Here is a 144,179-nt window from a genome sequence, read left to right as displayed (position 1 = left end):
GCTGGTTTTAGATCACAGTCCCTTGTTGGATGTAGACCGTACTTCGGCTGGTTTGAGATCATTGTCCCATGTTGGATGTAGACCGTACATCAGCTGGTTTGAGATCATGGTCCCTTGTTGGATGTAGACCGTACATCAGCTGGTTTGAGATCACGGCCCCTTGTTGGATGTAGACCGTCCATCAGCTGGTTTGAGATCACAGTCCCTTGTTGGATGTAGACCGTACTTCGGCTGGTTTGAGATCATGGTCCCATGTTGGATGTAGACCGTACATCAGCTGGTATGAGGTCATGGTCCCTTGTTGGGTGTAGACCGTACATCAGCTGGTTTGAGATCATGGTCCCTTGTTGGATGTAGACCGTACATCAGCTGGTTTGAGATCATGATCCCATGTTGGATGTAGATCCTAGAAGAGCTGGTTTGAGATCACGGTCCCTTGTTGGATGTAGACTGTTCATCAGCTAGTTTGAGATCATGGTCCCTTGTTGGATGTAGACCGTACATCAGCTGGTTTGAGGTCACAGTCCCTTGTTGGATGTAGACCGTACATCAGCTGGTTTGAGGTCACAGTCCCTTGTTGGATGTAGACCGTACATCAGCTGGTTTGAGGTCACAGTCCCTTGTTGGATGTAGACCGTACATCAGCTGGTTTGAGGTCACAGTCCCTTGTTGGATGTAGACCTTACATCAGCTGGTTTGAGGTCACAGTCCCTTGTTGGATGTAGACCATCCATCAGATGGTTTGAGATCACGGTCCCTTGTTGGATGTAGACTGTTCATCAGCTAGTTTGAGATCATGGTCCCTTGTTGGATGTAGACCGTACATCAGCTGGTTTGAGATCACAGTCCCTTAATGGATGTAGACAGTACATCAGCTGGTTTGAGGTCACAGTCCAATGTTGGATGTAGACCGTACATCAGCTGGTTTGAGGTCACGGTCCCTTGTTGGATGTAGACCATACATCAACTGGTTTGAGGTCACGGTCCCATGTTGGATGTATATCGTACATCAGCGGGTTTGAGATCACAGTCCCTTGTAGGAAGTAGACTGTATATCAGCTGGTTTGAGATCACGGTCCCTTGTTGGATGTAGATCGTACATCAGCTGGTTTGAGATCACAGTCCCTTGTTGGATGTAGTCTGTATATCAGCTGGTTTGAGATCACAGTCCCATGTTGGATGTAGATCGTAGATGAGCTGGTTTGAGATCACAGTCCCATGTTGGATGTAGACTGTACATCAGCTGCTTTGAGATCACGGTCCCTTGTTGGATGTAGACCGTACATAAGCTGGTTTGAGGTCACAGTCCCTTGTTGGATGTAGACCGTACATCAGCTGGTTTGAGGTCACAGTCCCTTATTGGATGTAGACCTTACATCAGCTGGTTTGAGGTCACAGTCCCTTGTTGGATGTAGACCGTACATCAGCTGGTTTGAGATCACGGTCCCTTGTTGGATGTAGACCGTACATCAGCTGGTTTGAGATCACGGTCCCATGTTTGATGTAGACCGTACATCAGCTGGTTTGAGGTCACGGCTCCTTGTAGGATGTAGATCATACATGAGCTGGTTTGAGATCACGGTCCCTTGTTGGATGTAACCAATACATCAGCTGCTTTGAGATCACGGTCCCATGTTAGATGTAGAGCGTACGTCAGCTGGTTTTAGATCACAGTCACTTGTTGGATGTAGACCGTACTTCGGCTGGTTTGAGATCATTGTCCCATGTTGAATGTAGACCGTACATCAGCTGGTTTGAGATCACGGTCCCTTGTTGGATGTAGACCGTCCATCAGCTGGTTTGAGATCACAGTCCCTTGTTGGATGTAGACCGTACTTCGGCTGGTTTGAGATCATGGTCCCATGTTGGATGTAGACCGTACATCAGCTGGTATGAGGTCATGGTCCCTTGTTGGGTGTAGACCGTACATCAGCTGGTTTGAGATCATGGTCCCTTGTTGGATGTAGACCGTACATCAGCTGGTTTGAGATCATGATCCCATGTTGGATGTAGATCCTAGAAGAGCTGGTTTGAGATCACGGCCCCTTGTAGGATGTAGACCATACATAAGCTGGTTTGAGATCACGGTCCCTTGTTGGATGTAGATCGTAGATGAGCTGGTTTGAGATCACAGTCCTATGTTGGATGTAGACCCTACATCAGCTGGTTTGAGATCACGGTCCCTTGTTGGACGTAGACCCTACATCAGTTGGTTTGAGATCATGGTCCCATAGTGGATGTAGACCGTACATCAGCTGGTTTGAGATCACGGTCCCTTGTTTGAGGTAGACCTTACATCAGCTGGTTTGAGATCACAGCTCCTTGTAGGATGTAGATCGTACATGAGCTGGTTTGAGATCACTGTCCCTTGGTGGATGTAACCAATACATCAGATGCTTTGAGATCACGGTCCCTTGTTGGATGTAGATCGTACTTCAGCTGGTTTGAGATCACGGTCCATGTTGGATGTAGACTGTACATCAGCTGGTTTGTGATCATGGCCCCTTGTTGGATGTAGACCGTCCATCAGCTGGTTTGAGATCACGATCCATTATTGGATGTAGACTGTTCATCAGCTGGTTTGAGATCATGGTCCCTTGCTGGATGTAGCCCGTACATCAGCTAGTTTGAGATCACGGTCCCTTATTGGATGTAGACAGTACATCTGCTGGTTTGAGGTCACAGGCCCATGTTGGATGTAGACCGTACATCAGCTGGTTTGAGGTCACGGTCAGTTGTTGGATGTAGATCGTACATTAGCTGGTTTGAGATCACGGTCCCTTGTTGGATGTAGATCGTACATCAGCTAGTTTGAGATTACAGTCCCTTGTTGGATGTAGACCATATATCAGCTGGTTTAAGATCACAGTCCCATGTTGGATGTAGATCGTACATCAGCTGGTTTGAGATCACGGTCCCTTGTTGGATGTAGATCGTACATCATCTGGTTTGAGATCACTGCTCTTTGTAGGATGTAGATCGTACATCAGCTGGTTTGAGGTCACGGTCCAATGTTGGATGTAGATCGTACATCAGCTGGTTTGAGTTCACTGCTCCTTGTAGGATGTAGATCGTACATCAGCTGATTTGAGATCACAGTCCCATGTTGGATGTAGACCGTACATCAGCTGGTTTGTGATCACAGTCCCTTGTTGGATGTAGACTGTACATCAGGTGGTTTGAGATCATGGTCCCTTGTTGGATGTTGACCGTACATCAGCTGGTTTGAGATCACGGTCCCTTGATGGATGTAGACCGTCCATCAGCTGGTTTGAGATCACAGTCCCTTGTTGGATGTAGACTGTTCATCAGCTGGTTTGAGATCATGGTTCCTTGTTGGATGTAGACCGTACATCAGCTGGTTTGAGATCACAGTCTTTTGTTGGATGTAGATCCTAGATGAGCTGGTTTGAGATCACATTCCCATGTTGGATGTAGACCCTACATGAGCTGGTTTGAGATCACGGTCCCTTGTTGGATGTAGATCGTACTTCAGCTGGTTTGAGATCACGGTCCCATGTTGGATGTAGACTGCACATCAGCTGGTTTGAGATCATGGCCCCTTGTTGGATGTAGACCGTCCATCAGCTCGTTTGAGATCACGATCCCTTATTGGATGTAGACTGTTCATCAGCTGGTTTGAGATCATGGTCCCTTGTTGGATGTAGCCCGTACATCAGCTAGTTTGAGATCACGGTCCCTCATTGGATGTAGACAGTACATCTGCTGGTTTGAGGTCACATTCCCATGTTGGATGTAGACCGTACATCAGCTGGTTTGAGGTCACGGTCAGTTGTTGGATGTAGACCGTACATCAGCTGGTTTGAGATCACGGTCCCTTGTTGGATGTAGATCGTACATCAGCTAGTTTGAGATCACAGTCCCTTGTTGGATGTAGACCGTATATCATCTGGTTTAAGATCACAGTCCCATGTTGGATGTAGATTGTACATCATCTGGTTTGAGATCACTGCTCTTTGTAGGATGTAGATCGTACATGAGCTGGTTTGAGGTTACGGTCCAATGTTGGATGTAGATCGTACATCAGCTGGTTTGAGATCACGGCCCCTTGTTGGATGTAGACCGTACATCAGCGGGTTTGAGATCACGGCTCCTTGTAGGATGTAGATCCTAGATGAGCTGGTTTGAGATCACGGTCCCTTGTTGGATGTAGATCGTAGATAAGCTGATTTGAGATCACAGTCCCATGTTGGATGTAGACCGTACATCATCTGGTTTGAGATCACAGTCCCTTGTTGGATGTAGACTGTACATCAGGTGGTTTGAGATCACGGCTCCTTGTAGGATGTAGACCAGGGGTCTCCACACCGGTCCTGGAGGGCCGGATCCATGCCAGATTTTTGGGATATCCCCATTGAGATACATGTAGTTATTTTAAAAATCTGACATGGATCCGGCCCTCCAGGACCGGTTTGGAGACCCCCTGATGTAGACCATACATCAGCTGGTTTGAGATCGCGGTCCCGTGTTGGATGTAGATCGTACATGAGCTGGTTTGAGATCACAGCCCCTTGTTGGATGTAGATCCTACATGAGCTGGTTTGAGATCACAGTCCCATGTTGGATGTAGACCCTACATCAGCTGGTTTGAGATCACGGTCCCTTGTTGGATGTAGACCCTACATCAGCTGCTTTGAGGTCACCTCCTTTTCGGATGTAGACCGTACATCAGCTGGTTTGAAATCACGGTCCTTGTCGAATGTAGACCATACATCAGCTGGTTTGAGATCACGGTCCCATGTTGGATGTAGACCGTACATCAGCTGGTTTGAGATCTCGGTCCCATGTTGGATGTACACTGTACATCAGCTAGTTTGAGGTCACGGCTCTTTGTTGGATGTAGACCGCACATCAGCCGTTGTGATGCATCAGCTGCTTTGATGTCTTTATAATGTGACTATGCGCTGACTGATGTGATGCCGTGGCCAATGATGTATGCAGACCAAAGATCAGGTGGTGAAATACTGTGTTCTTTTGAGTGATACAGCAAATGTGTAGGCTGCTGTGATATCATGCGCCTTATTATACATAGCTGGCTTAATACAATGGCCCTTTGTGGATTTGAACAATGTATGTTGTAGTCCCTTGGGCCTATGTACAAAGGTAAATATGCATGCGTGTGTTTAGTCAACTGCAATGACCCAAAGACATTGGAAAATCCCTAATTTTCAGTTGTCTCAGAGCTGTGGAGGACTTGGAGCCATCTCAAATTGAATGCTTCCAAAACGGAAATACTAACATGTGGCGACTGGAAACATTATGACCCGCTTGCCGCCTGGCCTGATGAACTGGGATCACCACCTAAAGTATCGAAGGAAGTAAAAAACCTCGGAATGACCAAGGACTCCAAGCTGTCGATGAATGCCCAGGTGGACAAACTAGCAAGATCGAGCTTTGTCACTATACATATTTTTCCCTCATTTGGGATTTCCACACAAAGTCCAAGCTACCATCTCTCTTGTTCCGTCCAAACTCGATTATGCCAATAGCCTCTACCACGGATCACCTTTAATGACCATGAAAAGACTACAACGGATTCAGAACTCAGCTGCCGGACTACTCTTGCATATCGAACCGCGAGTCCTCATCTCAACTGCCTTGAAAGCCCTGCATTTGTTACCGGTCGCCAGAAGATCCACGTTCAAGCTGCTTTGGTCACCCACAAATACTTGGAATGGGACCGCTCTTCATCAGAAATAAGATCACCAAACACATTCAACAAAGGAACCTCCGCTCTAAACGGGCATCTCGCCTCAAAATCCCAACATAGAAGAAAAAAACCATGGGTGGCACATCCTTCTCAGTTCAAGCAGCCAAACTATGGAAGTCTTTATTCCCCAACATAAGATCCATTGACAACCACCTTATTTTCAGAAAACTACTCAAGAATTGGGTCTTCCCCACATAATCACCATACGCAAACAGAAATTTACTGCATATCCCTCTATATATAAGCATTTATGATCACAATAGATATGTACCTATTTTTGTGTATCGCTTTGTATAAACATGTAGAACAAATAATTATGTTGTTAAAATTATTATTATTTTTTAAAATCATCTTCGGTCTACATGTACTTGCTTCCATTGTGCATCTATGTACCTCCATGTACTTGGATCTGTGTGTCTGTTACTTTTCTCCTGAAAAAATATATCCATTTCACTACCCTATTTCTCATCCCGTACCTCTATCAATATCTTTAATCTACATATGCTTACCTCCTTTATGCATCTATATACTTTCAATGTACTTATGGATCTATATATTTATCACTTTGTTCTAATTTAGCATTTCCAATGCACTACCCTATTTCTCAGCCTATACTTCTCTCAATATATCTTCTAGCCCAGCCTTCTGACTCACCTCAAACTTCTTTCTACTACTCTTTCCAATGCACTACCCTATTTCTCATCCTATACATCTATCAATATATCCTCTACATTCACTCTGTCATGTATCCAAAACCCCATACCACTACTATGATCCCCAAAAATAACCCTTTCTAGACTCTCTCCTACTCTACCCCTCCTTGTATCATCTGACACCTCTTTTACTATACCGTTCCCCCAAAACAAACCTTTATAAACAATTCCCTCTAACTCCTCCCCTCCAAAAACCCTTTTTACTCATCCTAAAGCCTCCTCCTACGGCTATGACCTAAAAAAAAAAAAAAAAATCAATCCTTCTGTCTACTTTTCCTCCACTATCCTATCCTATTCAATCAAAATAACAGACTAACATGTTCACTTCTCAAATTCACCACTAACCCTTTATAATTCCCAGAGTAGCGTGCTACTCGCCAATACAGAATTTCAAAACCCCATCAGGGTTACAAGCGCTATATAAATGCAAACCTTTTTTCCCTTTCTACCCTTCCCCAACCCTTCTCAATCCAAATAACTGACTAACATATCCACTACTCAAATTAATTTCATGTTTCACCATACTAATTCAACATTAATCCTTATGGGTTCCAGAGTAGCATGCTACTCGCCGAAAAAGCGCTTCAAAACTCCATCAGGGGTAGCAAGCGATATATAAAAACAAACCTCTTTCCCTCTTCATCCCGCCACCTACTGTTCTCTATCCAAATAGCTGAATAACAAATCCACCACTCAAATTACTTCATTTTCACTATACTTATTTTCAATACTAATCCTTTATGGGTTCCGGAGTAGTGTGCTACTCTCCAGAAAAGCGCTTCAACACCCATCAGGGGTAACAGGTGCTATATGAATGCATACCTTTCTTCCCCTTCTATCCCTCCACTATCCTTCTCACTCAAAATAACGGACTAATATCCACCACTAAAATTACTTTCATAATTCACTATACTAATTCATCACTAATCCTTTATGGGTTTCCAGAGTAGTGTGCTTCAACAGCCTATCAGGGGTAACAAACGCTATATAAATACAAACGTTTTTTCCTCTTCTATCCTTCTGCTATCCTTCCGAATCCAAATAACTGACTAACCTATCCACCACTTAAAATTTACTTGCATGTTTCACTATACTAATTCAACACTAATCCTCTATGGGTCCCAGAGTAGCGTGCTTCTCGCTAAAAAAGTGCTTTGACGCCTCGTCAGGGGTAGTAAGCACTATATTATTGCATTTACAATACAATACAATGTACATTTACTACCACACCTAGGTGCAAGTGTAAACCTTTTTTCCTATTCCCCATTTCTGAGTCTAGGTTTTTACCTTGGTGTAGACTCACACATGCCCAGGCCCCTTAAGGCCTTGCTGGGTGCACCCCAAATCATTATCCTCCATCTGGTGAGTTGCAGCCTACCTGTGCCCCAGATTGCAGTGAGCAGAGTTCAGGAAGTGGTAAGGAGACAGACTAGTGCTGTCTCTTCCCAAGACAGAAAGTTGTTTAAGAAACGATTTTCACTTTCTGGGTTGTTACACTTAAAAATTGTAGTTTTAGCCTGCCTGTAATTGCATAATTTATCACCTGTGTTGTGTTTTAAATTTGTGGTTTTCCCTGCACATGATTGCCCCCATTTAGTGTGTTGAATTATGGGATTTGCAGTCCAACCTCTGTAGTTTGTCCCTCTCATTCCTTGGTGACAATTCTGTTTTCCCTCCAAATTTCTCCTTTGCTCTGTGCTAAAACCTGTATGTTAAAACAGTGCACTCCCAGCCACCATTTTCTGTTCACAAGCCAGTGAAACCAACATATATGTAGGGAAAATTCTTAGTTATTATTCTTCATAAAAAATATTTTAATGCAAATACATGTTAAATATTTATTTTTAACGAAGAACTAATGTCTTACAGCACATTAACTCAAATTAAGGTAAATATAATATTTTACAAACAATTTTTGAAAAACACCTCTATCAGTAGCATTTAAAAAAAAAAAAAAATTCATATGAATTACATTTTGTTAAAAATCTTGTGTTCAATTGATTTATATCAGTTTTTTATTTTATCAAATGTTTAAAAGTTTCAGCAGTTTTTCCTACCTGCGCCATTGTTGCTCACACAGCGTTGATAACTTCTACGGTGCTCGAACACTCCTCGATTGACAGTCCTGCCAAGTATCACGCATCTGGCGTGATACTAACGCATTTCAATGTGGTAATCCGCATTACCGCATTGAAATGCTTTGTCACGCATATGCATAGCATCTCAAGATGTTACTGCAAACTTTTAAGTGGGGCAGGAATCAGCGCGGAAAGCACCCACGCAGCTCTCCCAGGCTTGGGGCTCCGTTCGCAGTGATCTAAGGCAGCAGACAGGCTCACACTCCCTGCTCTAATATTTTATAATTGCGATTTCCCCTGGTGCGCTCTGGCCGTCAGCCTGACGTCACAGGGCCCGTCAGGTTGTGTGCTAGTATGTGCCGGCGCCGAGAGGGGGGAACTGTCATCACATCCTGCTTTCAGAGCGGGCGAGTTCAGTTTGTTGAGGCTGGTGGCAATGCTGAATTTGCCGCGCCGCCCGCATTCTCAAACCATTCATGGCACTAGCAGCTTCCTGCTGCAGTTCGCACCGTCCCGAGCTGGGCCGCACTGTGCTCTCAGCTGCTGGCACCCTGCCAAATTCAAGTCTTGCCGTCCGTAGCTGAGAGAAGGAGTCACTCACCTGCGATACAGCAGCCGTCAGGACAGTAACTGACTGGACCATCCCGCTCGGGAGTCACAGGACATCCCGGATGACTCACAGCTCCTTTAGGAAAAGTGAGTGATAAATCAATTTTAGCATTTAGTCTTTCATTTGTGCTAAGTGTTGCACCACGTATCGGCCCTGTGTTTTCAGAGTGCTAAATGTCAATATCAGCTTCATGTGTAATTAAAGATGAACGCTATGTGCACCGTCGGAGTAGGCAGTTAAACCAAGAAACAATAATACAATGGACCATCCCCACCTCATCTGTCTGATTATGAACTGCTGAAAATCATATCGCTCCGCATTTTTTGGGCAGACAATATGCACAGTGGTACAGGGCCGTTTTTCAATGGGAGTGTATTTTACACATGGAATCAACGAAGGGGCACGAAGCCGCAATGTTGGTGCTATGAATGTGTCCCACGGAGCTACAAATACCTAGGGCCTTATTTATGAAGGCCTTGCGCCACCGGTGCGTCACTTTTAAAATGGGAAGAAGTGACGCATCGGCGGCGCAAGGCCTTCATAAATAAGGCCCCTAGAGTTTCTGATTCAAAGTGTCGTAATGTTTCTGCATCATTGACCATGTATAATAAATACCATTGTTTGTGGCGTGGTTTCTTCATTAGTTATCCGATAAAATAACATGTCTGCTGAAGCTTGTCTATAAAACTAAGAAAAGACTGGCTGTGCAATTTGTATTTCTTTGCACTACCACGTGTTTAGAGCGAAACACCAACAGGTTTTGCGCTCGTGCTTCCCAACATTCTTTTTCACATTATTGCATTAGCAATCAATTACGCCTGTCATTGCGTGATGGTATAATCTCCAAGTTGCACTTGCTATGCTATACAATTTGCTTTTTAGGCTAGCACACAGGTCATGAATGATCAGATCAATGAGATCATCTTCTGAGCAGAAGTGCCTGCCCGCCTCTGTTACTAAGAACTACAGTCATGCAGTCTGTCTCCCTTCCTTCTGTTTCTTGTGCTTCGCAGTACTTTTAAGATCTTCCTTGAGTTTCCCGTTGCTCAAATGGGTGTCATGACTGATATTTATATGTTTTGCCTCGTCTTCATTGCCTGATTTTGCTCCCGAGAAAGTGTCACTCATAGTCGTTGAAATGTCACTCATAATTACTCTGAAATTATGGAACTGTCACACATAGCATTCTGACACCTTGGCAGCTATGGATTGACCGGAATCGAAAACATTCCTGACGTGCAAAACTCCACACAACCAGCTCCACACCAAACATTCCCCTTTCACTGAAGCAAACACAGCAGCGGAACTCGGACGATTTAAAAGCATTACATTGTTAACTTCATTAATTCATTAAGTTTCATTGATTTACAAATCTAACAACCGATCCCACGGCATTAAACATGATTTCCAAATGTCTCAGCCAATCCTAGCTCATAGTTTGACATTTTAAATCTTAATTGTCAATTTATTACTCTACAGTAGCACTTTGAGAAATTCAAAATAGAGAACTGCAAAACTCATTAACGGCGCACTACCGCCACCTACTGGATATTTTGTAAAATGTTCAGTGAATCAGATGACTATAGTTGTTTCATGACAACGGTCACATTTCTATAACTTGCCAGTATCCCAGAATTCAGAATATCATTACCAAACAGTGACTTATTTTTCATTTAAAAATTACAATGCACCCAGTTGTTTATTCAATCCGTGTGAACTGAATGATTACCTTTTAAACATAAAAAAACAATTCTATAAAATTTTTGTCTTGCAAATATATTTGTGTTAAAATAGTTAAATCAATTTACTATTAGTTCCTATGGTGTGTGTTATTTCCATGCTTCACACACATATACCACACATATATATATATCATTTTGTTTTCTTTCACTGAATAAAAAACAAAGGTTACTGCGGCGTTATAGTTAGGCTCAGATTTCCCTTGTACAAAATCATAGAAATGTAACAGTTGTAGTTACCTGAGCTAACTATAAATTACGTCCCCGCAATGCACTGCTTATGAACTCACATATTACATCACTCATGACATGGTCAGTGACATCCTTGATGACATCATACATTAGGTGTGAGTTTTTTTTTAAGTTTATGAGTATTAGCTATATGTAGTAAGCAACTACATTACTTAAATTAGTATAGTTTGTGTACTATTAATGAGTGGTACTATTTCTAAAATGTATTATGTGAGTGGCTGTGTGACTGTATCTGTATGTGAGTGGGTGTCTGACTGGCTATGTGAGTGGCTGTATGTGTGAGTGAGTGGATGTGTTAGTGGCTATATGGTTGAGTGAGTATGAGTGGCTGTATTAGTGGCTGTATGGGTGAGTAGGTGGGTACGAGTGTCTGTATCGGTGTGTTAGTGTATGTGTGTGAGTGGATGAATGAATGGGTGTGTCAGTGATATATAGGTGAGTTAGTGGGTATGTGAGAGGCATGTAAAGGTTAGTGATGGGGTGTCTGAGTGGCTGTATGGGTGAATGACTAGGTGCATAAGTGTTGTATGGGTGACTGGGTGTATGTGAGAGTGCCTGTATGAGGGAGTGTGTGCTAGTGTCAATGACTGTATAGGTGAGTAAGTTCAGGTGTTAGTACCTTTATGAGTGAGTGGGTGGGTGAGTGAGTGAATGGGTGGGTGATTGAGTGAATGTATGGGTGAGTGAGTGGCTGTATGAGTGATTGGGTGAGTTAGTATGTGTGTAAGTAGCTATATGGGTGGCTGACTTAGTGTCTGTGTGTGAGTGGGTGCCTGAGTGGCTATGTGAGTGGCTTTATGGGTGTATGAGTGGATACATGTCTATATGTCTAAATGACCGGATGTGTCAGTGGCTGTATTGGAGAGTGGTTGCATGAGTGGGGTGTTCATGGTTGTGTGAGTGGCTGTATAAGTGAGTGTTTTTTATGGATTAGTCAGTGGGTGTGAGAGTACTTGTATGGGTCCATGAATGGGTTGTGTGGCTGTGTGTGTGGCTGTTTGAGAGGTTGTATGGCTGTGTGAGTGGTTCTGAGGATGTCATCAGTGATGTAATGTGAGATGTCATCAGTGATGTCACTGACCATGTCATGAGTAATGTAATATTTAAGGTCATAAGCAGTGCATTACCGGTGTAAAATATAGTTAGCTCAGGTAACTATAACTGCTGAATTTCTCTGTTTTTTTATGAGTGGATTCAGAGCTTAACTATAACGTCCCTGCAACCTTTGTTTTTTTTTCAGTGAATTTCAAATTTTTTTAAATGCCATTACCTAACTAGAACGTCCCTGCAACCTTTGTTTTTTTCAGTGAATTTCTAATTTTTTTAAATGCCATTACCTAACTATAATATCCCTGTAACCTTTGGTCTCTTGTTGAGTGAATTTCTAAAGGGTTTTTTCATTTCCTGACTGTAACCTGTAACCTTTGAGAGAGGGTGTGTGCATGAGTGTCCCAGTTGGTCTGTGAGTGAGTGTGTGATTGAGTCTGAGTGGGTGCATGAGTGTCTCAGTGGGTCTGTGAGTGAGTTTGTGATTGAGTCTGAGTGGGTGCATGAGTGTCTCAGTGGGTCTGTGAGTGGGTATGTGATTGAGTCTGAGTGGGTGCATGAGTGTCCCAGTCGGTCTGTGAGTGAGTTTGTGATTGAGTCTGAGTGGGTGCATGAGTGTCTCAGTTGGTCTGTGAGTGAGTTTGTGATTGAGTCTGAGTGGGTGCATGAGTGTCTCAGTGGGTCTGTGAGTGGGTATGTCAGTGTCTGAATATGTCTCTGATTGGGAGCATAACTGCCTGAGTGAGTCTGTGACTGGGCGTGTCACTGTCTCAAGGGGTCTGTGACTGGGTGCATGAGTGTCTTTAGGAGTGTGTGAGTGGGCCTGCGAGTTGGTGTACGTCTCTGAATGGGTCTGTGAGTGACTGTGTAGGTCTCTGAGAGGGTCAGTGTGTGTGCGTATGGCCAAATGAGGGAGAGGGGTCATGTGGCCTTCCCTCCCTCCGCTGATTTTATCCTCAGGGATCCCATCTCCTGTGGCTTCGGCATTACCAAATTGGGAGGGAGGCTGTGTGGCCCCCCTCCCCAGGCCGATTTGGGCCCCGGGGACCTCATCCCCTGGGCCAGGGCATTGACAAAGGAGGAAGGGTACTGTGTGTTTGACCCCAGCAACCCCATCCCCCAGGGCCCGGCCATTATACTAGGGGACAGGGGCCAGGCAGGCCCCCTCCTGGGGCTGATTGTGTCCCCGGGCCCCCTATCCCCTGGGGCATAGCCATCTCTCCTGGGTGCAAAAAGGGCACCTAGTGTGCAATGGGACCGCAGTGGGAGCCTGTAGGTTTCGGCGGTCCCTGCCGGCTCTCCAACGCCTACAGGAGCAGGCATTGTTCTGACAGACAGGGGGCTCTGAAATGCGGCTCCCTGCCTGTTAGAGCAATCCTTCATCTGTTTCCCTGCACACTTGACAGCAGGCAGGGAAACAGAGAAAAGCTTAGCTTCGAGCTATCAAAGCTCCCGCCAAGTCACAGCAAACCGCTATGTTACAGGGGCAGGCACCCCGGGACATAGCAACAGCTGGTTCTGGGGGGTGGTGATACCCAGGGCCATATATGGTTTCAGGAGGGGGGCCACATGGCTCCCCTCCTTTGATTTAGTAGGGCCTGCCAAGGTAGGTGGCGGTCCCCTGGCCGAGAATGGGCCTGGAGGAGGGCCGTGCAGCCCACCACCCATTTTAAAAATAACAGAGCAGTGGTAGTCCCCAGGGGTGGGAGTCTGCAAGGCCCCACCTGATTTAGAATTAGCCCAGGGGAGGTGGCGGTCCCCAGGGCCTTGGGGATCCACGAGGCTCTCCCTCGCCCCCTGAAAGACAATATAAGCCCCGGGGAGGTGGTGGTCCCTGGGGCATACAAATGGCCAAGGAGGGGAGGACAGTGTGCCTCCATCTCCTTTAAATGTTCTATAAGCCCGCAAGACCCCAGGACCAGGCCAATGCAAGGGTTAAATTGTAGAGAAGTGCAGAAGCCTGTGTTTTTGTTTGCAGGAGGTCTGGTTCCAGCATGACTCCTGATGAAAAATAAAACCAAAAATGCTTTTTTACCCCTGGTGGCACCCTTGTGGGACCTCCCCCCACACCCCTCAAGAGGCCTAGTAGGTCAGGTTATTCCTATCCTGACCCCTTCTCTCTTTTTTTTCTTTTTTTGTGGGACTTGGCTAATGCCAAGATGGATGCCAACACTTCCTGATTGAAATGTTGTCAGCCCATCACATTTCAGCACAAGGACTATAGCATCCTCAAAGGATCCGCATCCCTAGAAATACCATTTAAAAAAAATAAATGTCTCTGAAACTACTGAACAGATTTACACCAAATAACCAAAAGCGCTGGAAATTAATATCGGAAAAGCACTTTTTTTGACCCCCTCCCTTATCTCAACCAACGCTTGACGGATCACCCCGAAATTTTCCATGCACGACAAGATTCACTAAAACACTTTTATTAGAAAATGTTGTGAAGATTCGTCAAGAGGTACTAAAGATATAGGCAAGTCAAAAACGCTTTTCCTATAGAAACATATTCCTAATTATAACTAACTACTGGCGACCACTGGTAGGTTATATATATATATATACATGTGATCAAGCCTCGGCTGAGGCGAAACGCGTCATGGCGACTGGTGGGCTGTTATTCACTAATAAACAGCACTGAAAACGAGAGCACGGAGTTTGTGGCTTTTCTCAACTTTCGTTATCAGCGTGAGCGCAAGCTAAGTTGATTCCGGACTTTTTGAATATATATATATATATATATATATATATATATATTGCGCTCATCACAATCCAAATATCCCAGGAAAGAGAAGACAGCACTCGAGGGGTACCATTCATCACACAGTAGTTTATTAACTACAAGCTCGCCACAGACGCGTTTCAGCACTTGGCCTTCGTCAGTGTGTGTGTTTACACACGTATAACTGGTTCATTTAATATAGGTTACATAGTACAAAGGTAACTCCTCTCAGTCGACATCGACAGAGGACTTTAAATCTCCCAACAAGCGCCATCTTGTAATGGTGAAATTTATACATGGTATCAAAAATGCTCAAAATGAGTATTCTCAACATACTCATACCTTGAATAGGTGAATATACACGCATGGGAGGTATCTAGTATATTTCAAGCGATATATTTTACACTGTTAGATATAGCCGTGGATCGGCAATGGTCCTCTAAAATAAAGAGAGGTGACTCTATATACATCCTATTGTACAGATTATATACATTAAAGAATTGATTAAACGTAAGCATGTCATGCATAGTGCAAAGAGTGTGAGGTTCCAAAAAAGAAGAAGACTGTGAAAATATATCAGTGGTAAATAGTAATCTAGTTAAATGTAAGTTTAACATATAACATAGGAATCAAAGAGCCCTTTGAACCTATTAAAGTACCACTTGTAACGAACAGTGTGGGTGTATACAGAACACTGATTCTCTGTGATGGTTGAGTCTATGTGTATATGCACTGGAGAGGAAATTTATCGATTCATCTTCATTAACCTCCCTATGACTATACAACAATATACAATATATACACACACACGCAATAATATATACAGTGATATATACAGTGTGATCCACAAGGTTTCAGCAAAGACAGAATACATTTAGATCTGGGGACAGTGGTGTTACTATTCGCCTAAATGAAAGACCATTTCTTCCCCACTATTCATCCCTTTAGGCCACTTCGTGGAGAAATCTATGATATAGCGCGACTCAAGCCTGCGTAAACGTCGCAGGCAATCACCCCCTCTGGCATTGGTTTTGATGGTATCAAGGCCAAAATATTGGAGCTGGTTGCGGTCACTATTATGTTTTTCGGCAAAATGCCGGGCAACCGGGTATGCTTGGTCTGCCTTATCAATAGCTCTTAGGTGTTCTAAGATCCGCAACTTTAGCATATTGATAGTGCTCCCTATGTAGCGGAGGCCACAAGGGCAAACTAAGCAATATACTGCTCGGGGAGTGCTGCAAGTAATGAACTGTTTTATGTGCAGTTTCTTGCCCGTGTCTTGATTCTCCACTGTGAGAACTCTTTTACTTCCGGCGCACGCTTTACATTTTCCACAAGGGAAAAACCACTCATGGATTTTAGGGTGTTGCTTTTAGGGAGTGGTTTCTCTAAGTGGCTGGTCACCAGATGGTCTCTTAAAGATCTGGTTTTGTTGAAAGTTATGAGTGGGTGAATTGGTAGGTCGTCTTTGATGGTACTATCAGTTTTAAGAATGTGCCAATTTTTACGCAGCATTGATCTAAGATCCTTAGCTCCAGCCGAAAAGGGAGTTATGAGTCTAAACTTTCCTTTACCATCCTCAGCTTTCTCGTGGCAGATTTAGTGGTGATTAAGGAATCTCTAGGGATAGCCCTTACTTTCTTCAAGGTGTTTTTCAAGATAGATTCTCCATACCCCCGGGCCTTAAATCTCTTCACACACTCATTGGCTGCCTCATCGAAGTCTTCCAATCTTGAGCAATTCCTACGGAGCCGGAGTAGCTCTCCGTACGGAATGCTCTTGATTAGTTGAGGAGGGTGGCTGCTGCTGGCGAAAAGAGTGGAATTGCCAGCGGTTGTTTTTCTGTGTAAAGCTGTATGGATCTGCTGGTCTTGTGAAAACACTTTCAGGTCTAGGTATTCAGCTGATGCCGGACTTACCGTCACTGAGAAGTGTAAATTGTAGGCATTTTCATTCAGTTGATTAATAAAGGCTTGTGCTGTTGCTAATGAGCCCCGCCAAACAATAAACAGGTCGTCGATGTACCTGAACCAGCCCTCCGTCTTTCCTTCCACTCCATCCACCATACAGCTCCTGGGCACCTGCTCCTCCCACCAGCCGACGAAAAGATTCGCGTAGCTGGGAGCGAAGCAGGTGCCCATCGCTGTCCCAGACACCTGTCTAAATATATATATATTCACTCAAAAAACTATAAGTTTTAGTGGTGTTATAGTTAGCTGGACATTTTACTCATACAAAACCTTTGAAATTGCTCCTATATAGTTAGTTGTACTAACTATATTTCGCGCACCCTCAATCCACTGCTGATGATGTCACATATTAGATCATTCATGACATGGTCAGTGACATCACTGATGACATCTCAAATGACATCACTGATGACATCTCAAATGACATCATCCAGTGAATGTGGTTTGCTTCGTTATTTAAATATGCATTATATATATAGCAATTTGCATTGAAGAATAAGTGGATATATATAAATAAATATTTGTATGGAGGATTTAGTAGCAGTGTAATTGACTGTTTACTTGACCAATTTATGTCTCACTAAATATAGTGGATAGTGACTAAACTGTGTGAGTATCTGTATCACTTTGTCAGTTGTTGTGCAAACTGATTCTACAGTCGGTTACTAGCTATGTGAAAGTCTATATTAGTTATTGATTAGTTAACTGAGTATTTGTATGGGAGTGTGAAAGTGTGTGTGGTTCGGTGGGGGGTGTGTGACTGTCCAAAGATGTGTGAATAGTTGATTCAGTAGATATATGAAGTTAAAACTACATGTTCTAACAGTTGTTTGGGTGAGTGAATATCTTTATGGGTGTGGTGATGAGCAAATATATTTCTCAATGGTACAGGTCCAGCAAACTAGAAAAATAAAAGGCAGTGTATGTGTCAGTTGTTGTATATAAATAAGTATACATAAGACACAATGATTGTGTGAGTGACTGTATGGATAACTGTATACTTGTAGTAATGATTTTATAATTCACCAAGTATGACTTACTATCTAAATGAATAGAAGAAGTGGTGTTTGTATAAGTGTTTTGCTAAGTAAATATGTAAGTATGATCCATTGTTTGCATAAGTGAGTAGGATGACTTCATATGTGAATAGGATGCGTGCTGTTGTTTAATGTCGATATAGATGTATAAGTATTTTTGATAGTGTTCTATTGTTCATTGACAGCATGTATGAGTGAATCCATAGGTAAGTGATTAGATGTGTGTATACATCTATGAATCACTGAGTGGATTTTTAGATACTTGTATTGCTGTGACAATGGATTTAAATATGATACTCTGTATTTTACAAAGAGTGATGAAAAATTGTAATAGTATATGAAAAGGTGTATGTGATTGTCACGTGGATGATGTCACCAGTGATGTCATCAGTGATGTCATTTGAGATGTCATCAGTGATGTCACTGACCATGTCATGAATGATCTAAAATGTGACATCATCAGCAGTGGATTGCGGGTGCGCGAAATATAGTTAGTACAACTAACTATATAGGAGCAATTTCAATGGTTTTGTATGAGTAAAATGTCCAGCTAACTATAACACCACTAAAACTTATAGTTTTTTGAGTGAATTTCAAAGGTTTTTTAAAAGCTAATTCCTAACTATATAACTCCTGAAACCTATGGTTTTTTCAGTGAATTTCAAAGGTTTTTTAAATGCTAATTCCTAAATATACAAGGCCTGAAACCTATGGTTTTTTCAGTGAATTTGCAAGGTTTTTTTAAATGCTAATTCCTAACTATATAAGGCCTGAAACCTATGTTTTTTTCAGTGAATTTCAAAGGTTTTTTAAATGCTAATTCCTAACTATATAAGGCCTGAAACCTATGGTTTTTTCAGTGAATTTGCAAGGTTTTTTTAAATGCTAAATCCTAACTATATAAGGCCTGAAACCTATGGTTTTTTCAGTGAATTTCAAAGGTTTTTTAAATGCTAATTCCTAACTATATAAGGCCTAAAACCTATGGTTTTTTTCAGTGAATTAGCAAGGTTTTTAAAAATCCTAATTCCTAACTATATACAGCCTGAAACCTATGTTTTTTTCATTGAATTCGCAAGGTTTTTTAAATGCTAATTCTATTAGCGGATAACGTTATTATATATTAAAACGTTTATTAAATCTCAAATGCCTGCTTTGCTAACAGAGTTTTTAAGCACAGGCTCTTTTGTCTCTGGTGGCCATCTTGGGAGACAGCATATCAGAATTTTTTTAATGAAATATAAGAGGATGTGAGAAGTCACTCAAAATGTGGCCTACTTTTTCTTTCTTCAGCACTAATCATAATTTCTATGGCAAAATGAACCCCCTCATTTTGCTCCTTTGCAAATTAAATGTTTTAAGTGTTAACAATTTATTCCAATCAAGATGACTTCAGGTGTGCCATACTTTTGTCATAAGTAAGACTGTTAGCGCTCTAGTTGTTCTTTAGAACACTCTGGGACATTCTGTCATTGGGCTATAGTTGGGCTACATCTGGCTGATATTTGGGCTACATTTGTTTTTTTTGTCTCTGGTGGCCATCTTTGGGCTATATTGGGCTACATGGGGCTACATTTGGGCTCTAACATATATACAGCCCAATGTAACCCAATATATATTTTTTCAAAGTAAATTTTCGTAAAAACCACTGGAGCACATATCTTGAGACATAGCAAAGGCACATCGGGCTACCAGTCCCTACAATTTTGCCAAGTTTGGTGGAAAACCATTCAGCCGTTCGGGCTAAAAGTGAGTCCAACCGCCCTATGGAAATTAACATGGGGAAAACGCGTTTTGGGACCCCCCTTTTATCTCGGCCCCCGCTTGACGAATCCCCCCCAAACTTTCAGGGAAGGACCGGAGGGCCGCGAGGCAAAGTTAAGGAAAAGTTCAGGAAGATTCCTCAACCGGCGCCAAAGTTATTCCCAATAGAATGTTGCGATTTCCCTATGGAAAACAATCCTAACTATATATACCTACTGGCTATCGCCAGTAGGTAATATATTTGCTACACCTATAACGAATATATATTATATTATATTATATTATATATTCATTTATATATAATATATATTTTACATAATTCATATATGTTGTACAGGGGTTAGTGGTAACGGGTGGTAAGGGTAATTTTAGGGTTTAGGGGAGGGTAGTGGTAAACGGTGATGTGGTAAGGGTATTCTTTTAAGGATTGGGGCAGTGGTAACCAGTAGTAAGGGTATTCTTAGGGTATACGGGTGGGTAGTGGTAAAGGATGGTAAGGGTAGTAAAAAATTAAAAGTAATATTACATTAAAAAAGAAACATATATATATTTCATTTACCTTGGAGTGTATAGGTATAAAAATATATATATATATATATATATATATATATATATATATATATATATGTAGAGCAAAGTGCGCAAGCGCTTTGGCAAGGGCTCACCACATCCTCCAAACCATCCGGTTTCTTTTTGGCTCCCAAAGCGATGGTTAGGGATTCCCTCTTATTTAAGTTGAACGTCCGACGCGTTTCGGGGCCAAAACCCGCCCCTTATTCATGGACTGTAAAAGGAAAACACCAAGCTCAGCTCACACTTCCCAAATGCTTTTTTATTTGAGAGGGGCGTCGTCCGCCCTAAGTGGGTGGAGTCACGATGCCGGGGCTTATGGATATTGCAGTCCTGTGAGTTGAGAAGTCATTAAAGCCCTTGAGTAGGGTGGTTCTTCCTTACTTATCAAATGTCATTAAAAATCCTGCGGTTACAGGCGAGGGTAAACCTTAGACATCGCTGAATTAAAGTTGGATTCTGTGCTATTAGGCGATTAACGATTTCTACCGCCTCAGCCTTCTGCTGCCTGGATACTCGTTCCACGTTAGAAGTGGAGCCCCTTGCCACGACAAAGGCATGCCGTTAGACAAATGTAGAGCAAAGTGCGCAAGCGCTTTGGCAAGGGCTCACCACATCCTCCAAACCATCCGGTTTCTTTTTGGCTCCCAAAGCGATGGTTAGGGATTCCCTCTTATTTAAGTTGAACGTCCGACGCGTTTTGGGGCCAAAACCCGCCCCTTATTCATGGACTGTAAAAGGAAAACACCAAGCTCAGCTCACACTTCCCAAATGCTTTTTTATTTGAGAGGGGCATCGTCCGCCCTAAGTGGGTGGAGTCACGATGCCGGGGCTTATGGATATTGCAGTCCTGTGAGTTGAGAAGTCATTAAAGCCCTTGAGTAGGGTGGTTCTTCCTTACTTATCAAATGTCATTAAAAATCCTGCAGTTACAGGCGAGGGTAAACCTTAGACATCGCTGAATTAAAGTTGGATTCTGTGCTGTTAGGCGATTAACGATTTCTACCGCCTCAGCCTTCTGCTGCCTGGATACTCGTTCCACGTTAGAAGTGGAGCCCCTTGCCACGACAAAGGCATGCCGTTAGACAAATGTAGAGCAAAGTGCGCAAGCGCTTTGGCAAGGGCTCACCACATCCTCCAAACCATCCGGTTTCTTTTTGGCTCCCAAAGCGATGGTTAAGGATTCCCTCTTATTTAAGTTGAACGTCCGACGCGTTTCGGGGCCAAAACCCGCCCCTTATTCATGGACTGTAAAAGGAAAACACCAAGCTCAGCTCACACTTCCCAAATGCTTTTTTATTTGAGAGGGGCGTCGTCCGCCCTAAGTGGGTGGAGTCACGATGCCGGGGCAAATAAGAGGGAATCCCTAACCATCGCTTTGGGAGCCAAAAAGAAACCGGATGGTTTGGAGGATGTGGTGAGCCCTTGCCAAAGCGCTTGCGCACTTTGCTCTACATATATATATATATATATATATATATATACACGCTCTCAGACTCTTGTCGCCACTCCAAAAGGAATCAAAAGCACTCACGGGGGTGATATCAGCAGTATCGTTTTAATTCAGCAAGCAAAACAAACGCGTTTCGGATCTAGTCCTTCTTCAGTGTCAGTTACACATCAAGTTGTGAGGCGCCATGTTATATACACATGCACATTCACGTCACAGTGAGTGCTTTTGAATCCTTTTGGAGTGGCGAAAAGAATCTGGGAGCGTTTATTGGTATTGCGGGGCACCACCGCATTAACAGCATCCGCCCGCAGCATGCCGCGCTTTTATGGTGCAGAGGAGCGAAGAGATTTCCAAGTGCTGGCACCGTTCTTGACTGTTGGAAGATATAACAACGAAACACGCATATGGACATGAAAGAACACCGAGACGCACACGGTAAGCCGTTTTCCACATCTACGGGTGAAGCATGTATAAACAAAGAACAAGGCGAGGGGGGTGATAGAAGATAAGCAGTACTGGGTGGAGCCCGGGATCGGTGCTCTTACTGAAACAAACCATACGAAATGGAGAGGCTTAATGTTTCAGACCGCAGGGAGGCGGCAGTAGATATTTTCAAAAAAAGATCGACACATACTGCAGATCCACGGCAATATTTGAACTGACAGTGTGGACAGTAGGATCTCCACTAAAGAGGCTAGGATATGCTTTATATTTAGCTCCTCGACCTCCACAAAACTGTGATTATATAAATTTGATACAATGGTGAAACTCGCCACTGAAAGATGGCGCCCGCAATATGCCGACGTTAATCCCCTCCTTTGTTTCTATTCTTTTGCTTCTACTGTGACGTGAATGTGCATGTGTACATAACATGGCGCCTCACAACTTGATGTGTAACTGACACTGAAGAAGGACTAGATCCGAAACGCGTTTGTTTTACTTGCTGAATTGAAACAATACTGCTGATATCACCCCCGTGAGTGTTTTTTTATTCCTTTTGGGGTGGCAAAAAGAGTCTGGGAGCATTTATTGGTCAATTTAATATCTACATGTTATCAGGCCACAAGTTTTAATTATACTTAACATTCTTAAAGCATGAATAAAGCTATAGTGATGGGCTGAGTGCCCCATGTCATAAACAAATTAGTTTCATTCTTTTAAATTATGTATATATACATTATTAATAGCTGACTAATTCGTTTATAACATGGGGCACTCAGCCCATCACTATAGCTTTATTCATGCTTTAAGAATGTATAATTAAAACTTGTGGCCTGATAACATGTAGATAGGAAATTGATACAAGGTTTTTAATGTAACTATGCACAAACTACCCCCCCCCACAATGCATCCTAATTGTTAAAGTGGGTAGGAGGGTATAAATAATAGAAAGTAAAAACAAACTTGTTACTACCGTGATCAGGAACATTGATTGTTCGAAACGCGTAGGTGAAGGAAGTTTTACAGAACTGGATTAAATTGCTTTAATCATCCGAGAAGAGTGCGGTGTATTCTTTGAAATTGCTTGAAATAATTTACGAGCCTTGTCCTTGACTCGTCACCTGCACCAGCTGGCTGGCCGCTCCTTCTCCAACAAGGGACGTTTGCTTTTGGATATATATATATATATATATATATATATATATATATATATATATATATATATATATATATATTCTCGCTCCTCTGCACCTTTCAAACAATGGGACACTCGTAGGTGGGTGCCGCTTGCACGGTGGTGCTCCGTGTCAATATCCTGCTCCAAAACACCCTCTCCCAGCCGGGAAGAAAGTAGCAGCATTCGCGGGATTGTTATCAGATGTTAGAGAGTGTTGGGTTTTGAGGTTCCGGGAGTGAAAGAACGGAAAACCATAAATAAGTTCATAACTTTTGAAACAACACATGTAGTTTATTGTCTAACTTGCCCCTGTAAACTAAAATACATAGGAAGCACCAAACATTGTGTCAAAATAAGAATCTTGGAACACATGCGGGCGATTGTAAACAAGGACTTGAGCTACCCAGTGTCAAGGCACTTTGCCATTAAACATCAAAGCAATAGAGATCTACTCCAATTTTTTGGATTAGACCATGTACCCCAACATGTGAGAGGAGGGGATAGGGTACTGAAACTTAGAAGATTGGAATCTAGATTCATAATAGATTGACAAACTAAGAGTCCTAAAGGTCTGAACAGCGGAGAGGGACTGACAGTTCACCTAGGGAGCTAGGATATTCCAGTTTTACAGCCATCCTCTAGACATGTCTAACAGGAGTTTTTCAGAAATCTTGTAACAGGAGCGATATGCCGATACACGGCGTAATTTGACAGGTATAGGAATCGCCATTTGCCGATCCACGGCCAGATCTTGAGCAAGTGATGTGCATGAAAATCGACTGTTGCATTAATACTATGCAAGTCTGGATAATGTAAATATATTTGTATATTGTGTAAATAGTGATGTATATATAATTTATTTGTATATTGAAGCTTTTTGCACATTACAAGATGGCGCTCACCATACAGGAATGGCGAGTAGTCCTACCTCACTTTCACATCTGTCACTCGTGGTTTTAAATAAACGCTGCCTCGGTTCACATGTTGTGAACACACTGAAGAAGGGAGAAACCCGAAACGCGTTTGTGAAGCGTTGAGAACAAACTAACATCTGATAACAATCCCGCGAGTGCTGCTACTTTCTTCCCGGCTGGTAGAGGGTGTTTTGGAGCAATATCAATATATATATATATATATATATATATATATATATATATATATATACACATATCCCAAACAATGGGTACAAATACATATAAAGGCCACTCATATAACATGTGCAGAAGACTTCTTTATTTCAATACATGTTCCAAGACTGGCTGCAGATCACACCTGCGGTACGTTTTAGTGCACTGTACCAGCTCTTTAAAGACAATCTGCAGTACAACAGAACGTGACCATAATACAAAAGATAATCTGCAGTACATCATAATGTGACCATATTACTAAGTTATCACATTCCAATTATATCAGTATTTAGAAGTGAAAGGAAACCTAGACAATGTACACAATTGATGGATAAAAGTATACTGTAGACCTCAAAAATAGTTAAGCACTGAACATCATATCAGTTGTTGCAACAGGTGTACCCTGCCACTCTTTACAAAGACCAGGTGAAGAGCCCTGGATGTTTATATGTTCAAATGCGCTTAGAAGCCCTCCGCCTTCTCCGTGTTAGAAAGTACTACTTTACAAAATACTTTACCGTCTCAGGAGTTTGGTCAAAGGTAATCAACCGGTTTCTGGGGGAGGCAAGTTGATATTTTTTTCAAGATGTTGCAAATTTCAGCATGTTTATGGAAATTTTAATTTCTAGAACTGAAATCTTGCAATGTGTCATGGGATAATACACAGTTGATACTCAATGGCAACTGGGACGAATATCACACGTATGTTGGTGGCTCATGCTACAGAATTCGAACTCTTAAGCACAGTGAAACATTTCATTTGTTATCCACAGAGAATGGGTCTACTCATGACATGTTCAAACCAAGGGTCACTCCCATCTGGTTTATAGTTTTATAAGTCTTTATCAGAATCTCACGTCTTACTAATGGAATCCAATATTATCTGTGGGTGGTTGAACTACCATGCCCACCAACAGCCTAATCCAGTAAGGGAGTTTAATATTTTATTTAAATTAGCCATGGAGGTTTTTGTGAAGCTCTAGCGAAGATCTAATTGAAGTCTATAATTTCTTGCACTGCAAAGGCTCTGTTGTTTCCAGACAGAAGGTTTGTCAACCTAACAAGAAGACAAGAAGATTCATTTAATAACTAGAGGTCTTTAATGGGGAATTGGTCTGCTCTTGCGTAGATAGGCGGCTAACAAAAACAAGAACTAAAATGTTGACCTACGTGGAGAGTCCAACCACTTTCCCAGATTGAGTGGGAATCACGTTGTTTGGAACAGTCGCCCTACAGCCCTTGGTCAAGGTCTGAACCCACTAATACTAGTTTCGATTTCCTGGCATTAAGAGCAAGCCGGGTTGCCACCATCCATACTTGGAGGTTATCCAGAAGATTAGCCAAATGGGAGGAATGAACTCTAAAATACCAACTAGGTGGGAGTACCAGCAGTAGATCATCTGCATAGATGTAGAACTCTGCCAGTGGGTCTTCAGTGAACCGTGCAAGGGTTTCCGAAAGAGTACAGTGGTTAGGCGTGAGTCCAGCGGTGCTCCTGAGCGTGAACCTACAGATGGAGCACTCACTCCATTGCTTGCCAACAGAAGGGTTCTGTCTGACAGAAATCCCTCAAACTACTTGAGGTAGACAGTGACACTCCTACAACCATCTGTTAGCTACAGATGGTTCACTCACTCCATCCCACCAGGAAGGTTTCTGTCTGACAGAAAACACTCAGACTGCTTGAGGTAGACAGGGTCAAACCCTCCAAACATCTGTAATCAGTTCATGCACATCCCATGGTCAATTTTATCAAGAGCAGCCAGAAAGTCCAGCAGTACGAGTAGCGCGTCTGACTCCTCGTCCACCATTTTTAGAATTCTCTCCCAGACATACATCAAGGCTGTTTCTGTACTCTGGCATGGACTAAACCGAAAGCATAGATCTCGCATCAGTCAGTGAAAGTCCAGGCGGGGCATTATTGTCTTGTTGCCACCTTTGCATGGAAGTTAATAGGAAGGGAGTCCCAATGATCAGTGAGTAAATAGCAGGATCTTCTGGGCTCAGAGAAGGCTCCTTGAGGAACAGGGAGGCCCAGGATTGTTTTAAGCAATTTGGATTACTGCCCAAAAATATAGCTCAATTTACATTTTTAGTAGTACCTGGAGCCACTGTGGACCATATCGTTTTATAAGGGATGAAGGCGGCATCACCTTGGCACTGGGTGACATTCATCCCCTTAATAGGACCTCAACCTCAGATTGCACACAATGGTAAGAGTAAACAAAACTTAGAAATGTGGGGCAGATACAAGTATGCACTTTATTCCTCAATAAATCAAAGCGCTCTCGACTTCTCTTCACTTTATCCATAAAATAGCACTGATCGAGTAAGTGAAGACTTCCTCTTCACCACTTGAGTACTCAATGGCGGGCCCCTCTCCTGTCGTCTCTCTTAGAATCTCAAATAACTCTGATGTAGTTTCAAGCCTCTTCAACCTCCGCGTTAAAAATAATGGGGGTTCTCTGCATCTATGTGGCCTCTACAGTATTTACACAGTGCATTTACCGCTTCATTGACTATGTCCAAACCAGTTTTGCACAATATTTACGTACCAGAATGGCGAGGGACTTTGAAATATTTCCTCATGGACTTGCCCATGGACAGCGTGTGCTATGAATTCGGACGTTCCATTTATTTACATCTTCAGCAACAGTGAGGAATAAAACCGACTGTTGATGGAGATGTGATGCTTTGAGAAGTACTAAGGTTGGACTTTCCAAACTACAGTTTGTGTGCTCATTGGAAACACCTAACATTGCCTGACTCCAGCACATCTAATGAAAGTACTGGGTTGAGCTGTAAGCAGTAAAGTAAGGAGATGGGGCAATCACTGAACAGATCTCAAGCAGGCAGAGAAGAGAACAAAGCATCCTTCAATGTGGAAACACTGGGGGGAAATGGTGGGCTTATGAGGTTGAAATAAGGCGTGAAATGGGTGTGCGAGATAGGTTTGACCTTACTGTGGGCATGATGCATTAAAGGGGTTTACCCATTCTGTGTCTACGAGATCTGTGTTCTTCGATGTCAATGAAACTATAGGCAGGTCGATGTAGTAGCAATCTTTCATGTAAGGCACTGGTCTTTGGTTACCAACCAGCAAAGCGTACATCCAACTCATGGGTAGCAATAACTCTTGTGTTCAGCTCAAGAATACCAACATGTGTGCATTCTGCTCTTGACTACTGGGCACTACTGTGTGCAGCTACTGAGTACCAACAACTCACGTGTTCTGCTGATGAACTCCAACGACATTCGGGTCCGGCTCCTAACTACGAACAATGCACGCACCCAGCTCATGAGTAACAACAACAAGCGTGTCCAGCTCATGGGCACCAAAAATGTCCTGGTCCTGTGTAACCCTGCCTTTCTGTGCAGTGTTTCAACTATCCACTGTAAATAAATACAACTTCCCAAAATCTCCTGTGATGAGATCCTTAAACCCACATCAGTAAGCACAAGCTAAATGAAATCACAAAAGGCACAACTTATTTTCTCAAGGAAGCACACAACAGTGTCACCTACTCAAAGATTGTGTCCAAGGGAAGCTAGCTTTACACAAGTGCTGCTCCAGTGAACACTTGGGAGTGAGTAGCAGCTGTAGAGCCAACATTCTTGAGTGTGCTCAAGTCCTACTGTGCACTCTTGAGATGCAGCCTTGTGCAGGCCTCCAGAAATTATACTGACCAATGCATTGCAGAATACACTTTCTGGTTAGCCAAATGCTTTGTTTCTGAAATCCTCTGCTCACTGATAATATGCGTGTGTGTTCCAACGACAAACCGATGAAAGGAGTTAAACATTGTGAGCTTGGTGTAGTGGGAAGTATTTTGCAGTCTTGGTTGCATGTGTAGTCCTGGCTCAAGGAGACAGAGATCTAAAGTTACTGCAACAAACTGCCTCTTACTGATTGGAGCACAGCTAATTCCACTGTACACCAACATCAGGCCTCTTTTCGTGAAGACCTCGCTTCCTGGAATACAACCTGGTAGGGTCAGCGGGGTCGCCACTCTGTAGGTGTTCTCCAAATGCTTGAGGCACACAATACGAGATCTTCAGAGACCTCCCCAAATAATTGCTTCCGGATGAGAGAACTGCCTGAACATTCCATTCTGCGATACGACTAATTTCAAGATTCTGAAGAAGCCTTGTGGGAGAAATGTCACTCAGACAAACATCATTGTGCTGTTATATCAAACAAGCAATTTGGACTGTGACCACCAATACTTTGGGCTTTTTATTAATCCTGAAGATAACATAAATTAAACATTGTATATATATATTAATAGAATAAATTTGCAACAAGAACATTAACAAAAGATTTAAATAAATCCAAACTTTTTTGCACACAGGTCAAATGAAATTACATTTCATTCATTAGAATCTCTGCAATTATTATTAATTAATCTTTATGATACAAAGCATAATGAGAGACCATGGTTCTGAACCATCATTTAGATAAATACTGAAGGCCTTTTACTTCTTCTAGTTCACGCTCTAAGAGAGTGAATTTGGTATTGCGAATCAATAGAGAGTGGAGCCTGGGACTCTATTCGATGGCAAAATGGCTAAGAAGCCACCAGGCTGTAGAATTGTTTGACACGTAAAGAAATACTGGAGTGGGCATTAGCCACCGCAGTTGTGACTACAGACGGGAAGGGTGGGAAAGCGTGGTTTAAGGCAAGGAGTAGTGACTCAAGTGTAGAGAGGGAGTAGGGTGAGACCTCTGCGGGGTGATTGTCTTACTCACAGATCATAGGTTATTTCATGTTACCACTTCCAGTTTGAGATTCCCCATGGTGATGTCCCATCATAGGCCGTACGCCACTCTGTGCACGCGCTCAGCTTATTGACGCTTCAGCTGCACTAGTCGGGGAAGCAGCAGCCACAGGGTGAGGGACCGCTACAGAAATCAGTGCATGCTGGGAGTGCCTGGTGCTGCAAAGAGCAAATGATGTGTAACATTATCCTTCACAGACTGCAAGCACGCTTCTTCCGGAGAAGGTTCCGTATTGGTGCACACGGTAGAAGGTGATCATGGATCTGAGGACTGATTCAGTGAGCAGAAGAGAACTGATAGGGAAAGACAGAGGAAGGAATGTTTCAGAATATCTGCAAATTCTCCTGGGGATGATCTACAGCAGTCAATAGGGTTTTCCCTGAACAGTCACACAGTGTGTTCAGCTCGGACCATGACGAAGCGGACCACGGCGTGAAGTGACCAGTGCTGATCTACCATGTTAGCAACAGGGAGCTCAATCTCTGCTTACTGCAAAGCTCAGCAGTATTTCTTCGGCTTCCAAGTGCTCTGGCTCAGATGAAATCTCATTTGCTTCTCCAGCTTCCTGCAGAGTTCGTCGTCGTGGGACCGCCCCGTTCTCAGCCTGCAGAGTGTGGATGTTTTGCAGGCCTGCTCGCACACCTCCTGCACGTGGCCCTTGTGGTGGAGGTACCAAAACTTCTGGAAAAGGGCCTCGTCCCGGAGGAAGCTTTGCAGGAGGTTGTCCCAGTCGGCTGGGAAGGAGTTGTTCAAGCCGAAGGCTGCCCGTGCACTGTACAGGGTCGTCCACTGTGGGGGTGGTGCACCGTCTGCATTCGCTTCCGTTAGGTTCAGGATGTGGGTCTCGTGGTCTAGCACCATGTGGGAACTAGTGGAATAGTTTCCATCAATCTCGTAGATGCGGTAACCTGGAAGAAAGGGCAGGTGAGAATGAGTTACTCCAGTCATTAGAACTACAAAGGCCAATTTAAAACATTTAAAAATAAATTTCAGTAATACAAACTACACTCAAGTCTTAAACCATTTCAAACCTTGTTCCTTTACATAGTCTTTATTTTCTGGCGATAAACGCTCATTGCTACATAGTCACATGACTTCGACCAGTTTGGATGAGTGACTGCAATTGTAGAGTGTCTACCACTTGGCAATGGTCTTTGAAAATTTCCCAGCTAACAAGTACTTTTTCAGCTTTTATCCATTGCTTGTGTGTGTGAGAAGATAATAAGACAGGAAAAGTGTTTCAGAACAGTGGTCACTCTACTGAGAAAAAAGTGCCCTCTCTGGACTTAAAATTAAGTTCTCATTTTCCACATTTTGCTGACCTGCCACTCCCTGGCCTAATTATCAACCATTACAATTTAAGTTTACTGTAAGGGCGTGTCATGCCCGCAGCAGAGGACTTTCAGTAAAACACATTCTCCTTCATGCAACACTTCTGTTGACACGAAACATATGAATAGACTGATAGGCCTTCTTCAGGCACCCTATGGTAGTGTTGCCAAATGGCATGTGGCTGATGGCACTGCGCTGCTCTCGCTAGGTGGATTTGTCTTGCTCTTGCATAGAGCCTGTTACACTCATGTACACTTTAAAAACATCTGGGACTCTGAGCGATAAACTTCACTGAATGAATTTAAAGCCTGAGGACTGAAGCTCCAATAGACTTTTACACAGAGAAACCGACTCTTATCTGTGAGCGGAAGAGTGAGAAAAAGGCAAGAATTTTGCGGTGGCAAGTTCTTGGTTGTGGATATGAATCCCTGGGGGTGCCCTCTTGGTGTTGTGGGAAAACAGTTGTAATTTATTCTATTTTTTCAAGGAGAGGGTCTCTGTTCACTTTTGTGCACTACATAGATTTTTAAGCAGTCCCTCTCAAAAGCGTTGGGTAGCAAAAAACTTGATGCAGATGTCAGGAAACGTGTTCTTAAGGCCAGTTGGCCAAACAAAGCTTGCTGATATTTAAGGACGTCAACAAAATAATGCTTGGTGAAAGTACGTGGGACCGACCGAGTACTCGCCTTGCAGATATTTGTTAAATAGATGTTACCAAAAAAGGCAAGTGTTGCACCCTTTTTGTGTGCAGAGTGGGCTCTAGGGGGCACAGGAAATGTGTGATGAGCCTTAGCATAGCAAGTTTGTATACACTTGACTAACTGATCCTGCCAATGTCAAAGTTAGTGTTTACAGAGCCCCTGTGGGGGCTTGCACAGTTGAGTTGACATTCTAAATAGCTTAGTACAATCAATGTAGTACATATGTGCTTAACATCCAGAGTATATAGGGCTCTTTCTGCTACAGGCTTTAGTTGAGCGAAAAAATGGGGAACTAAATGGTTTTGTTCATGTGAAACAACTTTGGGCAGAAATCCGGTGTTGGTATGAAGAGTGGTCTTATCTTTAAGAACCTGAATAAAGGGTTCTTGAACTGTAAGAGCGTAAATCTCGCTAATGCATCTGAAGAAGGTGACTGATTGAAAAAAAAGACCTTCCAATCAATCAATCAATCAATCAGTACTTGTAGAGTGCTACTAATCACCCTCGGGAGTATCCAGGCACTGGTGAGACGTGCGGGTCGAAGAGTCAGGTCTTGAGCTCCTTTCTGAAGGTGGTCAGTATTGGGGCGGTGCGTAGGTGGAGAAGGAGGAATCTGGTGGCGAGATGGGAGAAGGAACGTCCTCCTGTGTGGCTGCAATGTATTCATTGGGCGCTTGAGAGGGTGAGGTGTGCGGAGCAGAGGTTTCTCATGGAAAGGTGAAAATTCAGACAGTGGTTCAAGTGGTGGGGTCCGATGTTGTGGGGTGCCTTCTATGCGTGGGTGAGGAGTTTGAACTGGCATCTCTGTTGTACAGGGAGCCAGTGGAGGTCCTTTAGATGGTTGGAGATGCAAGAACTTTTGGGACGGTCGAAGATGAGTCTGGCCGCTGTGTTCTGGATGGTTTGAAGTCTTTGCATGAGCTCGGTGGATGTGACTGTATAAAGTGCGTTGCCGTAGTCGAGTCGGCTGGCGATGAGGGCTTGTGTGACTATTTTCCTTGTGCTTGCGGGGAGCCATCTGAAGATCTTGCACAGTAGGTGGGTCATGTGGAAGCAGGCTGAGGCAACTGCATTTATCTGACATTTCATTGTGAGTTTGTTGCCAGTATGATGCCTAAGTTGTTAGCATGGTCTCTGGGTATGGGGGGTGGGTCCGAGCACTAAGGGCCACCAGGAGTCGTTCCAAAGGGCATTGTCTCTGCCAAAGACCAGAACTTCGCTCTTGTTGGGGTTTAACTTGAGGCAGCTGTCTCTCATCCATGTTGCAACATTCTGCATGCATGTGTGGAAGTTGTCTTTTGTCTGAGTGGGGTTTGTTGATAGTGAGAGGATAAGCTGGGTGTTGTCGGCATTGGAGACAATGCAGATCTGGTGTGATCTGATGATGCCTGCAAGTGGGGTCATGTAGATGTTGAAGAGGGTGGGACTCAAGGAAGAGCCTTGTGGTACTTCGCAGATGATGTGTTGGGGGGGGGAGCGAGGTGAATGGGGGCGGGGGGACTTTCTGGGTACATCTTGTGAAGAAAGACTCTATCCACTTGAGTGCGTTGCCCATGATTCCGATCTGGAGGACTCTTTGGATGAGGGTGTGGTGGGAAACGGTGTTGAAGGATGCAAAGAGGTCTAGGAGGATGAAGGCAGCTGTCTCCCCTCTGTGGAGTAGAGCTCGTATGTCATCTGTGGCTGCGCTTAAGGCTGTCTCAGTGCTGTGATTGGCTTTGAAGCCCGACTGGCATGCGTCAAGAAGGTCGTGTCTTTAAAGGTGGCTGGTCAGTTGTGTGCTGAAGGCATCCTCCAGTGCTTTGGCTTGGAAGGGGAGGAGGATAATTGGGCAGTAGTTCTGGAGATTGGTGGGTTCTGCAGGTGGCTTCTTGAGGACTGGCTGAACCTATGCGTACTTCCAAACTTCTGGGAAAGTGCTGGTATTGGTTGAGGTGTTCAGTATGGTGGTGAGCTGAGGGCTGATTATGCTGTTTCCAAGGTTCAAAATATGGTGCGAGTAGGGGTCGTCCGGTGCTCCTGAGTGGATGGATTTCATCAGGGTGGTGGTGGTAAGTTGGTCTTTGTGTAGAGTTGTAGGATGGTATCTGTGTTGGGTTGTGGGAGGCGGCTGGCTGTGGTTCAAAGTTTTTGTAGATAGCTTCAATCGTGTTGTGGAAGTGGTTGGTGAGTTTGTCGCAGATCTATTAAGAGAGAAGGGTCATGATCTCTGTGGCTGGGGGAGAGAGGCAGAACTCTCTGAAGTTTAGGGGTTCAAAAGGAGGAGGTCCCATGCATCATTTGAGAACTACACTGAGGTTCCAGGCAGGTGCCAGTGGAATGTTTGGAAGTATTACCCTCTTTAGACCCTCTAAGAAGGCCTTAATGGCTGGTATTCTAACCTGGGAGGGCTGTTATCTGTATTGGAGGTACACTGCAAATGCTTTTAAGTGTAAACATGTAGATGTGTAGGCAACGACTGCCTTGTGTAAGTGTTGGAGGTAGGAAACAATGTCCTGCAAGGAAACTTTAAATGGATAAAACTGTTTAGAAATACAGTAGTGCCTTAACTTTTTCCAGTTTGTGGCATAGCATGCACGAGTAGTAGCATGCATGCTACTCGCATGATACCCATGCATTCCTACGGGAGACTGAAGTAACCCAACTCTAGTGCAAATCACGAAGTTCAGCTGTTTGGGACCTGGGTGTGTGAGTTGACTCTGATGCTGAGTGGGTCTGATATCCCAGTGGTATTGATTGAACCTAGAGAGGAGGCAAGTGTGTGCGGCCGCCACAAGCAATACATGCTTAGTACATTTTCTACGACTCCTGGCAAGGCGGAGGAGCCTCTCTAGTGGCCTGGGCAAAGGCCTCCTTATGGGCAGTATGGACTACCAAGGAGAATAGAAGTATATACCCCCTAAACTGAGTAATCCATAGCAGGATTGTGACTTTTATCTTCACCACTTACAACACAGACAGCATCTTCGGTCTCCTTTTTAAAGCACCCTTCTTTAGTGGCACACCTTAACTTCATTACTGCAGTCTGTTCAATAGAGGGTACTAGTCTGAGCTTTCACGTGGTTGTAGCCCAAGATGTTACTTCAATAGGAGATTTTGTTTCTAATATATCTTGGCCAGCACACACGTCAGCCCAAGTATTACAAAACACTCCTGCCATACAAAAAGCCAGACCAGTTGCCTTTGCCAATGCTTCTTCTTTAATTGCATGCCTCCTTTTTATTGTATTAATCTGTGCACACCTCAACTTGTTTCCAAGCCTCTTCAGTTCCTGGTGAGTGTAGGTACAAAATACATCATCATAAATACACTCTGTCACTCATTCTTGTACTCCTGCATCCATTCGTCCACCCACTGCTCCATTCTTACATTCACCCACACTAAAACATACGCATACATTTAATTGGCACGTACAAGGTCAATTTAAAATGAAAGTTGAAAAAAGAAAAATGCTACTGTATAAACGTGGCTGGCATGAGCTTGCAATTGGGAATAAGAAAAAAAACATAGCAGTAAGCACCCATCTTGTAATTGTAAAGTGTTTAATTGATGTACAAGATCCAAGATAGCAGACATATCCAAGATGGCTGTCTGGTGACCACATCCTTTTGGGCCAATGCTTCTCAAGCAGTGGCCCCAAAGGATGTGGTGCTCTGCAGATGACATGAGCAGTAAATGAATCTAGTGGCCCAGCAGCATTTTCTAGGGAGCTGCCTGTCACTCCCAAAAACGTAAATACATACATTAAAAAGAGAGAAAGAAAGAAAAAAAGGGGACCTATAAAAGAAGATCATGCAAAACTAAAGTGAATGATACACTAGCCCTGGCAAGGAAGCACACTCTGATTGAAGCAGATGCATACATGGAATCAGGCAAAACGTCATCACTGAGCGGGCGACAGAGCCAGTGGCTGAAGTGGGCTGACCCACTGCTCAACAAAAGTGATGCACAGTTCCCCTAGGTAAAAAATATTAAAGGGATCAGTAGACAATGAAAAAAGTGAATGAAGACACAGTGGAGGGGGATCCTCCTATTCGGAATTTAAGGGCCTCACACACCCAGCAAGCTAGGTGTCATGCTTCATCATATGGCTCTGCCCCTCGCTGAGTCGGCGGTGCAATACCCAGCGGTCACCCTTCGCAGGGGCTCTTTGTCGGGGATCTTTTATTCCTGCCGTATGGTGTAGTGGGGGTGAGGGCCCGAAGGGGTGAGAGAGTGTAGATGTGCTAGGGTGAAGTTAAAATAGGTTGGGTAGTCCACAAAAACTATTTTAATATAGTGGTAACCCGCCTAAATAAAAACAAAATGAGAGTGGTTGCTTGAAGTGGCTCACTGGCCCATGCTCTGCTGTTACAGATGTAAATGAGTGTGAATGACACTCAAACAGACCAGTGGCTGAAGAGGGCTGACTAAGCTCCTCCACGTGTACATAAGTTTATGTAGTTTTTTTTTTTATAATTTATTTTTATTTTATAAAAGTTTATGTAGTTTTTATGAACCTTTTTAAATTGCATGATCCTGACAGAGCTTAAAGCGCTTTAATACACAAACAACTATATGCTATGCATAGAATTATAAACGTGTATTAAATTACAATATACAACCACTGCTGAGAGGCCTAACAAGGGTTCTCAGTGCAAATCCTCTACTCCCAGGCCTTGTCCGAGTGGGTTAACAAACGCCAACACACTGTCCTACTACAGTAATCTGACAGATTCAATGTAACAAAAGTCCTGCCTACATGTTTTAACATAGTGTAATAACAAACCTACCCTTAAAGCCCTAGTGCCTTTAACATATGTCTCATACAATAATTGTCAGACCTACATCGTTGTCTGAATTTTTTATACTAAACAGATCAGACGTGTGGACTATATTTTATCTTTGGCTTGTTGCAATGACCAGCCCAGGCCTCCATGGACGTCAAGTCACCAAAATGCCAGCGGTAGCTGAAGTGACATCACACACCTCTGACCTTCAATTTCACTTACAAACATGCTTATGTATACACACACATTCACACTTACACACACTCACCCGCAAACATGCACAGATGTATCAACATTTTTTTTTACTTCAGTTACCAGGGAATGCCATATTACAGCTAATTGTACTCAATTTTTTTATTACACTAATGGCGAATAATTAAACATTATTCACTATCAGTGTAATGAAACAATTAAGACAAATTAAAAAGAGAGGAGCTCCAACTGAAGGACGAAGCACAAGCTCTGGCAAACCTCCTACTCAAAAGGCGGACATGCTGGCATACCTCCAGAGCCGTAAACACAGTTCCACCATTATAGTACATAATTCCGGACCAGATTTTCGGCATAGAAACCACCTTCACTCATACCAGCCGGGACGGAAGTACAACCGGCAGAGAGACTGGCAACTCCTTCTCAAGAGCCTTTCAGCCCTGAAGAAGTCTTGGGGTATTCCCCAGACGAAACACGTGTTGGCTGGGCAATTGCACGCAATAAAAGAAGAACAAACAATACTCCAGAGTGTTCTTCTACATGCATCATTTATTGTACAACATTGTATTTCCAACCTGTTGAACCCGACACAGAGAAATTGCTCCATATACATCATTTAACGTGAGCACAGGCCCGTTTTTGCGTATTGGCTTTCACATATGCTTCTTTAAAAGAAATGTCAGGCCTTCTGGCTTTGTTGTAGTTTTTAATAATAAACCGATCAAATCTATTGATCGGACTACGTTTCCTAATGAAACAATCAGGCCTGCTGCCTTTATTATTGGCGTGTCACAACGAAAAAAAAAACCTGTCATACTATATGAAGCCTAAGCATTCCCACAAAGCACCCAAAAGGTTACCTTTCATAACAAACAGATTCGGACCCAAAACATTGAACATAACTTTTCCCCAATGAACCAATCATGCCCACCCACCTGAGAAACCTCCACTGGCTCCCCGTCAACAAAAGGATCACGTTCAGGCTGCTCACCCACGCACACAAGGTGCTCCACAACATGGGCCCTGAATACCTCAACAGCCGCCTCTCGTTCTACACCCCAACCCGCCAGCTCCGCTCCACCAGCCTCGCCCTCGCCGCCATCCCACGGATTCACAGAACCACCACTGGAGGAAGATCATTCTTCTACCTGGCAGCGAAGACCTGGAACTCCCTCCCCAAACACCTACGACTGACCCAAGACCATCTCACCTTCAGGAAACACCTCAAGACTTGGCTCTTCGAGCAGTAGCGGCACCCCCCCCCCCCCACCCCCGGATCCACCCAACCCCTCCAGCGTCTTGAGACCCCCACAGATGAGTAGCGCACTCTATAAATGCATTGATTGATTGATTGATGCCAACAGCTTTTGTCATCGGCTTGTCAAAATAACCAAATCAGGTGTAGCATACTGAGCATAGGCTTTCCTATAGGCAACAGTCATAAAATTACAAACATGTACAAAACTATAGCTGAGAAAAGAATATTCAAGTCCTCCTAAGAGGCTCCAATCTAGATGATCACAATAGAAATGATCGACGCACAATGCTTGTAAGAAGGATACAACCACTCATAGCCTTGCCTACTACAGTGATCTGTGAGGTGTCGTATAGCAAAACAGCTGCCTACAGGCTTTACCAAAGTGTAATAACAACCCACCTTTAAAGGCCTCTTGACTTTAACATGTGTTTTGCACTATAGATGGGGGGGCGACACTATCGCTTCTCCTGGAACTTTTGATCATAAGTCAGACCCCTGGCATCTGATAAATCTTTTTCTATAGAAAATCAGGGCCCCGGCATTTACCAGTGGCTTGTCACCATAACCAATCAAAGAAGCTGCGAGATGCCACGTAAGAAAGTACCCGAGTGCCGGTTTAAGTTTGTTCTGATAACAATCCACCCTCACAGGCCTATTGACTTTAACACAGGCTTTTCACAATAAGGCATTGCAACTTTTCATAATAAGAAATCAAGCCTGGGGCATCTGACAAACGGCGTAATTGGGTTGTCATCACAACCTGTTCAGGCCTACTGTACTGAGCATTAGCTTTCCAACAAGGGAATAAGGTGTAATAGAAGTGGGAGCACACAGCGCCCGCCCAATCAAATGCAACAGCTGAGGGAAGGAACGTGTAGGAGGAGCCTAAGCCCCTGTCCAATTAGATACCACAGCTGAGGAAAGGAACGTGTAGGAGGAGCCTAAGCCCCCGACCAATCAGCTACCACAGCTGAGGAAAGGAACGTGTAGGAGGAGCCTAAGCCCCTGACCAATCAAATGCAACAGCTGAGGACAGGAACGTGTAGGAGGAGCCTAAGCCCCTGCCCAATAAAATACCCCAGTTGAGGAAATGAACCTGAAGGAGGAGCCTAAGCCCCCCACCGCCCCCCCTTTTCAGGAGTGCTTGATATTTATAGCTCTTTTTCTATTGCCTCATATAAGGTCTGCAACAGATGCCCTGTCCAAACATTTTGTTCTCATTACACCTGCTTTTTTGACGGAAAATCTGTCAACATGAAAGATATTATTTTAGCTGCAGTACTTTTAGGGGAGAGGGGTCGGATCCTGCCAAGGCAATACAACAGAATCGACAGATGTAAAAAAAAAAAAAAAATCTTCCCGGTCATAAATAGGCCGGTACTGCATCGCAACCTTGGGGTGACGTCACACGGTGAATAGTCATTTATTACTATTACCCTTGTCAAGTGTTTTATTGCAGACGGTTTTCATACCCACGGCGCAAATCAATAATAATATATTACCATGTGAATTGTTTTATTACCCATAGCCCAGATTAATGGCGCCGTGTACTGTAAGCTGTTAAGTATCTTGGCCCCTGCTGACTTCTGCAATTCTTTGTCCAATAAAATACTATTTACCTGCTTGGGATTCTAATTTCGGATGTACAGCACCCCACACTGATTTGCATAGAGGCCGCGTTTCTTAGGGCCATATGTATCAAGCTAAATAGCATTCGCAAAGGCCGAAATTCGCAGAATTTCGGCCTTTGCGAATGCTAATTAGCTAAATGGTATGTATGAAACATCTTCGCAGCAAAATAAGGAATCGCACATTTTGCTATTCCTTATTTTGCGATTGCACTTAAGGAATCGCAAAATTTGCGATTCCTCAAATGCAATGTATCAAAGAAATATTTATGCAAAAATGCCAATAAGGATTCGCTTAGTTGGTGGTAAGTTGCGAATTCTTTTAAAAAATCAATTTATTTAAATTCCAAAGGTGCCATATGACGCTCATACATGCCCTTAGGGCATGTATGTGCGCCATATGCCCACACATGTCTTTTTCAGTGGTGCAGCAGGGTGTTCTTGTGACACCCCTGCACCCTTGAAAATATTCGCAATTTGCGATTAGCAAATTGCTAATCGCAAATATCCCCTTCATTCCTATGGGCCTCCTGGCCCATAGAAATGAATGGGAAAATTGCGATTAGCAATTTGCTAATCGCAATTTAGGAATGATAAGGAATCGCTAAAAAGAAGCGATTTCCTACATACATACCGTTTTGCGAATTCTAAATAGCGATTCCTTAAAAATCGCTAAACGGTATGATGATATTAATCTCACGCCACTTGAAGCTCTGGCAAACGAGCCCTAAAACACCCCCCCCCGCTGCTGTCGGTGCCTTGGCGTTCCTCTTTCAGCAGGCTCCAGTCTCGTTTATTGCAGTCTTCTGCCACCTTGTGGCTGGGCTAGGAACATGCTTTGAATACTTCAACATTACATGCCTGAGCAGTAAATCGTGGTGACACAGACATGCATCTCAGACGTGGGGGTATATTTTAAGTGTGCCGAGCTGCGTCATTAGGAAAGTACATGAATGCGATGCCTCGTATTTAAACGATACACGCATCCCTGTGCTTTCCTCTGCCTGGTGCGCAGTAAGCTGCCTAGCGCCAACGCAGGGACCCTGGCGCCATGGTGCAAAGGTGCCTGCGTTCAGGGATGATTGTTTCTGTGCAGGAGGGGACACCTTCCTGCAAAAAAACAATAATTGATGGCAATGTCCTTCTTCCATGTGTGCTGCAGAATGCAGTACACATAGAAAGAGGGAAAAATGAGGAGAACTAAAGGTATTTTATCTTGCTGCGCCATTTTTAACCCTCCCCTAGGGAGCCGTTCGAATCTAATGCTTTCCCAGGTTTACGAAGCTTTCTAAATCTGGGAATGCATCATATTCCATGGGTGCTGCAAGGGAACACCCACAGCAACACCCATGGAACGCCCCTATCACACAGAGTAATGCGTGAAGGGGTACCACATATATACAAGTCCATGAAAAGCCAGGCAGGGTGACTTTGCGTGGCCTTGTAAATATGGGTCAGCACACTGAGCCACTGGAGGGTCAAAAAATCATGACGCTCCGGTGGTGTAAGGGGCTTGTAAATATGCCCCATGGTTTGGTTTCATCAAAATCACAGAAATGTTACGAGAAAATATTTGTTTTCTACTTTGGTTGTATTATCTCCGGCGGCTCAGCGCCCAACAGCTGGGATCAAAATTAAAACCAGCACCAAAAAGGGCGTCAACCAAAAATCCACCACCCCCACAACACAGATCGCACCCTATCTGATGTGGTTTAAAGTGACAGTCCTGGACGCCAACTCAGAACTGGACAGTTGACGTCTAATGAGGACACTGTATGTTTTGAGACCATTTGGGGACTATTCTGTTCTTCCAAGGGGGCGATGTAGCGCGTCAGCATCCACCAGCGCGTCACCTGGGGCATCAAATGTTAGGGGCCCAACTCTTCAAAACATCCGCTTGCAGAGAGGATTTTTGAGGCGGTGACTATTCCCTCAGAACTGGCGACACCGACTGGATTGCATAAATGCACCAGAGCTAGCTGCAAACTGGACGCTAGCAGGAGGGGCTTTGGAAGCAGATTTCATAACTAATGAACCAGTACTTTAGTCAACATGAAAGAGATGCAAAGGTAAAGTTTGTACTGTGTCTGGTATGATCTCAAGGTGACATGAGTGGGTCTAGTCTTTCAATTGCATGCGCAGAGATAAACGCAGTTATGTTTTCTCTTTCGCGGACTGTGCACCGAGAGCCTCAGAGCTTCAGCATTTCACTAATTGTATTTGTAATTCAGTATTTCATTAATTGTCCAAAAAACAATTAGCTTCATGGTCCTGCGTGCACTGTATCAATGAAAGGTTTCGCATGAGTGTTTGTGAAGTTACCGTAGGAAGGAAAGCACGCCTCTACATTTAACTGAAGGCCGCTTCCTTGGGCCGTAAGGAGGTGTTGCTTTCATTTTGGATGTGCTTTTCTATTTTATGGAATAATACAGGATTATTCAGTAGATGTAGAGCAAACGTCACCATACCATGTGATGTGTTTTCTGTTTTATTATCATTTAGCTCAATATACCTTTGACATCGCGCCACCCTGGCTGTACTATTTTTCTGTATAAAAACATATAAAATCTCTTCTCTGTTTGGGAGAGGAGAAAGGCTCCTTCCCGGTTCCCGGTGTCCTTTTATCCACGTTAGTCTTTTTATCAATCTGAACTTAGAATACTTTCATGTTTCTTCTCTCCTACTAAACTGCACAGTCCTCATGACAAATGGTATTTGACTCTTATTCTGCTTCACACTACCTAATTCAAAGTTTAGGGTCAGCTTCCACTGCCAATGATATTTTACATATATATGCATTATGAACATTTTGATTTGAGTAACTAACCATATATATTTTGTTTTCTTGAATGATTGTTACTTTTTAAATAAACTTTCATGGTTTGTGCTTTAAACTGTGTCTCGTTTACATTGATCTATGTCTAGTCTGTGGGTGACATTTTGTATATTGTTCCTAGTGCTCTGGTCTTTAAAAAAAATCACACATAACCCTGATCCACCAATCAGCCCTTTTGATGTCAAAAACATCAACAGGGCCAATCAGTATAATTAACAGTAATAGCTCTGGTACTGCACAGGCAATAGGATTGTCTTTCAGTGTTCATTGGACCCAAGCATTTTAATATATCAATAAGGTTGAAAAATAAATAATTAAATATTTAAACAAAAACATATATTTCCTACTAGCATTACTATATTACTACTTTTCGTCAAAGTAAAAGAATCAGTTCCTGCAATAAGGAGCATTTTGTTCACCTAGCGGCGTGTTTGGTCACTCACCTGGGTTCAGGTTGATGTACGTGGTGACACTTGGAGCTATAAAGGCCACTGACACCGGGCGGGACAGCGTCTCTTCATCATAGAACAATTCAAACTCGTCCACATGTGTGTGCCCGAAGAACTGGGCAGCGATGGTGCTCTCGTACCTGTGGAGAGAGATGAGGGGCATTATGACAACTGATCTGGTGAGTCAAGGCGCTATTCCACCACCATCTCAAGCAACCACTCCTTGCCTGCCTATTCACCTCCAAAGTGTTCCTCTCACTGCAAACAAGCTCATATCACCAGCTTAACCACCAAATGTTTTTGCATCTCTCAAGGAAACCCACCTATTTACAATTTACAAGGCACCCCAGGCACGCCTAGACATTTTCTTGTTACTTCCTCGCCTTTCGCAGTGCCTGGTTCTTTCTGCTCTGACCAACCTATCACTCACATATTTAGATGTCTGCTCCATTCTTGTTCACCTATCTGGGTGCCTGCTCCATTCTCCTCTCTTGCTCACCACCCCCAGGCCTGCTTCATTCTCCTCTCTTGCTCACCTGCCTGGATTTCTGCTCCATTCTCCTCTCTTGCTCACCACCCCATGCCTCCTTTCCTCTCCTCCCTTGCAAATTTGACTCACATCCTGGTCTTTTCTGCTCCATTCTCCTGCTCTCTTGCTCACCTGTCTTCTTGTCTTGGCCATCATCAGCCACTGTTCCACATTTCTTTGCAGTGCAGAGCATTCTGCTCCCACCTCCTTTCATCTATTGCACATCTCTCCACAACACTCCTTCTTACCTTACGTTTGCAATCTGCTTCTGCTTACAGACAGATGTCTTGTTCCGATCAATGCTATGCTGCTGGCTCGCTTTGCGTGCCTTGAAGTTGGCATTAAGTCTTTCGCCACCTTACAAGTTGCTGACTTCTCTTCCTTCTGTTACCTTTAGTGCCAGTACTTACAGGCCTCACTTTTTGGTGCTTTCTTTCCACTCGCCCTTAAATATTGCCGAACTTACCCTCAAGATGCTCCCACTCTCAGTGTCATAGTTTATACCTTTCCTTCCCTCCAGCGTCTGTTCTCCTTCACCCGAAGGCGAAGCTTCCCAGGTGCCACAGACACTACAGCCTCGCCTGCTACTGATCTCAGGCAATACCCCCTTATTCGCACATCCATCTTCTGCCTGAGACCCTCAGTCTTCCATCGCTTTGCAATAGGACAACCACATTCATCCCTTTTACAGTCATTAACCCTGAACTTGTGGCACCTCCTTAATACCACCAGCAAAACAAAGCCCTTCACCCAGCCAACTATTCCTCTCTCCAGCGGTTCCTCAGCCCTCCATTGGTGATCTTGTGACCTTTGACTATTCTGCAAGATATAATGTCACATAGCCCTCTGCCTAGCCCTCCACTCAGCTGTCCATCAAGCCCACCACCTAGGATCACCCATTTATCTCTCTATCTAGCTCCAACACAGACCTCCAGCTAGGCCACCACGCAGGTGATCCAGCCATTCATTCCTCTACTTATCTCTACAAGAGGTCCTCCACCAAGCCCACCACCTGGGACCACTTATTTATCTCTCCATCTAACTCTGACACAGACAACCACAAGGATCTCAAGCTAAACCCCCATCAGGACCTCCATTCCACCCTCCACTTATCCCTACACGAAGCTCACCACCAAGCCCGCGGCCTAGCCAGCCGTCCGCCAAACCCACCACCTAGGACCAAGATTTATCTCCATCTACCTCTTACATGGACCTCCAGGCTAGGCCACCACCAGGACCTCATTCAACCATCTACTTATTACTGCCCTCCAAAGCAAAGCCCACCTGTGAACTCCTCCTCCTACTCTTTGCAGTGCATCTGTTTTCCAAACGCTCACATGCCACCTCCGCTCACGGAATCCTTTTCCTCATTCTTCCTCTCAACAGCCAAGATGGAGTCTCTTCCCTGCACCCCTCCCTTCCTCCCACTTTGACCTTCAACAGATACTGTACCACCTGCGGCCTCACCTGTTTACGATGCGGTAGTAATTCCAACTCCAGCTTTTGAGGCAGATGCCGGGAGGGATGTGGCCAATGATGTGGACCTGGAGTGAGAGGAGATATCACAGCATTACCGCCAAAGAACACGCGCAGTCTGCGTTACACAACAAGGAACAAGAGAAGCATCATCGGTCTCACAGATATGAAGCAACTAAGATTTAAAACAGTCGGGATGAAGATACCCAGAGAAGTGCTGCAAGAACAGCAATGAGGAAATCAGATCCTATAAACTCGACGTTCCCAATAACATCCCAAAACTGTGCAATCTGAGATCTTAGCTGCCATTGATATTAGCTGGTGTTTAAAACAGGCCGTGCTCTCCCCCGCCTTGCATATGCAATAGACAATTCCATCGATGCCTCTTTCAATGATGAGTTCAGAACAGACTTCTGTAAGAAATGGGCTATTCCCCTTATTCTGATAAAAATGGACCTGCAAGAAGGTGGCCTGAAAAACTACATGCTTATTACTCTTTTACCCTCTCTTTCCAAAATCAAGAAACAACACTTCGCTGAATGCTTGCCTAAATTCCCTTGAATCCATACAGATGATGGACTGGGCACCATCAGACTTTCTCATGGAGCACAGCAGCCGCCCTTGACAATCTTCAGAACATGAAAGACCTTAATCTCCCGGCTGGCTTTGCAGAATTACATACAGTCAACTACATCAATTTTTAGACCATTTAGCAGCCCTGGGTTTATCAGGGCAAGCTCCACAATTGGTTCTGGTAATTTCTCACTGGATACCATGAAGTACCCATCACTACATGCCTGAAACATGTGGCAGTAGTGCTTTGAAAAGTTATGCAAGGATGACCATGTAGCTGCCCGGCAAATGTCTATAACCATGATGGCTCTGAAAGAGCTATGGAAGAAGTCATGGTTGTGGTGGAATGAGCATGCATATCCTCCGGAGAATCTTCATTGGCCAAGGTTTGGGAGCTCTTGATACACGGTATGACCCAACATGAACTGGTGCATTTGATCATCACCTTGTGCTTTTTAGCTTCAGCAAACGGTTAAGACCTGGTCACGAACCCGGTCATGTTGCTCGCAGTCAATGTAGTAAGAAACTGCAAGCCTGGGGTCCAGTCTATGCAGACATTCCTCCTTGGCCAGGTGCACAGGAGGGAAGGATAATTGAAGGGTAGCAGACTGACCCATTTCACATTCTGACACCACCTTGAGTAGTAAGGATGGAAAAGTATGAGGAACCAACTTATCTGGGAGAGAATTGTGAAGGGTGGAAAAACTGAAAGGATCAGTAAAATCCATGCCCTGCTCCTAAAGAGACGTAACCTGCTCGGCCTCTTTATCCAGCAGGGCAATAAGTTGTGAGCAGGCTCCGAAGGAAATGTGAACTGGAGGTAGGATAGGAAAGGAAGGCCGTAGCCTCTGCAGACCAGTTGTATTACCCAATATTCTGTATTTATTTGATCGGTGGGTGGCAAGAAAGACACTCACAGGAAGGGGATTGGAAGCAACAGAACCTGCAAAGGGTGGTGAGGCTGAGGTCTGATTTGGGGGACAACCCCTAGATCAACCAGTGCTCAGAAATAGTTGCTGTGGCATTCCAACGCGGTGAGAGGACTGCCTTTGACAAGTGTGCAGAGCTGAAGCATAGAACTTCCAACACCATTTGTGGACTTTCTGTTTAGCTGAGGCCAGATGCAGGGATGAGCCGTAGACCTGCCGCTCTTGAAGTAGTGCAAGGAGGAGTTGAAGTTCTCACTGAGCAGCTACTCGCGGTCAAAGGGCCATAAACGCAGTCTGGACATCTCCCAAAAATCCAATGAAACACATTGAAGCACGCTCACGCAGTAGGCCGAGCAAATGTATCCTCAGACTTAAGGCCACACTGTTGTGAGAGATCCAGGCCATCACTCACCAGGTAAGAGAATGGCTTGGTCGTACGGTCTGGAAGGGTTAAACATGTGAGTTTCAACACTTCCCATAAGCAAGAATGTATCAGCCTAAAAGACAGGTGGCATTAACCATTTGTAGGCACAAACTGCCAAAGGCAAAACACTATGAGACCAAAAGCATGACTTTTTTAGATTCATTGTCTGAGGGAGATGTAGTAAAGGCATTGATATTCTGTTTTGATGACAATATTTGAAAAACTGCACACTCCAGTGAAAGACCAGTGGACAGAAAATGGGACTCATTCAGAGGAAACCTAGGGCATGTGGCAATCTGCCTATGGACTGTCAGACTCCAATAGGGTGTCTCCCATGCACTCATGATAGGGTCCAAGAGCAAGGGCTCCTCCCTTAAATGGATGGTTGTTAGATTTCCATCAGGATGTTAGATTTACTTCCCCAGAAGGTAAAGTCAGTTCCAGAACTTCAGCCGCCATCAGAACGACTGTCATAAAAGATTAAACATCCTCCGAAGAAGGGCAGGAAATATCATCACTGGCACTTTTTGAATCCAAGTAAAGGCCACCATCAGTATTGGAAGGTGGAAGGATGTGCTTAGCCGCCAATCTGCCATAGTCTTTATCCTCTATAGCCAAGGCGACTGAACCTGAACCCAAAATCTGGTGCAAGCGGGTGATCCTTCCCATTTGTGGATTACACTTTCCTCTACCGAATCTTTGACCAGCGCCAGAGTCGGCTCCCTGGGCTGCACCAATTCAGCTTTGAAATCAGCACCGAAGAAGGGTTAGAGCACACATGGGACAGTGTTCTAGTAGGTTTCGACTTTACCTCAGGCATCTGGACTGAAGCCCATTGCACGCGGCATCAGACTTGCAGCCGCCAAAGTCACCATGGAATGGAAACAACGCCACAGGGCTCTAACATTCAGTTTACCATGTACACATTGTTAGACTCCGTTTTTCAAACAAATACACATTTTGTTTTTAGAAAAGCTACTGTTCATTTTCAGCAACAATCTGTGCAAGTGTTTTGGGTTGACTTTGGGATCCTCACTGTCTCCAATATTTTAGAAAGTTTATCCTTCTGGAGTGGACTTCACTAATCACTTCTTCAGTGTCCCTTTCTTTGAATGCCAAAGAGAACTAAGTTTAATATAATTCTGTGTCCGCGGCAGCCGGCTTGCTAAGGATGCGCAGTGAAGTTCAATGCAGCCAAGACTCAGGGAGTGCTTTGTGCTGACTATCCAGCACTCTGGCTCGATGGCCCGTGGTGTGCTGCGATGCGTATCTTGCCCCATGCAAGTGTCATGGGGCTTAATTGGTCAATTCCATGACTCAAACCTTAGATACAAAGAATTATAGAATCTTGCTTCTGCAACCAGAAACCCTTCCAGAGGATCCCTCCCACGCCTTCTACTGCAGGGTGGATACGGTCAATGCACCTGCTCAATCAAGCGACGCTGTGTTATGAGCCTTCATCAGGGACTTCTCTTCAGTGAGAGGACTACAATGAGCCCAGAAGCTGGCAGTCGACCTCTTGATGGGGGTTTGCCGAAGAAACTTATTCCCGGTGCCGAGGGTTCATCACTGGCTCCTTCGAGCTATAGTATATTTCTAACAGCTATGAGTGGATATATTGTCTGCCACATCATACTCTCAGAAAAGCTACGAACATGATTCTGTGGTTTTATCACAGATCCACCATGGGACGTAGCTCATTCTGGGTGTTGACTCCCAGTTAAATATATACCAACTACTCATTAGGCAGAAATCTTCTGGTGTAGAGCTCCCATTCAGAATAGTCGCCTCCATTCACAAAGCTTTAGAAAGCCTACGCAGCTTAATATAATCACACAAATCTACTTATGATGTGTCCAGGATGGAGTGTTCATCTATGGCCAAGAGCCGAAACGTGTTGTTTGAAGGATTTAGCAGTTGTTTTACCATTATAAATAGGAACACTTTCAAGTATTATCTGACAATATATGAAAAAGGCACAACACAAGTTTTCTTTCCTACCTTCTCCTTCTCATCTTCTGAAGCCTGCAGGACCTGAATCAACCATTGGAGCTGGCCAGCAGGATCCGTCGAGTTGATGCTGAGCCAGAAATTTTCCTCCGAGCAGAAGTTCATGTTGAGGGATACGAGGCGGAGGCCCGGTCGTAGCCTCACCGTGTAGAACCCGGCCTCTCTGCAAATAGAAGAGTTATATTACACACACAATAAATCACTTGGTTCAAGGGAAATTTGGGAAAGCACTCTGAAGCTCGGGTAGCATTAGAATCTTGGAATCTAATATTTCCAACCGAGTAGTCAATTGATAGGTCCAAATAGATCCTTTTTTCTAAACACCTTCTATCACCGTCAACCACATACCTAACAGGGAAAGTCATCAATCAAATGAGGATTAAATAGTGGATTTTCAGAAACATCCTTATGAGTTTTCTTTGAACAAGCACTGCCAAATCCAAAAAGTCTGGCCTTGGGAAACATGTATGCAACTTGCACAGAAAAAAATATTAAAAAATATGCAAACAAAGATGTGGCTCTGCAGCCCAGCCACACCAACCCTGGTACTGACGTGTACTCTTTTTCAATTGACTGTACACAGGTGATCAGATTAAATGTCGTCATTCACAGTGTAAGAGAGCCAATGGCTGAAGGGGTCTGACCCATTGCCCCATGCTGTATCCTGTGGAGGGTAGAAGCCAAATGTGAATTCCACTTACGCAGACCAATGGTTGAACTAAGCTGATAGAGGCCCATGTACGTAGGTATTTTTAGTAGTCATTTAATTTGGTAAAAATGAGGCTGTTGAGAATCCTAAGGCCAGATATAAAAATGAATATGTGCTCTAAAGCCAATGTTTGAGAGTGTAGTCCAAAAAAGGGAAACATTTTCAGGGGACCCCCCTCCTGACCCGTATCCCTGATGTACGTATGCTGCATCCCCCCCACCACCCCCCATCTCCCAGTTCAAGCCTTACTTTGAGGATCAGTCTGTACGCGCCTTTCCACCGAGGGTCTCATTTAGGTGGCAAGTAATTACAACAGATTCAACTGGTGGAGTGTGTATCAGATTTTTTTGATTTTTTTTACTTTTAATGATAGCTAAAAAGGCTGCTATGCTTGCTATTTTGTACTGTAACTCACAAAATGACATAAAAGAGGCCTATAATGTTCAACAATTTTTACAACTCAAAACTGTTGTGAAAACATTTAGAATTTTGTTGCTAAATCTGAATAGGAATAGACATCCTAAACAAAAATATTAATATTGTCATGGTAATGTGACTCACGGCTGCCTTTTTTTTATTTGTTAAAAGTTTGTATAAGAGTCGGTACTGGTTTTCAGGGCTAGTACCAACTTTTACACAAACTCAAGAGGAAATCTTACTAAGAAGATATCCTCCCTTTGAAAATCGGTTACCCATTCCCCTCCCGAATTGACTGCTTTGAGGGGATGGCAACCTTACAATGGTTTCGAATCCAAATTGGGGTTGAAAACCATGGATACATAGTACTGCAAATCAGAATTTGAAAGGTACGCCATAAAAACGCCCCTTCCAAATTGTGATTTGTTATGCATTTCTAACCCCATTTTGTATTTAAGCCTTTATCAAAGCACAAAATGAGTTCAGTACATTAAAAATAAAATAATTTAGTGGTCATAAATCATTTTCTGATTTAAGACCATATCAAATCACAAAATTAGTTTAGTACATTAAAAAGGCCATTTAGTGGTCGCAAAACCTGTGATTTATGAAGTCGCAGGCTTTGCAACTGCTAAATGGCTTCCCACATCTGGCGCCACATCTTTTCCTCAGGGTCTATATTTGCTTATCTGCTACGTTGACACATCCAGTGGTGCTGTCATCAACATATCCCTTCCTCAGATTGTTGTGCGTGATTTGCCTCTACAACTAGCTTTCAGTTTCCACCTGTGTTTTAGCACACACTATCCTGAGCAACAACAATTGCGAGAGTTTTGTGTCAAACGAAAACCTGTGCTTAAAAGCTCTAGAAGCCTGCTTGTCAAGGCCTGGTGCTCATTAAATCCACACATGACTTTGCCTTTTGGCTCGAATACCCATGCCTTGGGGGTTACTGTCCCTATACAATAACAACTATGAGTTAATAGATTAATGATGCATAAAATGTTAGTACCTGGTGCAGAACACACACTTCTGAAGTCGAAACATGTCAACGGCAAGGCTTGAAGTTCATTTAAAAGTTGAACGCGGAGGTCCAGTTTCAGACAAGACAATGACATAATGAGATTGGCCTCTGCTGATGTGTACACTGGGTTCAGTGACTGCAGGAAAGATGGCAGTCCCTCAGTTTGCTTTACCAGAACAGCTTCAATTATTAGCTTACTGTTTCGCACTTCTACAACAGCCTCACGTGCAGGACTGAACGTGATACCACCCACGGAATGAATCACAAACCACAGACCAGCGTGCACTTCCTTTTCTTAGAAATTACTTCTCGTTTTGTGGTATTTCATGAAACTGATTAAACCTTGACGTGTTTTATAAATACACCCCCCCACCCCCGAGTGATTATATAATGCAGACGATCAGAGACTCATCAAATGGATTTCAGGTACTTTAGCCAAGACAGGCACCCCGAAGAGGAACAAAGGGCATGGCCAATAGTTCTGCTTGCATTCTGATTCCCAAATAAAATATTTGTAATAAGCCTGCCTCTCTGGGAGAAGAAAACAAAAAACGAATTCCTTCTGTATGCAATGCATTTATGAGATAAAGAACTGAATGTGTGATTTTTCTGTGGATGTTTGAAATTTAAAATAGTCCTTCCTGCATTGTAATGCAAGCTCTCCATAGGAAGTGGAGTGATACATCAGGCAGCCAATAGCATGAGGTAAGAGAGAAAATACTCTTCCGAGGAGCCAAATCCCACTCTATGAATATTTTAATGAATTGCCAACAATAGGGATAAAGGGCCTGAATACTGGTGCCATAAGGCATCCAGATACAATCGGGAAACTGGAATATTTTACCCGCTACGTTTGGAAGATGGTAAGCAAATGATGGTAAAAACTAATTCTCATTCATAAAGGGAGCATTTTTAAGTGGGTGAATAATTACACATATAAAAGTGTAAAGTTAAAACAGTTTTCTCCTCTGCAATGGCGGAGCAGCATTGCCCCACTGCCTGGCTCAGAGCCAGCATATCTAAAATAAAACAATGTTCTTGCATCGTTTTAGTTTTCATTTGTCGGCTCTTAGCCAGTGGTGTTGGGAGGTGGGAGGGAGAGTGCTAGTGCACTCCACTCCCTAAGTGCTCATGTGTGTTTGGTGGGCCGTCTCAGGCTGACCTAAACTCACACGCGCGGTTAGGTTTTCTTAAACCCAGCTGCATTGAGCTGCCGGGCTTGAGAAACCCCACCGACTCCCTGGTCTGAGCAGGGCGTCTTTCCTGCCTGCTCAGAGAAGCACGGGATTGGACAGGGAGTCTATCCCAGGGGCTGCTGGGACCAGCAGGCAGGAAGAGGAGAGGCAGTGCGACGAGACGTGACGCGACGCTGTTGCAGCCGGCGGCTAAAGGTATGTGTTTTTTTTAAAAACTGTATTTTTCACTCCCTCCGCGTGACCCCAACTGCCCCACCAACCTTTGTTTATGGCGTCCGCCACTGTTTTTGACTATGCCACATTTACCTAAAACTCCAAAAAGAACATCAGTGTGACTATACGGGTTGGTGAAACTCCTTTTGGGAGAATTTTCAATATGAGGAAACTGGTAGAGGTATAGGTGCGAAGTGTGGTGGTAAATATATTATTACAGTTATTGGGGTTCGTGAGGAGCACTCCGGTTACTCTCGTTTATCAGATTTAAAAACTGGTGCTGCGACTAATAAGGGTAGTCACCCCCTGTTCGAATTGTGAGTTATGGCGGGTTAACAAACCTGCCTAGGCGCGCACTGTGCACTTGGTGTGTGTACACCTTGGTTTCACAAAGAAATCTCCTTCAAATGCTAAACCATAATACTGTAAACATTTTTAATGCTCATTACTCATCGTTTGCAGTTCATTCTTTTTCTCACGATGCTGATTATTACATCATATCAACATATACAATGATATTTTAAATACATTTTAAATCATTCCTTTACATCATTTGTATGCCTTAATTCTTTATCTGAACATTGCAGTTGTTTTGTTCTGCCCTATGCATTTCGGTACACATAGGTACCTTCATCAGGGGCCAATTTCTGTGTGTTCAAATAAATGTACTCGCAATCGTATGCTTTCTCTCTGCAACACTTTAGAAAGGCTGTACCGTGGTCGCTGTATTTGATAGATCTCAATGGCCGGTTAAACGATCTTTAGTCGTGTCCGTGTTGTCCGTAGTATCTAAAGTATACAAAATCGCGTTCTCAAATATATTATGGCATACGTAGGGATACTACGAGGTGAGATGGAGGTGTTAAGGTGCAGGGAGTGTGTAGAGGTACCTGGGTACAGATAGTGAAGAGGTATAAGATTAAACATAGGAGAGGTACAAGGGAGAGTCAGCATTAAAAGAGTATAGGCAGTGTTCTAGGCATTATGATATAGGTACTGGGAGAGGTACGATTGGTTAGGTAGAGGTGTAAGAGCAGTGATAAATATTATGGTGCAGGTAGGGATACATATTCTAATAGGTAGGGGCTGAGGTTTTAGAATACAGGGAGGGTGTAGCAGTGCCTGTATACAGGCATGTAGAGGTTTGCATGTAAAGGTAGGTTTAGAAATAAGTTTAATGCAGGGTACTGCAGTAGGAGTAGAAGTGCAAGGGTGCAGGCTGTAGGTACTATGGTACAGGCAGGGGTAGATGTATATTGGTGAAGGTAGCGTTAGTGGTACAGGGGTACGGCGGGCTCGGGGTATAATGGTTTGGGTAGGGTTAGTGGTTCAGGGGTACAGATTGGAGTACTGTTAAAGGTGGATGTGCATAGGCAGGAGTGAATAAACTGTGGTCATCGGTGGGGTAGTGGTACTGGTATACGCAGGAGTAAAGGGCAGGTGTAAGGTAAAACACAGTTGAGGGTTAAATGGAGGTTAGCACATGCCCCTGTAGAGGAAGAGCAATGAAGAGAGGAACAGACAAAGAAGAATGGATGGGGAAGAAGGCGGGCAGACAGGGAAGGAAATGAGAAACAAGGAATCTAAGAGATCCTGAAAAAAAGAACTGTAGGGTATTTTAGCGGCATGAAGATCATTTCCCCAAGATTGAGTCGACATCCTCGTAACGTCATGCGATTACAACAAATAGATGAAACCCGCTCATGAACAAAGTTTCTCCAGAATAGGTTTCCTTAAATGTGTTTTTCTCCAGAATCACATACATTGATCCCTTTTACCCTGAAGCCCCACCTGGGGTTAGTAAGCAGAAAATGGCCACCTTGTTGCTGCTGGTCCTTGCTGGTGCCAAAGACCTGTGCACACTACTGCAGTAGAGAGATGAAAGCTTGGGGAGAGTTATCTATCCATGACACCTACCTTCTTCTGTCTGGAATGTTTCCCTGGACATAGGGATGAAATCAGAAGGTGTGAAATTCATGTGGGGCAACTGATAGCAATCAATCACCCATCCTGGAGCAAGTCAGACCTTCAGGAGCTTGACCCTGACAACCTGGACAGTTTCACTTTTCCATTAAGAGACAGAACTCGATGCTAGTGGGGCAGTATGCAAAGGATCTGAGGTAGACAATGTATTATGGATGCCCAGCATGGGGGAGGGTGTGTAAAGGGGCAGAACGCGATGATAGTGTGGCCTCTAAAAAGTGTTAAAACAGGTATTCTGGGCTTACATTCAAGATGGCCTATCCCATAGTTTAGCGATAGGCACCTTGACAATGCAGTTTCTTTTAATTAAACCTTCTTGGATTTTTGAGCGATTTCGTGACGAAATTCAGCCAATACATTAAAATGGGCTAAAAAAATGGAAAGGCAAGCTCTGATTGTTGTGATCTGTGTACTATGGGAGTAAAAGAAAACAAACTACACATACTATTCTTCTGCCAAGCATATCAAAAATGTAGAAGGAAATGGATCAGACCCATCTGCCGATTATTGGGCATAAGATCCTGTATAGCGGCAGAGAGAATATTGAGATCAGATACATGTAGTTTTTAGCATGAGTAGGTATCTCTTCAGTGTGAATCTATTAAGGAAGAAGGAAGGCATGAAATGTTAATGGAAAGTGTATTAATCCCCTCTAGTCTTGCACTGCATTTTAACATGCTCACATGGAATCTATTGTTACTACCATATAGACCAGAGTTCTTCCATCTGTGGAGCGCGCCCCCGCAGGAGGGCGCGACACCATCCCAGGGGGGGCGCGGACTCAACCCTAAAATCTTACCTTTGTTGTCCTCGGCAGCGCAAGTCTTCACCCATTTCAAATGGGAATTTCTTTCATTAGCGAACTCCTGGTGACAGAGGGTTGGAGGGGTGAGGGAAAGGAAATCATTGGGCACGACGCGCCCATGCTTTTGTCAGCTAAGTGCTAACAGTTCACCGTCCTAGGAGGGGGTTAATTCGCGCTGAAATGCTTCAGCTGCAGTGGGAGGCAGTGTCTCCTCTGCTGAAACCGAAAGCAAAGGAATAGACAGTCGTGTTCCTTTGTGTTCGATTTCAGTGTACCCAGCGCTCCTTTCTGTGTGGTCAGAGCACTGGCTTCTCGTCGGATAGTTAGACCTGCGTGCTTGGTGGTCCCCTACCGTGTGTGACATGTTCATCCAGCTATATCGTACCTCGAAAAAGTGTAGTTCTAGGACCTACAGTTTCATTTGTTACTTTGCGGTTGGACTTAAAATCCCATCATGCAAAGTCCTGTTGGTGTGAGGCCACTTATCGGCTATTTTTCTTTTCAACTTTTTTTTTTACAGCATTTACAGTCGAGTTGGGTCATCTTGCTGACTGCATCAGGTTATTTTTTCTGTGAACTCCCTCCTATTGCAGGACATGTTTTACGTTACCATCGACGGAATCTGTCCAAGTCCCATCACGCACATGGCAGAAAGACTAGGATGAGCAGATAAGGCAACATAGTTGGGTTGGATCAGTGGAGAAACAGAGCTTGGGTTGGGGGCATCCCTGCAGCGTGGACAATAACACTCATTTGTGTGCAGGATGTTTTTATAGGCATCTTCGGCATATCTGGGTACTGCCCCCCTCCCCTGTCACCAGGGCTATTTTGAATCCCAAAACACGAAGCATACTAGCACTTGCAGTTTCCCTTTCCCACTATAAAGATGGCTTAGTGGTGTTTGCTAAAAATCAAATCTAGGTGATAGTAACCCCTGTCGAGATGAGATACTGCAGGTCCCACTTGCTACCTACCTACCTTTAGTTCAGCAGGAGTAGTGGCACCGCGTCCTGGGCGTAAAGGACACTTTGCTGCCCGAATTTTGCTATATTTGACTCCCTATCTTTGGGTGGGTGGGGACGGGGGTTAATTCTATCCTACATTGCTACTACTGCCGCAATCCATATTGCACAATGGGAGGCAGTTAGTTTGGTGTACATCACGGACAGTGCAGCTTTTCTGCAAAAAAGAAAACACACATAAGCTTTACAAAAACACAGCCATGGGATGACAAAACAAGCATTGGAAATGCAATAGGTCTCGCAGCATTAGAGTTAGTGCTTTTAGAATTGTTTATGGGTTTTTTTGTAAATCTTTAGCATTTTTGTTTCCTGTAGCCAATGCTAAAGAATTAAAAAAAAAAAAAAAAACATTTCTAAAAGCTCTAACTCAAATGCTCCGAGACCTATTCCACTGTGTGAGGGTGAGGGGTTGAGGGTGAGTGAGGGTGAGTGAGGGTGGGTGAGGGTGAGTGAGGGTGAGGGGTTGAGGGTGAGTGAGAGTGAGAGTGAGGGTGAGGGTGAGTGAGGGTGAGTAAGGGTGAGGGTGAGGGTGAGTGAGGGTGAGTGTGAGCCATAGGTACTACGATCCTACCAGACGGGGACCTGCTACAGATATTCTGCTAAAGAATAAACGAGGGAGCACTCAGGGAAGTCTTCGAGGGATCATTGAGCACACTGGAATCTAGTGTTTGTTTTTCTCTTGGGAAGGGTATGGACCAGAAGTTATGAGTTGTTCAGTTAACTAGCTGAAGAGGTTTCTACGCTATGAAACGATGTTTGAAGGCCGGGGTGAGGGGAAGTACAAGGTTTACAATAAAATGTGGTGCCCAGTGATTGAAATCGAAATTTTGAAGTACAGGTACTCCTTGTTACAGAGTACCTATTTGGTACTGAGATGTGTCAGTACTCTCTCATTAAAAGCATCGGAGCAGTGCTATCCCTTCTAAATGCAGTCTTGCCATTTATTCCCCTGACTCTCAAATGCTTAGGTGTTCTATAGCGTTCGTAGGTATTGTTCACCGTTCGGTTTTCCTTAGCACTTTAAGTTCTGAGTTAATATATTACACAGTATGCACACGGAGCAGTTCTGTATGTGCAGGTAATGAACGCTGGCTCCCATGTCTGTAAACTTGTTTCTCGTCACTAAACTTTGACCCAGTGAGAAGCAGAAAAGTAAGACAATAAGAAGGCAAAGATAGAAAATAGTGCTGAAAAAAAGAGAAATATAAACAATGAATGCGGCGCGAGACTTAACATTAAACGCGGCCGCAATTAAACATCAAACGCCGGCCAAGAGACTTAACACTAAACGCGGCCGCAATTAAACATGAAACGCGGCCGCGAGTATACATTCGATGCGGCAGCAAATATGCTTTAAACGTGGCCGCAAGAAAAAAAGCAAAAGACGCCAGTAATCAGGAGATTGCTTACGTAAATACGCTGCATCTATGGGAAGAAATATATTGCATGAGGGTATTTGTCTTCTATTGGGCCTCAGTAGGTTGTGGTGATTGTGATGGTGACAGTTACACAAACAAGCTCTCGGCATTGCGTGGCGGGAGGGGGCGGGGGGAACGTCGAGGGCAGGCAGGATGACTCAGGGGAGGGGGCGGAGCGGGGCAGAGCGGCATGTGGGTGTGAAGAAGCCGGGCCTTTGAAGTGAAGCTAAGCTTCACTTCAAAGGTGTCGGAGGAATGCGGGCGGCTGTGCACGCGCTTTTAAGCTCAATGCACATGCGCATTGAGCTTAAAAGTCACGGGCACTGCAAGGAATCGCCACGATTCCTTGCAAGTTAGATAAAGAGTCGATGAGCCCCTATAGTCTCGCTTGCTCGATGCGCATGCGCATCGACAGGCGAGACCTAAAAAAGAAAATCACGTTAAAAATTTTACAAATACCAAAGAGAGGAAAAAGTGGCCTAGACTGGCAATGCAAAGAGTGAGAATAACAAGTGTCTGATATATGACATAGCTTGATTGTGAAAGCAGGAATAGCCAAGCACAAGCAGATTAAGACTTCCTTTTAGCTTCCTTTTTATATGCTTCAAAAGTACCTTTAAGTGTTTTTTATATTGTTAAATGATCGAAAACCTAATTTACTTTATGATTTTGATAACGATATTTCTTTATATTTTTTCAGAATGTGTGTTTTAGGTTCTTTGTACCATTATAACAGTAGCTGAGCCCGGCTGCAGCCCGGTAGGCTTGGTCGCTCCCAGTCGCATGATAAATTACCGCCACCGATGTGCCATCAGTCATGCTGCAACCAATGAGCACAGCAGCTTGCTGCACCCACTCTCACTGCGACTGCCCACCCCCCCACATTTTCCCCCGGCGCTGCACGGTGACCCTGACTCGTGAGCCAGCCAGCCAGCCAGCCTCTCTAGCCCTGACTTTGGATGACTGGTGCAGGTGGGATCCGATACCACATTGGAACCATCCATGAGCTATCTTTACCGCAGACGGTCGACTGTGTCCTGCATTGACAACGGTGAAAATCAGCCGCAGCTGGCATTAGTTACTGTTGGAAATACCACGGTCATCTGCGGTCAGAGTGGTGAGTTCAAGAGGAGCAGGAGCTGGGCATTTTAAGTTAAGAAACGCAGGCAGCAGCAGGAGGACCATCGGTAGTGACGCACATAGCCTAGTATTGTGAGTCTGCCGGATATGGCCCGTGATATGTACGCGGCAGTCAATTATGTAGTGTACCAGATTCCAGAAAGTTCTGTCAGGTGGTGGGGGGGCCCAACATCTAAAAAAATTCAGCTGGGGGGGCTCAACCTACAAAAGTTTGAAGACCTCTGATATAGACTGATTTTGTTTTCTTCTCAGAGACAAATGAATTAATTGTACAGTCGATTTTGTATATACCACTACTTGCTCTCTTTTTTATTTCAAAAGCGTATCCCTTTTACTGTAACTCCTCAACGTTCGAAACCATTTTAACAATTTATTACTTTTAATTGCCAAGAAAGGACTCCTTTGGTAATGTATTACCATTGGCAAAGTTTGTGGACAATCAGCACCTTTTGTAATGTATTTATAAAGGTGTGTATCACAATGTGTGAATGTATCTTTTATGTTTTTTTAAACCGAAATAAAGATTACTGAACTGAACTAGTGGGGCATTAAGTGAAAGGCTATACGGATCTCAGGTAGGCAATGCTTTCGGATGTCTAGAATGGGGAAGGGTGTGTCGATGATCCACAAAGTTTGGTAGTGTCACTCTGTCCTTAAGGTTGGTGCTGTTTTGTGACAGGCACAACAGTATCCTAGTATCCTACATCAAATGTCAGGATGTGACAGAGTAAGATGTCTGCTCGTGTTTAAACTAACCACAATATTGAGACCCTGTGCTCACTTCTGGGTCACACATTACAGGTGTGACGGATGCATCAGGACCAGGCACTAGAAAAGGAGCAAACCAACCGCTGTCGCAATCATGGACAAACCATTGGTGGGAAAGTCGATCACGATCAAGTGGTGCCTTCTAGGAATGTTATTAAAAGGTTTATGATTTTAAGAAGTAATAAATTGATTTGTACCAGACATCCCTGAAGATGCGGGGTAGTCATTTCTGCGGGTTCTATGCTAGGGGATGACACTACCTACCCAAGATGGCGGCCGCTGGGCGCTGAGCAGCCATAGGGCAGCGCACAGTTCATGCTAAACCCTTGAATCTGCTTTGCCATTAATGGAATGTGTCGCACACAGCTGTGAGGATGTGCACATGGAACATCGGGGTCCCCCTCCTCTTGTCATCTTTAGGGGTGACTGCACCAGCCAAAAATGGTGCTGATGTCACTTGAGGGGTCTGATCACAGTCACATATGACCCTTACCTTTTGCTAGCAGATCAGTAAAGGTGGTCTGGCAGCAGATAACGTGTGATCCACCCACCCAACCCGTGTAGCACGGGCTCCGCATGGCGGTGCCAGCCAAGTCACCTGGGGGCACCAGCTAATGTAGGAGCTCAAGTAGTGTCTCTGAGAGGGGGTAACTTAGGGAGACACAAGGATATCAAGGGGTGAATGGCTGCTGGGCAGGGCCAGACAAGTGTCGAAACAAGAGGAAGGGTGTGGAGTGGAGGCGTGGCTAACAGATGGATGGGCCGCTCCAGCTGAACATGAGAGCCCCTCCCACACGTCATACCTTAAGTAGCCTCTATATAATGGTGTTAGATAAGGAGACGCTGGCCATCAGTAAGGTCTCCTAAACCATTGGCTCCCTCTGCCCTTTTAAATAGATGACTGTTTGGGGCCGGGTTAAAAACGAGCCAATGGGCACGATCCTCCTAGCCTCAGCGGCCGAGGTATTTGTGGCGGAGTGTTATATAGGGGGAGTAAAGTCACTGCCCCAGCTGCGGTGAAGAGGGGAGTCAATGCTACTGCAATGCAAAGTATTAAAGAGCTGACAAAAAAGTGGGCAGCAGGTGCAGAGTTTGACTCCTCCCTCAAGGTGTTTATGTTTGTAGACGTGTGAAGAGGGAATTTATGTCATTCGCGAGAGCGGGCTTGTTAGGACAATGTTCTGTTGACTGAATAGACTGAAAAAACTCAGTGAATTAACACATACACTGCAGAAAGAGCAGCAAAGAAACATGGAGCGGAGGTGGCCATACTAACATGTGATTGGGATGCCTGGTACTAATCACTAAAGTGACACAGAGAGACTCTGCTTCTTGACATCCTGTCAGTACTAATGTTGCTTACACGGGGTCCTCAGATATCCACCCAGTCACACGTCATTATTACCCACCCACTGCAGGATGGCGCCCATAATACCAGCTCTTAATGCATAAACCTATTTCTAGGTCTTCCCACCACTCTGTTCTAAAAAAGACATCCTCAATTGTTACCTGAGTGTCTGCAGAGCCTCGTCAGGAAGCCAGTCACGCCAAGCCTCGGCCATCGCCTCGTACAGCCATGCCGTGGACCTGTTGCCATGGATGAACGGTGGTGGGAAGCTGTTGACCGGAGAACTCTCATGGTTGCCCACCGCAGGGTAGACGGGCACGTGCCCCAGGTACTTTTTGATCAGACCGGTGACCGTGTTCAGGGCCAGGAGTTGGTCGCTGCGGGTCTGCTCCCAAACATCATGGGCAGGGATGTCGCCAGTCCAGTAGACGCTGTCGTAGAGCGTCGGGGAGGAGCCTAGATGCTGGAGCAGGTTCTCGATGGTATGCAGCGGAAGATCACAATTGCTGTACTCCCCCCAGTAGCCAGCGCTGTGGTGACTCTTGCCTGTCTTGTTCCGGCAGCACAGCGGATCCTTACAGACAGGATCGCTGCCGGGGATGTAGTGTCGATCCCAGTGGAGGTCAGTGAGGTAAAGTACTCTACTGGTGGGCGCTCCCGGCTGCGGGGGCTTGGGGGGTGTCACAGGTGGCTTCGGAGTATCCGGGAAGGTGACATTCCAGTCTGAGTAGATGTCCCAGTGGCCACAGTCCTTGCCCACGAGCAGCCCGCATATCTCGACGGGCCTGAGGTAGGACTGGACGCAGGCGGTGATGACGTCCTGCTTGAAGAGCTGCACGGCCTTCACGCACACTTGTTGCGTCTCCATCTTGAGATCGATGCACACCTTGGTAGCCAGCTCTGCCACACGGTCCATGTTAGCATCCATCTATAATTCAACAAAGGTGAAAATGGAAATCTTAGACTTAACAACTTGCAATTTTAGAATGAGAAATAACTTAGCTTGCATTTTCTTTAAATCCCATAAGACACATGCACAATTGTGATCAAATTTCTGCACAGGATATTTCAAGGAAATTTCTCATGGTCAAGTGACACAAACTTTGGTAAAGTGGAACTCACACTGTAATAAAAACATTGGTATAAGCAGCCTGCATGGCTAACAGATGCTTTCCTGCCCTCTTTCCCCCAAGAACACAACATGGGTGAAGAGGCTTGCACCAGTTTTGATTAAGGCCGCTTTGGCATGTGGGCTGCTTGGGCCATGCGGCACGCGCCTTCCACAGTCACTGGAGACTGCGAGCTGGTAGGCCTGGCCTTTCTGATCTACTAGAGACAACACTTCTTTAGATCTGACTTTACATAGGATCTCAGCGGTTTAATCATATAGTGACTGCTCAGATAAGGTACACACTACCCAAAGAAGGTGTCTTGGCAATTGGTCTCCATGGGCCGGGGGTTCAAAGAAGGTCTGAGACAGACAAAGCTCTTCCTGCAGAAGGGAGTTTCAAAAGGTGGGAAATGTTCATCTTTCTGTGCAACACACAAACTGAATTGGTGAAAAAGCATGTGCCAGGGCCCAGAGCTTTTCCTAGCAGTCTGCCACCAGTGCTGCCTAATGCCAGGACTGCATTATACCACGATTGCGTATCGTCGAGTGCACAAAAATGAGTACCGCTGTTCACCCCTGGCAACTACAGACACAAATTAAGCACCGCAAAATAAAGTGAATCTGATTGCCCAAGAAAAGTCTGTGATGGATATTCTGGTCAGGAAATGTTGGTTCTACGTTCAAGCCAAAACCCATGCGAATGGCCTAATTCCATGCCCTTTGTAACCCCCTAGTTGCTAGGAAGGCCAAAGTACAACGTGTTACAACAGTTGCGAGGTGGAGCAATGACCGCCCAACAACGAAACCTCTGATGACGGCTGACCAAAAGAGGAGCATGTGTCTGAGTTTGGTCAGTGGTTGGAGACTCCGGCTAAGCACTGAATCCATCTATGGCCATCGAGAGCGGACACCGAGGCATCATCCTAGGAAGGGCCAACCTGGACAGAGCCGGCCAATCGGATCCGCTCTGGCTAAGCACTGAATCCATCTATGGCCATCGAGAGCGGACACCGAGGCATCATCCTAGGAAGGGCCAACCTGGACAGAGCCGGCCAATCGGATCTGCTCTGAACCTGGATCATGGATCCAACCCTGGCTCCCGGACAGGGCTGGCTTCCAACAGGAATCAAGAGTAACCCCTGGACCTGGTCCCGCAGGGGAGCCCAGCCCCGGTCCGCACGGTTAGTAATGGCGCCAGACTTTCAGGAAAACCACAGACTCTGAAAATTATTCCAATTTCCATCCTTTGTAGGATTAATTTGAGGAGTTTGAGGGCTAGGAAGAGCCCAGTTTAGGAAAAAACAGCCTGGGATGAAGGAGAATATGAAAGCAGCAGGACCCAGGCCAGCAAAGGCCCATGGGTGGATCACCAGATTGAGGGATTTGTTCTGCCTGGCAGAATGAGAAAACTTAAAGGAGCTTAGGGAATTCTCAGGGAATTTGTACTGATTTCCATTTAAATGCTTTTTTGGATTAAACCAGATTGGTTATTTGTACGTAATGGTATCTCGTTTGGATATCCAGAAAATCTGGCGTGCTGCAGCCCCCAGGGTAGTAGTGGGACCGCCTTTCCATGGGTTATGCCTGATCTGTCAGCAGCTCGTCCAGTCCAGGATTTGGCTTTGCATTCTGGGACTTGCCAACCTCTTCTAAAAGATGTAAAGAAGAAACCTGGCATGGATGAGCACCTGGGGCAGGGACCTGGGCAACCTCAGATGGATTCCCGCTCTGACCGTGATGGAGCGAGATAGAAAACAAAATTTTGTTTAAACTCGCAAAGTCACATTTCCATAACATGAATAAAATTATTAATGATTTGTGATATGTCGTGCTAATACAACTTAGATTAAAACTTTACACGTGGGGGGACTAACATGTGTGCTCATAAACGTGCATAAAAATTGCATCTTTTTGTTCGTGCATAATAATAAAATAATTTATTGTTTTCGTTTTTGTCATTACTAACTGCTGCAAACTTAAAAGAAGCATGTGCTTGTTTTGCTTTTCCTTGTCTGTGTGATGTCATTTCTACTATTCTAGGTGCATATGGGTCTCATAGAAAAACGGAGACTGGTAAATATAAACGCTGCTTTATTTGTTTGCTATGGCTAGGTAACATTTTGATTAATCGGGTGGGTTAATTAATTAGTAAACCATGGGGTGGATACAGAATATACTTTATTTCTTACATTAATACTTTTCTTGTGTTTGTTTTATACTAGAAAACATAAGTTGCCTGCTTTTGGGCCTAGTCATTTGAGCCACAGAAAAAGAGCTGATCTATAATTCTGCAGAAAGTCACGAGACGCCCATTCTGAATTAAAACGTTTATTGAAGCTGCATTCACAAAGCAAAAACTGATGAGCTGACATCATTCTGTCGGACATGGCCAAGGTCGAAAGTGAACATTTTGTCAGTCCTTAACTTGGCATCCGCGGAAATTGTACTGAAAGTATATGGAAGCTGCGAGGATGACTTAATACAAAGTTGCAAACGCAGGAAGCTTCTGGCTTCACGTGGAAGAGACAATGGTCTTTGTAAGACATGATTTTGTGGAACTTTTTAAGAATCGGGTGACATGTCACTTGTCACTCTCAGCCAATGGGACGTCGAAGATTTCTGAAAACTTTCCTTTGCTAGTTTAGTTAGCGTAGAAAGGTATAAAAAGTCATGCCCTTAGGGTTGGGCTGGCTGCTGCTTTCTGACTTTCCGATGAGGGTGATGTGCTGCTGGACTTTGCGTGGAGCACGTAAGAATCCTCAAAGAACTTTACTTTAATTTCTGTCTATTTAGCTCAGTTAGGGAAATAGGTTTTAGAAATGCTAAACTTTATATAATTTCTTTAAAATTGATTCAATTGCTTAAATTGTATTTTTCTCATATTTCTTACCATCATGCTTGCTTTATTGCAAATAATTTTCATTTATAAAACTTTCAACTTATATTCCATAATTTAGAAAATAAAATCTTACTTTTGACAAACAAGCTGGTCTTGGTTATTCAGAAGTGTAGGTTACCATTAGCTAGATCACGTCACCTATGGTGGTCGTTTAAATGGTTGGGTTTTATTCTAATGACAATTTTCTTTCTGCAAATATATAAATATGTATATAGTTTATAGATAATGTATATATAGATTTATTCTGACCACCTGATTCAGTAGGCCCAAAATATATCAGGTTTATAAATGGGTCCATATTTAGTTTAGAATTTTGTTTATAGGTTATGAAGTTAGGTAGCGTTGTTTATGATATATTTTCTATAGCCCGCTGGATCAATTCTCTGGTAGCAGAAATTGATGGTTGCTAAGAGGTAACCAAGGTAATATGTTGGTTGCTAAGGGTTACGTCATGGTATGGAAATAGGATCGATGTTTTAACACATGTTGAGTTCGTTTTTTTTTGTGCCTATCTGTAAGCTATACCGGTATAGATTGTGTGGCGAGAAATTAGTCACGCAAGCCATCTGTTCTGTTTGTAGTGATATCGCCGAGTATCACAAGAGGTATCGCCGTGTACCATAGTGTTGTCGCCGAGCAGCACAGTTATAGGGCTAGGTCTGAATCTTGTATAGTGAGGATTTTCTAAGAAATCAAAGCAGCATGAGAATAGGGACAAAGCGCCTTCCATAAAACTCACTGTGATGAGAGTATTAGCTTCACGAGCTTGAGTGAAGGGTAAAATTAACGTCGGTGCATGATTATCTATAAACAGGTTAGAGTCCTGTACGGGTACATGTTTCATATCTATAAACAGGTGAGAGCCCTGTACGGATAACGTCGTTATTTTGCTAACGGTGCATGAATTCTATAAACAGGTGAGAGTCCTGTACGGATTTCATATGTGTTTGAATTTAGGGAATTTTTCCGTGTAAAAGTGCGAGTTTGAATTGTATTTTATGTTCAAGTGGAACTCTTAGAACTTTCACTTCGCGGTGGGTTCAGAGCAAAGCGAGTTCATAATTATACGTGTTAGAAGGGTGGGGTAAGGTTACTCTACTGACAATTGAATATTATCCTTAGTGTGAATAGCGCCGTCTATTCCGAAGTGTGGATACTTGAATGTATGTAAACTATCCTAATTAGTGAAACGAACAGATGTTGTCTTTATAGTCATTGTTAAGAATTAATTTACACTGAAAAGTGTCCTTAAAATGGCGCTGTGAAAAGATTTTGTGAAGGAGGGGTAAGCGCCAGGAGTGAGAAGCGAGAAACCGCAGCTGCTGTGTACGTCACAGAGCCGCGCTGGGATTGGGTGACCTACGTCACAAGCTGTATTCTGATTGGCTCTTGAGTCTCTGACGGCCTGTGAGCTGATTGGTCGTTCGGAAAATTTCTAAATTTATTGGTTGAGCAGAAAAGTGACGTAGCTCAACTGCCATTGGCTTGTTGGTGTGTTTCGCGCACGGATTGGTTGTTTTGTGGAACATCCCGGAAATATTTTACGAACGATTTTGTGAATTAGATTTAACTCTTAAAAATGAGTTATCATTTTAAACATGTTGAGAAAAAGACAACATTATTTCAGAAATTTAAGAATTTATTTTCACCCGACAAGAAAATCGAAACGCGAGGTGGTAAACTACTTCATAAGTATAAAACACCTGCAGCGTACATGGAAGGTGAATACGGATATCATACTGTCTTATGGTTCGACAGTTGGAAACGCTATACTAAAAACGACGGTGTTTTAGCTTGGCCTGATGATGGTTCATTTAATGTAAGAGTTTTAAGAAACTTACGAGAGAAAATGAATGCTCTTGTTCCAAAACCGAGACCAACTCAATTTGAAGCTTTAGTTGAGTGGGAAGACGAGATGTATCAGTTACAAAGAGAAGCTAGTGGAATTAAAAGACCTTCTAAAAATCCATCATGGAAAAGAGAAACTCATGAAGATAGATTGCGAATGTGGAGACAGGGAAACATGAGTGAAGGATTGTATTTAATTCATGAAATGGTAATGGGTTCTCCTACAGGGAAATCTATGGAAAGTGAATCTGAGGATGCAGTTATGGAAGAAATATATACAACTGCTAGAAAGAAACAGCCTAATCAGCCTTTGAGACCTCCTAGATCTTGGTCTACTCCGGTAGTTTCTACTGAAACTTCACCGAGTGCACCTCCAATTAGTGAAGCTCCTAAACTTTATCCAAATAATAGTGAAATCACTGAAACTCCTAGAAGATCAGAATTCGAGAATGCTCGAAATGAAGGTAGACATTTTTCAATGACTCCAAGAGCAAGGGAACCTCCAAAAGATTATGCAAGAGAGACAAGAAATGTTGAGGATGTTGATTATAATGAATATTTAAGGTCTAAAGAAGAATTGATTAAAAGAATGACAAAAGGCATGGAAGCTGTCACAGTTCCAGTAACAATAGGTCCTGTTCAGCCTGTATTTGATCAAAGAGATACAAATAAAAATGGATTAACTATTCCTTTAAATACAGAAATTCAAAAGCCTGCTGAAAAATTTTATTCAGACTTGACTGAATTAAACACTTCTAGATCGAGAATGCCTGATTTAACCTTTAATGAGGATTTATCTCCAAAAACACCAATGGGTGCTATGTCAGATGTAGGAAGTCCTGAAGTCAGGGTAACCACACCAAAACTTGATGTGGCTAAATTAAAAGCTAATATTGAAGAATTAATAATTGGAACAATTGGCCCAGATAGTTTAAATTACTATCGGGATGATGAACTACTATTCATTTGCAAAAGTATTCAGTGGAAAACGAAAAATAAATATGATCAATTAGAGGATCTAGCTGCAGAACTGGAAATCGATGTGAGTAAACAAAAGAATTTTGCAAAGCATTACAGATTAGACTTTTCAGAAAGTGACATTGAGAGTTTGAACTCAATGGGAAGAATAGTTCACATTAAAGATTTGATTGTCTATATCAAAAAGCTAGGAGAACTGAACAAATGGAGAGTGAAATGGACCAAAAGGAAGGAAGATGAAAGATTGGAAAAATTGTCAAAACAATTTCCAATGAGAGAAGTTGCAGGTGGAGGATATGTTCATGTCCCATGGTCAAGACAAGACATTCTGTTATTCACAAATGACTTTCCAAAATTGAGGGAGAAACCAGTTGAGTGGTACAGGCAAGTCGATAGATTTATCAAAGTGTCAAAAGTTCTGTGGATTGATTTAGATGGATTTTTTGACATTGTAGTCCCATCTGATCTTTGGACAGAATGTAAAATATCTATTAGTTGGCCAAAAGCAGAACCTGAGCGAATTAAAGAAACAGGTGCCCCAAATCCACTTGTAATGGATTTCTATGAGAAAGTAATTGTTTGGATGAAAAATAAAATTCCACCCAAAGAAGTTGATTGGGTTAAAATAGAAAGAACAGAACAAGAAACAAAAGAATCAGTTCATTCTTTTTATGAAAGACTATTGTTAATCTTTAAACAATACAGTGGTTATGAAAAATTGGATGAAAAAGACATGAGTCATTTTATCTATAGATTTGTTTATGGACTAAAACCTGAAATTGGAGAAATGATCAGAACTAGTATTGTCGGATGGCAAGCACTATCTATAGATGATATTCTAAGAAAAGCAAAATATTGTAGCGATGAATTAGAAGTAAAACAGAAAAAGCTGAAGGAGAAAGCCATGTGGGCTCAGGTAAAGGTGGCTGAGCAACAGATTGCCAGCATAGGAAATAAGAACACTAATTTTGTTCAAACTGGAAATACAAACCAGATACAAGGAAAGTTTAAAGGTAATAATTTCCCAAAGAAATTTAGCCCAAAGATAGAAGAGCTGAAACAAAGATTACCTTGTTTTAATTGTGGCGAAATTGGACATTGGAGGGACGAGTGTCCTCATCCTCCTAGAAACTCAAAGAATCCCTTATTGAATCCACAGATGCAGAATGGTGTTAACCTGCAGCAACAGCTACAGATGCAACAGGGGTTAAATGAATTTAATATTCAGCGACAGTTACAACAACAGCAACAACAACAGGTGAATAATCGTCAAGACCAGTTGCCACAACCACCTTTTCCGAATTGTGGGGGAGTTCAAAAATATAATCCAAACGTGGGATTTCAGGGATGTGAACAGGTAATAAAACCACAAAAACAGCAAAAGCAGCAAAGAGTTCAAATGCAAAATGCTTCACAACAATTTTTATTAACAGAAAGTCAAGACAGTGATTCTGATGATTATTGCTGACGGTGCCCGAGAGAGGAGGAAGAGTGTGTTGTTGGAGCCACTCTTGAGGTTGACCAGTCTGGTCCTTATGTAAACGGGAAAGTTAATGATGTAGACATCACTTTTCTAGTGGACACTGGTGCTACCCGTTCTACTGTTAGATCAGTGGAAATTGAAAACCTACCTCTCTCTGGGGATACCATCCAAGTTGTGGGAGTAAGTAATCAGCAAATTAAAACAGACTTAACTGATCCAGTACCAGTTGAAATTGGAAATTACAGAGACAAACACAGATTTGTGGTTTGTAACAGTAGTCCAGTAAATCTATTAGGCAGAGACATCCTATGTAAAATGAATTGCAGAATATATTGTTCTCCTGAAGGAGTTGAGTTACAAACAATGGAGGAAGATGGTTTGTATAGAATGACAATGATGATGATGGAAGCAGAAGAAACAAAATTGTTTCCTGCATTTGAAGAAAAGGATTTACCTGAAGAGCTAAAGGAAACAGTGAAATCTGAAATATGGGATTTTACTGGGAATGAGATGGGTCTAATGAAAAACGTAGATCCTGTAAAAATTGCATTGAAACAGGGAATAGAATTTCCAAACACTCCACAGTATAAAATGAAAACAGAGACAATTGAAGGTATTACACCTATAATTGAAAAATTAATCAAACAAGGCGTATTAAAGGAAATGAAAAGTAGCTCTTGTAACTCACCAATTATGGGAGTTAAAAAGTCTAACGGAACATTTAGGATCGTACAAGATTTGAGAAAGGTTAATCAAATTGTCATTCCATGTTGTCCTGTGGTCCCAAATCCAGCAGTAATTCTATTTCAGATTCCACATGATGCTGAATGGTATACAGTCATTGACCTTTGCAATGCATTCTTTACTGTTCCCTTACACCCAGACAGTTATGAAATCTTTGCTTTCAGATTCCAAGGTAAGACCCTTGGATGGACAAGAATCCCTCAGGGCTATACTGAAAGTCCTTCAATCTTTAATGAATTGTTAAAAAGATCATTGGAAGATTTAGACTTACCAGGTAGATCTACATTGGTGCAGTATATTGATGATTTGTTAATAGCTGCAAAGACAAGAGAAAATTGTGTAACAGACACAATAATTCTGTTAAATCGCCTTGCAGAAGAAGGACATAAAGTGTCCCCAGCAAAACTACAGTTTTGCAAACAAGAAGTAAAATATCTTGGTCACAGAATTGCAAAAGGAAAAAGACAAGTAACAATAGAGAGAATAAAAATGATTCAAGCAATGTTACCACCAAGAACACAAAGACAGGTCAGAATGTTCCTGGGAATGGTAGGTTACTGTCGACAATGGATAAGTGGATTTTCAGTAATTGCAAAACCACTACAAAGACTGACCAAATCAGATGTAAAAGATCCAATTATTCTCAATGATGCTGAGATGGAATCTTTTGAGAACCTGAAAAAGAGCTTATGCCAAGCTCCTGCTTTGGGTATGCCAAATTATGAGAAAGATTTTGAACTGTATTGCAGTGAGAGAGAAGGATGTGCATTATCTGTATTAATACAGAGACATGGAAATTTAAAGAAACCTATTGCATACTTCTCTGCAGTTCTTGATCCAATTGCAAAAGCATTACCAGGTTGTTTGAAAGCAGTTGCAGCTACAAGTATCAGCCTTGAACAAAGTGAAGGAATCATAATGGGATTTCCTGTGAAAGTTTTTGTGCCTCATTCAGTTGAAATATTACTGACAAGAGGTAAGACTCAACATTTAACAAGTAGCAGATTGACAAAGTATGAGAAAATCATACTGGGAGCAGATAATGTTTCGATTTCAAGATGTTTGAATCTGAATCCTTCTACATTACTGCCTGATTCTGAAATTGTTGATGATATTGAAACTGAACATGAATGTTTAGATGTCATGGAATTCTGCACTAAACCCAGAAAAGACATCAAAGACAGACCTTTGTCTGAATCGGATTTTGTCTACTTTGTAGATGGCTCATGCTTAAGATCCGAAGGAGGTGTCTTGAAAGCTTCATACTCAGTTTGTACAGTTGTAGATGTTGAAGAAGCATCATGTCTTGAAGGAGTTCGTTCAGCACAAGTGGCTGAATTGATTGCTTTAATTCGTGCATGTGAAATATCAAAAGATATTAGAGTTACCATCATTACTGATAGTCAGTATGGGTACGGAGTTGTGCATGATTATGGACAACTCTGGTCACAGAGAGGATACATGACATCAACAGGATCACCAATTAAAAATGCAGTTTTCATTAGAAGATTAATTGAAGCAATACAATTGCCAAAAGAAATTGCGATAGTCAAGTGTGCAGCGCACACTAGAGGAACTGATTATATTTCCAAGGGAAATGCCTTCGCAGACGAAACAGCAAAGTACTGCGCAAGGAAAAATTATTCATACAATCGGGAGAGGAGTAAAGAAACTGATTCAAATTCATTAATGCTAACAACTGTTGTAGAAACATGGCATGAGATTAGAGATTTACAAAACGAAGCAGATGATGAAGAAAAAGATCTGTGGTTAAGATCAGATTGTAGACCACGTGAAGAAGATGGAGTGTGGGTTTACAAAGATGGCAGAATAGTCTTACCAAATTGCTTGATTGCTGACATGGCCAGATTATATCATGGTCCTGCACATCTAGGAAGAGATTCTATGGTCAGACTTTTTAGAGAAACTTGGTTCAATACCAAATTTAGAACCATTGCAGAATCTTTTTGTCAAAGGTGTTTGTCATGCCAACAAATGAATCCAAACAGAAAATCAGTGGTGGGGACAGGAATAATTGGTCGAGAGGGTGGTCCCTTTACCAGGTTACAAATAGATTTCATTGAAATGCCCTTACACAACTGTTTGAAATATGTACTTGTAATTGTATGCTTATTCTCAAGATGGGTAGAAGCTTTCCCTACACGACATTGTGATTCAATTACAGTAGCAAAACTAATGCTCAGAGAAATCATCCCAAGGTACGGTTTTCCAGTCACTATTGAGAGTGATGGAGGAAGCCATTTTGATAACAAACTGTTGAAGTTAATTTGTGAAGCTTTGAGCATTGAGCAGAAAATACACTGTGCATACAGACCAGAGGCATCAGGTGTAGTTGAACAAATAAATGGAACTATCAAAAACAGAATTGGAAAAATGTGTCTAGAGACAGGAGTTAAGTGGACTGATGCTCTTCCACTTGTTTTGATGTCATTAAGAAGTACACCAGATAAAAAGACAGGTCTGAGTCCTCATGAAATTTTAATGGGAAGAGTTATGAGGCAAGCTTTTGTACCTGTAGGTAAACTGTTGAGCATAAATGACAGTGCAATTTTGGATTACTGTAAAAGGTTATCTGATATGGTAACTTCTGTGTCTAATCAGGTGGGAACTGAAGCTCAATCAAATGAAAAAGTTTTGACTCATGATCTGAGACCTGGCGATTGGGTCAGAACGAAAGTACATCGGAGAAGGAATTGTCTATCTCCTAGATGGCAGAAACCTAGGCAGGTAATCTTGATCACTACTAATGCTGTAAAGTGCAGAGGATTGAAGCGCTGGATTCATCCAAGTCATACTATTCCAGTACCAACTCCTGAAAGTTCTGATGTTGAAAGTGATACCACAGATGATTCTGATTCTGAAGCAGAAGACAGAACAGAAGGTGAAGTAATTCCAGATTTTGAAGATCGACAAGAAAGTCGACATCTGGAAACTGTGCCAGTGAATGGAAATCTGACAAGAAAAGACTTAGAAATAATTGAAATAGATTCTGAAGGTGAAGAGAATCTGTTAAAAGGAAAGATAACTGAGGATTCGGTTGTCTCTATTGAAGACAAAGAAGTTGAACCAAAAGAAGTTTCAGACCAGGAGAGTATCGAAAGGCAGAGAACAAGCTCTGAAGTAAGGAACAGAAATCCGAAATCTGGGAAGCTAGAGGTAATTGAAGAAGAAGAGGAGAACGAATTACCGAGTACCAGTGATGGAAGACAAAGTGAAGTTCCTGAAGGAGTGAAATTGCCGAATAGAGAAGTTCCTGAGTCAATTGAAATTTCAGACTACGAAACTGAAGAAAGTGACGTGGAAGGTGGAAGTGAAAACGGAAAGAAAAGGACTTGGAAGTCAGAATCAAATAATTCTGAACCAAAGAAGAAGTACGTGAGAAAAGCAGACTACTGGCCTGGTGGAAGATTGAGAGTCAGATTGATCAAAAAGCCAATAGAACAAGTTGAAGAAATAAGTAGTCAAAAGAGTCCAGGAAAAGAAGTTGGAGTTGGAAGAAAAATTGAAGTGATATCGAGAAAAGGGAAGAGAATAATTAGACCAAACCAGAAATACAAGTCTCCTGAGTGGACTTACTTAGTAATTCCACCTGTTATTGACATATATGATAGTAGTGAAGAAGAAAACGAAATCCAAGAAATTAGTGACAATGATTGAAGTACAAAATTATTAAATTGGCAAAAGGCTGAAGAAATCCTGTTAGTTGACACAAGGTCGAAGAAAAACTGTTTAGTAGAAGAAAACTTATGTATGACATAAGGTCGAAGAAATCTTGTTTAGAGTTATAAAAGAAAAATATATTTTAAAAGGGGGGTGTATATAAAATTTAAAATTTATTTTTATTTTTGAGGCTAAAACTAACCTAAAAATGCCTTACGTTAAGGAGAGCACTTCAAAATGTTCTGTTTTTAAAAGATGCTGTAAGATGACTCTGGTATGTCTGCTCATTTTAGTTCTGCTCTGGTTGGTACTAGCTGTGATTATACCTTTAGAAATGAATAGAGAATTACACAAAGTTAACATAACAAGCAAAGCTCTGGTTAGCCAAACTAAACATAGTGCATCTGCAAAAGTAATTGATCATCAGCCTAACATTCATCAAGATAAATCAATAGGTGATTTTTCAAGCAATACATTCACAAAGCTTTTAAGTGAATATGTAAAGGTAATGGATGCAAAAGACTGTTATGTCTGTGTTAAGTTACCTGCTTCTGTTTCTGAGGGAGTAACATATAATATGCTTCCTCTCACTTATGCTGTAACATGTAGTGTATTAACTAGTTTATTTTATCAAACTGGACGTTTAGAATATTACTATTCAAATTATGATGAGATTTTTGCTAATGTTAAGATTGATAATGCTTTAAATAAGCATAAGAAAGCAAAACAAATGAGAGAATATTTCCTTGTTACTAACGAACTCACTTATGAGTATGCTTATAAGAATAATCTAACATGTAAATTAAGTGCTGAAGGAAAGAAATTTTTGAATATGGTTGAGGAGAGAAGAGCAATTTATAAGAGAAATGAATTAGTCAAGCAGACTAAGTCATCCTTCTGGCAAAAAGAGGATGAGAAATTAAATGGCAAAATGCTTGAAAATATTGCAATTCACATAGACAAACCTGTTAGTGGAAAGCTTTGCATTAGAAGAGATAATACACTTTTTGATAATTATTTTGTAGGTGCAAGTAACTGTGAAGATACTTATCAGATTATGGGAGGTTGGGGATTTAAAGGTGGAAAAGATCCTATCTTCCCTGGAATTTATTTTGTTTGTGGTGACAAAGCTTACTATAACCTTCCAGACCATTGGTATGGAACTTGTTATGTGGGAATTGTTTTTCCTAAAGTGTTTCATGTTGACAGAGATTCAGAAGGATTGTTTAAAATTCATAATTATGTAAATAGAGCTAAAAGAGAAACTTTTACTGAAGTTCTGGGAGATATTTTTGAAGCTGTAATACCTTTTGTTGGTATAACCCTAAATGCAGGGAGAATCAGAAAATTATCCACTATAGTTGATAGATTATCAACTGACACAGCTGATGGATTTCAATTAGTAAATGTTGAAGTTATTGCAATTAGATCTATGGTAATACAAGACCGCCTTGCTTTAGACATACTCCTAGCAAAAGAGGGAGGAGTCTGTGGCATTTTACATGTTCAACATTGCTGTACATATATACCTGATGAAAGTAAGAATATTGAAATGTATATTAAGAATATTACACAAATGCATTCAGAGATAATTCCTTTAGAAGAAGATGATTTTACAGGGAAACTTTCAAAAAGGTTTCAAGCAATTAAAAACTGGTTTCATAATATCGGAAGTTCAATTCTTGGCAAGATTCTGGCACCTTTGATTATAATAGTATTCATTTTTATTTTGACTAAAGTAGGTTGTTTGTTACATAAGAGAAAGAAACAATTAAAAGAAAAGAAAAGAATCTATAAACTCAGAAAAGAAGAGGAAAGGGAGATCGAGTTACAGGAGTTACATAGAGAGCGTCATGTTAATTGCAAAGATTATGCTGAAACAGACTTTTAGGTTTACTAATACAAATGAATTTGAATCGATTTCTTAAAAATTTAATTTACCAAATTTTTGAGTGCTGGTGTGGTGATTTGTTAATCACCAGATGAGGGAGTTGATGGAGCGAGATAGAAAACAAAATTTTGTTTAAACTCGCAAAGTCACATTTCCATAACATGAATAAAATTATTAATGATTTGTGATATGTCGTGCTAATACAACTTAGATTAAAACTTTACACGTGGGGGGACTAACATGTGTGCTCATAAACGTGCATAAAAATTGCATCTTTTTGTTCGTGCATAATAATAAAATAATTTATTGTTTTCGTTTTTGTCATTACTAACTGCTGCAAACTTAAAAGAAGCATGTGCTTGTTTTGCTTTTCCTTGTCTGTGTGATGTCATTTCTACTATTCTAGGTGCATATGGGTCTCATAGAAAAACGGAGACTGGTAAATATAAACGCTGCTTTATTTGTTTGCTATGGCTAGGTAACATTTTGATTAATCGGGTGGGTTAATTAATTAGTAAACCATGGGGTGGATACAGAATATACTTTATTTCTTACATTAATACTTTTCTTGTGTTTGTTTTATACTAGAAAACATAAGTTGCCTGCTTTTGGGCCTAGTCATTTGAGCCACAGAAAAAGAGCTGATCTATAATTCTGCAGAAAGTCACGAGACGCCCATTCTGAATTAAAACGTTTATTGAAGCTGCATTCACAAAGCAAAAACTGATGAGCTGACATCAATCTGTCGGACATGGCCAAGGTCGAAAGTGAACATTTTGTCAGTCCTTAACTTGGCATCCGCGGAAATTGTACTGAAAGTATATGGAAGCTGCGAGGATGACTTAATACAAAGTTGCAAACGCAGGAAGCTTCTGGCTTCACGTGGAAGAGACAATGGTCTTTGTAAGACATGATTTTGTGGAACTTTTTAAGAATCGGGTGACATGTCACTTGTCACTCTCAGCCAATGGGACGTCGAAGATTTCTGAAAACTTTCCTTTGCTAGTTTAGTTAGCGTAGAAAGGTATAAAAAGTCATGCCCTTAGGGTTGGGCTGGCTGCTGCTTTCTGACTTTCCGATGAGGGTGATGTGCTGCTGGACTTTGCGTGGAGCACGTAAGAATCCTCAAAGAACTTTACTTTAATTTCTGTCTATTTAGCTCAGTTAGGGAAATAGGTTTTAGAAATGCTAAACTTTATATAATTTCTTTAAAATTGATTCAATTGCTTAAATTGTATTTTTCTCATATTTCTTACCATCATGCTTGCTTTATTGCAAATAATTTTCATTTATAAAACTTTCAACTTATATTCCATAATTTAGAAAATAAAATCTTACTTTTGACAAACAAGCTGGTCTTGGTTATTCAGAAGTGTAGGTTACCATTAGCTAGATCACGTCACCTATGGTGGTCGTTTAAATGGTTGGGTTTTATTCTAATGACAATTTTCTTTCTGCAAATATATAAATATGTATATAGTTTATAGATAATGTATATATAGATTTATTCTGACCACCTGATTCAGTAGGCCCAAAATATATCAGGTTTATAAATGGGTCCATATTTAGTTTAGAATTTTGTTTATAGGTTATGAAGTTGGGTAGCGTTGTTTATGATATATTTTCTATAGCCCGCTGGATCAACCGACGCCTTTCCTCTGTAAGATCCTGTGACCCAGAGCTCGAGGTTCAAAAACCTCCCTCCCTTCAGAGGAGCCTCAAGAGGATGCCAGATTGCAAGAAACAGCCATAATAAAACTTCCTTCCAGGTGCAAGGGAGCACGTCAATGACAAAATGTAATTTTGCTAGAGATTGTTCCGGAGGGGGGCAGTAGACAGTGTTGCACGAGCACTCAAGGGCTGGGAGTGGAGGTGAGCAGGGAAGGCAGGGGAGGGATATGCGAATATTTCACAGCTGGAACGGGTTGTTATAAACAGACGAATAAGATGTATACTGGTTCAAAGCTCCACGCAGGCCATGCATTCGATGGGCCTAAAGATCGCAGACGTTCACTGAGGAGATACTCCTGGCCTGCTGCATCAGACACACCCTTCAATGCAGGGCCGGCGCTAGGCATGGGCAGTGTGGGCAGCCGCCCAGGGCCTCGCGGCTGTCTAACTGTGATGGGGCCCCCCCACGAGCCCATCAACCTTTTGAAATGGTGCCATTGTAAAAGTGACAGGTGGGGAGCCCCCTCCCTTGGGGTTTGCAGCAGTGGTGTAAAGTGCGAGGCCCACGGAGGGGGCCCCCCTCACCTCCTCACCTCGCCCCGGCTGCCATTGACTGAAAAAGGCAATAGGACACCCCATGCTTTCAGGTGCTGCAGAGTGGGAAGGCGGGTTTGTGGCCGTGATCAGCCTAATCGATGCATCTGCATAACATCAGTTAGGCAGCTACTTGAACTGGAATGAGGTGTGAAGTGAGCCCTGCCCCTGCATGAATGAAACGCAGAGCATCCTGCAGGGCTCACATCACAAAAGGCGCTGCTCCTTCCATGGAAGGGAGAAGACAGAAAATGGATAAAGGGCTTATTATTCTTTTCTTATTTTGCAATTCTGTATTTTTTTTCTCAAACAAGCACGTTCATCCAAAACAAACATTAAAGGAGTAAAACATAAATAATAACTCCAGTTATAAGCGCTTGGTGTTTTTTATTTTCATGTAATTTACATGAACCGAAGGAAGAATGAGCAACTGGGTCTTTAAAAGTTTAGTGGAGATGCTAACATTCAGTGAGGGGGAGGAATGTGGGGGGTGATCCCACATCCATCCTTATCACCCAAGGGGAGTGCAATGAACCCTCCAAGATACATCCAAGTAATATAACCCCTCAAGCCACTCACCATTCATTGCTGTATGCATGAAAAGTAACACGAGAGCAGTTATGTAACAACAAAATTATGGGGTCCCTCTCTGCAGAATGTAATAATGGGCCCCAGAGTCTCCCACATCTTACAGATATTCATTTGCCCTAGGCTTCATGGAAGCCCCAGGTGGGATGGGGCCCTCAGAAGTGTTGTGGGCCCATCTGTGCTGCAGGGGCCTGTATTGTGCCCAGGCACAAGACGTGAAGCAAGGTAAGAGGCCGGAGAGAAGAGTGGTGAATTGCAGGGCATGTAGGGGAGAGATGGAACTTGAGAGTCAGAAACAGCGAATGGAGGGTAGAGGTGAGAGAGAGATAAAACATGAAGGGGGAGATTTTCAAACCTTTTGCCCTGGTTTTGTGTCACAAAAGTGACGCCAACCGGCGCAATTTTTTTTGCTGCTATTTTCTTTCCAGCGAAAACTTGTTTTGCGCTGGAAAGCACCATCTAAGTAGTGCAAAGTAGTGCAAAGCAGTGCAAAGCAGCGCAAAGCACCATAGCGCTTCAGCGCTAAGGTGTGTGCATGGCGCACAGAGCTGAAATGAGTAACGGTGCAAGGGAAAGGGGAGGAGAGAGCCATGTGTCTGAAGATATGGTGCTCTCCTGCTCCCTCCCTGTCGCGCACTGCAGCGCAGCCTCACCGGGGAGTGGGGGGGAGGGGGCTGCACTGAATCACATGACTTTTTTTTAAATCTCCCCTAAAGAGTTGAGCATGGAGTGGAGATGTGGACATGAGGGAGGCAGAACCTGTGAACAAAGTTGAGGCCGAAGAGAAAGATGAAAGGCAGTGCTTGGATAGGAGAGTTAGATATAAGAGACGCAGAACCATCAGGAAAACTTAAGTGTCAGAGAGGGAATGGTAAGTGTTGGATGTAAGAGGGCAAGACAACCAAGAGCCGGTAAGAGGCTGGGGTAGAGAGGCAGGGGAGAGGTAAATTTCAGAAAGGTAGAACCAGTGAGATAAGGCTAGAGACTGCAGAGAGATGAGAGGTGAAGGGCTCAGCAGGTAGGTAGGAGGTGGGTGTAATAAAGGCAGAATTTGTGAGAAAGGTAAGAGACAGTAGTTAAGATGAAGTGAAGTGTAGAGCATGGAAGGGAGACATGGATTTATGAGACAAACAGTGAGACAAGGTAAGAGGTAAGGGGATCAAAGAGGAGAGGTGGCTGTAAAGGGGACAGACCAGCTAAGAAATCTTAGGAGGCTGAAGGAAGAAATGAGAGGAGAATGGCAGTACATGGATGGGGTATGTAGATGTAAAAGAGGCACTACAATCAAGAAACCTTATACAGAGAAGAGAGAGGGAATGATGAGAGGTGGGTGTAGAAGGCCAGAATCAGTGAAAAAGGTAAGAGGCAGGGCGGGGAGATGAGGCATACAGCATGGAGGAGAAAGGTGGATATAAGAAGGACATAACGAGAAAGAGAAGCAACAAAGTTGGGGATAGCAGAGAGATTGATGTAAAAGGTGCAGAATCCACAAAATAAGGTTTGAGGAAGAGATGAGAATAAGAGTAGAGCATGAATAAAAATATGTGGTGTAAGCAGTGAGCAGTGAAGGTAGTGTATTGATAAAAGTCATAGCTGTAAGAGAGACATAACCAGCAAGAGTACATAGGCAGAGTGGCAAGAGAGAGAAGTGGATGGAAGAGAGAAAAACCAACAAAAGACAGAGATGAGATGAAGAGTCAGAGAGGAGGGGAAGGTAGATGTTCGATGTGCAGAACCAGAAAGAGAAAGTTAAAGGCTTGGTGAGAGATTAGAGATGAAGTGTAGATCAGGGAGGTAGAGTTCGATGTAAGAAGGGCAGAATCAGCAAGGAGAGAGGAAAGAAGGAAGGGGAGAGGTGTATGTAACGAAGCAGGAGCAGAAAGAAAAGATAAAAGGAAAGGGAAGAAGTTAAAGGCATGGCTGGATTTAGGATGGCATAACCAGCAAAGAAGATAAAGACTGGGTGGAGAGTTGAGATGTGAAGAGTAGGGCAGGGACGAGAGATGTGGATTTAAGAGGGGAGGAATCTGCAAGTGAATATGAGAGGCAAGGTGGAAAGATAAGAGATAAAGAGTCGAGCATGGAGGTGTGAGGGTCAAGATGGATGTAAGAGTGGCAGAACAAGAGAGTACAGGTAAAAGGCTTGGGCATTGGGGAAAGATAATACTTTAAAAGGAGAGCATGCAGAACGAGGTGGATGTAAGAGGGGCTGAACAAGAGGTGAGATAAAAAGTAAAGCACAGAGAAGAGAGGTGAATGTAATTGGGCAGAATCAGCAAAAAAAGTAGGAGGCTGGAGGAGAGGTAAAAGTGTCTTTGAACTAGCATGTGCTGCTAAGTACATTTAGCCTTCTGCCAAAGTTTTCAATTACCTGTCTCTTTATTTTCCAAGTAGAATGTGTGGCTTAGATTTGCGATGTGTGTCATCCTTCACAAACGTTTGTGATCTCGAACCATCCTCGACATGTCTGCGGAATTACAGCCTGCTCTCTGCGTACTCTAAAGCTTGATCTTTCTATTAAATGTAGCTCCCATTTGGGACCCTTCCTGCCCATTTAATGAATGGATATCTAAACATCATAGACCCTGCCCTGACCTCCATTTGCAATATCGACCTTACGTTATCATCTGTCTCAACCAATGTAGAAAAAAAAACTAAAAACTAAAAAGCAGCGTTTGTACCTCTGCTCAAAAATCCTTCCGCAGGCTCAAAGCTTCTCAGCATCTTCTAACACATCTGCTGCCTTTTTCTGAAAAATCCTTGAAAAATAAGTCAACTGACAAATCTGTTTCATATAAACTAAATTACTTCTTAATCGCTTGCTAGTTGGATTCTGACCTCTCCATAAGTTGTAAGCATTTCTTGCTGTGTCGAACAGTTTGGGCCTGATTCTTGATCAGGAAGGCAAAGCAGCCTTGATATTACTAAATTATATTGTTGAATTTATCAGTTTCCCATCTGGTGCTTTTGAATCAACTGAAACAACCTGGAATTCAAGGTATTCCCCTGACGTGGCTTCAGCTCTATCCTTTCTGAGAGGCCTGGTCTCTAACCAAGAAAATGTTTTGGACTTCCATGCAATCAGTTGCTTTTTGGATAAAGACAAATTCATTAAAACTAAACAGCAAAACATCAGACATCCCCATCTTAAAGGGGCCTGGTACCATACACACTGCTCTTTGGTGGCTTCTGGAGCTGGGTCAATCAACCACCATGGTTGTGTCAACAACAAAATCTTGGATTTATTTTCCAATGTCTTCTCTCTGTGTCTGGACAAATGGTGTGTTATCTACTTCTACTACATCCATATGCAATACCAATATCTGCATTTTCACCTGTCATTAAGCAAGACTGTTGTACAGTCAATTATCTTCTCACAACCAGATTATGCAAGTGTTCCCTGTCTTGAACTTCCCACCTTATGCATTTGGTATCCTTCAGATCATTAAGAACACTGATAGGATTCTAATCTAAGGCTGCTCTAGATACTCTTTCTGCTGATTACCGAAATCAAATGATCTATCAATTTGCCATTGTGCACTGTATAAAAGGGCCTGCTCATTCTTCAGTACTATATTAGTCCTTCTGTTTATTCCAGAATCCTACGCTCTGTAACAGCCATGCACCTGTGCCATCCTAAAATTAGGAGGAAACATAGTGGAGGTAGATCCTTCTCCTTTCTAGCTGCACAGGACTCGAAATGTCTCAGTCTTGAGCTACGGTCATCTTAAATCTTCTGGGAAAAAACGTAAAACTGGCCTTTCAATACATTAGTATAGTATGTACCTTTTCCTTGGAAATTCCTTAGCACCAGGTTACCCTCTTGGTGTGGTATTGTCATTCATCTATTTCCATAAAACAATAACTAAAGAAATTTGCTTTATCTGCACAATTTGGTGTAATTTAACAAAACAAACCTGAGGAAAGGGGCAGGAGAAGAAACCCAAATATCTTGTAAAAGTAGTTTGCAGGCCTATTAGGTATCTGCCCCAACATGTTTTAAAGTTTAGCATTTGTCAATAACTGTCCAAGAAACTAGAGCCACTAGAACACTAGGTATCCTGTCCCAAAGAGTATTAAAATATATTTACCAGGCTGCTGCACAGGGTCAGTCTGGTCATGCTTCCAAAGATAGCCTGATCACTGTCAAGTGCGGAATGACAATGGGAAGGCCTGGGCAACACAAGATGTAGTGATGTGAGGCCTGGGGAAATGTCAGCTTTTCAGCAGTACACTTTAAATGAGCCTTGCTTTGGAGGTGAGAATAAGTGGCAGTTTACAGTAAAAGGGGGCTGCAGAGGGGAGCTGACTGAGGAGCGAGTGGCTCATTTCCATAGAGTACATCATCACACATAGAGCGATTCGCCAGTCACTGAGCCTAGGTGAGTGGGTGGCCAGTAGTTGTAGGAAGGCAAATATAGTATTGGCGATTGGAAGGACCAAAAGTTTTTGATTAGGTAGCCTGGGGCATGATTGGAGTAATTTATGGATAATGGACATAGTCTTTCAAGGGTCTTGCTTTCAATTGTCTCTTTAACCAAGATCCAGTGCATTTACTTGCGGCTAAGTGCAATTTGGTTGTTACTTCTTAGGCTAAATTTGAGTCAAGCGACATGTGTCTGGACCCATCGCAATTTGGCAGGTATCTTCTCATTTATTAAGGATATGTGACTTAAAATGTGACTTCAATTCTTTAAAAATGCAAAGTTCAGGGATTCTGAGGGATTCAGGGAGATTTATTTTGAAAATCAAACACCGCTTCCCCAACCTATTCCACATTGCTAGATTTAATTTCCTTGTAAGGGAAACCTGCATTGAGTCTGCTAAAATAAATCCCTCTTCTTGTGTTGCTTTATTTACTACTTGTCTGTTGAGTGACTGGCTCCCATTGTAGCTTTTGGCAGGTTTTTTTTACCTGGATACACATTCTTGTCCCTATTTAGCCATCTCATCTTTATATCTTTAAGTTAGTTCTTTCTTTTCATCTCTTAAAAATGAAGTTTGACAGTAGTTGCCGGGATTAGGCATTCAGTTTGTGGGAAATGTCTAGCTTCTGGTGCTCCTGCCACCCAACATGTGTATGTCATCTGTGCCATTTCATCCTCTTATTTGTGCTTTCTGTTTACTGGAGCATTTTCAGGTCGCTCACCCGAACCAGCATAGATCCCTTTATTTTGATGTCCATGCCTGCTAAAACCAAATGCCTTAACCTTGACCTTCATTGGTGCGACTGGAGTATCAGGGAGTCACCTGAATATCCATTGTATAGCTATGGGACAGTCTGTCTTAGAATTTTATTCATTCATTAATCTGGAAACATCGGTTTTGAAAAATAGAGGCCTAGCTTTTAAACCCCGTTTGACATGTTGCATTTCCACATAATAGAGCTTAAAAAATATTTGCACTTATTTCATTAGGGCTATTATTTTTATTTGTAACCATCTCAGTGATGTACACATTAGAGAGGTAACTTCTTGCAAAGCTACTTCAACAGTGCCAGAAAATGATTAGTCAGTGGACACTTCTTATGATGTCACTTGCTGTGATACTACATCTTATGTAAATTAGAGGGGCCTCGCATGTTCCTATCCTGCCCGGGGCCCCACGAATCCTAGGACCGGCCCTGCTTCAATGGATGGAGCAGAGCGCGCGCTGCTGATTACACGTCCTCACTGCAGCGTGATGTGGGGTGAATGAGGGGCGCGTGCTCTAGCTGAAGTCTGCAGGACCCCACGAGCTGTGCACGAGGCAGGCACGAGCTCCTAGGATTCCTGCATGGGTGAAAGGCCGAGAAGGGATTAATCAGGGAATTCAATTACCCCCAACTTGGACCGTAACTCTAATCACGAAGAGTATGCAAAGCGAGCAGACCTGACCGCCTTTCGGAAAGTTCCCCTCACCCATCCGTCCGTCCGTCCGTCCATCCATCCATCCATCCATCCATCCACCTTTCTATCCACCCACCCATCCTTTTCAGCCATACAGCTGTCCACGCCTCCACAATCCAGTCCACCAATCTAATCCACCCACCAATCCATCCAATCATTCATCCACCAATCAACATATCTATGCATCTATCTGTCCGTCCTTTACTCTTTCCCAAGTGTCTGTCTTTCATTCTTCCATCCATTCATCCTCACTCTTTCATCCACCCTTTCATGCTTCCTTCCGTCTATCCATCCTGTCTTCCTTCCCTCATTCCTTCACCTTTCCTTTCATCCTTTCTTCATTATTTCCTTTAATGTTTCCTTCCTTTCTCCCCTTTTCTTCCTTTCCTCTTTCTATCTACTCATCTTTTCTTTCTCATTCTTCCTTTTCTTCCTTACCTTTCTCTCTCAAGCACACGTTTTCTATTTTCCTTTTTTTATCCCCTTTCATTAGCAGCGGCGGCTCTTATGGCAGAGGCCCCACTGTTTTTAACACCTTCGCTGCGGCGGCTATTCCGCCGCAGCGCTATGGGGGCGGGGGGGGGGGCACGCGGCGAGCCCATGCTGGTGACGGAACCGCTGCGTCACCAGCCTTGGTTGAGTTGTGCTCATGACGGAGCGGTTCCGTCATGGCACCGCCCGCTCAATAGAACGCGCCGCGCAGGTGCGAAATCAGCATCGGGCGGGCGATGACGGAACCGCTCCGTCATCAGCACAGCGCTACCGTGGCTGATGACGGAGCGGTTCCGTCATCAGCACGGAAGTGGTTAAGCTAAACTAAAGGAAAAATAAAATAAATGAATATTATTATCATTGTATTTGTTCCTGCTGCTTTGTGGGCGGGGCTGCTCTGCTCTCAGAGCGGGCAGGGCAGGGGAGGAGTGGTTTGCCCACTTCCAGTACGCTTGAATGGTTGTCCTGCCCTCTCAGGCCGACCAAACTTTCATGCGCACTTTGCATGTTCTCCACGCAGGCTGCATTACAGCTTGTGTGGAGAGCATGACCAGCCCCCCACTCCCTGGCTGAGCGCTGAAACACTGCGCTCAGACCAATCACAACACTTGCATTGCAGCGTTGTGATTGGTCAGAGGAGCCTGGGTGCTTCCTGGTTCCTGCTCCATCAGAGTCCTGACGCGGAGGAGAGACTGGAGAGACGCGGTGGTGATAAGGTAAATTTGATTTATTTCGTTTTTTTACAATCCCCCTTGTCCCCCGCCAACCCCGATCCGTGCCAGTGGCCACTGTTTATTAGTCACCACTTCCCTTACTACGATTCCTTAGCTGTAACTTTCAACCCACGACCCACACCCCTCCGCCATGGAATTCCATAACAATATTCACAGGGCTCGAGTCTGGGTACCACGCGGGTGGACGGCGTCCCCCCCCCTTATTTTACCGGGAGCTCGATAACTGGAGCAAATTGAGCTACACATTCACTCTTTGGCCTCTCTGGGGTGAGATTGGAGCTCATTCAGAACGCTGCTCACGCGCTAGCTTCTGTGATGCAATCGCATCTAAGGGGTGAGCGAGGGGAGGCAATGAGTCTGATGGTGCAAGTCACCTTTCGTGACATCACTTCTTGTCGTGACGTCAGCGACCCCCCACTTTTTTTTTTTTAAGGACTTGTGCCCTGAATTTTCATGAGTATTTTGTCTGCATACCCCAAGACAGAGGAGGCCATCAACAAGACATTTAACTTACTCAAGTGGGGGTTCACTAGCCTTAGCCGCAGAGGGAGCTGGCTGCTGGATATATGCGTGTTAAGAAAACACAGCGGATCAAAAAAATGTCCAGACCACAAAATGGCGGCATGTCAGGGGTAAAAGTCCCATGTGGTCTTTAGAAGGGCCCTAAGGAGTGGGGACCTCAAGCGCAGCTGTGGGCAGCGCTCAAGGGCCACACTCCCTCTGGGGTGCGCGGTACTCCTCTTCTGCCCCTGCCGGAAGCCACGTGGCTGTAGCGCTTACCACATCCTTCCGGTGTGGAATAGAAGAAGCATGCAACTCGTAGCCATCATGATATCTCCTTCCACCTCTAAAGGAAAATGCACTTGTCCTAACCAGTGCTTCTGTCACGATAAACTATCAAGATCACGACTGTGGCAACTGGAGCTCGGACTGTAGCGCCTTGTGCTATTCACAGTGCACTTTACGCAGAACCCGATAAACCCTGGATTACTTTATCTTGGAGAGACCTTACGTTGTCCAAGCCTGCTTCGTTATTTTTTCTATAGCACTTCTAAATTATCAGAGTTTAGTTATTTCGCCCTTGGGCCCTTCTAACTTGTCATAATGTATTTAAAAGGTTACCCTGGAGGCCTCCTAAATTGTCACACTATACTTAAATATTTTACCTTGGCTTCCTCCTAACTTGCTACAATGTGTTTAAATATTTTTCCACTGTAACAATTTAGAAGGGCAGGGGCCCTTCTAAATTGTTACAATGTATTATTTTAAGAAAGCTTAGGAAACTGTATTTGCATCAGTTAATCAATAACTATGTACAAAACATTCAGGTTAAAAAAAGTCAGTTTGTAAGGAGACAGCTACCAACAAAAAAAGATGTCACGGTGTCTCTAAGTACAGCAGTTGAGTTCATTAATAACGTCATGACCGCAGGTGCACCAGCTCTGTAAAGTGCTCTTGAAGTCTTGTGGATACAGGATAGTCTGAGGGTGTGGGGCGGAGTCCTCGCCCTGACAGGCAGCCGGGCCACAGGAGCAGGAACAGAGTTTTTTGCTCTCAACTAGCTGGCTCAGCAGATTAATAAAGTCACCAGCTTTATAAAGTGCTCTTGTAAAGTCAAGTGAGCTAGGACAGGTATGAATGCTCCCCTGGAGGGCAGCCTTACCCCTGGATAGTAAGTTACTATGGGGTAACCCAGTATCCCTCAGAACCCGGGCAATATTTCTAATATAAACAATAGTTCTGTCGGGTAAAAGTTAGTTAAAGTGTTAGAAAATGAATTCGAACACTTTTTTCACAGATTGCAGTATTAAGTTGCTCTGATTATACAAAACACAAAAATGCAAATCCAAAAGACAAATAGGGTATAAACAGATTATTTTATGAATTTAGTGTCATTCATAATTACCCTGTATTCAATGCATACAATAGATAGTTTTACAAAAACGACGCATCAGAATAAGGTGATAGTGATATTTGAGTGCATTTTACCCCAACCTTCCTTCACCTGTATATAAGTCACTGGTTTTATCTCACCACTGCACGATAAATCACTGCACTCAAATATCACTATCACCTTATTCTGATGCGCTGTTTTTGTAAAACTATCTATTGTATGTATTGAATACAGGGTAATTATGAATGACACTAAATTCATAAAATAATCTGCTTATACCCTATTTGTCTTTTGGATATACATTTTTGTGTTTTGTATAATCAGAGCAAGTTAATACTGCAATCTGTGAAAAAAAGTGTTCGAATTCATTTTCTAAAACTTGAACTAACTTTTACCCGACAGAACTATTGTTTATATTAGAAGCCTTACCCCTGGAGCAGAAACTGAGGTTTTATCCTGTAAATAACCCCTGAATAACAACGTAAGCGGAAGTACGCCAGCGTCATGAGGTGGTCTTATAGGATCATGTGAAGCCAGGGTGACCTGAGGCGGTGATACCAGTCCTGTCCCTGGCTTGCAGATTAGCGCCTGGATCAGGAATGGAATTGTTGTCCTCCAATTGTCACAGGGCCCCTGAGCCATGCCCCACACATTTTCTTGGTTGCTTTTTTTTTTAGGTCGAGCGACCTATCTCAATGCGCATGCGCATTGAGCGGGAGCTCGATATATTGTGGCTTAAACAGAGCTTACCGAGATCAGGCGATTCCCAGGCGATTTCTTCCAGTGCACGTGAAAGCGCGTGCACAATGCCACCAGCCGCTTGCCTCGCATTACCACATCAAAGGCAAGGCGGCCTCGTCTCAGGCCCCTGCTGCTTCACACCCTCATGCCGCTCTCCCCGCTCCGCCCCCTCCCCTGCCCGCCGTGTCGCATTTCTCCTCGTACTTTCACTTTGACGGCCGCAGGCCGTCTCTCGTGTTTCTCCTTGTTTTTTCTTGCTTTCCCGGTTTTAGCTTGTCATTTTTTCTTTCGTTTCTAGTTTTCGATTCCCATTGTTTTCTTGTTTTCCCCCTCCCTTTCTCATCACGTTGCTCGTCATTCTATACCTTCCCGCCCCCCCCCACCAGGCTCTCCCGCCCCCATCCGGCTTCCCTCCGCGCAGCCATCTGCCTGCCACACTTCTCCCCTCGTTCGCATTCCCGACCCCCCCTCCCCCCTCCCCCCTCCCCCCCCCTACGGCTTTCCTTGTCCCCTCTGCTTTTTTTTTCTTGCTTTCCCGGTTTTAGCTTGTTTTTAAATCAAGCTTGCACACGTATCGATCGGCTCCATATCTTGTGCACCACAACAGCCCATTCAAGGGGTGACATGTGTCTGACACCGAGTGAAACCGAAGGCGCTCCCGGCTAATGAGTGCCTTCACTGGAGCCGGCTACTCAATGCTTGGTTAAGTAGAAACCGGCACACCCACTGAACAACAGCACACACGTTATTTTTATTCTTTATTTGGTTCTGTGGTTTACCTGATATTAAGACGGTTTAAAAGTATTGTTACCAAGTGGAATATTGCTATAATAAATGTGTGCAGTAAACACGCGTTTAACTCCCGGACTACAAAGGCTGCAGAAAGCCGCAAAAACGGCAATAGATGTAGTCAAAATTACTTATAGGATTTGAAGGGCTGAACGCTGCCAAATTCATAATCTCCTTTAAAAACGCAGTTTGCTTCTGAGCGAACAGCCGCGACGCCTCTGCCTTGATCGTGCCCTGTTCAGATATTTGTTTTCAGTTCTCTTCCCAGTGTGTTGCAGTGGGGTCTGCTCGCTGGTCCTTGCAGTGCCAGCAAATCAATGGCCTGTAATACTCGATTGAGCCTTTTGAAGCGGGGATCCCCTGGTGTAAACTTTAACACAGGCTCATTTAAATATTAATGTTACACAAGTGACTTGTTAGGCTAAGTTAATGCCAGCGTAATAAATCCCATAGCTGGCGCTATATTTCCCTCCTGCCAAACGAAACAGTCCCTTGGATTCAGTTTTCAGAGGCTGTTTAAGCCCAAATGCTAGGCCCCAGAGCTGCATAGTGTCAATAATGTCTAGATGGAATGCATGCTCGTTTTTTTGTGTGACTAAATAGCCAATGATAGAGTTCGGAGTGTTCACTGGGACAAAAAAAAGCATAAAACGTGCTGAATAAACAGTGCATGTCTTTTATATTTGAGGCACATGGCATTTTGAAAGAATTAGATGGACATAGGTTGTATCACATTGTAATTGCAGACACAAATTTAAATGTTATTGAAATAAGATCATCTCATTTACAATACAATACAATAGGTGTCACATTTGCGAAAAGTTAAAACTATTGACATTGTAACTGACAAAGCTAATAATTTTGCTATTTTCAAAACCAACACATAAATTTAAAAAAAGTGTCATTTACAATACAATACAATACAATACGAATCGCTCAAACTTTCCGAATGGGAAAAGTTAAAAGTATGGGCATTGTAAATCACAAAACAAAAAAAAATGTCATTTAGAAAACCAATAGCTCAAACTTTCATACTGCGAGACCTATTGGCAACGCCAGTGCTTGTTTATCCGAGTAGGTATTTTGCAAATCGACATTTCAGTATAGGGTCAGCGGGTCGTAGGCAAGCTAGAACAACCTGCCTTCATGTGTGGGTCCCATTGTGGTTCAGTGAGCTTTTAACCCCTTCGGCGCTGATGACAAGCTCAGCTCGTCATCAGTTGGGCCGCTCGCACGCTGATGACGAGCTGAGCTCGTCATGTAACGCGGCTTTTGGAAAAAAGCCGCGTAGCGCAAAAATAACCGCAGCGCGCATGCGGTTAAGCAGACGAGTCTTGTCAATGGCCATTTCAGGACAGATGCAATAAACATCTGTTTGTCAACGCCTTGATACCCTTGGGTGATACGTGCGCTTTACAAATGCACATGCTCATTTTTTAAGGTGGGAAGGATATTCCATGATGACAGCCTCTATACCCAGTGCACTGCCATATTGGTTTTTCCGCTAGGGTCGGAATGGAGCCCTGGCGAGCCTGTAGCAGCTTTAATTTTAGACGCAGTGGACATGTACTAGCCAAGTATTTTGTGAATGTGATTTAAAGTTAAGCATCGGAGTGTTTTAGCTTGGAGTAGCACTTGACAGTTGCACTCTGCCTACTAATCGATTGCATCAAAAGACCAGACTCCAGGCGTACCTGGCCGGGGAGGAGCTCTGGGGTCAGCCGAGTCCTCGCCGGTATACCTTTACTTAAGGTTTGTCCATCAGACAGCGTCACAGCCGAGAAGGGGCTCACTGCCGCAGGTTAAGGATGGCAGAACCTTTGCCGCCATTACCCTCAGTATAGTATTGTGTGTTGAGCTCTTCAACCACTTATATAATGCATTGAAGCACATGATTAAGGCACTACTCTTATTAGCATTTGCTCGCAGCTACTGCTTGAAAGTTCGCGTATCATCCTACAAAACTCCTGGGTACTTATATTCTTTTCCTGCATCCAGAGTGTGCGTACATAGGTGCCAGGATACGTTCTTCTTGACTGCCTTGCTGACCGTCACCACCTTTGCTTTATTTTTGTTGACGATCAAGTCATTTTGCGCGGTGTGCAGTTGCAGGGTGTTTATCAGCCTTTGCAGGCTTACTTTGGTTCGGCTGCTCAAGTCCACGTCATCTGTACAGAGGAAGTGGTTCAGTGCAAAATTTCCAAGGCGGGAGTCATGACCATTTGTTGGATGTATGTTGTTACAACGCATGCTTTTTCCACGCATGCCTTTACAACGCAGGTATTACAACGCAAGTCGTTACAACGACTTGCGTTGGGGGGCGCTGGATAGTGAATAGTTTAATTTACTATTCCAACTCCAGTCCCCGTGGATAGTAGGGAAGGTTTTGGATAGTAAATTAAACTATTGCCTATCCTACAGCGCCCTCCAGCGCAAGTCGTTGTAACGACTTGCGTTGTAATACCTGCATTGTAAAGGTACTGCGTGGTAAAAGTTTTGTTGTAAAGCATGTTTCCCCCATTTGTTGCATCAAGGGCTGGGAAGAAGTCAGCAATAAAGTGATTGAAAAGGTATGGTGCCAGCACACATCCCTGCTTCAAGCCTGTACCGTGACACAAGAGAGGCGTTTCCAACTTTAATCCGCACCCAAGCACAGCTATAGAGAGACTTTATGGCTCCGAGCAGGTGGGGCAGGATGTTCCAATGAATTTAAATATTTTACCCTGGAGCCCTCCTAGGTCGTCGCAATGTATTTAAATATTTTACTCTGGAGCCCTTTTAAGTTGCCACAATGTAATACAATTGTTTACACCGGAGCCCTCCTAAATTGACATAGTGTATTTACTTATTTTGCCTCAGAGAGCTCTTAATTTATGTTATGTTGAATTTCTCTCACAGGGCACAGGATTACCCTCTGGGGCTTTTTTGGTGTCTACAGGGGCGCCTTATGACTTAACTATGCAAATATTTCAAATAGGTAGGCCTGGAGTTCTTTACTAAGTGTCACTGGGAACGTATTAGAGCCTGGGCGGCCTGCACTGTAAAAGCCACACCTGTTGTTTTTCAGTCCCATGACCTCTTGTTGAAAGACCTATTGAATACAATACCTGTATTGACAGTGGGCTTAGAGTCAGCCCTCTGCATATCACTGCCTCACTTTGTTATCATTCAAATGTACTTGCTTATTTGACGGCTTTGCTTCCTCTTACTGTGTTCGTCCCTCCATTGGGGTATGGCTTATTTACCATATTTTTGAGTGATGACTTGCATTCAGGCAACACATTTTTCTTTTGCTTTTAGCACTCTGCGGCAGTGTATGTGTTTATTTCTTCTTTCCATTCTCCCTTGTGTGCTGCTTCACTTTCCCACCTCCTCCACTCTCTGCTCTCCTTGTTTCTCTCCAACCCCACAGATCATCTGTTGTTTTCCCACGCCTCTCCATCCTTCTCCGCTTTCTAGTTATTTAATATCTGCTCCCCCTTTCCTCTGTTGCTTCGAACCCCTCCCCACTTGGCACCTCTTTTCATGGTCACTCCTTCCCCCGCTGCTCTACAATGCTGGATGCTTTTATAAAGCCGTGGTCCATAGCGGAGGCCGGCCAAGCAAAAAGTATTCTTTTAGGACCGCCACCACGTTCCTTGATGGGACTTTATAAAGTAACACAGCGGCCATCAGAAAAGTATTAGAAATGCTGTTTTCTATCATTTCTACGCTCCAAAGAAGTCTGCCACGTTGCATCATAACAAGCGTCATCACGTTGCATCACCCAATGTAGCGCCCTTCTTGAGAATACAGAAGAAATTCTAGAAAACAATGTCTATGATATGTTCCAGACAGACGCCATGGTGTGTTGTCTCTTTGCAACAGGAGATCTGGTGGACAATTTGTAAGACTAGAAATCAATGTGTTTTATACTTTTAGCAGAGCTGGTCTCCTCTGTTAAATTTGCCAATGGCGGGCTATGATTGAAGCATCTGGCAAAAACAAAGGCAGTGATCATAGGGCACAAAGCTTTCACCTATTGGCTTTGTCAATGCTTGTTTACTTTAGCCAATAGCAACAGGCCCTCCTGACTGGAGTTCAGGGTTTGAGTTGGCAGATAAGGTCTGAGTTTGCTTTCTCATAAACAAGCATTGACAACCCCAATGGGTCTCGCCTTTGAGGCCTACTGGCTTTGGCAGTTCCTTCTGGTGGGATCGGGAGACACTGGGCAGCATCTTTGAAACAAAAAAGACAAATAGCTCATGCATAGGCAAGACCTATTGGCTTTGCCAATGCTTGCTGTAAATAGTGAGGCTGGTCCATTTTGTATTGAGCTAGAAGGGTGAACATACTTGCTGGACCTGCCATATTTAAAGCTATGTTTGTAGGTTGCAGCAGATTTAAGCCACAGATGCATTCACCCACCGAGCTACCCCACAGCTGCAGTCCCTTTAGAAGATAAGAGACGCCTCCTGTCTGACCAGTCCGGCCTGGGCTGTGCTCTACAGTGACCCGTGTGTGACTCATAACAAGCTTGTGACCCATGGCCCCCGGCAGCAGCTGGTTATTGCCGACAAGTAAACACGGCCCTCTCTAGGAACAGCAACGACGTCATCAGTCAGTGGACAGCGGCGTCCGCCACAAAGCGCCCAGAAAGGCTCATTCCGCGCTACAGGGAAAGGATGGGGGTGAGCAGTGGTCGGAGGGAACAGCGACCAGCAAAAGGCACATGGACATAAAATCATCGAATAAATATTAGCACATTCATAATTTTGTTAAAACAAAGAAAGGTTTAAAATGTAAAATCTACATAAGCAAGAACTTAGTATGTGTGTCATGTTTCAGACTAGGATACAGGGAATGACGACAGGCTGTGGGCTTGGACACCAGATGCAGCCGTACCAGCCGGGGATGTGCGTGAGCGCTGGGGATGTGCGTGAGCTCTGGGGATGTGCGCGAGCACTGGGGCTGGGGATGTGCGTGAGCTTTGGGGCTGGGGGTGTGCGTGAGCGCTGGGGATGTGTGTGAGCTTTGGGGCTGGGGATGTGCGTGAGGGCTGGGGATGTGCGTGAGGGCTGGGGGTGTGCGTGAGGGCTGGGGGTGTGCGTGAGGGCTGGGGCTGTGCGTGAGGGCTGGGGCTGTGCGTGAGGGCTGGGGCTGTGCGTGAGGGCTGGGGATGTGCGTGAGCACTGGGGCTGGGACATGCGGCACGAGTGTCCGTCTAGGACACACGCCATCCTTTTGCCCGATTGCCCCATAAAGTATGCCGTGTTGCCCTAATGTCAGCTCGGCTCACCTGTAGATAATGACTCAACCCCCGCCCCCCTCACCCAGACTCTCCCCCTCCCCCACCGCAAGCTACCCTGCTGTTGCGAGATTCCAAGCTGCACAACATCCGGACTTCTAACTGAGGCAGCCTGAACTCTTATCAGCAGTAGGCAATGAGGCAAGTGATTATCACATGTCCACTTCACATTAACCTTGCCCTCCCCGCACTCACCCCCTCCCCCCCGCTCACCCCTCCTGCGTGTGGACCCCGTACTCTTCTGGTCACTCTCTTTTATCTCTCTATGTTTCGGACACACAACGACTCAGCGACTGTTTGCATAACAAGTCCACTCATCTGTTAGTGGACTTGCACCTTTCACAGCGCAGCCCCGTCTGGTAGCTGCTGCTGCAGACCCTGAGGTCAGGACTCCGAGGCCGTCCTCCACCTGCAGGCTCCTGCCTGCGCCTCATCCCTGGTGGTCCAGTGGTAGAGCGTCACTGCTCTGCTGCTTGACTGCCCTTCTCACTCTTTTTCTGCTTTTCTCTGTCTCTTATTTCTTCCTGCCTTTGCATTTTGTTGCCTCTTGCTTTTTTTCCTTTCCTCTTTAGGGCTCGCGCAGCATGAGCCCTTTTGTGTGGGGTTCCAAAACGGAGCCTGGAATCTCACATGCTCGTGCGTCTGCTTTTCCTTTTGGCTTAAGTGATTGGCCTTTGCGTGCGTGTGTTTCTGAAAGACGGCACGCAATAGGCCAAAGGCGGGCGAATTGCTCCGCACATGGCCTATTGGTTCGGTTACGCGCACCACAGGACATGTGGTTTCAATTATCGTGCCCAGTCACGGGCGAGATAATTGAACACACATGGACGCTGTGGCGCGTGCGTGCGCACCACTCGCGGGCGTGTCTTTTTTTAAAATTTTTTTTTTTACAAGTGCCGCTTGTTCTTCAGGACACCAAGAGAAATAGACTGCCATTGAGTGTAAAGTCTCTCCCCCACGATGTCCCGTGGCCTGCCCCCCTCCATTGACCCTTCCTGCTCAGTTTTCCTGCCTTGTAGCTGTCCAGCCCCCACCCTCCTTCAACACTACCTTATCACGGCCGATGTGCAGTCGCGCCAAAAGCAAGCCTGTCCGCACCAGGCCACGCCTAGACCACGCCCAGAGCCAAAGACCCTGGTTCTCGGATCTTCCACTGCTACAATGCTAGCACCCTCCAAGTCCTCAACTCTGGACGCCACACCACCTGCCTCCTCGCACCACTAATGGAGACCCATGGACCCTTCACCTGCCGGAATTACAACAATGCCTTCACCCACGCCAATACACCAGCTCCCCCCACGCCCAGCCGGACAACAGTGCACCTGACCGGCTCAACTGCATCCTCATCAACATGCGATCGCTCCACAAACACGCGGCTGAAATCTGGGACCTCCTCAATGCCGCCTCTCCCGACATCGCCTTCTTCACGGAAACCTGGACCAACCCCAGCTCCGGACCAGACATCGCAACCGCCATGCCGGTCGGCTACAAAATCCCCTGGAAGGACAGCACTAATCAACCAAGAGGAGGCATTGCCATCATCCCCAAGAAAACCCTCCGACTGACCACACACTCAAACGGCCTAACGACAACCATGGAACATCTCCACTTCCAGATCCAGACCAACCCCAAGACCTCTCTCTGCGGCTCACTCGTCTACAGGCCCCCGACCCTCGCCCGACGTCCAACGATCGTCAGCGCTTAATTTGTAAAATATTAAGTGCAGCTGCTCACATTTACTTAGGAGGCCACACCCACATTCCTGGCTCTACCCACTTCCCCCAGAGGCTCCACCCACTTCCTTTGTTGGTTCCACCCACATCCACAAGCCTCAACACATCATAGCCGCCTGCTCACATTTAGAGTTCCGCAAGAAGCTGAAGACCTAGCTCTTAACATAAGAACGTATGGTACCTCACACCTGCACACCTGACCAAGTGCCTGGATACCCTTTCGGGTGAATAGTATTTCAACAAATCAATATCATATAACATAATGTAACATATGGGAAGCCTATGACAACAACTTAAAATTGAACTCAAATTGGAGAATGTGTGTAAATCTTAAGATGCAGCTTTAGAAAAGGTTATTAGAAGACTTGAGGCAGCTTTGCAAATAAAAGAGAATGTGCTTGTACTGGGATGTTTAAAAGAAAGGAAGGGTTAAAGGAAGGAATACATTAAAGGCGGCGGCAACAAATGCAGGCAGGAAGGGGCGTACTGGAGTGAGGATATATATGAGCAATGGATGAAAGAAGGACCAACTAAAAGAATGTGAAAGGAAGAAATGAAGGAATAGAGGGTGAAATGAAGTGAATGATGTGTGATGGATGAAAACAAAGAAGGAAGGAAAAGAGCAAGATAAGCATAAGGAATGGTTGATGATAAGAAAGGAAGAAATTAAAGAAGAGGTGAAGGAAGGCGCAGTAAAAAAAAGTAAGCAAAGAATGGAGGAAGAAGAATTAAATTCACCCAGGGAGGAAGTATGGGGAATGAATGAGGGTGTAAGGAAGCAAGAGGGGAAAGGAGGCATAGCTGGAGGTGCCGAGGAAGAGAAAAAGGGAACAGAAAAAGAAAAAGATGGGACGAAGGAAAGCAAGAAGGTCCGGGGAATGGATACGAGTATGAAAGGTGCTGGGTCAAGGAGGGACAGAGAGAATAATGACAGCGTAATATTGCATAGAAATTGAAAACCAAAAGATTGAAATACATTTGTGTCCTTAACACACCATGTATATTTGTAAAGCACATATTCATCAAAGGGAGCCTTGACACTGAATTTAAAATGTTATCCAGCTCAATAGTATAATTGTTATCGACCTCAGAAATATGAAAGACTGAGTTGCCGCACCAGGATTTAAATTTATGACCCTGAGAACATGCGCAAGAAGGAACACTATAACAGGAAGAGTGAGGAAGGAGGAAAGGTCTGAAGGCAAAGATAGATACAGTAGACAAAGATTATGAATAGACAGGATGAAAGCAGAGATAGGGAGTGCAAGACTGGAGTGGAACATTATGGAAATGAAAAAGGGAAAGAGGAAAAAGGGAAGAAGAGCAGACAGCGGGGAGTATGTGAAAAGAAATGTGGAATGGAAAGATGAGCAGTTGAAAAATAAAAAGCAGTTAAGTGTAGGTGGCGATTAAGAGGAAATGTGGACGCAAGGCAGAAAGTGAAAGAATAATGGAAGAAAGGGAAGGAGTAAGGTGTGAAGGAAGGAAGAATAGCAGATACTGAGGAAGAGCAAGACAACAGTACGCCTCACTTTATTAAATACAGAGTCATTAATTATGGAAAGTTGAGGGGTGATAAGGCTGTATCATCCTTGGTCTGTCTCATGAATGCACAGCTGTGCTGTTCAAGACACACAATAGCGATTTAGGACATCATATCACTGAGTGGCAAGCTTGGGGGCCTGCCTTTTGCGCATGCACTGTGAAAGCACGAGCCATTGTTAGTTCTAAGGCCTAGTACTTTCACAGTGTGAACACGGTGCTCCCTCCCACCTCCTCGAGCTAGGTGCATGCGAAGCCAAAAGAGATTGTGGCATCAGGCGCAAGGAGCGCTAAAGCCGGCGCAGCCGACATGTTCACTTAGAACTCATTAATTCAACCACTCACATTGAATTGTGTATGGAAAAATAAACTAACTCCATGTGAAGACAGAAACAATGTCATATTTTTAAATTACGGCATCCTTTTACAACTTGTCCACCTCAGGCGTGTTTGCTCATGTCTGCCTGTGTAGTGTATCCTAAACATTCTACATTTTAACAAGTGTGCACCTATTTATTTATTTATTTATTTCAAGAGTTTTATATAGCGCTGGCTAGACCCGAAGGTATCAGAGCGCTTTACAAGAGAATCAACAATGTTACAGAAAAACATCAACAATTTCACAATGAATCACCAAAAAAGGCAATATAGTTAGAAGAGGAGAAAAAGGAAAGAGAAAAGTAGTGGAGGGGGCAGGGGAGGTGAGAAAGGGAGGATAAGGGAAGAGACAAACATAGAGAGACTAAAAGAAAGTCTGTCCAAAGACCAACTGGGTAGGTAACGACCGAGACAGGAATCTACGGTCAGTCTCCCCTATAGCTAAACCAAGTAGCTCCATCGGACATCAGACAAAATAGTTCTGTCTCAATACATTCAGAGAGGAGGGAAAGGAGAGACAGAAATAGAGGGAGAAAGCAGGAAGAGATGACAGGAGAGACAAAAGGAAATGTGTCTAAAGTCTGACAGGGTAGGTGACGTCCAAGGAGGGAATCCCGGGCTGTCTCCCCTATAGCTAAACCAGGTAGCTCCATCGGGCCTCAGACAAAATGGCTAGATCTCAATTGACGCGGGAAAATTGATAAACAGGTATAAAGGGTGGGGACTAAGGGTCAGGAAAGGTGAGGGCAAAGGTCAGTAACAGGAAAGAGGAGTAGTGGAGAGGTGTAGGGGAGATGCAGGAGAGGAGTGAAAGGAGGAGAGAAAGGAAAGAGAAAAGTAGTGGAGAGGGCCTGGGAGGTGAGAAGGGTAGGATAAGGGAGGAGAAAAACAATGAGAGACTAAAAGGAAGTCTGTCCGAAGACTGACTGGGTAGGTGATGACCGAGGTGGGAATCCACGGTCCATCTCCCCTATAGCTAAACCAGGTAGCTCCATCTGGCTTCAGACAAAATAGTTCAGTCTCAATACATTGAGAGACGAGGGAGGGAGAGACATAAATAGAGGGAGGATGCGGGAAGAGACGACAGGAGAGACGTAAGGAAGTTTGTCTAGCGTCCGACTGGGTAGGTGACGTCCAAGGAGGGAATCCCCGACCTGTCTCCCCTATAGCTAAACCAGGTAGCTCCATCGGGCATCAGACAAAATCGCTAAATCTCAAATTGACGTGGGCAAATTGATGAACAGGTAAACAGGGTGGGGACTAAGGGCCAGGAAAGGTGAGGGCCATGGTCAGTAACAGGAAAGAGGAGTAGAGTGGAGAGGGGTAGAGGGAAGGGTGAAAAGGTCAGGAGAGACGCAAGAGTGTTCGTTGCAGCCGTCATTTTTGGTAGGTACGGGCAGTATTTCAGGAGCAATAACAGTGTGGGGTGATTACATCGCAGCTTTGATTGTCTGTGGTGTCCCTGTAGGTTCTGAAAACTTGCTTCAAGGACCATGGGTCGCCGTCAGAATAAGATGGGAGTCCCATGTGTGCAGGAGATTCACCAATTCCAGGTCCCACAAGGAGGGGATGAAAAGCAGGGCCATCAGGATCAGCTGGTATAAGAGTCACAAAGGGGCCGCCATTTTAAGGTCAGGCGGCAGCGTGGAGACGCACAATCCTGCTGTTTGCCCCGGTCATTTTCCGCTTAGCAGTCTGATTAGTGATAGAACACAGCGTCATACAAGGCTGTCCAAATCAAAGGAAATGAATTGTCTCAGCGTGGGTTGAGGCAAATTCACAGTATTCCGTCACGCGGCCGCCATCTTAAAGTCAGGCTGCAACGATAACTTCCCTCGCAACTTCAGGGATTGTTCGAAAAACTACAAACAGTATTTTACCATCACAGCGGTCGATAGTAGATATATTTTACCTTAAATCTGGCAGACCAATAAGAATGGTCACTCGCTCACGCGGACTTGGCGTCACGTATTTTTAGTAATCAGGGTGCGGGAGGAGCGTGAACAGCGCTGTAAAGGTCCGGGTCTGGGTGATTTTATTCTCGTCGCGGCTGTAGAAAGTCGATATCCATGATCCGCGGGTGAGTTCCTACTACGGGTATAGTGCGGACCCCCCCAGGAACAGGAGCAGTGGCGGTAAGCTTTTGTCAGCCGCGATACCAGCGGAGCGCCGCTCGTTAGGCGGTGAGCACCGGTGCCGAGTCACAGGGCACTTAGCTAGGAGGACCTAATCCTTTGCACAACATGACTGACTCTTTAGTCCTCAAGAGGCAACAGTAGAGAAGGAAGAAAAAGTCATTTATGACTCTTTCAATTTAACTTCTAAATGATCATTCTATTTTCAAAACAGTTAACCCTTTCCATCCTATAATAGGCCAATTACATACTGTGTAGTGGGTCAGGGGTGAAATGTTTACCATACGTGGATTTAATTAAGGAGACAGACAATGGTTTCTGCAGCATACTGTTGCTCATTTTGCTTTTGGACACTTTAATCAATAGGCATGTATGTTTGCGCCAGTCAGTTTCAGCTGTTGTGTTCATTCATCTAGTAATTGAATGTAAGGGAAAACAAATGAAAGGACACACTTGCAGAGACAATGGTCACACAATGTTTACATGCCAAGAAATCACATTTGCCAGGGTTAGCCCTGATAGCGATCTAAAAGCTATGCTAATGTGCTCTGTTATATGGTAGCTATCTCCTTTCACAGCAAAAGGACAAAAGTATTCAACATTCTTCCGGCACTGCAGACCTGTGGTTGCATCCCTAATGTATTAAAAAGTAAAAAAGATCTAAAGTGAGCCTATTACAATATGCTTATGTGCCAAACTTCGCCCAAAGGCATAGAAATAAACGTTCACCCTTTGTCAGCCAACAAATGAAACATTTAAAGCCCCGGTCAACACAAACTGACAGACTAATGAGTGCAAAGCAGCACATGCACCACGCACTTAATGGTGGCCATGAGCACTTCAAATGCACCATTACAGACAGCTCCAGGTCAGTGCTGATAAAAAATGCACGCTATGCACTCTTTTTTAATTTCAGAAAGGCAGGGCAGCATTTACTTTTCCAGGCATCCTGCTAAATGCTATCAAACCCCAACTATGAGACTCAAGCCAAGACTCTAGCAACCAACCACCGGTGTTTTACAAGGCCCGAAATCTGAAGCGCAGGCCCTCAATCAGCAAGGGAGACAGGAGATTGATAGATCATGCCTTATTGCCGGTTATTTATTTTTGGAGCGGCTTTTGATGCTTTAATGAAGCAAGTAAAGTCAATCGATGAAAATTATACGTGTACTGATAGCAGGCGCTCGTATATATTCACTTCTGCTGGACGCTGTAATACTGTAAAACGTTTATTGGCGGTCGCGCACACTTCCTGCCTGCCGTGCCCCAGCTCAGCCAATGGCCCGTCCTGTTAGAATTTAAAATGTTGTTGTCCCATTGCTCGTGTTCCATTCTGTGTTAAGTTAGCATTCATGGTGCCATTTTATTAGTAGCTGCCATTCTTTTCTATTATTGAATCTAAGCTCCTGCCTCATAATGCTTAGCCTCAGCAGAAAACTGCCTCTGTGCATCTTTCCTCGTGTTTCTCCAAGGCCGAGTTCAGCTGCACTAATGAATGTACTCTCTATTGTGGCATACCTTTGCTGTTAGATAGGCTCCTTCCCACCTTCTAGAATGGTAAGCATGGGCAAAGTAACCTTGGAGCAGCGATAACATGTACCCGGTCCCAGGACTGTAGCTCATCCTTCTGTGACTCCTTTCTCTGCTAGTGGCCTGGACTGGAAATTTCCAGCCTGGGCTTGTTCTTAGGGATTTGGAAATGTATAATATCCTATGCTCTGTTTGGGGGGAGTCAGTCCCTCGGCAGCTATTTGGTGAGGCTGGTCAGACTGGGCTCCGCTGCAGCGCAATACTAATAAATAACTTGGGTTTATATTCTCTACCGTTTGACCGACTCTTCATTTGTTCGGAAGGCCGAGAGGTGATCACGAGTGACCCTATATGGGTCACTTCCTTCAGTTGGCGCCCGAACAGGAAATCCATCTGGCTGACCCATCCTCGCCTGCGGACAGGTGAGGAGGACGGGGCCACATCGGGTCGGATGAGCGGATCGAGGATCCCTGCACGATAGAGCCTAGTACTCGTAGCTGCCCCGCTTGCCCAGTGGTCATCCTGGCTAGGGTCCTGAAAGGCGAAAACCCTTAGATCTGACTGTTTGGTCCGAAGAGTTGGCAGTGGAGAATAACTTTGCTTGACCTGTGTGCACCTGGTGAATTGTCTTGGTTCTTTGTGAATATGGCGCCATTTTGAATAATCTTTGGTATGGTCCGAGGACCATTTAATTTCAACACTGAAGGAAGTAACCCGAATAGGGTCATCCTGGTCACTCGTGACCACCTCTCGTTTATGAGCTGGTGAACGGAGGCGCTTATCTCGAGAAGAAGATACACGGAGCTTTACGATGGTTCTTCACCACACTTTTGATGAATTCTTAAATCCCTCGAAGACATTTGAAAATTGCCATCTAGGTACCCTCTTTGCTGCAGGAGCCCACGGGCCCACTCTGACCATTTGCCCACCACAAACACGGGTGGACAACAGTGCCCCCCCAGTCCTGAGGAAGACCCTCTTGTAAGGGTTTAGGTTATCCAACAATTACATGGGGTCGAAACGTCGACAATTCTGTTTCTCATGCCAATGTGGACAACAGTGTTTCTACACTGCGCCAAACTAAACATAATGACTTTGAAGATTTGTTTTTAGCCCTGTGTCAGGCTGGACAGGCTTTTGTAGATATTTTTTATGTATATATTGTCACTGCCGTTCCTGTTTATTCCACTGAACCCTCACTTTTGCACTTTGTTGAACTTCCCTTCTCCTTTCCTTGGGGTACCATAACACAAATCATTCAGATATGTGCTGTGCTTTGAACATACCAACATGTGTTCAATATGATTACACAATGTTGAACAGGATGTCTATGTGAGTAATTTAATGAATGCTATCAAAATATTTTTTGTTTTCAATTGTGTTTCACTGGAACCATTCTCTTTTGTACCAATATTTACCCAGGTCCTAGTGACGTTTCTTGGTCATACCCATTATTTGTAACTAGAAGTCAGGAAGTAGGTCAGGTCTTTTTACATGTTGCCTGTAAGGAAGAAGGTCTACCACACTCTTCTACCTTTTTGTTAATTTGCCAGTCCCCTGCAATCAGGTACTTTACCCTTGCAATAAGGATGAGTAGTGGTAGGTAATTAAAACCATAATAGACGAGGATCTTGTTAATACTTGTTCACAGACAAAGGCAGAAACTAATTACAAAAATACACAACACAGGATAAAAATGTTGATTTACAAAGCAGCCATTTTGGAAGCACATTATAGGAGCGGACAATACAAGATAAAATGTTGATTACAAAGCAGCATTAATCGATAAGGACGAAGCCCATGTGAGTGCATATAGATGTACCAGGAATGCATGGCGTACACCATCTCTCTGCTCACAACTTTGACAGAACCAGTCTGCCTAGGAATGACAAAAGTGGAGAACTGTCCAGAACTGGCCACAGAAACCAACTGCTGGGATATACAAAGCCTGTCTGCAAATTGTCAATGTGATGGGACAGTAACTACCAGTCAGTTTCCCAAGTCTTCCTGACCAGAAGCCTGAGATCCCACACTAGAAGAGACCAGGAGAATCCTTAGAGCACCAGGGCTAAGGAAATGAATGCCAACTCCCCTTGCCTGCTTTCGGACCAGTAAGCTGGGGAAATACAACAAGTCTGTCAGAAGAAGCTGCCTGGGACCTGCTCATGAACAGAGCTGACTCACTTTTTAAGAGGGGTGCCCTTACATGAGATAGTCAATGTTATGATTAAGCGAGCTTAGAAGGAGCCCAGCAAGAGAACTTGACGCAACCTCTGAAACAACAGGAGAGACCTGCAACACTGTGCCGTGGATGAAGCTCGGAGTCACAAATGTATCTCCAAGCAGAGACATCTATACAGTCACCTACACTGGAAGGTGTCAGGAAGGGAACTCGATAGAATGAGATCTGAAGCCATCCCTAGTGCCATGAAGCACTTCACTAATGGGAGAAGGAGACCGCCAAAGTCAAATCACAAAAAAGACTTACAAGCATCATGAAGAGATTGTACCTTCAGTAGAGGATCATTGTGACCTGGGATGGTCACCTAGCTTGTATGGGTGGTGGGTTGTGACTGGGCCCAAGGAAAAATCCAAGGTATAAGGCTTTCAAGATCCTGTGCACCATCTCCGTGACCCAGCCTCCGCTCCACTAGTACTACTATTCCTGATCCAGAAGCTTAAACATATTTGCTCGTCCAGGGCTGAAACGCTAACATCTCTGCTTAGTGGGCCATATTGGAAACCCCTCACCGGACATTGTGCCATCTGCCAGCAAACACCAGCAGGCATGTCATGTCCCAACAAACCAAATAGACATTGGGCCAGTCAGAAAGGTACTACGACACTGAACCCTGGCAAGAGTGGGAGCTGAGAGTACCGACTGAGGTTCACAGACGCTTGTGAAACGCATTTAATTTGCAGGCACGGTCTGTAGTACTCCTAGTACCCCTCACACTGAGAGTACTGGCTCAAAGTGCAATTATCGCTGTAACCCGTCCCTCACAGCTATTAAGCGTACTGTTCCTGTTCACACCTATAACTACTGCCATATGTAAATGATGCCAGTGTAGGAGAGTAGGGTCTGCTATCCTATGGTCACCCCAAATTTTTGCTTTTTGCTTCACTGGTTTATGACTTAATGTGGCTGTGGGCCTGCTGATCAGACCCACAGCCTGCTGTTCTCTCTCTAAATTGTTACCCATGTACTTTAGGTGCATAACGAAATTGGAACTGGTTCACCTTATTGGCCCCTGTAACAGTGTACCCAGGTACCCAGGGCATAGGTGCTTCCAAGGCCTACCAGGGGCTGCAGCATGTATTGTGCCACCCCTGGCCTGGCCTCCATATTTGACACAACTGGCTGATCACTCAGCTGGGGTAAGTCGGTGTAACCACCCCTTACTTAGGTGTAGTATGCCTATACCTAACCTAAAATGGACACATATGTTCCTATCAGTCACTCCTATGGAAGGCCTCATCAATCCTGGAGGCAGAGTGCTTGGAAATATGTGAGATGGTGCTCTGGCATGAGCTGAGCCTGTCTGCAGCTTTCGGAACCATGTCCTTTAGCTGTTTCATGATATTGCCATACCATATACTCTTTAGTACATTATGAACCTCGCCGTTAAATGCTATCTTGGGTTTGGCTTTATCAAAACATGTCGAGTAAGGTGTCATACGAATTGGAATACTACCCCCTCGCCAGTTCTGGCGACGGGGGTAGCATTCCACCCTTCTAGAGGGACACGACATGTACCTAGCCTGAACCCCGGTTAAAGTTAAACAGAGCCTCAGCATCACAAAATGGATGCTGCCACCACAGACACAAGTCTGACCTCCTGCTGCTGGGAGTCCTTCCAGCAAGGGCAGCTTGGACAAAGGGTTTCCTGCCTGGGGAGGTGCTAGCACCACTCCAGACAGGATTTTGTGTATTGGGTAGGACAGGGCTGAATAGAATCAGACATGCCTGGGGCACACAAGGTGTCCCTGTGCATAGGCCAGTTCTGTAATCAATCTCTGTGATGTGGATTTGTCCCCACCCCCTGGAAGCAAGCACTTATCACCCCGCTGCTGAAAAAACCCTCCTTGAACCTCGAGTGCCTTTCCAACTTTCGACCTATATCGCTTCTACCCTTTCCAGTGAAAGTGGTGGAACGCTGGGTTAGCTCCTGTCTCTCGACACATCTTGAGCAGAATCAGATCCTGGATGACTTCCAATTTGGTTTTCGCCCAGCCCATGGTACCGAAACGGCTGTGCTTACAGCCATGGAAGAACTTCGGATGCGTGCAGACAGGGGCCACGCAGTGGCATTGATCTTACTGGACCTGTCTGCCGCATTCGATACGGTTAACCATGGGATCCTGCTGAAAAGGCTCAGAGAGGCAGGGGTCGACGGCACCGCCCTGCTTTGGTTCCATTCATACCTGAGGGATAGGAAACAGGCTGTGTCCCTCCCCCCTTTTCAATCCACCTTCTCTCCAGTGCTTCACGGTGTACCCCAGGGCTCGTCCATCAGCCCGATCCTTTTTAACGTTTACCTAAAACCACTGGTCACCTTAATCAAATCCCACAAATTGAAAACTGTAAACTACGCAGATGACACCCAGCTCATCCTATCCTGGGAGGGGGAAGACTCAATCCCTATGGAATCGTTCCATGACTGTTTAAGAGACACAGCCGGTTGGCTGCACTCAAATTCTTTGCAATTCAATTCCTCCAAAACCGAGGTTCTATTCTGCTCTGGGAACCGGATTCCTCGTCTGTTTCCTACTGAATTCTGGCCCCCGGAAAATCTAGAAAAACCACAGCCGGTCACTAATGTCCGCAATCTGGGGGTCATGCTAAACAACAACCTCAGCATGCAAACGCAGGTAACCAAAACAGTCTCTACCTGCTCGGCCCTATTGCGTTCTCTACGTAAAATCATGCCACTACTCCCCACCCAGGCCCGAGCACTAATAGTCAGGTGTACTATCCTCAGTCGCCTTGACTATTGTAATGCTCTTTTACTCGAGTCCCCAGCCATTCTTCTGGACAGACTCCAAAGAGTCCAGTCGGCCGCTGCCAAACTGGCCCTTGGTTGGACTAGGAGATCTTTGGCCACAGCAGCCCTAGCCGAACTACATTGGCTACCTTTGAAGCAGCGAATAGCTTTTAAAGCACTCTGCCTTGTATTCAAGGCACTACACGGAACGGGTCCCAGATCCCTACAAAAAATGTTCTCTTGGTACACCCCCACTAGAACTCTCCGATCCACCTCAGCATGCCTTGTGTTGGTACCCAGATTTAACAAGGTTAGGACCGGGGGAAGATCCTTCAGAGTGGCCGCTGCCAAACTATGGAACAGTCTGCCGGTCGACATTCGCCAAACTCCACAACTCCTGCCATTCAGAAAACAAATTAAAACTTGGCTCTTCCCCAAGTCCGCTCACTTCTAATTCCTTCTTAGCCTCCCGTCTCTATCTACCTTAGGAGTAAGCTCATCAGCGCCAGGATACCTGTTAGGTGACAGCTGCGCTTTACAAGTGTTTTAAATAAATATTAAATAAATAAACCGGTGCTGGGGCTTTCCAGCCCCAGTCCCGGCGCGAAACTGGACAAAGGAAAGGGGGTGTAACCACCCCCCTTCCTGGTTCCACCCAGAGGAGGGACCTAGTAGGTGATCAGGCCCCCCAGATTCGAATAAGAGTGGGAGCTGTGTCCTGAGACTTCAGATCATCCTGAATCAACTTGAAATACAAAAGAAGACTGGACTTCGACATTCTGCTGCTCAGAAGACGGAAGAGAATCTCCCTTGTGGCCAAGGAGTGACCACCCTGTGAACACAGGCACCAACCGGCAACTCGACGTCTGCTTTGCCGCCGCCTCCCGCCGGAGCCCGAGCCCAGAGCCTGACAAGACCCAGGCTCCCAGACTTCTCACCGCCCGATCCACAGTCCCTGCAAAGAAGGGACCCGTGGAGGCACCGAGAGACGTGGGACCGGACCTCTTGGAAGACCCCCGAAACGCTGACTGCGCAGCATCAGAGGCACCCTCGACGCTGTGCTTTGGGGTTTGAGAAGCCCCAACCTCGAGCAGCCCTTGCACCGAAGATCAGCCCCCCAGCATCTCCACGATTTGCGTGGGGCCCTTTTGCACTGCACCACTCGACGCGCCATCCCGTCCACTTGCCACGTGGCTAGCGGCCAACTTGGCGACGAAACCTTCAACTTACACTGCGGGTCTCGTTGCTCCAGACTTGCCCTCGCTCCTGTAAAAAGGAGCACCTGCTCTGACCTTGCTGGTCCGAGTAACAAGCCTTGTTCGATTCCTGCGTGGCTTGCATTAGCCAAGGCCTGTTTGCTCCAATCAAGTTGCCGACACCGCCAACAGCGAGAAGCCTGCGTGGGACAGCACGTGATCGACTCCTGGACGTCCTCGACCCCTCGTGTCCACGTGGCTGCAGAGAGAAGCTACACCTCAACGCCTGTTTGCACCCGACATCGCCTGGTTCCAGTCTGGTTCCACGGTAGTCACTGGCTAGTGACTTTGAACATTGTCCCCTCTGCTTTCAGGTCTTCACCTCTTCAGATCCACCCTTGGATCCACCGGAACTCTTCACTTCGAGTCGCCTGCAGCATCTTCAGCTCCAAGCACCATCGACCTGCGTGACGAAACCCGACACTACTTCGACCCTGTGCACCCGCTTCCTGTGGGTGAGGTAACTCAGCAACGCCGGTGTTCCCACACTGGTACACACCTCTAGTGTCTGTGTCTAAAGTTTCATCCTTCTAGGTCACTCGGAAGGTTCCTTAATAACTAACTTTGTAACTTTTACGCACCATTGACATTGCATTGGTAAAGCGTGCACTTTCCGCACTGCACCCGAGTCCCGCGGGCCTTTCCTGACTTCTTCACTGCTAGTCCCGAACAGCTCCAGCGATTCCCAAGGCCTCTTCACTTTCCCCATAGTGGTTCTTATACCACTATTTTAGTATATGGTTTAGGTGGCCCCTAGGGCTCATCCATAATTGTGCAACTTTTGTGTATTTAAACTGTGTTTTGTTTTAACGCATTTGCTTCTGTGCTCATAAAGAGTATCAGGGATATTTGTAGAAATAAATCTATATATATTTTCAATATATATCTGTGTGGTTTCCTTTCATTTGGTATTCAAGGGATTGTGTATGGTAAAACAGCTTGCTTCACATGCCTTTACAGAGTTTAGCCTAAGACTGCTTAGTCCATGCTACCCCTAGGATAGCTTGTCTATAAGGTTGACTTTACAACCTGCACCATAAGGGTTGCTTGGACTGGTACAAGGTGATCACTAGAACTAGTGAGCATCATATACCAGGCCAACTTCTCACAGCCAGGATATGTGTATTGATTGTGTGAGTAGTATACATTACTTTACCTAATTTTAACTGTTACAAAGGTATATGGAGTTGCACAGCATAGAAGAGAGTTTATTCTTCTGTCAAAAAGAAACACTACTTTACAGCTCCCAGAAAAAGACTGCCACTAAAACTTTTATCCCCACTAATTATGCTCCCACAACATTCTCCTGCTCACTCACACACAATGTATATAACAACTCCGCCAATTCAAATAAGGACATATGTGGCACATCTTCCCCACAAAAAGAAAACAAACAAACATACAAATGAAAAATAGTTTCAGCATGTAATCGTTAAAGGAGGAAAAATAAGTACAGAACATAATTCTTACACTTCGAAGGTAGTTCACGTACTCTACTACCCGTTGTACATTCATTAGTGACATCTTGTCTTGTTACAAGAAATGGGTTGGTGTTACAACTTTCTTGATCTCAAATCTACATGCAATGTTTGGTGTATCAAAAAAAACATTACTTTCATTCTCGCTAATACCCGCTTAAACTTTCCCTTTTTATTCTTCTTCCTCTATTTTTCCTTTGAATAGGGAAACGCAACTGACATTCCAGACTGTGCCACCAACCACTCAATGTCATGACCCTTCTTGTTCTTCAACCACCATGGTACAAGACAAGTACTTGGTTTACGCCCTCTCAACACTTCAAATAGCCCAATGTCAGTCACAGAATTGGGAGTTCTATGCTAAGTGCCTTTCTCCAACTCAACCCTCACTTTATAGATAAATAAAAAAGCATTCTTCACCACCCGTTTAAACCTCTTCACCTGCCCACTGGATTTTGGGTGAGATACTGAGATCCTCCTATGAATGATGCCACATCTAGGTAGATAATTTTTAGTAGAGTTGCTGGTAAATTGTGGACCATTGTCCGAGACAATTTCTTGTGGTATTCCTGCGCTGCACATTAACTCATCCAAGAAATCTACAACACTCTCTAATGGGACCTCCTTGACCATGCTGACCTTCGGCCATCTTGAGAAATAATCTAGGACAACTACCCAAATGCTTCATGCTTAGGTACAACAGCAAAAGGACCAATTAGGTATATTCCCAATTGAAATCCATGACCCCGTGGAAAATTCAATGGACGAGTGAAGAATGAGTGGTTTGGCTGACTTATCACTAAATGCACATTCACAACATGACCTACCCTTGTTGTCCACCATGACATCAATTCCAGGCACCAGAAGTTATCTCCGACATGTCTCCTGGTACTAGATATTCCCAAATAACCTTCATGTTCGCAGTTAACAATTTGTTCCTGAAGCCAAAATGAGGAATGAACTTGCCACCTCTTATAAATTATTTAATTTTCCACTCCTAATTCCTCATGTACCTTGAAAAATTCTTTCAACCCTACCGGAACCTTATGTTCCTCAGGCCATCCACTGACCAAAAACTTAATGAGTAACTTCAAACTTGAGACTTGCCTCATTTCATCACAACATTCAGATTCTAGGATGGTGGAATTGTCTAGGATAGTCAAATTCACATCAGCAACTATAAATACCACCTCATGCTCTCCTTCCAACTCATCTACCGGATTCTCAATTGACATCAGTAACCTTGACACGCAATCAGCATGAACATTGTTTTCCCCTGGAACATACTCAATTCCGTATTGGGACGCTTGTAATCTGGATGCATCTGTATTGGAACGATTGTAATCTGGATGCATCTGTATTGGAACGCTTGTAATCTGGATGCATCTGTATTGGAACGATTGTAATCTGGATGCATCTGTATTGGAACGCTTGTAATCTGGATGCACCTGTATTGGAACGATTGTAATCTGGATGCACCTGTATTGGAACGATTGTAATCTGGATGCATCTGTATTGGAACGCTTGTAATCTGGATGCATCTGTATTGGAACGCTTGTAATCTAGATGCATCTATATTGGAACGCTTGTAATCTGGATGCATCTGTATTGGAAAGCTTGTAATCTGGATGCATCTGTATTGGAACGCTTGTAATCTGGATGCCAAACTGGCCAATCTAGCAGTCATCGAACGTCCCCACCTGGAGACAGTATGTGCACCAATGGTTCATGACCTGTCTTTATAAAGAATTTAATCCCCTACAAAAACATCTTGTAATGTAGTTCCCTTTCTATTACAGAGTAATTTCTCTCAGCTCCACAGAGCATTCTCGAAGTGTAGGAAACAATCCACCCTATTCCTTCTTCTCTCAGCATGAGAACGTTGCACCATTTAGTATGAGCCCCAAACGAGATAAAAGCGGTTTTAAAGTACGTAAGCGCTGTCAGAGATTGTCAAGCATGTGACTTGCGTGGTAGACCTCCCAATGACCTGGTTTAAAGTGGAAGTCTGCTGGATAAAAAGTTTAAACACGCTGGTGATTAAAAAGATCACACAGCTGTCTTTGGGTCATGCATGCAACTTTGTCAAAGAGTTCCAGGGTACCAGGATAGCCCATGGTTTTGATGTTAGTGTCGGTTTCCCAGCTATCAACCTGGTCCAGGCGTCACAACTTTTTGGGGAGGTCCCAAGAGGCCAGAAAAGCTTTAAAGTACAAATGCGCAAGATAACAACTTATTGAACTGATTCATTGATCATGAAATGCAAGAGAAAGTCTTATCAGGCTAATCGAATTATGAAGGTGCACGGCTGGATGAATGAGCGTGCCTATCTTTTTCAAAAGCTTCCGGTGGGCCAAGACAGCCCAGGTTTTGTTCCTGAAGCCAAAATGAGGAATGAACTTGCCACCTCTTATAAATTATTTAATTTTCCACTCCTAATTCCTCATGTACCTTGAAAAATTCTTTCAACCCTACCGGAACCTTATGTTCCTCAGGCCATCCACTGACCAAAAACTTAATGAGTAACTTCAAACTTGAGACTTGCCTCATTTCATCACAACATTCAGATTCTAGGATGGTGGAATTGTCTAGGATAGTCAAATTCACATCAGCAACTATAAATACCACCTCATGCTCTCCTTCCAACTCATCTACCGGATTCTCAATTGACATCAGTAACCTTGACACGCAATCAGCATGAACATTGTTTTCCCCTGGAACATACTCAATTCCGTATTGGAACGCTTGTAATCTGGATGCATCTGTATTGGAACGATTGTAATCTGGATGCATCTGTATTGGAACGCTTGTAATCTGGATGCATCTGTATTGGAACGCTTGTAATCTGGATGCACCTGTATTGGAACGATTGTAATCTGGATGCACCTGTATTGGAACGATTGTAATCTGGATGCATCTGTATTGGAACGCTTGTAATCTGGATGCATCTGTATTGGAACGATTGTAATCTGGATGCATCTGTATTGGAACACTTGTAATCTGGATGCATCTGTATTGGAACGCTTGTAATCTGGATGCATCTGTTTTGGAACGCTTGTAATCTGGATGCATCTGTTTTGGAACGCTTGTAATCTGGATGCATCTGTATTGGAACGATTGTAATCTGGAATCTGGATGCATCTGTATTGGAACGATTGTAATCTGGATGCATCTGTATTGGAACGATTGTAATCTGGATGCATCTGTATTGGAACACTTGTAATCTGGATGCTTCTGTATTGGAACGCTTGTAATCTGGATGCATCTGTATTGGAACGATTGTAATCTGGATGCATCTGTATTGGAACGATTGTAATATGGATGCATCTGTATTGGAACGCTTGTAATCTGGATGCATCTGTTTTGGAACGCTTGTAATCTGGATGCATCTGTATTGGAAGGCTTGTAATCTGGATGCATCTGTATTGGAACGCTTGTAATCTGGATGCATCTGTATTGGAACGCTTGTAATCTGGATGCATCTGTATTGGAACGCTTGTAATCTGGATGCATCTGTTTTGGAACGCTTGTAATCTGGATGCATCTGTATTGGAACGCTTGTAATCTGGATGCATCTGTATTGGAACGCTTGTAATCTGGATGCATCTGTTTTGGAACGCTTGTAATCTGGATGCATCTGTTTTGGAATGCTTGTAATCTGAATGCATCTGTTTTGGAACGCTTGTAATCTGGATGCATCTGTATTGGAACGCTTGTAATCTGGATGTATCTGTATTGGAACGCTTGTAATCTAGATGCATCTGTATTGGAACGCTTGTAATCTGGATGCATCTGTATTGGAACGCTTGTAATCTGGATGCATCTGTTTTGGAACGCTTGTAATCTGGATGCATCTGTATTGGAACGCTTGTAATCTGGATGCATCTGTATTGGAACGCTTGTAATCTGGATGCATCTGTTTTGGAACGCTTGTAATCTGGATGCATCTGTATTGGAACGCTTGTAATCTGGATGCATCTGTATTGGAACGCTTGTAATCTGGATGCATCTGTATTGGAACGCTTGTAATCTGGATGCATCTGTATTGGAACGCTTGTAATCTGGATGCCAAACTGGCCAATCTAGCAGTCATCGAACGTCCCCACCTGGAGACAGTATGTGCACCAATGGTTCATGACCTGTCTTTATAAAGAATTTAGTCCCCTACAAAAACATCTTGTAATGTAGTTCCCTTTCTATTACAGAGTAATTTCTCTCAGCTCCACAGAGCATTCTCGAAGTGTAGGAAACAATCCACCCTATTCCTTCTTCTCTCAGCATGAGAACGTTGCACCATTTAGTATGAGCCCCAAACGAGATAAAAGCGGTTTTAAAGTACGTAAGCGCTGTCAGAGATTGTCAAGCATGTGACTTGCGTGGTAGACCTCCCAATGACCTGGTTTAAAGTGGAAGTCTGCTGGATAAAAAGTTTAAACACGCTGGTGATTAAAAAGATCACACAGCTGTCTTTGGGTCATGCATGCAACTTTGTCAAAGAGTTCCAGGGTACCAGGATAGCCCATGGTTTTGATGTTAGTGTCGGTTTCCCAGCTATCAACCTGGTCCAGGCGTCACAACTTTTTGGGGAGGTCTCAAGAGGCCAGAAAAGCTTTAAAGTACAAATGCGCAAGATAACAACTTATTGAACTGATTCATTGATCATGAAATGCAAGAGAAAGTCTTATCAGGCTAATCGAATTATGAAGGTGCACGGCTGGATGAATGAGCGTGCCTATCTTTTTCAAAAGCTTCCGGTGGGCCAAGACAGCCCAGGTTTTGATGCGTCTGTTCCCCGGCTAGCAACCTGGCCCAATTCATCATGGTTTTGTCAAAGACTTTTTCAAAAAGTTCCAAGATACCAGGATAGCCCATTGTTTTCATGTGAGGCTCCTAGACTAGCTGCCTGGCCCAGTTGTCATGATTTTGTCAGAAGAGTCGCGGGACAGCCGTGGCGACCCAGGGTTTTAGTGTTTGTGAACAACCCCTGGCTGGCTACCTCTTTCAATGTACCTCAATGCACTCATTTACTTGTTTGGTTATTTTTTGGTTCAAATTTACTTTTAAATTTCATGAAGCGACAGTCAATATTGTGTCGTCAGGCTCTAGACAGGATATAACAGCCTGCCTGCCTGCGCGGATCCCTTTATTTTCAGTGAGGAGGCGCACTCTTTCCATGGCCATCTCAGGTCAGATGCAGGTAGGGTGCAAGAGATTGTCTATGTTGGAACCACATAAGCAACAGCCTCTGTCGCCGGGGTGCCGCCATGCAGGCTTTCCTGCTAGTGCGGGTGGACGGCCCGGGCGACACTGCAGCAGCTTTAGCTTCAGGTGAAGCGGGCATGTGCTGGCTAAGTATGTTGCTCCCTTTTGCTTCGAATAACTGTTGATGACCATCCAGGTGTGTGTTCTTTATGAGCTCCTCTTTGTCCTTTAGGAGATAGATTTCAGCCATTGCAGAGTTAAGTAGTTTTTAAAAGGCGTTATATGAAACTGGCAAAGCCCACGGGTTCCCAAGGTGTAGATTTACTAAAGCTTGAACCAAGTATCCTTTAAAGCTGCTGCTATAGTTACAGCTACCTGTGCTGTTGATTGCTGACCACATAATGTTATTTAGAGTACTGGGCTCTGCATGTTTTAATTTAAAGCAACACTTGACTATTGCACACTGCCACCGGATTGATTGCCTCGTATGGCCAAACTCCATCCGAATTTGACTTGGAGAAGAGTTCTGTGCCAGGTTGAACACATAATGATAAACCTTTGTTTGGAGTTTGTCCAGTAGGCCTGAGTCACGGCCAAAAAGGGCCTCGCTACCATAGGTTAAGGTTGGCAAACTTTTTGCTGCCATTGCCTTCAGGAGACGGTCAAGTGTTGAACCTTTCAACCTCTTAAGCAGGGTGTTGAAAGCAGCAACTAGGGCACTGCCCTCATTTGTGATGGCTGTGAGCTGTTGTTTGGCTGTTCCCTTGTCGTACAACAATATGCCTGGGTACTTGTATTCTTTTACTGCATCTAGGACATGTCTGTTGAGATGCCATGTTGCATTCTTCTAGATTCCTGTGCTGACCATCATCACCGTTGTTTTGTTTTGATTAATAAACCAGGTTGTTTTGTGTAGCATGCAAGTGTAATGTGTTTATCAGCCTCTGGAGGCATACTTTAGTTAGACTGCACAGGACTATATCATTCGCATATATTAGGTGGTTCAGTGCTTGTTTGCTGAGGTGGGGAAGGCGGCTAGCGGTTAGTTTCATCAAGAGCAGGGGAAAGGTCAGCCATGAAAAGATTGAAGATGCATGAAGCTAACACGCACCCCTGTTTTAAGCCTTGACGTGTGTAGATCTTTCTTGGTAGGAAGCCATTACAAATTTGAATCTGCACCCAAGTTTGGCTGTGGAGTGACTCAATGATTCTGGGCATGTGTGAAGGGACGTTCCAAGCCCTGAGCTTCCTTTCGATTCACTCAATTTACACAATCGAAAGCAGATTTATAGTCGACAAAGCAGAGGTAGATCATGCGATTCTGCTTTCCAATGTCGTCCAGTAGAATGGACTGGGACAAGATTTCTACGATTGTGCCAGAACCTCTCCTGAAAAACCCAGATTGAGTTATTGGGATTATTCAGTTGGCGTTCGCCCAGGCAGTCAGATCGTGTAGGACATGAAATGCAAAGTATTTTGCTTTGTTGTCCAGGGGACTGATGAGGTGCTAGTTCTTTGGTAAAGCTTTATCTCCACCTTGGTGGAGTGGGGGGGATGACTGCACCTCGCCTTGAGTCAGGTATGACGCCCTTATGAACTGCTTTAAAGTTGAGCGGAGCCAGCTTTGCTGCCCAGTACTGTGGGTCTAGTTTGTATGTAGCCTGGGGTATTCCATTTGGCCCAGGGTGGCCATCCCTCTTACCTTTGATGATAACTTTTGCAATTTCCTGATCAGACAGATGCACTCATTCTGGATTGAGCGCAAAATATGAATGTGTCTGAAGTGAGTTGAACTTGTGGGCGGTGGTCTCCACTCTGGATTATCATGTGGTGTGTGCCCAGGTTGACAGGTAAATTTACTGCGGAGATGTCTACTTGTGGAGGACTTGGTGCAGTAAGGACCCTTTCCAGGGAGAGGGTGGGTTGTCTGGCGGCAGCGGGGTGGAGAGTGCCGCTAAGATTGCTATAGGTGGTGAGTCATTAGCTGCAGTGAGACGCTTTTTGAGTAAAGCCACCCAGCACTCTTCCCTCAATGGAATGTTCCCCGAGGCCTGCTGTTGTTGGTTTATATTGTTCACAGTTAACCAGAAATTTCTTGAGTTGGATGGCTTGCGGTCATGGTGCAGCTTAACCTGACGTCATCAGAGCCTTTTCTGTTATCTGCCCAGGTGGACTGTATGCATTCTTTTATTGCCGCCCTTAGAGTGTCTATGTTGTTTCTCGTTGCAGTGCTGCCCCTTCGAACCAGTCTTAATGCCTCATTTAGTTTCTTCTCTTGGTCATGCTACAGGCTGCTGGCTGTCTCTGCTGGTGTCATTAATATAGGACCTCTGGAGTACCCTGGGCCAGTGAGAGGCTCAGGACATGCAGTCACCTCAACACCCCTTGAAGTTGTTAGGGCGCGTGCTTAAAGGCCGTGTGTTTCTCTGTGGATGCCTGCAGGGTTTGACTCTCTGTATCTGCTGTTGCTACCTCAGGTTCCCTGGTGACACCTGCTTGTTCAGTTGATGGTTTTGCCTACAATGGAATTCCCACAACAGGGCCGGGCAGTGCAGCCTTCCTTAACACCGGTCTGTGTACACATTCATTGTGTAGTTAGGGGTGTGACGCCGGCTCCTCCACCCCCTCCACCCCCTGCTGTGCAGTGTGTGTATGTGGGGGAGGGCGGGCGGTTGCAGCTTCATGGGCACCCATCCAGCCCAAGGAAGGTTTTATGGATATCTCTCGTTAGCTGAGCAACCGCAACGCCTCAAAGTCACACTCCAGAGCCTGTGTGACAGTGGACTGGCACTGCACAGAGAAAAATGCTTGTTCTTGGAGGCAAAGATTGAGTTATTTGGATTTTGACGTGATGGACTACAAGTAGGCCCCCGGAAGTCGGCAGCAATCAGGGCGGCCCCACGCGCCATGGAATGGCACGGAGGTGCGTGGTTTCCTGTGCATGGCGACCTATCGTGCTGTTTTCTGCCAAACCTCGCGACACTATCGGACCCGCTCCGAGCCCTTACGAAGGTGGGGACTAGGTAGACATGGGTCATGAAGGAGCAGGAGGAGTTCGATGGAATAAAAACTGCACTTTTAGCGGACGCCACAATGGTGAACAACAATCCAGACAAAGCGACAGAAATGGTGGTCAACGTGGCCCCCATGGGGCTGCTCTGACACAAGAGCCAGGTGTGTGGGCCCTGTTGGCATTTGCAAGACGGGCACTCACAGCAAGGAAAGCGTGCAAAACACAATTTGAACAGGAGGCACCAGCCATCAAGTGGGCTTGTCAGCATTTTCATCTCTACGTCTCTACCAGAGAGTTCAAGGTAGTCATGGATCACAAAACGCTGGCGAGTCTGTTTGGAGGTACAGTGCCACTTCCACTCCCACGTATTGAGAGATGGGCAGCGCAACTGTTGCTGTACAGGTACCGTGTGCTATACAGGCCAGAGCCTGGGAAACCGGTGGACTTTTTGTCCTGACACCCCCCTGAGAGAACGGAAAGAGGGACAGGGGGCGACGAAGGGACAGAGGAGTTTGCCTGCATGGTGGTCACCGCAGCTTGCCTTAAGGTGCTAATGACTATGAATGTTATCTGGCAAGCCACCAAAATGGATGACGACTGAAACAGGTGACGGAGGCCATTGAAGAGAATGGGTGGAAACTGTTTCTACCGGACGGCAACCAGCGGGATACAGCGGAGAAAATTCAACTATCACAACAATGGATGGTGAGAGGTGAATTGAGCTCAATGGCCGGGAGTATAGTCATGCGGGGACACTGCATCATCGTCCGCCTGAGCCTTGAAAGAGAGGATAATTGGGTTTGCTCATGAGAGACACCAAGGGGTCAAGAAGACAGACTCGATTGAGAGATAATGTCTTGTTCCACGGAATGAGTGCCAGAGTGGAGGAAGCTGTGTGACTCTACCTGACCTGCCAGATCATGGGGAACTCAATGGCACCAACTCCCATTGCCACGGAGGACATGCCCACAACACCATGGATCAGGGTGAATGTAGACTTCGGAAGTTTTCTGGTTGGCCAACTTACCATGGCCATGGTTGACGACCACGCCAAGGACCCTGTGTTAGAGCTAGTAGCCACAACATCATTCTCTCATGAACAACCCTTTTTGGAGACAACACTAGCAGCGTAACCCATCAAGACTGACAACTTTTCAAAAGGGCAAGTTTCAGGACCAAAAAATAACACTGCAGTGGCTACAGATCAACGGCACTGTGGAAAGGTTTGTGAGAACACTGAACAAAGCCCTGTGGATCGTAGGTGATCAGAATGAAAATTTGGAGTGAAATTTACACTGGTTTCCGAGGAACACCGTTCACTGCGTGACTCTGTGCACCCCCAAGTTATGTTATATGTGAATTTGTAGAGTGTGGCTAATCACCTATGAGAGTATCCACTGTCTGAGTAGGGCAGGCCTGAGGGGGAGGAGGAACTCATGCCCATTTCCTCTGAAAGAACCATGTCTTAGTTTCCTTGGGAAGTCCATGAGGGAGGCGGAGATTATGAGGTATTTTGGGAGGTTGTTCCAGGCCTTGGCTGCGAGGTATGAGAAGGAGGGTCTTCCACTTCTGGTCTTTTTAATGCGAGGGAGGTGTACTCTTACCTGGGATGCAGATCGAAGGTGTCTGGTGGGCTGGCAGATGTTGAGGCTGTGACTGAGGTAAGGTGGTCTGGTGTTGTGAAGAGCTCTCTGTGCTTGGATAAGTAGCTTGAACGTACATCTTTCATGGACTGGGAGCCCATGGAGATTGTGGTAGTGTGGAGAGATGTGGTTATTCCACAGGATGTTCAGGATCAGTCTGGCGGTGGCGTTCTAGGTGGCCTGGAGATGGCATTGGACATGGACTGGGATTCCAATGTAGAGAGCTTTTCCGTAATCAAGTCCACTTGCGATAAGAGCCTAGGTTACCACTCATCTGGTGTTTAGTTAGATCCACTTGAAAATCTTGCACGGCATTCACAGGATGTGGAATGAACATGAGGTGAAGGCATTGATTTGCCTGCTCATGGAGAGGCTGGTGTCCAGGATGAACCTGAGGTTCTTGGCAGGTTCTGCAGAGGTGGGTAGGGGGGCAAGTTCGGTGGCCCCCCACCGAGAGGCTTCCCAGAGGGAGTGAGTGTTGCTGAAGAAAAGGACGTCGGTTTTGTTTGTGTTGAACTTGAGGCAGTTGTTTTTCATCCAGGCAGCGCCATTGCTCATGTAGTTGGTTAAGTGTGCTTTGGTGGTGTTGCTTGAGTTGGTAAGGGAGAGGATGAGTTGTGTGATGTACGCGTAGGATACTAGGTTGATGCTGTGGGCTCCGATGATGCCTGCGAGGGGTGTCGTGTAGACGTTGAAGAGCATTGGGCTGGGCGATGACCCTTGAGGGACTCCGTAGAGGAGTTTCTTGGGTTCTGAGGTGTGTGTGTGGAGAGGAGGGGGGGAGTTTAACAGGTTGAGTTCTATTTGTGAGGAAGGAGGATATCCACTTAAGGGCCATTCCACACATACCCACCTCCTGAAGCTTTCTACACTTAAAGTTCCAACAACATGTAGAGGACTGCATTTACACCGGCCAGGGGAGGAGCCCGGCCACACTTGTTGTGATAGGCAACCAGGCAAGGCCCCGGAGAAAAGACGACAGGGCCAGACGAGCCATTAACAGGCAGCTGGAGGTGGGGAGGGATCACATGCTGGTGAAAAACCATCACCCAGGGTGGAAGTTTTGTACCCCGTTCGAGCGGGCGCTTAGGTTGTCACCAAAGTCAAGGGACCTTGATCACGGCACAGCGTGGGTGTCAGACCACCACACTAAACATCTCATGGTTCTGGCGGATGGAGGCTTGAGAGCAAGGAGAAGAAAAGAAAGTTCCTAGTCAGGGTGACCTGACGCGGGGAAGTAAGGATGCCTCGGAGGAGGTGGTAAGTGGCCGAGAACCACAGCCAGAGACAGCAGGAGGCATTGCTAGTTCTTCTGGATCTCTCAGCAGCTTTCGACACGGTCGATCACAAGATCTTGGTCGACCGTGTCGAGAGGATGGGCATTCAGCTTACTGCCAGGAACTTACTTGCCTCCTTTCTGGCCAACAGAACCCAGGCGGTCACCCTGGGCCCCTTTCAGTCGGCCAGCCTGTCGCTACCGTGTGGGGTCCCTCAAGGCTCATCCCTAAGTCCGACACTATTTAATATATATGTGTCGGAACTTGCTAGTGTCATCAAAGCATATGGGATGGGCCTGACCTCATACGCTGACGACACTCAGCTGGTACTGGCAATAAAGGGTGATGGACAGAGGGTGGCAGAGAAGTTCCAAAATGGGATGATCGCTATTGATGAGTGGATGGCAAGGAATTGCCTGAAGCTCAACTCCAATAAAACAGAGGTGGTTATCTTTGGCAATCTCACACCAGCATGGTCCGCCGTTTGGTGGCCATCGGCCTTAGGTACACCTCCCTCCCCTACGGTCAAAGTGAGAAATTTGGGTGTCACTTTTGACGACCAGCTTAATTTCATGGCCCACGCAAATAAGGTGGCAGCTAACGCCCACTTTAAACTTAGAACGGTAAGGAAAATTATACCGTATCTACCAGACTCAGCAGCAAAAACGCTAGTCACGACTCTAGTTTTGACATCACTAGATTACTGCAACGGTCTGCTGCTCAATGCTCAGAGCAGAGTTATTAAAAAATTACAGACCGTGCAGAATGCTGCTGCTCGCGTTCTGTCAAAAAAAACCAAATTTGCACCTATATCAGACACCCTGAAAAACTACCACTGGTTGTCCATCCACAACAGGGTAAAATTTAAAGCTTTGTGTACAGTCTACAAGACTCTGCAGGATCAGGGACCTCGTTTTCTTAAAAATAAACTGACCCCGTACAATCCATCTAGACCCCTCCGTTCCTCATCACTTAACCAACTAGTGGTTCAACGTAGTCGAACAACTTCTTGGGGTGATCGCCGCTTTTCAATTGCAGCCCCTAGACTTTGGAATACCCTTCCAAATCACATAAAAACCTGCCCCTCTCTTCTTCAGTTCAGAAAGAAACTGAAAACCTGGTTATTCAATCAGTAAGCCACACCTTTTCTGGATCAGGGTGAGACAACAATGCATTTTCAGCGCCGAGACGCCCATGGGTAATTGTACGCGCTTTTATAAATACCAAAAAACATAAACATAAACATAAACATAAACATGATGACCTCTGGGACTGGGCGAGGGACGGAAACTAATTTCAAATGCCCCAATGGTCTCGCAGGTGGTCAGAAGCTTCTCGTATGAAGTAAGACTGAACCCAGCACCCAGTCAGCGACTCAAGGACTTTGGGTGTGCTTAAGTGGAGGTGGCTTCAGCCATCTGAAGCTGGATGGAGTGTACTGAGCCACCTCGGTGGTGCCCTGCTGTCGGCGTGCATCGCCTCGGCCGGGCTCAGCCAAGGCATTAAATAAAAGGTGAGACAGACCGCTTGTGGTCAGTCTCTGAAACAACATCCAGAGAGTGTGTGTTGTGGCTGGGCAGTGGTGGGCTGAGGCCTACACATCACCCCTTGGGTACCGGGCCCTAATGGGGGCTCACACACATGCATCTTCACATTAACCATGGCAAAAAGTCCGAACATGAACAGTGGCCTCGAGGCAGGTGGGATTTGGTGAGGGGATGTTTCAACATGGGCAACATGGACGTCAGCAGTCCCCCCTGAGACAACACGAGATAGAGAGAGAAAAACCTGCAGGCATCCATAGAGAAACACGAGGGGGCAGATTTACAATTACTGGTGCATCCCTGCATATCAGCAGGGATGCGCCAGTAATTGTGCGCCGCAGCTCCGCCACCCATGATGCGCCGCATTTATTTATTTATTTATTTATTGGGACATTTATTGAGCGCTGCGCTTACGCACACCGGCGTGTCCACGCGCTGAGAGTGGGAGTAGACAGATGACAGGGAGCAAAAACATCACGGGCCCTTATTTGCTATAAAGATAGGTTTTTAATTTTGCCCGGAATCTGGCCTCATCTAGTTCCAGACGCAGGTCCGTTGGCAGTTTGTTCCAGTAAGTTGCCGCCAAATATCTGAAAGACCTGCCTCCCATGCGGGCCTTCTTGATTCTTGGGGTCCTCAGTAAGCCACCCCCTGTTGATCTAAGTGCCCGTGTTGGTATATAGGCTTCGATCAAATTCGTCAGGGGGACGGGTGCCCTGCCATTCAAAATACGGTGACAGGTACATAGGGCTTTATACTCCACTCTTCTCCTTACAGGGAGCCAGTGTAGCTGCTGGAGGGCCGCCTTAGAGTGCGCCCTTTTTGGCAGTCTGAGTATCAGCCGTGCAGCCGCATTCTGCAGCACTTGCAGCCGGGCCATGCTTTTTTCTGGCGCTCCCAGGTACAGCAGGTTCCCATAGTCCGCCCGAGCTGTTACCAGGGCATGAACCAGGGTTTGACGTGCTTCCAGCGGGAGTAAGTCCAGGACCTTTCTCAGCTTCTTCAGAATCCCGAAGCAGACTCCCACCACCCGATTAATCTGGGGGCCAAAGGTGAGCCCTACGTCAAACCACACCCCCAAATTGCGCGCCTCTAGGCACGGGGTAGGGGTGGGGCCAAGGCAGGAGGGCCACCATGCCGGCGACCAGGCAGACTGGGCTCTCCCTACCACCAGCACCTCTGTCTTGCTGCCGTTCAGCTTCAAGCAATTGTTGGCCATCCATTCGGCAAGATCTTTCATACACGAACGGAAGCCATCGGCAGCAAGACAGGGCGCCTGCGACAGGGAGATTACCAGCTGCGTGTCGTCGGCATAAGAGACTAGTTGGAGGCCATGACTCTCCACGATCGATGCAACAGGCGCGACGTACAAATTAAAAAGGGTAGGGCTCAAGGACGAGCCCTGCGGCACGCCTTGGCCCAAAGGCACCCCCCTAGAATAGCAGTCTCCCTGCCTGACTTGAAAACTTCTCTCATTGAGGAAGTCTTGGATCCATCTCAGCGCGGTGCCAGAGATGCCACCTCTGTTCAGACACTGTAGCAAGATGTTGTGTGCTACAGTGTCGAACGGCGCACTGTGGGGCAAAAACGGCACAGATGTCATATGTGCCGTAAAGGCGGCGCATTGCTGGAGTTGCGTTGTGTTATAAATGAAGCCAGGATACAGATATAAGACTTAATTGGTATTTATTAAGTACCATAGAGAAGAACTGGTGATCCCATCAGAAAGCAGGGAGCTAACTGACTAAGTAGAACACAGTAGGTAATGACATCAAGGATATGGAATGTCAGGCTTAAAGGGATACAGTAAAACATAAGTGAAGAGAATACAACATATCCTCTTCCCTTCATATGGAAAAACTAGTTAAATAAAAAAAACAAATTACAAGCACATGTTCTTCGTTACAGAGAGAGACCTTATTTGCAAACAAAATCATGTAAGTAACCTGGAGGTCTTCTGTCTCTCTGAGTTCTACTAACATTAACATCTTTAGAAGAAACGTCACGGTCGCACTCAGCTTTTTTGTACAGTGCTACACGCCTCAAGTTCCAACTTTCACCGTTGAATAGAGTTACAAACCTTTTGTGAACAGACCTAACTTTGAATGGTCCTCTGAACTTTGTCAACCCAACCCCTATTCGACCAGGCTTGACTTTCTAGACTACCACTACCTTGGGAGTTAGTAGATAAGTTGGGAGTAGAATCATCCAATTCCGAGGGGTCTGTAGCTGCTGTAGATGAGGTAGTGGATATCTGTGCTGGAGCGATCAGTAAGAGTCTATGGAATACCTCCATGGCTAAAGATGTAGTATTGAGGGAAGTAAAGGAATTGATAGTAAAGGGTCCAAGGAGAGAGAGTTGCCTATCCCCAGCACTTCGTCCATATTTGAAAGTCCTTGAACAACTGTCAGTTTTAGACAATGATGGTTTCTTGATTTTAATGGAAGATAAGTTCATTCCTCCACAAGATGTGAGATTTGCTCTATTCAAGTTAGCCCACGAAGGCCATCTGGGCCAATCCCTCACCAAGAGGAGACTTAGGGAGAATTTTTGGTGGCCCGGTATGGACTTTGAAATATCTCAGTGGGTGGAAAAATGTATAGACTGCTTAGAGAGTGAGAAGAGACTTAAAGTCGGTAGTCAGGCTGGCTGTGGCTCATTAGGTGACCCAGGGTGTCCATGGCACACTATATGTATGGACTTCATTGGCCCATTTTACCAGTTGAGTCAAGATATGCGGTTTGGGTTAGTAGTAGTTGACATTTCCTCAAAGTGGTTAGTGGTTAAATTCATGAAAGAGATCACAACCAACAACACTATCACCGTGTTAGCTGACATTTTTAGAGAGGAAGGTTTCCCAACCAGGATCATCACCGATAATGGGACACAGTTGACTTCCCTAGAGATGGCTAATTTCTTGAAAGAGTGCGGTATTGCGCATTCAAGAACCTCACTTTACAATCCCCAGGGAAACGGAATAGTTGAGAGGGCGAACCGGATGGTCAAGGGTGCTATTCAGATGGCTAGCACCCTTGACCATCCGGTTCGCCCTCTCAACTATTCCGTTTCCCTGGGGATTGTAAAGTGAGGTTCTTGAATGCGCAATACCGCACTCTTTCAAGAAATTAGCCATCTCTAGGGAAGTCAACTGTGTCCCATTATCGGTGATGATCCTGGTTGGGAAACCTTCCTCTCTAAAAATGTCAGCTAACACGGTGATAGTGTTGTTGGTTGTGATCTCTTTCATGAATTTAACCACTAACCACTTTGAGGAAATGTCAACTACTACTAACCCAAACCGCATATCTTGACTCAACTGGTAAAATGGGCCAATGAAGTCCATACATATAGTGTGCCATGGACACCCTGGGTCACCTAATGAGCCACAGCCAGCCTGACTACCGACTTTAAGTCTCTTCTCACTCTCTAAGCAGTCTATACATTTTTCCACCCACTGAGATATTTCAAAGTCCATACCGGGCCACCAAAAATTCTCCCTAAGTCTCCTCTTGGTGAGGGATTGGCCCAGATGGCCTTCGTGGGCTAACTTGAATAGAGCAAATCTCACATCTTGTGGAGGAATGAACTTATCTTCCATTAAAATCAAGAAACCATCATTGTCTAAAACTGACAGTTGTTCAAGGACTTTCAAATATGGACGAAGTGCTGGGGATAGGCAACTCTCTCTCCTTGGACCCTTTACTATCAATTCCTTTACTTCCCTCAATACTACATCTTTAGCCATGGAGGTATTCCATAGACTCTTACTGATCGCTCCAGCACAGATATCCACTACCTCATCTACAGCAGCTACAGACCCCTCGGAATTGGATGATTCTACTCCCAACTTATCTACTAACTCCCAAGGTAGTGGTAGTCTAGAAAGTCCATCAGCTTGGCAATTCTTCCACCCTGGAATGTACTCAATAGTATACAGATACTCTTGAATCCTAGCAGCGAGTCTAGTTAACCTCGCGGAACCCTTGCCAGCTCCTCCAGGTGATAGGATTTTAACTAAGGGTTTGTGGTCTGTCAACAGAGTAAACTTGAACCCCCACAAATACATCCTGTAATATTCACAACCCCATGCTGCGGCTAAAGCTTCTCGCTCAATTATGGAGTAATTCCTCTCAGCTGTTGTGAGCGTCCTTGAAGCAAAAGCTGCAGTTTTGACCCCAGACTCATGTACCTGAGCCAAAACTGCACCAACACCCACAGCACTGGCATCCACAGTCAAGACTGACCTGCGGTTGGTATCAAATGGTGTTAAGATGCCTGCATCACAAATTTCGACCTTGATTTTTTTGAAACACTCTTCTTGCTCCTCACCCCACACAAACTTGCATCCTTTTCTTAACAACACCTTAATCTTTTCTGTCTTCTCTGCAAAATCTTTTACAAATTTGGCATAATATTCAATGAGGCCGAGGAACGACCTTAACTGATCTTTGTCGTATGGAGCTGGTGCATTCCTGATAGAGTCTAATAAATCTCGCTTTGGTTTTACACCATCAACAGACAGAGTATATCCGAGATATTCAACTTCTTCCACTGCAAATTTACATTTCTCTTTTTTAAGAGTTAATCCAGCTTGTTCCATCCTTTCCAAAACAGTTTTTAAGATCAGGTTGTGCTCTTCAACAGTCGCACCAAATATCAGAACATCGTCTTGAAAATACACAACGTTGTTTACTCCTTTCAGTACGGCCCCCATCATTCTTTGAAACACTCCAGCTGCGGAGGCAAGTCCGAAGGGCATACGTGTGAATTGGTAAATCCCCTCAGTTGTTATAAAAGCCGTCAACGCCTTTGAGTCTTGATGTAATTTTATTTGATGATACGCGCTGCGGAGGTCTAACTTAGAGAAGTACTTTCCTCCTTTTAGTGACAAAACTAACTCGTTGATGTTTGGTAACGGGTAGTTATCTACTACTATGTTTTGGTTCAGGGTGCGAAGGTCCACACAAAAACGAAATTTTCCGTCAGATTTGGTTGTGATAACTACTGGAGAAATCCAGGGTGATGTTTCTATCTGTTCTATCACTCCCTGATCCAACATTTCCTTCAACATCTTCTTAACTTCTTCACGTGCAATAAATGGAACTTTCCTTACCCTGTGTTGCATAGGCATAGCATCATCGCGCAGTACAATTTTATGCACATAACCTCTCAACTCTCCAATGTGCTCATCAAACAAACCATTCATTCCTTCAACAATTGAATCTGTGGTTATGCTATCTACAACCATCACCTGTTGTGCTGCCCTGGGATTAATGATTATACTAAGGTCGTACTGTTGCCCCCATCCTAAAATCGCTGGGCCTGATCTGGCTACATACACCTTCCCTTTAACAGAACGGTCCTTAAATGATATCACACATACCATAAATCCAATTACATCTATGCTCTCACCTTGGTAACCACAAGGACTAATGTCGCTAGGCAATAACTGCACATCTTTCCAATTTTCTAAGTACATGTCTTTGGGTATGATAGTCCACAATGACCCTGGATCAACCATCAGCTGGGTCTCTATTCCATCAATAAAAAATTGAGCTTTGGGCCTGAACCTTCTACCAGGCTCACCTTCATTGACATCATCCTCACCCAGACACAATATTTTATTGGCACCCTCCACACCAACAATGTCTTTCACTATATCCCTGTTTTCCACAACAGCCACTTTATCTACATTTCCTCCCCTACACATCTTGGAGAAATGTCCCTTCCTCCCACATTTCCTACATACTTTATCAATTGCAAAGCATCTCCTAAAGTCTGAGTTATGAAAAGTACTCCCGCACCTACTACACATCCTTCCTTGAAATCTGTTCTTGTCATTACTATAAAACCCATTGTTGAACCTCCTCGGACCTCTCTCACTCAACTCTCCACTTTTCCTGCTCACAGCAGCAACTTCATCTTGTTCAACACACGAAACCCCTTGCCCTTGCACATTTTCCTTTCCAGTATCTCTCTTTTCCATCTCTTTCATACACGCATTTGACTCTTCAACTACTTTCGCTATATCAATGGCCATTTGTAAAGTAGGGTTTTTCGCAGCCCACAGTTTTTCCTGCATTTTCTTATTGCGACATTGTACTATCAACTGGTCTCGTATCATTTCATCTCTTATCTCGCCAAAACTACATTTAATGGACAGTTCACGTAACCTAGCCACAAATTGATCTACTGATTCTTCAATCCTTTGAGGTTGAGTGTAGAATTTATGCCTGGCCATAACGATATTTACTTCTTTTGCATACTGTTTTTTCATGCGAGCCTTTGCTTCCGTGTATACATTGGTTATTGCTCTTCCATCTTGATTTAGTCCTACTGGGAGATATTTAAATGAGCGTTGACCTTCCTTGCCTAGAGCGCTTAATAAAAGGGCCTTTTTTCTTGTTGCGCTGAAATCTTTCCCATCAAGTGCTTCTATGTAATTCTCAAAAATGTCTATCCATTCATCCCACTCAATGGGTGGATCTCCAGTAGATTGCAAGAACATGGGAGGTACGATAACATTCAAGTTCTCCATATCAATAACAAATAGAAAAGAGAGAGAAGGAAAAAAAAAAACAAAAAAAAAACAAGGAAAACGACCAAAAATGAGAAAAAATTTTTTTTCCAAATTGCAGGTTCTCAATGTATTGTTTTTAAGATAGTGTAGGTACCATATTCCCTTTTTTTTTTTTTTTTTTTTTTATGTATACTAACAGTGAGTTTTAATTCATGTGGTTGTTCATCTATGTCAAACACATAAAGTACTAAAGTCTATAGTCGACCTCTTGACAAGCTCTTGATTAATTAAATAATTTCCTCACCGTTTGAATCATCTCCTTTGTTGTGTGTGGACACTCGTTTGCAGAAAGAACAGTAGCGGAGAATGTTTTTGTCTGTTTCCGCGATATTTGTTTACCGCGTTAGTGAGGTTGCTTAGTTTCCTCACTCGGCTTCAAAATGGCCGCTACGTCGCGTCAATACGTCACTTCTGCTTGACGCTCGTTTCCTTTTCCTGTCCGACGTTCTCTTCTCTACCTGACGTAGGTTGTAGTGAGAATGGCTCCGTTGGGGAAGAGGTCACGGGATTCTGCGGGTGAGTAGGCACGCGAGCTGGATTTGAAAGATGCAGCGCGATGTCAAATGCTTGCCAGTTAGTTCCAAAAGATGCTTTTACTCACTGCGTGTAAATGCAAAAGTGGAGCCTGTTTCTGTCGTTTGAATTCTATCAAAAACGCAGTATGATACTTTAAGATTTACAGTTTGATGTGGCAAAACATACCAGGGAATCTTCTTGCTTCTGGTTGGGTCGCAAAAACGCATAAGCCAATGTCCTCATATGCGCCTGGATTCAGTTTATTACAATTTCCATAAAACGATGTAGTTTTATGTAGAATAAATCATTCACAGTTCTACGACCAACTCGGTTATGGTTCAATTTAATTCCAAAGTATAAGCAGATTTCAAACTCACCGGTTGTTTGATAAAGGAGCAGATTTTACTTGTCGTCTTTAAATTTTGGACATATCCATATTCAGAAATTCCTGTTGACAGTTCTGCTTTGTTTAAAATGTCCGATTCCTTCTTTTCCTTTTTTCTCAAACTTGCGTGGTTTCTTTTCTTCAAAATCTGCGTGGTTCTTTTCACCAGTGGAGTTCTCCTCCCTCTATGGTTGTTCAGCTCCTTCTGCTCATCGTCGCCATGTGTTATAAATGAAGCCAGGATACAGATATAAGACTTAATTGGTATTTATTAAGTACCATAGAGAAGAACTGGTGATCCCATCAGAAAGCAGGGAGCTAACTGACTAAGTAGAACACAGTAGGTAATGACATCAAGGATATGGAATGTCAGGCTTAAAGGGATACAGTAAAACATAAGTGAAGAGAATACAACACGTTGCAAGCGCGACGCAGCTCCAGCAATGCTCTGGGGGGGCCTATTCTTCCAATGATGCGTCCCTCCTTACGCCTGCTTCAAGCAGGCGCAGGGTTTTGACGCAGCATTGGCCTAAAAGTGACTGAGTGAAATCTTGTAGATTTCACTCAGCCACTTTTAGGAGGCGTTCCTGCGCCGGAACCCCCCCAGCCCAGGAACGTCTCCTTATGGCGCAGGGCTTTACAACGTGACGTATCTCCCAGATGCGTCACGTTGTAAATACCCCACACCATGGCGCAGGATTTGCGCCGCCGCTGCATCACAAAAGTGACGCAACGGCGGCGTTAAAGAGGTGCAAGGGGCTTGTAAATCTGCCTCACGGCCTTTAAGCACGCACCCCATCAACTTCACTGAAGGGGTGCAGAGGTGACTGCAAGCCCTGAACGTCTCAATGGCCCACTTACACGTCACTGGGTACTCCAGAGGCCCCATAATTAATGGCACCAGCCAATAGAGCCAGCAGCGCCAAGAGGCGGACACTCTAAGGCCCTCGGCACAAGATCACCAGGATTGGTGCACGGATACTGAGGGAGCCGAGTCCCAAACACACAGGGCCGAGCCAGCCTTTCATCCTTCCCAGGTCACTATGATGAGTAGTGCTATTAAATCTGGGTATAACAATTATTATTTACAGCACAAAGGATCATCAAAGCTGAGGTTTCAAGTACTACTACAAAAGACACACAAGTAAATAAAACAAGTTATTAACTGTAGTACAATCCTTCAGACGTGCCTCACAAGGGGCTGGCCTCCTACAGGACGCCTACGTCACCTAACAGAGGGAATACTACACCCAACAGAACACAAACCCCGGGTCACTAAAGACGCGGATACAGTCTACTCCCCACACAGAAAACTCAAAACTTGGAGCAGAGCCCACACTGACCTTCCTCACAGGTGTGGGAGGTCACAGGACCCCCAAAACCAGCAGATTACCCTCTGCTAACAAAAACACAGCCACAGCCTTCTCCAAGGTGGAAATCAGCAACTTTCAACACACCCTTGAGTTCATGGTACTGTTCAAGACTACGAGTACCAGAATGCAATCGTTAAACCGGGCCTAGATAAATTACTCGCACCCAAATATATGATATATAAGTATACTGCGAAAATGCGAGAGCAGTAAACAGGGATAGGTTGACATGACTTGTGACCTGCGGCCTGCACGAGGCCCCGCCGCAGGCGCTTTAATCTGTCAAGCTATCTCACCTGCTGCTTGGGGAAATCGCTGATTAGGGGCAGACAAAGCTTTAAACTTCTGATAAACAAAGGCGGAGCTCTCCTCCAAACACCATGCGGGCTCTGTTTGTTTTTCTCACGCGTCGCCCTGAGGTGACACTCGAGGTGTTGTAGGAACAGCGTGACTCTCTAGACGACATTAGCACCAGGAGGGCGCTCACTGCTCCTCCTCTCATCAGAATGATGAAAACAGTCCTGGTGAAAAGCTGTCACGATGCCCTGGGGCCCGACCCCTCCCAAGGTGCCCCCGTTGCTTGGGGTGTCGTGTCTCATAATTCATGCACCGTGTGGTGTGAGTACCAGGGTCCGAGGTCCCTGGCTGGCGGAAGTGGCTACGTCAGCAGTCTCTCAACCTGTGTTTGAGAAATTGACCAATTTTCTTGAAACTTCGCAATTTTGCCCGCAGGAGATTGGTTAATGAAGAAAACTTCTCGAAGGAACACATGTTCTGATCGAACTAGGCCTCGCCTGGTATCCCGGGACTTTTATTCACACCAGGTGCACGCTCGTATAAAACGTTATACACCGAACATTTACTTTGATTTAAAAGAATAATTTTGCATATTTTTCACAAACTTTTCATGGAATTTCACTAAATTTAATGAAACAATATGCAATGTCGTACCCCCTAAATGGCACAGTTAGTGGTGTTGTGCTGCACCACACGGCTCCCCTGCGTGGACGAAAAGGCACACAGTTGCATTCTGGGTCTCGTAGTTCTGCAGTTACTGCTTCTGCTGTCTAGGAGCCAGGCCTGGCTGAGGTCTCTCACGTGACGCGAGGGAGGGCACGTGGGCACATAAGGGGCGCTCGTGCCCACATTATGAACCATCCGCCCCACAGCATCACGCGATTTTCACTAACAGGGGACATGTCTGTGTGGGCCCTGGGAGGGGCAGGGCTCCTCTGCTCCGGCCTGACCCCGGATTAACCCTGGCGCAGACCCCAGTGATGCCAGGCCTCACCGCGCATCCTCAATGCAGGCACACCCGTTCACAGGAAAGGGGGTATTTTATCTTGTCACAGCAGACGAGCAGCGTTTAAATAAGAGTAGATAACACCAGACATGCTTCTGAGCCCGCTCAGTGGTAACAAACGAGGCCATAACACCCCTCCCCCCAATATATGAGACTTTCACAGTCCATGCATTTTACCCAACAACTTGAATTCTGGGACTTGTAGTTTTTCTTTTAAAACTCAATATATGAAATGAAAAAAAGGTCTAGCTAAAAGTGTAACAGGAAATCTGCGACACAGGACAGGGGTGCACAATACATGCGTGCGCTTCACTTCTCGGTCATAACAGACATTCAGATTTACGAATAAAGTACAAGTCCCAGATTCCTGAGTTGTTTGGGCTTGAGGCAAGGATTGGCAGCCGCTGTGATGTAGCCTCGGGTCCCTTGGCAGCCCCGTGCCCTATGGGCCCCTCCAGCCCACCACTGCCCCCGCCCCCTGATGATGGCACTTACCAGCAGGCTGAGGTCGATGGCTGCGAAGAGCGCCTTGCACACCGGGCAGCTCAGGTTCCTCCACCCGTACTGGGCCCCCAGCTTGGGCAGGAAGTATTCCGGGGCCATGACGCCCTCGTTCTCCAGCAGAGGGTAGGCGGAGGCCGGGGGGATGCGGTACAAGAGGCAGGGCAGGGCGATGCCCACCCAGAAGACGGGCACTCGTATCATGGTTCTACCTGCTCTGTCCCAGGTTCCCAGCCTGTCACTGCCCCAGGTTCTCTGCCTGTCACTGCCCCACTAGAGCTGTGTGTCTGTACCAGGACCCTGCCTGCCCCCCTCGGATGTCTGCAGCCCCCTGCTGTGTGCCAGCCTCCGTGGACCACCTGCTTGCTTCTTCTGACTGCCCCAGCCTCAGGTCTGCCTCCCTCTGTCTTACCTGCCAGGCAGTGATACCCACAGAGCCCTTTCAGGCTATGCCCAAACAGCCCTGGCACATGCCAAGCACATGACACAGCGCATTCCTGCCCTGACTGTCACAAACTGGCAGCAACCGGAGAAATGACGGGGTGCCAACCCCTGGATGTCCCTCTGTGCAGCAGCGCTCTCTACTCTGCCGTCCAGGCTTGTCTCTGACACTTCTGCAACAGTCTCTCCACTGTGACCTGTGCCTCTGCTGTACCCAGGGCAGGGTGCCCCTCTGTCTCTGTACGGCAGGGTGCCTCTGCGGTGCCCGGGTGCCCCTCTCTGTCCCTCAGTGGCAGTCAGTCTGTCTCTGCCTCCCGCCAGTTCAGCAGTAAACCATTCCTTCCCTCTGAGGCTCTGTCACTGCAGCTTCCGCATCCAGCACATGACTCAGGGAGGGGGGGTCAGAAGGGGCGGGGCCTGTGGTCAGGCGAGTGGAGGGGCCGGGCTAAGCGGAGGCGAGCACTAGGCCAGCCATGCAATGGAAAGGACAGCAGGAGGGAGGGGCCTGGGAAGGGATGGGCAGGACGGATGGGCGGGGTCTGGGATGGGCGGGGCCCTGGCTCAGCTGCACAGGCGCTGGCTCTGTGACTGGAAGCAGCGTGCTGCGGTCACACAGTAATACATAGCGTTTCTGTGCACTCTGACGCACGTGCAGCACAGGAGGGGCCCCGGGGAAAACAGGAACCAGACAGCCAAAGACGTGCTGAGGGCGTGTGACACCCGCGCACCCCCCCCCCCACGTCCCATCCAAATATGTATAGGACCAGGAGCATATTTTGTTCCCAGCCCTGGCTTTTACCATGAAGACTGTAATTGTATTATATTGTAATTGCATTAGTATAGCGCTTACTACCCCTGATGAGGCGTCAAAGCACTTTTTCGGCGAGTAGCACCCTACTCCGGGACCCTTAGAGACCCTTCTCTGCTTCCCCTTCTCTCCATACCCTTGCATCCCTCCCACCCTCCCTTTGTGCTGTGACAGCATCCACACTTATGGAACTCTGCTCTTTGACTTATTGTAATAACTCTAATCAATGGTTTTTGCTTTAGACCTGGCGCCATATACCATTCCTATGCGACTCTTAGAGTATATCCAGTCTTATCCCCTCCCTATGTATATAGAGATAACTCTATTCACTAGTGTATGCAGTAGACCTTTGTACTCTCTACCATTCCTATGTGACCCTTAGAGTATATCCAGTCATATCCCTTCCCATGTATATAGAGATAACTCTAATGACTAGTCTCCTATGTGACTTTTAGAGTATATCTATGTGTATCCCTTCCCTATGTATATAGAGATAACTCTAACGACTAGTCGCCTATGTGATTGTTAGAGTATATCCATGTGTATCCCTTCCCTATGTATATAGAGATAACTCTAACTAGTCGCCTACGTGACGTTTAGAGTATATCCATGTGTATCCCTTCCTTATGTATATAGAGATAACTCTAACGACTAGTCGCCCATGTGATTGTTAGAGTATATCCATGTGTATCCCTTCCCTATGTATATAGAGATAACTCTAACGACTAGTCGCCTATGTGATTGTTAGAGTATATCCATGTGTATCCCTTCCCTATGTATATAGAGATAACTCTAACGACTAGTCGCCTATGTGATTGTTAGAGTATATCCATGTGTATCCCTTCCCTATGTATATAGAGATAACTCTAACGACTAGTCGCCTATGTGATTGTTAGAGTATATCCATGTGTATCCCTTCCCTATGTATATAGAGATAACTCTAATGACTAGTCTCCTATGTGACTTTTACGACTAGTCGCCTATGTGATTGTTAGAGTATATCCATGTGTATCCCTTCCCTATGTATATAGAGATAACTCTAATCACTAGAACATGCAGTAGTCCGCTTTGCTCTCTACCATTCTGTAGTGTTCTGTTAGGTTACTTTCTAGTCTTTTTAGAATCTTCCACATGCTGTGTTCTTTCTCCCTTATCCCTGATTCCGTTTAGAATGCTGTTTTGAATTACCAACTGCATTGATGATTTACTGGCTGAGTGAGCTGCTGCGCAGCACTTGTTCTAATAAACCAATCTACAAATCAACCCGCCTGTGAGCATATTACTACAAAATATTTGGCGACGATCCGTGAACAAGTGTCTGCTCACCACGCGTGCAACCATGAAGTGATGTTCGGCAAACCTGAAGTGTAGCCTGCACTTTGACACCAGAAGACGCAGAAGTCTAACAGGCACCAGTTCCAACCTCGAGATTACGTCGAGCAGTTGGAAGAACCAGCATACCCGCAATAACCTCCTCAACCCCGCTGAACTCATAAAGAAAAAAAGGTACTGTACTTGTTTTTGTGCATTCTTACGGGAAGCGGCAGCAGTCTCCATTCAGCGCGGGCATCGGCCTGCTTAATTACGTCAGTTACGCTACTTGCGCAACTAGCTTACACTCTTGGCGCATTGAGTTAAGCCCAGCCAGTGAAGTGAATACAATGTTCCTTACGCAATTGACGTAAATTGCACCATGAAACGTCACTGGAACGCAACGTTCTGATGTTGGAACGCAACGTGGAGGCCATTTTACAGTTCAATTTCGTTTTTTTTCACGAAAGTTTTATTAAACGTGCAAACGAGCTGTCAAAGCGCGAACAAAGACGCACCTCCACAGCTACTCAAAACAAAACTGTTCACGAAATAACCACCACGAGGTGAGTGTTTGCATTCTGTTTTTTGTATTCACGAAGCAGAAAGTCAGTTCAAATGCGAAGCGAGGAGATTATTTAAACACTACAATAGTATCACCTTGCTTGAGAGCTGTCATCTTCACAAAGAGAGGAAGCAGTCTTGACTCATCCTATTGACACCAGCCATCTAAGTCAATTACCTTCACGAAGCAAGAGATTGTTTTCCTCATACTTATAATTGCCATCAATAGCCCAGTTGTACCTCCTACGTTTTGAACATACCTTTATATTCAAACAAACATGAGTCTTCAAGCTGTTTCTCCTCCTCCGCCATTTCTTGATCTTCCAGGTGAACCTCCCATTGTTTGGAAAAAGTGGTTTGACGCTTTTACCACTTACTTAGGGGCTATTGGTGCGTCCAGGTACAGGGCAGAAAGGAAAAAATACCTTTTGTTAAACAGTCTGGGGTTTGAAGGATGTTCAATTTTTAAACATTTACCCCCCTTGGTACCTGCTCCTGAAGAGGAAGATTTAGATGACTACAATCAAACTGTAAAACTACTTGAACTACGTTTTGATGTCAAACCTAGTCTTGTTGTTGTCAGGCACAAATTTTTTTAAATCTGAGCAGAAACATGGTGAAAAGGTAGAAGATTTCATTTCTACCCTTAGAGTATTGAGTGCAGAGTGCGAGTTTGAAAATTTTAGGGACCAAATGATAAGAGACCAATATATTTGCAAATGTTTAGATAAAAATATTCAGCAGAAATTGTTATCACTTGACAATCCCTCTCTCGAAGAGACTGTACGAGTTGCGAAAAGCATTGAATTTTCAAAGCTTTCTGTCAAAGAATTAGATATTAGATCGTCTTCGTCCATTACTAAAGATGAGACAGTAGTCAGTTCTGTGAAGGTTGTTGATAACAAGACAGGTACTCTGGGTCGTGCCGACAACAAATTTTTTAAACAAACCAATGTGTGTTTCAAATGTGGAAATTTCCCTCATTCAAAGTCTGGTCGTCCCTGCCCTGCCAGGAGTGTCACTTGTAGACTGTGCGGCAGAGTGGGACATTTTGCTAAAGTGTGTCAAAGTGGAAAAAGAAATCCTTCATTCTCGCAACCTGGTAAACAGTAGAACAATAATTATGCCCCCACTTCGGTTGCTTATGTATCTGATTATTCTCAGGATGATACCAGTATACAAGATGATCTGAGAGACATGGTTGCTGTGGTTAGCATTGAAGATCCTGAGTCAGAGTGCGTGGATCCTTACTCCGATTTTGGTATTGGAGATAAGATAGTCTGTTTGTTGGTGGATTCCGGGGCCAGGATAACAATGCTAACTCAGGAACTCTTTGAGGAGGTTTGGGGCAATCGCAAACTTTCTCCTCCAGATAGGTTACCCCTCAACTATGAGGGCAGGAAAATCGAACTGTTAGGTTTTTTTGAAGATTCTATTGAATTTAGGGGAAGGAAAATTTTTGGCAAAGTGTATGTCTCAGTCAAGGGTTTGAACATCCTTGGTTGGTTCCACCAAGGTTTATTTAAGATGGTTCTCCGCCCAGGAACCAAGGATCCCATCTCCATAGCTGTTGTTCAATCCGACGACATTCCCCCTGCAAACGATGTCCTTTCCACTCAGAATGATGATTTTATCTGCACTTTGACCAAAGATTTTCTTGATGTGTTTGGAAATAAATTAGGGGAAGTGAAAGGATTCATGCACACTATTCGTATCAAGGACAATGCTATCCCAATTAAACACAAATTGAGAAATGTCCCATTCAGTGTGCGAGACCAGCTTGAGACAGAGCTTTATGATCTTTGCAGCAGAGGAATAATTGAACCCATTGAATCCTCTTTATGGCTTTCTCCTCTTGTAGTTGCTAAGAAAAAGACTGGGGAGCTTCGTGTCTGTGTCGACTTACGCAGCTTGAACAAAAACATCTGGGTCGATTCTTTTCCTCTGCCGAAGATCCCCGACATGTTGTCGCTTATTGATGGTTCCAAGTGGTTCAGTAAGCTGGACCTAGCATCTGCATATCACCAGGTGGTCCTGGATCCTGCGTCTAGGCATTATACGGCCTTTGTATCCCCTATAGGTTCCTTTCAATACTGCCGTATGCCCTTTGGGTTGGCCTCTGCGGCAGCCGTCTTTCAAAGGATTATGACCAATATTTTAAAAAACATCAGTGGTGTGGTCGTTTTCCAAGACAATGTGCTTATTCATGGTAAAAGTGGTGATAGCCATGATAAAACTCTGAAAGAAGTTTTGAAAGCCCTGAGTAGTGCAGGTGTAGTTTTAAAGAAAGAAAAATGCATTTTTAGAGCTCCCAAAGTAGAATACCTTGGACACGTATTATCTGAGAACGGTGTTGAACCCCGACCTGGTTTGGTTAAGGCCATTGTTGATAGTCCTGCACCTAAAGACAAGAGTGGTTTGAAGTCATTCATTGGACTTTGTGAGTTTTACGCTAGATTCATACCTGATTACGCCACGAAAGTACAACCCTTATCCAACATGCTTAAAAAAGAGGTTCCTTTTTATTGGGATGCAGATTGTGAAAAAGTTTTTTCTTGGATCAAACAAGAGCTTACTGGGTCTAAAGTTTTGAAACCTTTTAACCCCAATTCGTTGTGCACCATCACTGTTGATGCCAGTGGGTTTGGTTTGGGGGCTGTCCTTACTCAAGAGGTGGGTGGTGTTGAGCATACTCTTGGATATGCTTCCAGGGTTCTTCGAGGAGCAGAATCCAACTTTGCAGTTATTGAAAAGGAACTCCTAGCTTGTTGTTGGGCTATCAGGAAATTTAATCCGTATATATGGGGTAAACATTTCTGTCTGAGGACTGATCACAGTCCTTTAGTCTCTATCCTGACTGGGGTTCGGATTAAAGATCATTCTCCTAGGATTGTCAGGCTTTCAACGAAACTTCTCCAATATGATTTTGAAGTCAGCTACATACCCGGGAATAAAAACATAAGGGCTGATTATCTTTCTAGGAATCCTGTTGACGTTGATACTGACAGAGATTGCGAGGAAGATTATGATGAGGAAGACTGCTTTGTAGCGTTTGTTGGTGTTGATGATATGCGCTCCATTAGTGAAAGGGAGTGGAGAGAGCATTTATCTAACGATACCCTGCTAGGTGAAGTGATCAAATTTGTTAGAGGTGGTTGGGCCAGGGAGAAAAATGTTCATGTTTCCCTTCAGACCTTTGTCAAAGTGTCTGATGAGCTCTCCATTGAGGGGGGTATCCTAATGCGTGGGGATAGATTGATTCCTCCCAGTGATCTTAGAATTAGAATTGTCAAGGGTGCGCATGAGGGTCATCTTGGCAAAACGCTAACTAAAAGAAGGGTTAGAGAGCATTACTGGTGGCCCCAGATGGATCAGGATATAGACACTGTCGTTGCTGAGTGTGTGGTTTGTTCTAGTGCTGAGAAGTGTTTGAAAACACGTTCTCCTCCCCTTCAGCCCATTCCTTTCCCCGATAGGCCGTGGGAAAAGATAGGTATAGATCTGGTTGGTCCGTTCCATTTGCTGCCCTCTACTTCCAAGTTTGCCATAGTTGCAGTCGACTACTACTCTAAATGGCCAGAAGTCCGTTTTGTAAGTGAGGCCAGCTCTAAGAATATTATTGATTTCTTGAAAGACCTGTTTTTGCGTGAAGGTTTTCCTTCCTCCATTGTAAGTGACAATGGCACACAATTTGTTAGTCAAGAATTTTGTTCGTTTGTAGATTTGAGTGGCATCGTTCACTTGAGGAGTGCTCTTTATCACCCTCAGACGAACGGTCTTGTTGAGCGCATGAACAGAGTACTTAACAATTGCATTCAATGGGCTATTGCCCAACACTGCCATGTCCCGAACGCTGTCAGATCCATGTTGTGGTTCTATCGTACCACTCCCCACACTTCCACCAAGGTTTCCCCATTTGAACTGTTGCGTGGGAGGAAACCATGTTCAAAAGTTTGTCCTGGGTGGATGTCACGTTGGGTAAAAATGAATTCCATTGATAATGTTGATGAAGTTGTCAGGTCTAATGTCTCGCATGCTCAATCTAAACAAAAGAGTGTTTTCGACTCCAGGAAGAAAGTGATATCTCAGTCATTTGTGGTGGGTGATAGAATTCGGATCAAGTTACCCACTCACTCTACCAAGGGGAATCCCAAGTTTTCTGAACCTTTTGTTATTGACAAAGTATGTGGGAATTCTGTGAGAGTTAACATGAAGAACTGGTGGAATGCTGCCAGGGTGGTTAAAGTGGGCAAATCTGTGGTTCATCCTCAGTTTTCTCATGATATGTCTATTTTGCCTCTTGATGTTCCTATTTTGCCTTCTACTTCTGTTCCTTCTTCCCATGATGTTTCTGCATTACCTTCTACTTCTTCTGCCACTGTCATACCTCGTAGGAGTTCTCGTACTCGAGTCACTCCTGCCAGGTTTCGGTAATTTTCTTGTTCTTTGCTGTTCTTGATCTATAGCTGATTTTTCCTCCTTCTTCTTCTTTTGATTTGTAGGAGAGAGGATAATGTAGTGTTCTGTTAGGTTACTTTCTAGTCTTTTTAGAATCTTCCACATGCTGTGTTCTTTCTCCCTTATCCCTGATTCCGTTTAGAATGCTGTTTTGAATTACCAACTGCATTGATGATTTACTGGCTGAGTGAGCTGCTGCGCAACACTTGTTCTAATAAACCAATCTACAAATCAACCCGCCTGTGAGCATATTACTACACATTCCTATGTGATTGTTAGAGTATATCCAGTCTTAACCCTTCCCTATGTATATAGAGATAACTCTAATCACTAGTTTATGCAGGAGTCCGCTCTGCTCTCTACCATTCCTATGTGACTCTTAGAGTATATCCATGTGTATCCCCTCCCTAAGTAGATAGAGATTTCACTAGTATATGCCTAGAGTTTAGCAATATGTATCTCCTCCTTGTGTGACTTTATCTCTTGTACATTTGCAATTTTTTCTGTTTGTACCTTTTTTATAATGCACGTAATCCTAAATCCGTATGTTTTCAACTGGTTCTTATGTAAGTCAAAAATTAGCAAATTCTTTTTGTACCGTCAGTCCTTATGTTTGAAACTGGGTCCTATGTAAAGCGCTCTGACACCTTCGGGTAAAGTTCGCGCTATATAAAATCGCATAAATAAATAAAATAAATAAAATAAATAGAGGATTAGTGTTGAATTACTATGGTGAAACATGCAAGTACATTTTCAGTGGTGGATAGGTTAGTCAGTTATTTGGAATGATAGCAGAAGGATAGAAGAGGACAATGGTTTCTACTTATATAGCGCTTGTTGACGCACGCTATTCAGGAAGCCTACAAAGGATTAGTGGTGAATTAATATGGTGAAATATGAAGTAATTTCAGTGGTGGATATTAGTCAGTTACTTGGAGTGAGAAGATAGCAGAGGGATAAAAGGGGAAGAAAGGTTTGCATTCATATAGCACTTGTTACCCCTGATGGGTGTTAAAGCGCTTTTCTGGCAAGTAGCACGCCACTCCGGGAACCCATAAAGGAGTAGTCGTGAACATGAGTATAGTAAAAAATATGAAGTAATTTGAGTACTGGATATGCTATTCAGTTATTTGGGTAGTATATTAGTATAGTTTAATATGGAATTTGAGAAGTGAACATGTTAGTCTGTTAATTTCGATTGAAAAGGATAGTGGAGGGATAAAAGAGTGACTTTTTTCTTTCTTTTTGTCTTAGCAGTAGGAGGAGGCTTTTGGATGAGTAAAAAGGAGTACTCAGAGGGAAGAGTTTAGAAAGGTTTGTTTTAGGGGATCGGTATAGTAAAAATGGTGTCAGATGATGCAAGGAGGGGGTAGAGTAGGAGAGAGTCTAGAAAGGGTTATTTTGGCAATCATAGTAGTGGTATGGGGTTTGGGATAAACGAGAGAGTGGATGTAGAAGATATATTGATAGATCTATAGGACGAGAGATAGGGTAGTGCATTGGAAGGAGCAGTAGAAGAAGTTTGAGATGAGTCAGAAGGTTGGGCTAGAAGATATATTGAGCGAAGTACAGGCTGAGAAATAGGGTAGTGCATTGGAAATGCTAATTTAGAAGAAAGTGATAAATATATAGATCCATAATTACATTGAAAGTATATAGATACATAGAGGAGGTAAGTATATGTAGATTAAAGATATTGATAGAGGCACAGGATGAGAAATAGGGTAGTGCAATGGATATGCTTTTTCAGGAGAAAAGTAACAGACACACAGATCCAAGTACATGGAAGGTACATAGATGTACAATGGAAGTATGTACATGTAGACCAAAGATGATTTTTATTTATTTATTATTATTATTATCTTTTTTTTCTCTCAACAACATAATTATTTTACATGTTTATACAAAGTAATACACAAAGATAGGTACATATCTATAGTGAAAACAAATGCTTGTATACAGAGGGATATGCTGTAAATTTCTTTTTCCGTATGGTAATTATGTGGGGAAGAGCCAAATCTTGAGTAGTTTTCTGAAGATAAGATGGTTGTCGGTGGACCTTGTGTTGGGGGGTAGAGTTCCATAGTTTGGCTGCTTGAACAGAGAAGGATGTGCCACCCATGGTTTTTTTCTTGTATGGTGGGATTTTGAGGCGAGATGCTCCTCTAGAGCGGAGGTTCCTTTGTTGAATGTGTTTGGTGATTTTATTCCTGATGAAGAGTGGTCCCATTCCATGTATTGCTTTGTGGGTGATACAAAGCAGCTTGAACGTGGATCTTCTGGCAACCGGTAACCAATGCAGGGCTTTCAAGGCAGGGGAGATGTGGTCTCGCGGTTTGATATGTAAGAGTAGCCTGGCAGCTGAGTCCTGAATCCATTGTAGTCTATTCATGGGCTTTAAAGGTGATCCGTGGTAGAGGCTATTGGCGTAATCGAGTTTGGACAGAACAAGGGAGATGGTAGCTTGGACCTTCAGTGGCGGTGGGTCCATTGGGGGCGTTGGGGCGTTGCCCCCCCCCTCCCCGCAGCTCCCTCGGCGTCTCTGAACTTAAGTAAACTCTCAGTTTACTTAAGTTCAGACTCGCCGAGGGAGAACTGACAATCATGTCAGTCAGCATGACGTTGGCCCACGCACCCTTTCAAAGTCTGAAGGGGTGGGCGGTCTGGCGTCATATTGACTGACAGGCATTGTCAGGGGCAGGCAGCAGACACATGTGCGCATGAGTGGGAAAGGAGGCGAATTTTTCAGCCGTTCCCACTCTTGCGCACTTGTGTCTGCTGCTCTGGTTGGCGCATGCCCATTAGGATGGCGAGGTTTGAGCACAGCCTCAAAGCTCGGTCTCCTAATGGGCAGGCGGGCAGCGAATAACCATGCCCTAAGCCAATCCTGGCGCACTGGCTCACTTCACTTGCCACTCCAGTGACTCGGTAACGTTGAAGGCGCCATTATCAACGCCACGCGGGACTCGGGAGTCGTAGCAGAGTGCGCTGCAGAATGCAATTGATCAGCACCATCCAATTGGTGATTTGTCTAAGGACGAAAGCATCGCTCGATTACACAGCAGGACCGGTGTGCTCTAAAACAATTCTGTCACCGTGCCCGCCTTCAAGGGGGCGCAGCCATGACTGTACTCATGGGCTTGCACCCTGGGATGAAGGCTGTCTTTAGAGCCCTCAAGCTGCAGATCAGCCTCCTTGCTCACTCCTTCATAAAGTTTCTTTAGAACCCGACTGACTTCCTGCACGTACATTTTGAAAGGAATTGTTAATTGAATAAGTAGCATTACTTTACGTCAGTTGCACTTTCAGTGCCTATTATTGAAACATGAGACAAATATTATTTCCATTTACATTCGTGAACGTGGAATGTACTTCCTCCAAGTAAAATATAATATTGAACCTCATTCTAGACATTGTAATCCACAAGTCCATTCATAGATTACATCAAACCGAAATGTGTCCAGGGTCCTCTATTATGACACAAACACACATGACATCAACCCAGTCCAGACTACTGCCATCTCCCATATAGGACTCACGCCCAGCTGAACAACAGAAAAGGTTGTCTTTGCATTGAGCAACCAAATTCTGTTGGATGTCTGCTCATATCTATAGGCTGTGCAGTATCATTCACTGTGATGTCATCAGGGCTAGACCTTGTTTGCAGTTTCACTTCTTGTGACGTCATCAGATCGCAGGGGGATGTCTTTCCATTCTGGGATAACAATGTAGTAGGTTAAACTGCGCATTTTCTTCTCATGCCATCAAGGTTGGGAATTCTGTCAGTATGAAAACTGAAACAATTCTACAGCGGTTTCACCCAGAATGCTGGCAACCTTGCAAAATGAGCACTGTATTATTGTGTCTGCTATTCTCAATATTTTGCCGCTGTGTGTGTTTTACACTACTAATCCTTTCTGTGACTGGAACTTGGCCTACAAAGACCTCACCTCCATTCCTGCACAGCTCCTCTGCCTACCAGCTAATTTTACCCGTCCATGATTAAACGTTTTTGTGAGTGCTGCCACCTGTTAAGGGTGGTGCTGGGTATACTGTTAAACATTCCTGAGGGCGGTGCTGTGGTTATATTGATAAGCAACAACCTACATTATATTTTCATACAAAATCTCTATATTGATGTAATCGCTACACTTTCCCAATTGCTTTATTAACATTCTTGTTTTCTGAAATGTCCTTAAAAATGCACCATTTGGCCGCTATTTTTTCAAATTCGGGCTTGCGCTGCCACAGTGCGCTGCCCGCAAATTTTATGCCCCGCCACTTTCAAATGTCACCAGCCGCCACTGTGGACCTTGTGTGGAAATCTCAAATGAGGGAAAATTCGTTGCAGCGTTTTTATAGTAGCAAAGCTTGATCTTGCTAGTTTATCCACTTGGGCATTCATCGACAGCTTGGAGTCCATGGTCATTCCAAGGTTTCTTACTTCCTTTGATACTTTAGGCAGTGATCCCAGTTCATCAGGCCATGTGGCAAAAGGGGTTGTAATGTTTCCAATCGCCACACATGAGTA

General features: G+C 44.4%; 1 protein-coding gene across 1 annotated transcript; it reads right to left on the bottom strand.

Moving 5' to 3' along the window:
• Positions 1-28,658: 28,658 nt before the first annotated feature.
• Positions 28,659-132,904, bottom strand: SMPD1 (sphingomyelin phosphodiesterase 1). Its single transcript, XM_078658715.1, has 6 exons — positions 132,061-132,904; positions 60,543-61,309; positions 48,330-48,501; positions 44,394-44,470; positions 42,392-42,537; positions 28,659-30,122 (listed from the first exon to the last, which is right to left on the bottom strand). The coding sequence occupies exons 1-6, from the start codon at positions 132,268-132,270 to the stop codon at positions 29,713-29,715; spliced, it is 1,782 nt and encodes a 593-aa protein (XP_078514841.1). The 5' UTR covers positions 132,271-132,904; the 3' UTR covers positions 28,659-29,712.
• Positions 132,905-144,179: the final 11,275 nt, after the last annotated feature.

This window comes from Lissotriton helveticus, chromosome 8 (genome assembly GCF_964261635.1).
Source record: "Lissotriton helveticus chromosome 8, aLisHel1.1, whole genome shotgun sequence".
Classification (NCBI taxonomy): Eukaryota; Metazoa; Chordata; class Amphibia; order Caudata; family Salamandridae; genus Lissotriton; species Lissotriton helveticus.
This window is presented reverse-complemented; position numbering and strand designations above follow the sequence as displayed.

Bases quoted from the DNA above. Each gene is read 5' to 3' on its own strand.
- SMPD1 (XM_078658715.1), bottom strand. From the start codon at position 132,270: ATGATACGAGTGCCCGTCTTCTGGGTGGGCATCGCCCTGCCCTGCCTC. The intron at 61,310-132,060 runs GTAAGTGCCATC...GTTGAATTATAG, and splicing joins CCATCGACCTCAGCCTGCTG to ATGGATGCTAACATGGACCG. The intron at 30,123-42,391 runs GTGAGTGACCAA...CCTTTCTTCCAG, and splicing joins GTACATCAACCTGAACCCAG to GTTACCGCATCTACGAGATT.